At 37.1% G+C, this 144,179-nt stretch overlaps 3 protein-coding genes across 9 annotated transcripts; 2 read left to right on the plus strand and 1 right to left on the minus strand.

Moving 5' to 3' along the window:
* The first annotated feature begins 2,807 nt into the window (after positions 1 to 2,807).
* On the plus strand, positions 2,808 to 43,141 carry LOC129236976 (probable E3 ubiquitin-protein ligase IRF2BPL). 5 transcript variants are annotated; one of them, XM_054871312.1, is made up of 5 exons: positions 2,808 to 2,995; positions 4,148 to 5,889; positions 41,582 to 41,932; positions 42,430 to 42,935; positions 43,001 to 43,141. In XM_054871312.1, exons 2-5 carry the CDS (start codon positions 5,040 to 5,042, stop codon positions 43,139 to 43,141), a joined length of 1,848 nt encoding a protein of 615 aa, XP_054727287.1. In that variant the 5' UTR covers positions 2,808 to 2,995; positions 4,148 to 5,039. The 5 variants fall into 5 exon arrangements, with proteins under 5 accessions (XP_054727287.1, XP_054727290.1, XP_054727291.1 ...); XM_054871315.1 differs by having other exon boundaries at positions 41,831 to 41,932; XM_054871313.1 differs by having other exon boundaries at positions 2,836 to 2,896.
* A 4,819-nt stretch (positions 43,142 to 47,960) lies between these two features.
* LOC129237295 (LIM domain kinase 1) lies at positions 47,961 to 65,982 on the plus strand. 3 transcript variants are annotated; one of them, XM_054871954.1, is made up of 7 exons: positions 47,961 to 48,052; positions 48,709 to 49,510; positions 51,372 to 51,461; positions 56,177 to 57,629; positions 57,699 to 57,853; positions 57,917 to 59,865; positions 64,141 to 65,981. In XM_054871954.1, exons 1-7 carry the CDS (start codon positions 48,031 to 48,033, stop codon positions 64,458 to 64,460), a joined length of 4,791 nt encoding a protein of 1,596 aa, XP_054727929.1. In that variant the 5' UTR covers positions 47,961 to 48,030; the 3' UTR covers positions 64,461 to 65,981. The 3 variants fall into 3 exon arrangements, with proteins under 3 accessions (XP_054727929.1, XP_054727928.1, XP_054727931.1); XM_054871953.1 differs by lacking the exon at positions 47,961 to 48,052 and adding an exon at positions 48,061 to 48,256; XM_054871956.1 differs by lacking the exons at positions 47,961 to 48,052; positions 51,372 to 51,461 and adding an exon at positions 48,061 to 48,256 and having other exon boundaries at positions 64,141 to 65,982.
* Positions 65,983 to 103,096: 37,114 nt separating this feature from the next.
* Positions 103,097 to 143,374, minus strand: LOC129238404 (uncharacterized protein K02A2.6-like). The gene is made up of 3 exons (XM_054873428.1): positions 143,215 to 143,374; positions 140,121 to 142,718; positions 103,097 to 103,287 (listed from the first exon to the last, which is right to left on the minus strand). Exons 1-3 carry the CDS (start codon positions 143,372 to 143,374, stop codon positions 103,097 to 103,099), a joined length of 2,949 nt encoding a protein of 982 aa, XP_054729403.1.
* Between the last annotated feature and the right edge of the window lie 805 nt (positions 143,375 to 144,179).

Below are 144,179 nucleotides of genomic sequence, written 5' to 3' on the forward strand. Positions count from 1 at the left end.
CTACTGCTGCTGCTGCTGCGGAGGCTCAATCGATCGTTATAATAAAGGCGAGAAGCCAGCGCTAAAATAGAACAACAACAACATATAATCAGAATAACATACATAAAAGTATACCTACACAAGTATGTATGTATGTAAACGACATACTCTTGAAAATACCGAGAGAATGCAACGAGATAACACGAAATGCGATAAAGCGGCAACAGCAGTGTTGAGCATAGGAAGGCGAAAAAGGCCAAGAGTAAGCTGTTGGCATCTTATGTTTATTAATGTGCCTATGAGTGTGTGTGTGTAGTTGCTGAGCGACTGACAATGTTGTTGTTAGCATTGCTTTGCTCTTTCGTCGCTACGCCTCATATTGGGGCCGTTTTTGTTCTCACTCTGTTTCTTTCGTTTTGTTGTTTCTGGTTTCTGTATATTTATTTTATTTTAACAAGAACTCCAATGCTAACGTTCTAATTGTTTTTGCTTTTCTTTGGGGCTGTTTGCTGTATTTGCCTTCATTTAACAGTGTTGTTCTTGTTGCTGCTATTTAGTGTGTATACTTTGAATTTCGTTTAGTAGGCACTTATATGTACATATAAACGCATATATGTATGTAAGTATGTATACACTTGATATCTTGAAACATATGTACACACATACGTACATACAATGCACATCTTTTGCATTACGTCGAAACACGTCGTGCAACGTGAACAATGCCAACGAAATCGCTCACATGTGGATTTTAGCAGGGTATGACGGAGCAGAGAGCAGATAGCGATAGCACACAACAAAACGGACGCACTGTAGACGTGTGACGATGCACAGTGGGCAAACTTGGCTGATAAATTGGGCAGTAATAAATCAATCCAATCGGAATTTCACATTCAAAATAGTTAAAAGTACGTTCATGTATGCAGTGGCTGGCAAGAAATCCACAAAAATAAATCTACCCGTCCACATATGGCAGATTAGCTGCTAAATTGACAATCAGCTTGTCAAGTGCTGAGAAGAACACACATGGGCCTTTTCTACTGCTATGTTGCTGCAGCTTCTCCTACCACAAGTTTTACTGTTCTTTGTGCCATAGCAATAACTTTTTTTATAATATGAATGTATAATAAATAAACCATTTTATTAGAATTATGTTTACAAACCTCTTTTTTTACCGGCGTTCATTTTATTTAGTTTTTACTTACATTCGTAATAATAGTTATCGATAACACAAAAAACACAATTGCGTACGGATCGCTGTAATCTAAAACATAAAATAGTTTCTCAGGTTTCGGGAGAAAAATTTCAGCGTTTGGCAAGAAACCCCACAATACTGACGTGATCGCCGACGAGCTGCTGTTCAGAACGATACCGCCGTAGTCGAATGAGTTTATGCAGGGCCCGGCCTCAAACCCTGTGTGGGCATGAAAAACTAGATGATAGAAAAGCGATCGCCCCTAGGCAGGCAAAGGCTAAACTTTAAGTGTATTTCTGCATGGGAAGGCTACTTATAAAAAAACCAGCTGTAGTTCGGAAGCGTCATACAACTACACGCCCCTCTATTTGTTGCACAATATTAGGTAGGACAGTCGCGTCGCACATAAAGTCAGCGATGCCACTTAGACCACGAAATGGGTCCGTTGTGAGCAGCACAACATTAAGACAAAACAAAAACGCGGCGCAAAATTAAGCACTCTATCGGAAAATTTATAATTTTTGCAAATGGGATCGTACGTCAATTATATTTGACACTTGTGAATTAGACAGCTGCAGCATGCAAGCAGACAAGCAATGCGTAAAAGTCAAAATAAAGATTTCCATTCCACACAACACCTTTTTGTCTATTTAGTAAAAAAGTTATTTAAAAACAAAATTGAAGAATTAATTTTGGGCCACCTTGTAAATATATACATATATAATAATTTAATAATGAATGTAATGTTAGTCATTCTCATTGTGTAATCATAATACTAACAAAAGAACTTATACAGTCTTTAGAGATTTTTCGGTCGAGCTGTCAATTCAATTCGGGATTGCTACAGGGTTACTGTTATAAGAGCATAAAATATTCGCAAAGTGCTCTTGGGGAGTTTTGTTGAGGTAAAAGTCCTTGGCCGGGCATAAATCCGGGACGTTCCGGGCACACAGAGTCGTCTGTTGTGAGAACATCCAAAATTAAGTGGGTTTTTTTGAGAGGTGGCGGCTGTTTGAGACAAATTGTTTAATGAATCCAGGACGTACTGCGGACGACCCCTCCAGCTAGACATGTATGTATCAATGTATGTTATCAAAATTTTATTTCATTTCAATAAATCTATGCTTACAGAACCTTGCAGACTAGAAGTACAAAATTAAGATAATACTTATACAATAGATAAGACTTAAAATAATCATCATACATTTCATTTTCAATTCGATAGATTAAGTCTATTATTATTATGAATTATTTTTTAAATTATGATTAAAGATATAAATTAATAATGCTGTAAACAACTCGCTACCAGGGCTATCGGCTAAGATTAAGTCTAATCGTACTGCATATCATTACCAACATAGCTGTTGTTGTTGTTGCAGCAAAAACATTTCCCATACACATACAGGGAATGCTGCTAAAGTGACAGTTCTTGGCAGGATATAAATCCGGGTCGTTTCGGTTACGTAGAATCGACTGTGGTGGAAACGACCAACATAGCTCCACTGTGCCGCTTACCTACTCATTTCTCGTGGGTATACGAATCAGCCAGCCAGAGCGGGTCAGCCATGCAGCCAAATACTCACCAGCTTGCTAACCAGCCAACGGATACATTTTTCCGACATTCAATTGAAATAATTTGTTATTTCGCAGACGGCTTTCGAGGAAGACACATGCAAGCGAGCAAATAAGCGCCGGACGAACGCAGACGAGCAGAACCGTACAGTGAGCGCGTGTGAACGCTATTTAAATGAGTGTATACCATGAAGTGTATAGTTGGCGAAGGAGAAAAAGATGCTAAGATATTTAGATCGGAATGAAAAGGTGTGAAATCTAAAGATAATTTACTCACAATAAATGCCAAAGAAAAAAAATTCACAAAAAATTTTATAAAAAATATTTTATACGCCATTGAACAAAATAGTGTTGAAAGTAATGAGTGTGAGAAAAAAAATTTAATTAATATCGCGTGTGTATACGGCCAGGTATATGTATATATGTGTGTACATATGTATGTTTGTAAATAAGTAGTGGCTTGCAATTTGCTACGTGCGCGTATTTAAGCTATTTGAAAAGCTGTCGCACGTCCATGTATATGTAGCCTTACATATGTATGTATATATACAAAAATTTTCATGCCTACACGCTGCGCCATTTAGAAATACATACGTACGTACGTACATATACCGCCACCGTTGCTACTGCTTAAACGCGCCGAGCTAAAACGTTTCTACGCTGCTGGTCACGGCGGTCGCTCACTTCTCATTTTGTGTACTTATGTGCATACACATATAGATAGATGAACTACATATATGTATTTGTATGTAGATACGTACGCGTATATTTTTCGGCGTGTTTTTGATGTGATTTACCGCATACACACACACGCACATTTAGTCTAATTAGCCGAAAAGTGTGAGGTGATAAAACTACTAAAGTAGTGGTAGCTGTGGAAATGTTGGTAGACAGCGCGCGGTAAGCTGAGGTAGCAACGCGGCGACTTTAAATCAATAATTGTAAAAGCGGCGATCAGCCGCTTTAATTTTACAAGTTTGTGTGCATACAGCAGCGGTTCATTCGTGTGAAATAACAATTAACTATTATCGTCCACTACAACAAAAACAAGCGCAAGCAAAAACCTTGCCAATAGATGTAATTAATTGACAAGTGATAACTTTACGCAATATTTGCAAAATAGAAGGAGACTAGACCGCGTGTAGTGAATAGAAAGCAAAATAAATAGTGAATAGAAAGCAAAATAGCGCACAAATTGTTTTTGTAGGGTTCAAGCGGCTTAAAGTAGTGCTTAAAACTGGTTTTCCTCGTTCGCTGATAAATAAGCTATCAACACACACACGCACACTCATTTAACACTATTCATAATTGTTATTGTAAGCTGTGAGTGTAACCACTAGGCGGGTTCACTCAATTATGTGCTAAATATTTTATTTGTTCTTCTCTTTCCTTTTACTTTAGAAATATAATCAAAAAATTTTTACAACATTCAAAAATAGCGCTATTAAATAACAGCAATAATCGAAAAACTCGCGCAAGGCGGCAAAAGATAAACAAAACGACGTTAATATCGTGGTCTCAATGCATACATACTATATAAATAAATAAGTATAAATAAACAGAAAGCAAAAACGAAAATGGAAAAATCACAATTGCCGCTTGCGTTGCGGCTAGCGAAGTCGTCAAGCAACGAGCGCCAACATTTGAAGTGAATTTTAGTGGTGCGCGCCAAGTGTACGGAAACACGCCTACTTACCGCCTCGGTGGCACTTTAGTGAAAAGTGGTTTTGAAACTAAACTGTTTGTGTTTTTTAAGCACTTTGCACAACGTCACTAAAATAATTGACCTTTAACAGTGGGTGCGAAGAATGTTTTTAGCACCAATTCGTGTGTCAGTTAACGTTGAAAGTAATAAAGTTCACCCAATTGATTTTTTATACAAATACCAGTGCTCGCTCGACGGATCTATAGTGATTTTGCAGCAAGTCTCCAAAGTATAAACAAATTCGTATATACATACATACATACAAACATACTATAAGTGCTTACAGCTGCGACCAGTTCAGGTGAACGCGTGAAAGGAGCCCGTGTAGCACATTTTCAAACACACACACACACACCTACATACAAGTACTGAGTTTGGGGCATACAACAAAAAATAAAGTTAAAATAAAAAAATTGCAGCAAAAAAGTTGCAATTTTGTGCACCATAATTCGAAAGCGTGCTACAAGTGCGCGCGCAACAACAACGTATAGTGCAACAACCACCATTCAACGTTCAACAATAAACAACCAATACCACCACCACCACCATCATCATCACCGCACATTCACCATAACCCCCTTTTCCAACATGTCACTACAAACCAAACGGCAGCACTGTTACCTATGCGATCTTCCTCGCATGCCCTGGGCCATGATCAATGACTTTTCGGAAGCTGTGTGTCGCGGTTGTGTCAACTATGAGGGCGCCGATCGCATCGAACTTGTATTGGATGCAGCGCGTCAAATGAAACGCTTACATCAGGCAGCCAAACGTAGTCATGAGAATGGTGAAGTTGTCGTACAACAACAACAACAACAGCAGCAAGCCCAACAGCAACAACAGGCCGCTGTAGCGGCTGCACAAGCGCAACATCGTAGCGCTAGCGGTGCGCCCATAAGTGTGGGCGTGGGTGTGGGCGTTGTTGGTCCCCAACAACAGCAACAACATCATCATGGCTATGCGACACAACGCATCGGTCCACCCCCGCCACAAGCTACCAGTCTTATGGATTTCCCAGTGAAAATGGAGGCGCACGACGCCAGCGTACGTCCGGTGCGTATCTCACACATGGCACCGCATCACATGTCGATGACAAATCGTGCTGTTGCAGCAGCAGCAGCGGCTGCCGTCGCCTCAAATGTGGGCGTTGTGGGTCCAGTGCCACCAGCGTTATCGGTGAATTTGAAACGTCCACCCTCCGAAGATGATGATCATGCACATGTGGGCGATGGCGGCGGTGGCGGTGTCGCTGGTGGTGGACCGAGTGTCATGAAGCGTAGCGCCATCGATGATCCGAATATACCACGTCCACCACTAACACGCGGCGAATCATTACCGGCTGCTGTTTCCTTTGTACCCGATAGACAAGCAGGTTTGCGCGATAAACATCAACCAGTGCGTGCGCCATCCTTTGATGCATCCTCCTTCAAACCGGGTGGTAAGTTGAAAATAAATTTTGTTCGGTTTTAAGAACGTGTGTACCATAATCATTATGTCATGATACTCTTACATTAGCACCATAACATACAGTTGTTGTAGTTGGTTAGCTTCACAAAATCACACATAAAACTGACATGAAGTTACCAGTGCTCATAGGAGTTTGTAAATTTTCAAGGTCAAATGCCCATTGTGTTGAACGTTATTCACTCTTTTATGTATACTAGATTGTCCGTATGTGTTCTGTTGTTGTTGTGCATCTTATAAATCCTTAGCTGCAATACAAGATTCAAAGATGAGTTTTGTCTTATTGAAGGTTAAGGTAATTTATTTAGTTGAGATGGTTAATTTTTCATGGGAGTGGCGTACGTTAGAATCTTCAAAAGAAATATCCAATAGGCGCTGGGCTTTCAAGTAGCTCCAAAAGACATTAGAGATTTTCTCAGCAGAAAAAAAATGATTTCTAGGGAAGAAGGGCAACTTGATTCTGAAAAGAGCGAGTTTTTTAAGAAATCAATTGTTGACTATTTAGAAATAAATCCATTTTTTCTGTTACTTTTGAGTCTCAAAATAACTGAAGCCCTGGATCAATGCGCCCATTCAAGTTTCCTATTAAAAAATCATTCTTCAAAAGACTTTCCATTTCACAAAGGCACAAATAATTCCAATGAAATATTTATCACAGCAGAGTTGCAACAAATATTAATGACCATCTACATAGATGTATGTATGTATTTTATTATATTATATTTGCTTTTCTTATTTGAATTTCGTTATTTGAATAAGATAAAAAAGCGGTGGTGTATTCACTGATAAAAAAATAATTCTTGATAAGAGAAAGTGCTGATAAAATGAAGCGTGATAAGCGAGTTGGTGTAGATAAAGAATAGTGTTGATAAGAAAATTTAGTGCTGGAAAAATGCTGTGAAATAAACTAAAACCTCCTTTCCATAATAATAAAATTATTTTTTTTTTTATTTACTGCTTATGTTAATATAATACAGAATTAAAAGACAAATGTGCTCTTTTTCTAGTAATTTTTATTGTTTAGCTTTAACGCTTCTGCATGCGTTTGTAGATAACTTTCATCTGCTCGTTCAAATAGTTTCTGCTGATTAGAATTCTAACCGATAAGCGAACTGTGGACGATGGGAATTTAATTAAAAATTAATGAAATAAAAAGAAAAAATATATGGAATAATGGTGGTATTAGAGTAAGCAATTACTGCGAAGTGTAAATATGTGTTAAGCTTATAAAAAAGCGCGCCTTAAATTACGTGAAAAAATCGACGGAAGCAAAGTTGTACACTGATAATTATGGATACAGATATAAGTATACATACTCACATAAGTACAGGGTGGCCAAGTAAAGGCTAGTATTAACTTCATAACTGGGAATTTGTGCTATTTGGCTTGCCGTGAAATGTTGCTAGCAACAATGATTATCAAATGAGAAGAAAAGTTATAAATTAAACTAAGCATCGTCCTAGAAGCAAGGGTGAACTTTTGGTAAGAAAAGTGTTTTTAAACAAATTAATGCACGTATATATCGACACAAAAAAAATTTAAAGAAGGTTTACTTACATACACTCCTTGTGGAAACGTTTCGCTTAAAAATGCCATATCTTCGGAGTATTCGAACTCAGGCACTTCACTGGTAAACGAACTGTCAATTTTATTGCTGTCAATGTTATGCTCCGTTTTCACAGCATGAACTGAGTACTACACTGCCGGAAATACATACGAAATTTCACGCATACTTCACGGCAATGCAACGCGAACTTAGTACTATGCTTAAGACCTAGTAATGTTGTTGTTGGTGGTAGTGCATTTCTGTTGGTAGTGCATTTCCTACGGGTACACCTTAAGAACCAACTTTAAAAATTCTCCACAATGCGATTCTGGAAATGTTCAATCGGCCGGAACAACGATGAGTAGGTTCTACGTAACCGGAACGACCCGGATTTATATCCGGCCAAGGACTGTCACTTCAGCAGCATTCCTCGTATATGCACGAGGAATGTTTATGCTGCTACAGCAACAACAACAACAACAACGATGAGTTGAGGCAAATGAATCATTAGCAATACACAGAGTAGGAAAAGAAAAAACAATCAAATTATTAAATAAAAAAGAATTGTTCTTGAATGGCGCGATAACCGCTTACGCGATTTTGGCCAAGTTTAACAAAGCGCGCCAGTCGTTTCCTTCTGCTAACACCAGCTGGTACCGCATCAAATATTTTCAGAGCCGGATTGTTTGTATCCATTCGGACGACATGACCCAGCCACTGGATCATTATTCGTTTTCACCATTGGTTGGTTATTCTTATTTGGCCCACTCTTTAGGATGAAAACATATAGAGATAAAAGCTGCTGCTAAATGCAGTTAGAGAAAGAATCTTTTAGAGCTGTTAGGAGGAACATTCTGCCAAAGTTACGCGTATTCAGTAAACCTTATTTTTTTATTCCACTTGGAAAACAGGGCTTAAGCAAAACGTTTAAATCTTATTCTTTTAACCGCTTTCTCTTTACGACATCCCACGTTTAATTAGATGTTTCTAGTTCACGAAGGTTAGAACATCTCCAAGTATTTCGTAGACGACCGGGTCGTCTGTATCCTTTGGGTGCCATTCCAAAGCTGTTCTGCTAATGTTTTCCCTGTCCTTTTAGAGTGTACCCGATCCATCGCCATTTACGACCTTTTATCACCTTTTGAATTTGATCTTGCTGGGTGATCTGCCCCAAGACCGTATTTCGGATAGTGTTCGGCCAGAAAACTTTACATATTATCCGAAAGCATTTATTTGTGAAGCTTTGTAGTTTCTGCGTAATGCTTCTCGACCTTATTTACTGCTGTCAGAGTTCCTACTGTTTCGAAAAGCTCACGCTTGGTCTATATTTGTGTATTATACCCGAAAGACATTGCTGGATCTGTGCTTCTTACATTAGCTAGCTAAATATACTAATTATCTTATTAACTCTATTGCAAGTACTATCCATCTTAATACAGGGTGGGCCATATAAGACCTACTAATGTTAAGCACAAATAACTTTTTTATTTTTCTCTTGTTGGAAAATTATTATGGAATCCTACAGTACAACACAACGCGTTAAAATTATCGAGTTTTTCTATTCTTGTCAACGATCAATTGTTTTAAAGGCAGCAGTCTCATGCAACACTAATAATATAGAAGAACGCCTATAGCCAACACAAGCCCAAAGCGCTATTACTGTACCTATTTTAATATTTTCCATTGATTTCGTTGGAATCCACAAAGCTGACTATTCAAAATGCCCACAATTTCACAAACTCAACTAAAATTTCGCAGCTGGCTTTACAATAGCCCATTCCGTCAACCCAATTGTGTTGCACATTTTCGCGAGCTTTGGCGCATATCGCATAAATGGCAGCTTAGATTTTTTAATTATTTCTGTTTGATTTAACGGTGTAAAATCATAGCTTATATACGGCGTTATCAGATCACTGTTTCGACTGAATATTCTTTTTTGGTTTTTTTTTAATATCTCCCAACTTTCTTCCAAACGAAAAGCGAGTAATTTCGTAAATATTTAATCAGAAACCAAGGCGAATCTATAACTTTACTTTTTTTTGACAATCGAACGTACAAAATATTGTTGTTAGTTTAGTCTGCCACCACCTTTACTGAATGCGCCTTGTCAGAAACTAAATTTCTGTTCATCAGGCATGTTTTTTTTTACCTGTCAAAGTCAAAACATCAATAGTTCAAATTGGAAGCGTTAGATGGACCACCCTGTTGTAGTTGATCTAGCGTTCAAATTTAATGGAATCTCAAATTTTAATTTCTAATCGATTTTCGTGCGACCTCAAGTGTTCTGATTCGTCCCCCACTTCGCTGGAGGAAAACTAAAATATATAGTTGTGAAATTTACACATACATACATACGTTCATGAGTAGTACATATCAAAATAATATAGATACACATGTTTGTACATATTTAACTATTTACCCAGCTGTAATTCTATGTCAGCATACATTTTATTAATTCATCTCCTATTTAACAAAGGTACATTTGTATGTAGATATGTATGTACTTGCATACATACATATATTCAACCCTCAACCGACACCCACTGCTGGGCTGGGCGCTAGCTACTACGCAATCGGGCTGTCGCGTCAGTTTTGTGTATCTACAACGGAAAATTCTTATAGTTTTTTTGGTTTTGTTTTTGTACAATTTCATGCCAATTCTGACTTTTTACTTTCTTTATGTATACTATAAGTACGAGTACATACATACATACAAGATTTATACGTACACTTATGTGCCGCTGGCGTGTGTCTGTCTATACAAGTTGTATAGTGCAAGAATTCAGTTGTGTATAACAGTGTTTCTTATTGTTGTTCCTTTTGGTTGGTAGTCGTCGTGGGCCAATTGACTTGCCGCTACAGCTTTGAATTGGGTTGTTTTGTATATTTGGGTATGAGTTATAAGGGGGTGGTAGGAGCAGCAGCAGCGGCGGTGTCGATGGTGGTGGTGGTGTTGGTGTACTTTTCCTTTGTCACTACACAATTATAATGAGGTTACCCCAAGCGAACAACGGGTCAACGCAATGTGTATCTACACTAGTGAGCACGAAATTGGCACTGCGGCTGCGTTGTCAGCGGTGCATGCACACAAGAAGAAACGGTTGCCAAGCGAGTGAATAATTGGAAAAACGTGCATTTGGCAAACGTCCCAGGGCAGTTAGGTATACAGAAAAAATAAATGTATGCATACATATGTAGTATGTCAATTATATACCATTTACCGTATGTGTATGTATGTTTATATGTGTGTATTAGCGTATATATGTATATATAAGCCTGCATGCGATTGCATGCATGTAAGACCCTCAAACCACTCACTGTCCAGCATTTGAATGCATACGGTGCATTCCCTTTTGTTAGTCTTGTTTTGACGAAAGTGTCATGCGCAGCAACGTGTTACAAAACATGCAACATACAGCGGCGTGCACATTAAGCTGCACAAACGACAACAGCAACAACAAAAACTTAATCACATTATTCACTAACCCAAACAACATTATTACATACATACATACATACATACACATAAATATTCGACATTGCCTGCTGTGTGCCAGCTTCCTCATCAGCTTCGTCATTTCCTTTCCCATCATATGCTACAACGTCATCATCATTATTATTATTAGAGAGTGGTTCGCAACGTCAACATCGCCTCATACTTACATTCTTATAATACATACGTACATATATATATGTGTATGTATGTAAATATTTTACCCCCACATTTTTACGTTTTCTTTGCTTTTTACAATACATCTATACTAAATTCGTTTCGTTTCGTTGGCAAATCGCCAACGACTCGTGCAAAATTTTGTCGTCGTCGTCGTCCTCCTTATATGTATCCATGACTACCTACTAAAAGCACAAATGCACATATGTATGTATGTATGTAGCTAAATTTGTATATCCGTTTGTGTCCCTTGCATCCGCACGCCAATTCGCCTCTTCTGCTTTCCACTGAAAAGTTCAGTTAAACATTCATTTTTGTTTTCATTTGCTGCTTCTTTAATGCGTTTTTCTTGCACTATATTTACCACTTGCTTTGCTTTAGTTTTTTTTTTTTTTGTATACGTCTCTTTTTGCACGTCGTACCTATTACACATACATACATACATACATACACATAGCTATATGTAAAATATATACTAAGAACATTGTCGCTGTCGTCGTTTTCGTTCTCGTTGTTTGTGTCGTCGTCGTCATTAAACTTGTTTTCATTCGAGAACGGCAACGATAAACGCGACGAGAGTGGCTGCAACAAGCTTTGCAATAACAAACGTATACAAAAACATCGAAATAGGCGGCAACAACAATGGGACAACGACAAAAATGACAACAGAAAACGAGCACAATTGCGGCGACGATGCTGGCGTTGTCGACGACACACATACGTAACATGCCTACTTGCCCTATTATGATGTATACTATAAGTCTGAGCGTATAACTTACTATATGTGCATATGTATAGGTAGCGTAAATGCCTATGTTTCGCTGTCACATTTCTAAGGTCTCAGCCCCCTGAATTCGCCAAGTAACCGACACGCCACGCCATGTGTGAATCGTTTAGATCGACATCTATGCATCTGCAGTAGTTAAAAGGGCGAGTAGAAATCTTGAAATAAGCGAGAATACACACAAATATGTTAGTATGTGTTTTATGTGACGTGTAGAGTATAAGAACCTGCTGTTTGTGGAGCTGGCGGTTCATGATGGTGGTGGTAGTGGTGGGCTGAAGGCGCACAAACCGGCTGACTAACTAGTTGCTGATTACCTTGCCTTGCTGATTACAACTAGCTGGCTGGCACGCTGTCTAACTGGTCGCCTTGGCTGACTAAGTGCCAGTTAACTCATTCGCAGGTTTTATACTTACTCATACATACATACATACATATATATGTACAAATATTACCCAAGTAAGCTACCATACTTGTGCTTTGTACGGCTGACCTGTCTAACTGATTTTCTTGGGTTGCTCAATCGCTCCGAATAGAACATCTGCGGGCAAGTTTTTCAGCAAAACGAAGATGTTTGTTGCCGCCAAAGACGAGTTTGAAATGACTCAATAACTTTTGTAAGCATCAGCCACAGCAGCGCCATCAGCAGCGAATGCAAAAGTCTTACCAGTTTCAGCGAAATTTTTTTACCAGTAAGTGGCCCAAAAATGTGTCTTAGAGGAAGAAAAATATAAAAGCATAGTACGCAAAATGATGTAGGTCATTGGCAGACCAGAGTCATATCAGATGATCGTAATGGTGACCCCATATTTATACTGACGGCTCAAAGATGGGCAATGGCACTGGATCAAGAGTTTACTCGGCATAATTACCTTTAAATTGCTCATTTAGACTCCCAGACTGGTGCAGCGTCCAATTCCAAGCTGAGATCTACACTATATATTAGACCAAGTAGCAAAAACGATAAGAGCAGTTATCAACGATAACGCCCATCTATTCAAGATGTGTTAAAGAATGTAGGAGGTCGCTCTCGTTCATCCAACAACACAACACCACACTGTGTTGGATTACCGGCCACTCTGGAGTGGAGGGAAATAAAGAGCGGATGAGTGGCCAAGGATAGGCTGTGAGCTGGACCTTCAGCGTGTGGTAGAGGGCATAACCATTCCTTTAAACGAGTTATACTCTGCGACGGACCTGAGCGTAATCGCGGAAACTAATAGAAGTTAGTCTCTGACTACTAGCTACAGGGTCTCCAAAGCGCTCTGGCCAAAACTGAATCTTAAAAGAACAAAATGTCTGCTTGAATTCAACAGATCAATTACCAGCGTCCTCACAGGTGTTATAACGGGTCTCTGCACTATTGGCACCCTAGCCAGTAGAATGACACAACGACTTCTGCTCGAGCTGTGGAGATGAATGTGCTGCACTTTAAAGAAGCCGTGCAAAATATCTTGGGAATTATTTCTTCGAGGCCCTGAGAAATTTGCAAAATGTCGCACTGGAAGGACTAGTTACCTTCTTAAAAAAATCAGCTTGGTTAGGGGAAGGAAAAAAAATGCATGTATCACTATGGGCCTTAGGTTCACCGAGTGTCTTGTGTAAAACAAGAAACCTGACTAACCTAACCTCACCTAGAACTACTCTTCTTTATAAATCTTTCCCAAACACATTTGAAGCACTTCGTACAACAAATTTCGTGTAAAAAAACCCACCCACCCCTCCATTCCCTTGGTAGCATTCAAAATATTCATTCTGTAATATATTGTGTGCACAGTCTTCTTGTCGCCCTTCAAGCATCACAATCATTATCATGCCGCTCAAAACTCATTAAATAAATATCTTGGGAGGGTTCAATTATAGATTTCACAATTTCAACGTATACAGTCTTACACAATCGCGACCACTTAGTTATCAGCAAGTTTCAGCGTCACATACGAGTACACTTCTGTGAATTTTTGTTTCTCATTTTACTAAAATAATCGTCTATTATCATTATTTTTCTAAGTATACAATTAACATCGTTTGATTGTCAGAACCACAATAAAATTCCATTGAACTGTGTCTTGTTCAATAACAATCGATATTTATTATAGATAACTTAATAAATAATTCGTTCTACGAATTATTAATAAAATTTAATCGCTTTAAACGTGCAGCTACTTCAACGAACGCCTGTTATTCAATCAAAAAGTGTGCTCCAATATGATCGGCGTATGCGGGTAAACACACTCGAATCTCAGCGAAAGCCTTCAGGTCCAAGGGTGGTAGATTCACAAGGTTTGCTCTTTAACTATGGTGAAAAAGAAAATTGTGAGAGGAACACTTCTGCTGTCACGTCACTTGGGAAATTCGGCAGCAATTCTGTACGATCATTTCACATTTATTTACACACTCGTCCAATCAGTCGTTGTTCAGAAAGCAACCAATCATCGTAAGCGAGAACTGTGTTAATTTTGTTCGTATATCACTACTACAATCTTATCATCAGCCGATATTTGCACAATAGTTTCACCCATCTTCACACACTCGCCCGCTCAGTCGTTGTTCAAACGACAACGAAGTGCCATTGGATTTTTTCGTATATCACCAACACAAACTCAGTTCTTTTGTAAACACATCCCAAGTGACGTCAGCTCATCAGCTGATTCTGTCAAATTCGCGCAGAGCCGAATAACGATCTATTAAAGAGCGCACTTCTAAAAATCTTTTCACCATGCTCCACACCTAAAATTTCCTTTCAGAAGATACTGAGTCCTTAGTAGGTATAATTTCATATTGCAATGGGCTTTTGAACGGACGCTGTAGGCAAATATGATCGGCTTAGGCGGGTAAGCACAACACTCGTACATATATCAGCGAAAGTCTTCATGTCTAATATTTCCTTTCAGAAGATCAGTTCAGGCTCGGTAGGATTAAATTTAATATTGATATGAAGTGGTCTTCTCGCAGGAAATCTATATGGAGAAATGTGAAATTGGGTTTTCATTCAAGAATTGCCTTGAAATGAGCTCTTGTACCGATTCGTAATTGCTTTAAAAGCAGAAACGGTTATGTTTGGCGAAGAAAAAAGTAATTTTTTCTACCAAGACGACGCAGTGGTACACAAGATCGTATCCGCGATAGTCAAATAGAATTCATGTCGATGGTCAAGCGAATGGTTTCGCTACTTAAGAAGAAGATGAACAAGATTATTTTTTATGCCACGCTGGCCTAATACTATGGCTTTACACCAACTAATTTAAATGTTTAATAGTCATGGAAATATTTCTAAGATTAATTATTCAATAGTATTAAATTTTCGTTTACCCGACCTTCGAGACTCACAGCTCAGAGGCCTTGACACTAACAATAAATTTACATTTACGGCATAGAACGATTCTTTTTTGTTGTATATACAGTACTCTACATAGAAACAAGCCATAGAAATACATTTGCATATGTAAATTTTTTCAATGCGTATTTTTCGGCTGCGTTCGAGTCATTTTTGACAGTATAGGAATATTTTCCATCATTTGGGCTTGGATGTTCACACAAACGCCACAGTTCAATAGTAAAATAAACACTTTAAAATAGCAATCAGTTAATCTGCCTACATGCAAATTCTTAGATAAGTTGTGAATATAATTTTTCTTTTGGTTTGTTTTATTTCAACGCTTTGCCCACAATTGTCAACGTCAACACACAAATGTCAATCGTGCTGGCAAACATGACAGCACGCTATTTTTAGCTAACGCTTCAATGCGACTAATGCAGCTACAAAATACAGTGACGAATTAAAAACATTAAAAGTGCGCTCTTATCTGCTGGCGATTATGCTATCTGACATTTATATACCCGTATGAAGGATGCGAACGCGCCAGTTACAGACCACAGAGCAGGCGCGCAGCCAGGCTTTTTTTTGGGGGGACAGAGGGGTTTTCCAAAAGATTCTATTAAAAAAATATAAATATATAAAATAAGTAAATATTTATAGAGAAAAAACAAAAAGAGCTATGTGTTTTATTTTTAGTTTTGGTCTCTAAAATTTCGAAATCTTTAAAAAGAGCTTGATAGTTTAAATTACTTTAAACAAAATTCGATAAAACAAAAATACAATAGAAAAAAATCAAATCAGCTGCTCTACTAATACTGAACAACAGCTGGTACCTGCCTTGGAAAAATTATTGTATTTTTGTCGTTTTCCGACTTCGCCTTGTCATAAGAGTCCATCAATAAACAAACCAAAGACAGGGGAATTACTTTTTTGTGAAGAAGAAGAGTAGGGGAGTGCAATGGAAATAACCAAAAAAATAACGCAAAAAACTGGATTTGGTATAGAGCCTCCATGTGTTTTTGCAACTTAACACGCCGCACTTTATTTGCATTAGTTTGTTTATAATACAATATTATCAAGCCATTCACTGAATTTTCCCAAACATGTTATTTCTGCTACTTTTGTTTGTTTTGTATTGCGAAGGGAGCTGACGTCAAAGTAAAGTAACTGTTAATGGCGCCACCTTCATTATTCAATTCGCCTTGAGTGGTAACCTTTATTGGCATCCAAATTGTATGGAGTTTGAACCCCAAAACGCGCCCTCTTGCATGCGCGCATGGCTTAGAGTATATGTACATACATTCACACATACATACATACTTGAATGTGTAGTATACTGATAGTAGTTGTCAACAGCTGTATGTATTTTGACTTGGCGTAAACGTTACGGGGACTCGCCTTATCAGCAGCGAATGAAAGCAATCCAGTAGGAACAACTTCAAAGGGTGGCTAAAGTAGAGCGAGATTTCGAAAGAGAGAGAGAGAGGGGAAAGGAAAAATAATAGAATAGCGAAAACAGTTAGAATGGCTATGTATGTATTATAGCGAATGAGTCTATTATTTACTTTTGTATGATATTGATTGATACGTTTTTCAGCCGTGTGTGGAAGTGGGTACACAAGAGACTGTGTACATCGCCACGAGGCATAAAATAACGGTGGATTGCTTCATATATGCGGTATCCGGTCCTTTACGATTTTTTTCTCCGCTCTCTTTGTTGTCCGAAGTATCATCGAGATCCACAGTAGTAATTGATGTACCTACTCTATCTTTTTGCGAAAGAATTAGGCTAATAAAATTTACATCTTGTACTTAGGTCTTTGATTTGGGCACTATAGAGCTTAATAGATAGCCAGCACTTCCATTTGATCTAATTTACAGTGGAAAGCAAGCCAAAAGTAGCTTGCTGCCCAGAATTACTCAAAGATATTAAGCATTATTTTTATAGCTCGTGGTTGTACTATCTGGGAATATAAGAGCCTCCACTTTGTATCGTCTGGGAAAGAGAACCAGCTCAGTTTTAGTAGCCTATGGTGAAAAATTTTTAGAGGTGTGCTCTTTAAGAGGCCGTTATTCGGCTCTGAGCGAATTTGGCAGAATCAGCTGATGGACTGACGTCACTTGGAATGTGTATTACAAAAAAATTGAGATTATGTTGATGATATACGAAAAAAATCAATATGTACAACCTTCGCTCATGTTACATCGTTGCCGTCTGAACAACTACTGATTGATTGGACTAGTGTGTGAATACGTGTGAAATGAGCGAGCAGAATCAAGGCAAATCTATTACAGGTGGTATCGGTAAATCAGCTGATTAATTTTTTTCTTTCGCCGTGTCCATGTAGCTGTCGGCCCAGAATGAAACAAGGTGCATTCATTCTTTGCCAATACTTTGCTTTGACAATCAAACGCACAAAACATTGTTGTTGGTATATAGCCATCATCTTTAATGAATGGGCATGGGCGGAATTGTGCCGCCGAGTAGCCGGTAACGTCACAGCCGAAGTTACTCGCACAATTTCGTTTTTCACCATAGCTAAAGGGCAAACCTGGCCATATATCACCTTTGCCATAAAATATGAGAAATTTTACTCATTGCACCGTAAACGCTTATCACCATCCGCCTACATGCGCCATAATATGATAGCGGGTTAACTCTTACCGTTAGAACTCCATCGAGTTACCCCTATCGACCAGCCACACATAACTTTACCCATTGTGCCGTAGTATGTTCTTTCTCTCCCTCTGAAGGCAAGGCAATGAAAGAAATCCACTGAAAGAGCTAATCAGCGCTCTGGTTATCATTATTCGTTACGCTTCCATAAATAATTCATGTTTCATGCTCAAGCTAGGCGATCAACGATCAACAATCGAATTGTGAAATGCATTGCTGATCGGGCGCATTGTTTGTGCCGCGCTGATAAGAGAGAACGATCGAATTAAACGTAAACAGCTGCGATAAGCGCGAGCTGACAAATCACGACATTCGAAAACCTACCAAATCTGGCTTATTTTTAATGTCATAAAAGTTGTACGTTCGTTAATAGTGGAGACATTGCGCCTGGCGAATGCTATTACTGCTTTCAGCTGCTTCTTCCGCCGCTATTGAATGTTTTTAATGGCAAGGGTAATGTGTAGCTTGAAGCCATATATACATACATATGGATGTACTTACATATATATTTAATTAATATATTTAATTGAAACGAAAAAAAGTAATTGCCTTTCTTATCTTATCGATGATGGGGCTTTGCCTAGACAAAGGCGCTGCTAAAGCACTCGAATTTCGCCTGATAACCCAAGAACGCAACCAGTGAAAGGCATACTTCTCGCCACTATGCAATGGGGGAACTTACTCGAAATGTGTAATACACTATTTGTTTATTTTTGGATTTTCTTATGACACAACTTGGCGATAAGCTGAGGACGGGCAAAAGTATATACACGAGTAATATAAATACATGGGTATTTTTTTATATGAGTATGTGAGGCACGTCTATCTTATCACTAACGCTTTATAGCGTTCGGCTAACTTTTTCCATTAATTTAAACAAATATTATGTGTTTGCACGAAATAATTAACTTTTTTTAAGAAAATATTTTTCTTATCAGTACTTTCTATTTTTTTTTTTATCAGCATTCCATTGTTCAGTACGCAAAAAGATTTTATTTTTTTCTCACCTTTTTAAAAATTATGTGCTCTTTTTGTAATAATTTTGTATCAGTTGTTAGTTACTTCATTTAGATAACTGTTTTCATCTTTTATCTTATCAGCGCAATTTTCGCAGGAATTTCTTATCGAAGAAGCGCTTATCTACCTATATTTTGCGAAAATTATCACCAATATTCACAGAGTATAATTTCACATAAGAAAAAAATGTCATCAAATTTCGGAAAAGAAAATTCACGAAATTTTTTAAAACTTGCACATTTTTGGCTTTAAAGATTTTGCTTTGTAAAGTTAAGTTTCCACTCGCAGTATTCATTCGCAGCCTTGAAGTTTTTCGGTAAACTTAGGGCATTTTTGGCTTTAAAGATGGTGCTCTGTAAAATTACCAAACCACTCGTTGCTTTGAAGTAATTTAAGAAAAATTAGAAATTTTTTCGTTTTAAAAATTTTGATATATAAATTTAGAATCCACTCGTAACTATTAAAATTTTGTGCTTTAAAAATGTTGATATTTAAAATTAAGAATCCATTTCAAGGCGAATCTATTAAAGGTGGTATCGGTAAATCAGCTGATTTGTTTTTTTTTCGTTCGCCGTGTCCATGTTGCTGTCAGCCCAGTATGACATAAGGCGAATTCATTCTTTGTTTTCTATTTTGCTTGGACAATCAAACGTACAAAACATTGTTGTCGGTTTAGTGCCATCACCTTTAATAAATACGCCTTGATCCATTCGTAGCTTATGAAAATTTCCGTTTGAAAAATTTATTTATCTAAAGTAAAAAAATCCATTGGGTTTTTAGCATATGTTTTCCTTTTAGAAAACAAAAATAAGCAAAGTGTTTTATTGTATTTGCTAATAAGTTATTTCCGTGACCATTGTAATAAGTTACACAGATCGGTCATCCGTATGATTTAATCTTCGGTCAATGGTATTTACGTTTTTTTGTTTGCCAGCCATTTTATTTAATATGATATGAGGGTCGTTTTTATACTTCACTATTGGAATTATTTTTTATTTATTTTAATGTGACGCGTTGTCACCTGAGGCTGTACCGTATTTAAATCGATTTTTCAATTCGTTCGGCTTTTCATGGAAACTGCTTTGTGACTTCATCAGCCTATTATTCCAAATGTAAACTCACCTTTAATGTGTAGGTATCGTATATCGTTAATCGATTTTTGTGAAATAAGCGAGTGGAACAAGTGGAAATGGAGTATTTGAAAAATAAATTCTTTGCTTTAAAATCTTAATGCACGTGGACCAAATCTGTGCTTTCTCATGGGATCACACTGGAAAAGAGGTGAAAAGCGAGCTTAACAATATTCTAGGAGACTGAATTAGTCACTTCGAAGAGACTATTACAGAATTGAGGAAAAAAGAAACAAATTAAACACATTTTCTCAAGAGTGTTAGAGTTGTCAGCTCAGTCGATTGATTATTGCAAAATTGAGTAATAACATAGAAATATCAGTTAGTCAGTGACCCAAGCCATATCATACCTTATCATGCCTTGTTTGCGTACACAAAAAATTATCTAATCTCTTAGCATACACATACATAACTAGATGCACATCTTATCAAACTTATCACAGGAAATTTACATTATGATAAATTGTAAATGCAAAGCAAAACAGAACTGAAACGTACTTGTTGATTTTTACAACAAATAATCGCAGGTATACACATACATATGTACATATGTAATTACCGTATAGAACATGTGCAAGGTCAATTATCACCCAGCTGAAATAACTGAGTCTATTATTATTTTCTAGTTGAATTAGTTGATGTTTACCAACTTTTTCTAAAGAATTTAAATAATGCCTATTTTTATAAAGGAACAACTTGATAGAAACCACCTCATTACAATTTTTATATGCATGCAAACATTCACTTAGAATTTAAATTTTAGTTACCTGAGGGAGTTCGACTATGGTGCATATTTTTATCATTTTCTAGGTTTATTATCGCTGTTTGAACAATTGATTTTGCTCAATAAAATTATCAGCCGTGAAAATAACTGCTAGAGAGCACTCAAAAGTTATAAATGGATTATCAGTTAACGGAAAGACTCACTTTCGTTCGATTTTTCAGTTTCATGCTATTTTGGAGTTTCATGCACGTGGATTGGAACCTATGCACTCCCGAATGGTAATCACGCATCAATTCATTCAGCTACGGCGGCCGAGAGAGATATTAAAATGATGTAAATGGTTAAATTGTGCACAGAGTTGGTTTCCAGCCCACTTCTACTGGCTGAAGGTAACCTCTCGAGTTTTAACACATTTAGATTTGATTTTTAATAATTTAAAACAAATTATAAATTAAGTACCTCAGTCTGATGCTTAAGCTAAGATTTTAACCTCCATTCCAACAATGATAAAAACAAGTGCTTGCAAAGACACGATCCTCCCTTAATAATAAATGATTGACGAAACTGGAAATACCTAGCTCAGACAAATCTTTCTCAAATTAGTGCTTCAAACATGAAGAAAAATTTCCCATTTGATTCCATTCGCCGCTGGCCATGCATTACATAGCAAGCAAAATATTTCGCCCCATTTAATTTATTTGTGTTGTTATTCCCACTATTGTTAGAAATAAAAATATTAATAATATATCTATAGAACCTCGGTGTTCTATATTTCGTTTATTCAATTTTATTAAGTTTAATATTGATTTGTTTAAGATTTATAAAAGGACGAATATTGGGCTGCGTGCACGCGTGTAGTTTTTCTCGTCGAATGAAAATTCAGTTGCGATTTTAAATTCACAGCAAACTTAGCTACGGTTCGTAAATAATGTCGCCACCTGCTGTTACGCTTGTAGTTAGGGTGCTCACTACATCACCCCCTTTCCAGAACATTTGAGCAAACACCCCACTGCTTAACCGCTACTCGTTTCTTCTCCCCTCGGAAAATATGCCGGCTTAAGTCTGTCGATTGATACTGTGACTGGTTTTGACCCCATCAGTATGGTGTATGTCTTAGGGTATCTGCTGATCACCAGGTATGGCCCGTCGTACGGCGCTTTCAGTGGCTTCTTAATAGTGTCATCCCGTAGAAAAACGTGACTGCAAAATCGTAGATCCTTAGGAATGAATACAGCAGGTTTCCCATGTTGCGAAGTCTGTACCGGCCTCACTGTTTCGAAATGTTGACGCAATTCTCGTACAAAGTCCTGTTGATTCATGGAGCTATCTTCCTCCGGCTCTATTATATCGCCCGGGAGTCTGATAGTTTGCCCATATAACATTTCTGCCACCGAGACGCCTAAATCTTCTTTCACTGCCGTTCTTAATCCTAACAGAACCATAGGCAGCACATCTACCCAGTTCGCATCTGCAGAGTGACACCTTAGCGCAGCCTTTAAAACCCGGTGCCATCTTTCCACCATACCATTAGCTTGTGGGTGGTAGCTGGTGGTATGTATATGTTTGACTCCCAAAAGCTTTACCAACTCCTTGAACAAACTGCTCTCAAATTGACGTCCTTGGTCAGTAGTAATGAATTTCGGAACGCCAAACCGACTGATCCACCCACTAAGGAATTCCCTGGCTACAGTCTCGGCTGTCATATCCTCCAAGGGAATTACCTCTATCCATCGTGAGAAACGATCCACACATGTTAAACAATATGTAAAACCTCGTGCGGGTGTAAACGGTCCAACTATGTCTACATTGACGTGCTCGAATCGATGACTTGGAACTGCAAACTGACCCAGCTCAGTTTTCGTATGTCGCGCGATTTTACATCGTTGGCAGGCAGGACAGCTTCGAACCCATCCTCGTATGTCACTATTTATTTTCTTCCACACATAACTTCTTGTAATTAACTTAGTAGTTGCTCTCGCTCCCGGGTGCGCCAAACCGTGACAAGCATTAAAAATTACACGACGTAAAATTTTCGGAACATATGGGCGCAGACGCCCTGTTGAGTCATCACAAACTATATAAATACCTGTGCCTGGATGCCGGTGCTTCACTAACTGCAACGAGGTCGACGAGCCTTTAAGTAGATCGTTAAGCTCGTCGCAACTAACTTGCTCATCATGTAACTGCTGTAAGTCCACTGGTGACGGTAGCGTAAAGGTTTCAATCCTTGAAAGCATGTCAGCTACAATGTTGTCAGCCCCACTGATGTGTTGTAAATCTGAAGAAAACTGACTGATGAAGTTCAGTTGTCGAGTTTGTCGTGGGGAAAGCTTCTCCCATTTTTGCTCAAATGCGTGTGTTAACGGCTTGTGATCGGTGAAAATTGTAAAGACAGATCCCTCTAAATGGTACCGGAAATGTCGAATGGCCTTATAAATCGCTAACAACTCACGATCATAAGCACTGTAGCGTTGTTCCGCTGGATTAAACTTTTGTGAAAAAAACCCTAATGGCATCCATTTACCGTCGACCAACTGCTGTATAACTGCTCCCACCGCGATATCCGAAGCATCAGTCATCAACCCAATTGTAGCATCCTGCATTGGAAAAGCCAAAAGGGTCGCTTCAACTAACTGCTTTTTCAGTTTTTCGAATGCTTCCGTCGCTTCTTTCGTCCAGTTGATCTCTGTCTTGTCACGCTTCTTACATGGACCCATTAACTTCTGCAACGGTGCCTCGGTAGCAGCAGCATGGGGCAAAAATCGCCTATAGAAATTAATGGCCCCCAAAAATCTTCTCAGCTCGTGTACTTGCTTCGGTTTTTTGTACTGTAAAATACTCTCCACCTTGCGCGGCAGCGGCCTGATACCCTCGGCTGAAACGAGATGACCCAGGAACTCCACCTTTTCCTGACCCAGTTGACATTTTTCAGCATTGATAACCAATCCCCTCTCACGATATCGTGCGAACACCTTGACCAGATGCTCTGCATGTTCCTCTGGTGACGTCGAAGCAACGAGCACATCATCGAGATATGGAAAAACAAAGGGTAGCCCTCGGACAGCCTCATCAATGTAGCGCTGAAACGTTTGGGCGGCGTTTCTAAGCCCGAAGGTCATATATTTGAACTCAAAAAGTCCAAAAGGCGTCACGATAGCTGTCTTTGGTACGTCTGCAGGGTGCACTGGTATCTGATGATATGCCTTTTTGCAATCAATCACCGAAAAAATCGTCTTCCCGAACAAATCGCTTCCAAAATCTTGAATATGTCGTATGGGGTAGTTGTCAGGAATTGTTTTGGCATTTAGCCTTCTATAATCCCCACAGGGTCGCCACGTTCCGTCGGACTTCTGCACCATGTGCAACGGACTTGCCCACTGACTACTAGAACGCTGACATATACCTCGTTCGATGAGATAATCAAACTCTCTTCTTGCAGCTTCCAGTTTTTTAGGTGAGAGACGGCGCATCTTCTGCACTACTGGTGCTCCTCGCGTTTCTATATGGTGTTGTACTGCTGTCATAAGCCTTTTATTTTTTGGTACGTCATTAGTCAGATCGGGATAGCGCGCTAAAATTGTATGAAAGGAGTCGGCTCCCCTCAAAGAAAGTACCCTACGAGGCGGCATCATGACCTGGCATAACGCTTGAGTACTCGTTACTCTATCGATAATAGTTTTGTTCTTTAAATCTACCAAAACGTCGTAGTGCTTTAAAAAATCCGCACCTATTATAGGCTGTGCTACATCAGCAATGATGAAATGCCAATTAAATTTTCGCTTAAGGCCCAAATCTATCGTGATATGTCGCCTGCCGAAAGTATCAATTGCAGTGTTGTTTGCGGCAACCAGTCTCAAGACGGAAGGTTGCTTACTCTCACCGTTACGCTTGGGGACCACCGACACTTCGGCCCCCGTATCGATAAGAAACTTCATTGAGGACATTCTATCTGTAATATAAAGGCGGCTGGAATTGATTTCCTCCTCCGGTTCAGCCGCTTTAAACGGAGGACTGACTAGTTTTCCGAGCGCCTTCGATGGAAACCGCACGGTTGTCGACATCGTGTTGCCTTCTCGCCGAAAGTGCGATGGTACCAGCACAAATCGTTACACCCATCTCGTGTTGCTCCGCTGCGACTGTTTACTGCTCTTGCCCGTTGCGGAGGTGCTCCACTCCGTCGACCTACATCGCGACTCTCTAAACGATTTAACCTATTCACCAATTCGGAAATGGTTGCTGTCGTTTCGGCACTCGAAGTACTGACAGAATCAACCCCGGTACTCGTTGCTGGAATCGCCAAAATATCATCAGCCTTCTTAGCCAGGTCATCTATATCACCCTCGATAGTCGCTAAAATTTGTTGTGCATGCACGGGTAAACACCGTAACCACAAAGACTTCAACATGTCTTTACCCAGCTGTTGATTTGCCAAGTCCTTCATCTCCCGCAATAACGATGTAGGTTTCTTTTGCCCTAACTCGCAACTTTCCACTAAACGCCTGAGCCGCTTCTCATTAGACTCGCCGAACTCTCCAATCAGCCTCTGCTTTAATGCATCGTATTTTCCCACACTAGGTGGAGCCGAAATAATGTCGCTAGCGTGCGCCAGTACCGCCGAATCGATTTCCGCAACCACTGTGAAAAATTTCGTCTCGTCGGTGGAAATTCCAGCTCGCGCGAATTGAGCTTCCACCTGCGCAAACCATAGCCGCGGATCTGGCTTCCAGAACGGTGGTGGTTTAACTGCTACTCGCGTCACATGAAACGGAGCTACAGCGTCTTGAAAATTATCCTCATTCTCGACAGGCATGATGTTGCATATGTAGGTGTAATTTACATATAATATATGATGTTCCACTGCCGTCGGGGTCACCAATTATAGAACCTCGGTGTTCTATATTTCGTTTATTCAATTTTATTAAGTTTAATTTTGATTTGTTTAAGATTTATAAAAGGACGAATATTGGGCTGCGTGCACGCGTGTAGTTTTTCTCGTCGAATGAAAATTCAGTTGCGATTTTAAATTCACAGCAAACTTAGCTACGGTTCGTAAATAATGTCGCCACCTGCTGTTACGCTTGTAGTTAGGGTGCTCACTACATATCTATTTCAAAAAACATTTCAAGTGGAAATATAATTCTGCTTAGCAACTTTATTTATAGATAAATAATAAATTGTGAAAACCTTTCCATTAACTTATGTAAAAAAAAAAGAATACAATATATAATATGATTTTTTTATCTTGTAAAACGCTTTAGACTAAATCTATTTAACTTTACCCATCAGCATGCCCCAACATATACGGCATTGTACATATTAATGGCCGTGACCTGATTAGATTTTGCGCCACTTTTTCACACTACCTACGCGTATTTCGTTCATAATCTGTGACGAAAATCACTATTTTAGATAATTCACTAAAAATTTTGTTTTTCTTTTTGCATGTTTTATGTGCAGCTAGACATTTCCTTGCTGATAAGTATACGCACAAGGTCGATAATAAAACTGCTAACAGCTGGAAATAGTGAAGGGAAATATAAATTAGTTGCTAATTGTGATAAGAAAGCAAATAAAATGAAAACGCATGCATAGTTTTTAATTAATTTATAAAAAATATGGCTCCAATGTGCACTAATACCCCTTGAGTTAATAGGTATTAAATGGAATAAGGTAATTTTTAACTGCAACTATAACTTTAAATATTTTAGGACCTCTATCGCTATATCTTATAAAATAAAGTCCCAAAATATATATGCAAGCTAATACCTATGTATATGTATGTCCAGAAAGCTCTGATTTGCAAATTGGTGTTTTTGACGTGATAACGTGAGCGTTATCTTGCTCATGCGGCGTTACCTTGCTTGAACTGCAAGCGAGAGCGCGGAACGAAACAAAGAGGCACAATCGGCCCCCGCGCTCGGCAATGTTCGACATCTGACTCTCGCCTACTTGAGTGAGCATATATATGTATGTATATGCGCATATGTATATAAATTCACATATTTGTATTTGCATATGCCTTCTTCCTGTGTGCATGGTAATGAACCATTTCTCTGTTGAGAATAGGACGATGATAGGAAAAGTAGGAAATGAAAGGGAGTGTTTCGAGTGTAATGTGTCTTGAAAAAGTCAAATCGATGATGGTGCCTCTTAGTGTTGTTGACTTATTAACGTCTGATGCACAATCGAAATTGAACATATCTTTCATGAATTTGATAAATGTTTCGTAATTTTTCAGGTTTGTGTAGATGTAACTTGATCAATTCCATTGCGATTCCATTTACCTCCTTCTCTATATCCATACAAAATATCTATCAAATAAATAAAATTAAAATTTTCTTTTGAATAATGCAACCATTCCATCAGTATTTTCTTATGACTGACTATCGTCAGTAAACCGACTTTACAGACAACCTCTTTTTTTTTGTATTTTAAGACAAACTCTCGGTGAAGGACTTTTTCGATTGGAGTAATTTTTTTCTTGCTATACTGAAAACTGTGATCAGGCGAATTTAGCAGATAATAGTATACAATCATTTGTAGGCAGTGTTCTGGCGAAGATGCCAATATACCTATACATCCTGGGCTACGATAAGATAAATTTCACAACCACCAACTTACCCAGTTGAGTTGTGTGCTTTAAGTTGTGATTTCCTCATGAAGAAGTTAGGAAATTCGGTGAAAAGTCAAAATATTCTTGCATTGACTTTCAGTGAACGTTCTTGGTCATTGTCATGGATGGAAATGCTCGATGGGGTCCCAAAGTAAAATTCATTAGTAGCTTGATATATGTTAAACCTTGGCGGAGAGAGCAATTCGCTTTAGGTAAAGAATATTGGGTCCCAAATTTCTTGGATTTCAGGTTTCTATATACTACGGACATATAACCCAAAATGCAGACTAATGTTCTCCCTTTATGTGAATAGACCTTAAATGATATGTAAATGGGCCTTAAGTAAAGTGTAACTGAACCTTAAGTAATATGTAAGTACACCTTAGGGATTTATTCAGTTATCTCGATAGTGCTGAAAGATACTTTATATAAATATATAATTGACGCTTACACACTTTTTGGGTGTTTGGCCGAGCTCCTCGTCCTATTTATGGCGTGCGCACAAATGGAGGGACCTACAGTTTTAAGTCGACTCCGAACGAAAGATTGTTTTTTATGAGGAGCTTTTTCATGGTACAAATACACTCGGAGGTGTGGTGTGCCGAGGGGTGACCGTTAGTAGAAAAAAACTTTCTGTCAATTGGTGCTTCTTGCCCAGAGAATTTGTGCACTTCCAAATCCATTCGGCTACTGCGGCGGAAAGTTACAATAGTGGAAGTTTGGTGACTACTAAACTTGACGTTTCGTTTCATTTGTGTGTGTGGAAGGTCGCCTGTAACTTATTATGGAAATATCTACTATAGTCCATTTCTTAAAGCTCAGTTAGAATTATTTTAACTGAACTGAACTCAGTTGGTTTTGGTTTTTGTATCTGAATGATCTACAGCCCGCGGAAAAAAACGATAGCACCTCAACATTTTGACCAGTTTTGGCTATTCTCTTTTTTTTAATTTTCTTTTATATCAGAAAATTTTCATAAGCTTTTCAAGACAATTTCAGGGTTTTTATTTAGACTAGAAAATTCTTTTGGTATGCATTTTTATAGTTTATTAAATTTTAGGGTAAAAAAGTGCAAGTTTGAAATTGCCAAAAATTCCTGTTAATTTTTTTTGTTAAGCTGACCACTTCCGTAAAAACAAAATAAGTTAACAAAATCTCCCATAATAATCCACTAATTTGAATTTCAAGTACATTATCAAGAAACAACCACACAATTCGTGCCTTTTAAAATCCCATTTAAAGGGGGAAAATCGTTATCAAATTCAGGGTTGCAATTTCATGTTGCCGCAACACATGCACGCCTCATACGTGTGCTTATACTAAGCTACTAAGTTGCGATATTTTTGCGTGCTAAATCGTTTTCAAAGTCTAACTTGCGTTTGCTCCTGCCATTGTTGCAATTTTAATCTGCGATATATATTTTTGCAACGATCTAATTTTTTTTGTTGGCCGCTCTCATGCATTAATAATGAAGTTTCATTGATTTTGTGTATGCCAGTCGCGTCGTAGTCGTCGTGTTTGTCGTTGGCATGCTGCGTCGTCAGCGTGTCAGGTGGTATGGTTTGCGTGCAAGTAATTGTGTGACTCGAATTTCTGCTATGCGCTCACGCGCAGTATTTTTAATTTATTTTTTACTTTTTTTTTGTATCAGCAAACTAGTCCCTATCACGCTAAGCTCTAACAAATGGGCCTACGCACACATCCATATGTATGTAAATAATTCCATATTTAGCTTAGAAAAATGATATTTTGTATAAAAACGTGCATAAGCTGATAGCTTCTGTTTGTATGTATGTGGGTATTTTATGTTTGTAAATTTGTACGTGAGTTCGTTGGTCAATTAAAAACAGAAAAGCATGCACACATACACACTTGCAATTAGTATTGTGAGTAAACAAATAACTTCTATAAATATCACGAACGAGAGTCGTTGCTAGACTTTAAATTGAACAGCAACACGCCAACATTCACTCACTCGCTCACATAACGCACCACATGGATTCGCTCACTCACGACTTACCCACACACTGCACGATATCACAGTCAGTCGTAGCAATTGCCAATTGCTAATCTAAACATTTACATTTTGGTTAAAAAAAATTATTAATTTTTACTTTTTTCACAACTTATTCGAAATTCATTAATATGCAATGTGCGCCTGAAATGCCTATCCAAAACTTTGAAAATTCTCTGCACATCCATGTGTTATAAATGTATTTGTATATGTACTATATGAGTGTATACCCGGCAGTAAAAATTGATAAAACGGCATTAAAGTACTGGTTCCATACTAAACATTTCAGTGTTGTGTAGAAATTGGTGAGGAATGGTTGCGCATTGCGACATCTGGCACGCAGAAAAGTTTAGGCAAACAAGGGAAAGACGCGCAAGCATACAAATTACATTGAAATTTCCTTTTTTTTTCAAGATAGATTAGGTTAGGTTAGCCTGGTTGGCAATAAGCCACGCATAGACCTTTTGGTCTCTAGCGATACCAGATGGAGACCGACCTCTATGAATACCTAAAGTAGACATCATGTAGGATGTCAGCGCTTTTGGCGAATCGTAGTAGGGCTGGGAGCTCCGCTTTTGAGACATCTTCCAGACCCTCAAACAGTGGGGCTCCCAGGCATCTTAGTTGCGTTTTTAATAATGCCGGACAAACGCACAGAAGGTGTTCTAAAGTCTCCTCAACATCCTCTCTGCATTTTCTGCATTTGTCCGTGTTAGCAATCTCTATCTTGTACGCATGTGCAGCCAATAGATTGTGACCTGTTAGCATACCTATGATAGTTCTGTATTCCTTTCGCGAGAGCGTAAGTACGAATTGAGTGAGTTTTTTGTCGTTAGTTCTACACATGACTTTTGCTGTTTTGCATGTGGTCAGATTAGTCCACCTAGCTTCCACTTGCCTTTTCATGTGGTCGTCCATTTCGTTGTATATTGTGTTTAGCGGTTTTGGTATGTCGTTCTCTTGTTCAAATGGTAGTCTCACAGCACTTTTTGCTATCTCATCTACTATTTCGTTCCCCATAATGCCTTTGTGACCAGGTACCCAGTAGATATGCAGCCTATTGTTTCCGGCTAGCCTTTCTATGTCCTTGTCAAGATAACTGCAACTGAAAGTATTCCACGAAAATCCCTTTCACGTAGTAAAATTTCACAAAATTAGTTAAAAAAGCGCCCTGCCTTCTATATCCGAAAAGAAAAACTAGTTTGTTTTTTATTAGCTTAGACCAGCCTTGCCTTATCATCCGGCAAGTAGATTTTGCAGGTCCGCTGCCGTTTTCTGCTTGTTCCAAAGTGGCTCTCTATTGCCGAATTCGCCGGGAAGATAGCATATCTTTCGGAATACTTGGACCTTCGAAGCGCTAGTGAGTTCCTAGCATAGATAATGTCATCTGCTACGTAAATTCCTTTATCTAGGCTATTGCTTAGATGTTGTTGTTGTTGTAGCAGCATAAACATTCCCCATACATATACGGGGAATGCTGCTGAAGTGACAGTCCTTGACCTGATATAAATCCGGGTCGTTCCGATTACGTAGAACCGACTTCGTGGGAACGCTATTGCTTAGATAATTAGTATCAGCTTCTCCTGAATAACTAGTACAGTGTCCAATTAACGCGTGAGACGCTGTTCTCCTTGACACGCAGATGTTGTCTTCTGTCACGATTCAAAACACTTGTATTGGTCAGCGTCCGATTATTTTAACGTGAGTACGTCCCACCGACGGTCCGACACCTAGGTCCTCAAAAGCACAATGGATCAGCGCCCCAAAATCACAAAATCATTTGACGGTACCAATTGGCCGTGCGGATGGACACACTAACCACCTTGGTGGGGTTCGAGGCCTATCTACAGGTCTGGCACCCGGTTGCAATGCAACTCCACATCGAGCCAAAAAGCTCTACCCGTATTTGGGTGTTAAACCACAACCACCACGATACTCTCCGAAGGGTCTACCTCAAGAACAGGTCCAAAGCTCCAAATCCCACAACAGCACACACAAACTAAAAACTAGTGAACTGAACGCCTAAAAATTCCTTCGCCGTCTAAAAACTTCACGTGCATACTGACCTAACAATTCGACATTCCGACGGCTGCCGGCCAAACCACTCACATCATACCGTCCATCGGCCCAACTAATTCCCACACGCACAAGATCCCTAATGAATGAAGAGGATATGCACCCAAACCCTTCTGGGCGCCCACAAGCACATTTCTCACTTACAGATATTCCTCACTTGGACTGGAATACTAATGTTAGTCATGGAGCACTTGAAGATCTCATGAGATTTTCTTGTGGGAATATGTGCGCCAAGGCTAGACACACGCAGAGATAGTGAATAACCCTTACTTTACAGTCTTTGAATACGTAGCTGCGGCGCTAAATAAAATTTGACAGTTCCAATATATCCACATTTTCATCAAGGAGCCAATTTTGTATAATCGTGATTATTGTTCTGAAAATTATCCCTTCCTGACATTCCTAAGAGTTATTCTACTTTTGACTTATCTCAAATTCTTTGCTTAGTACTTCAGAGGATACCCCAACACTCGAGCCACAATTAACTGCTTCTTCTTCAGTTCCTCGTAGAAGAATTTCAATTGAAAATATTTTTGACGTTTTGTATCAGATGGACCGCTAAACGTGAAAAGCTTTCAAAACGTACGAGTGACGTGACCTGGAGTTTTAAGCCTCGATTCGGCAATAGCTCTTCCGAATTATTATCGCTTTCTAGCCAATACCTTGGAAAGTGTTGTGAAACTGTCTTCCTTAACGTAACTTGAAAAATTTTCTGTGTACCAAACGCGAACTGGTGTCATCTCGAAGTACACTAATGCTACCCTAGTCCCAAAAAGATCCAATTCACCGCAAGGTATGTTCATAAAAAAAAAAAAAAAATTATTTAATCATCACGTACGAGCGCTGAAATGCCTACTTTGTACGCAAGTCACACAGCTATCCACACCACCCCCATATCATTTCTCATACATTTCATTAAGCTTCGGCAATTTGGCCACATAACGGCCGGCATAACGCGATTGTCAATGTACGCTACACATTCGTGACTCTCGGTTTTATTACACTTACGTGATGAGGTAGCGCTGTTTTCGATATCTGTGCAAATGTGAAGGTGGTGAAGTAAAGTTTTTATAGCTCCAGTTGATTGGACGATTAGTGTTTTGTTATAATATTTTTTTATATATGCAGAAACCTTGTCTTGTGATGGCACTAAAGTTTTCAAATTTTTTCTATTGTCAATGAAGTGCTATGCAATTTCATCAAATTAGCAAAACAAGATTGCCTAGAATTGACTGCCGTTGCCCTGAACTGATTATTAAATTAAGAACAGTTCTCATTAAAGGTGGTAGCACTAGATCAACAACAATGTTCTGTACGTTTGATTGTCACAGCAAAGTATTGGGAAACTAGAGAACAAATAATGAATTCGCCTTGTTTAATTCTGAGCTGACAGCCACATGGATACGGCGAAAGAAAAAAAAAACAAATCAGCTGATTTACCAACACCACCTTTAATAGATTCGCCTTGTTAAAATAAGAACGGTTCTTGACTTTTTCAGATCTCTTAATTTTGAAATATAGCTCAGTTTGAGTTTTTCTTTTTACGCTGCAAAGTTTTGGCGCTTAATAAGACTCAAAATTAGTGGTAATTACACAACTTCCTCGATTTTTTTGGCGATTTACAATACAACAATAGCTATCCGCATTTTATAAGAAATATGTTATTTTTAATTAACAGAAGAAAAAATACTCCAAATAAAGTTATTCGGATGAACTTGACAGCACATATGTAAGCTCTATGGCAAACTGATCAAGGTTGTATTAGTTTAGCCTTAAGTGCCTGCTCGTGATTAGCATCAAGCACGTGATTTGTCCCATTGGGATACTACAAAGATCAAGTCGACGCTATTCCCGTGTTTCAACTCAACTGCATCACTCAACTCCTCGAAAAAAATAAACCCATGCATTTCGGGCAGCTCCTTTAGAGTTGTTGTTGTTGTTGAATCAGCATAAATATTCGCCAAACATATATGGGGAATGCTGCTGAAGTGACAGTTGTTGGCCGACTTTAAATCCGGGTCGTTCTGATATCTAATAATCGACTGTCGTGGGAACGGCCTCCTTTGTAGTCTCTGGTTCTTCTTCAGTAATCTCGCTCTGTTTCTTTTTTCTTTAATTCTTTACTGTTGAGCCCAAGTGTGCCATATTCAATTCCAACCACCCCAGCTCTTGAAGTGTGCCATATTCAATTCCAACCACCCCATATGCCATTTCTTTTCCTGGTATGACCTCGAGTAATTGATTTTCAAAAATTATTTTTTTAATTGAAATTAGTTCGAGCTCTTTTCGCTTGTTCGCATCTATGCTTACTATGCTTCCCTCATATGCAGATTGAAGGGCGTCCACCACTCATCTAGAGTTCACTCTCTTGCACTCCTCTTAACGACCCCACTCGATCCGCTATTCACTCTTACTTGCACCGAAAATTAAACTTGAATAATTTCCACTACCCTTTCTTGAGCCTCTAGGCAATGCATATATTTGAATCCAATTACAATTTCAAATCCCAAAGTGCGCCTTCTGCGTCACTTGAACGCATGCAGAAGAGGCGTTCAACCCTCAAGGTTTTCTTAAGGAAAAATTATGAATTCCACAAGCAACTTTTGTGAAGTACATTTACAAAATTACAAATTTACGAGCATATGCTATGCTATTGCTATTCTGACAATCCTTCCATCTTGTATGCTACACGCGTTGGTCGCCGTTGGTTGAGTCTTGTATTCGGGTATGCTGGTCATGAATGCACATCCATCAGCAATAAGCTCGAGAAATTTTTCTTTTTTATTTAACTTCACATTATATTAAGTACTTCCACAGCATTTCAATTCAGTTCCGGTGCTCAGTTGCGGTTGATATATTGTTGTAAAAAGCCATACATATAACTACTATATAACGCATATGTGTAAATATGTATTTTTATGCCTGTAGTGGTAGATAATGTTGCAAATGGTAATGCAACATGGCTTCGGCAGTAATGTAGCGCGCGGCTCAAATACGTTGTCAGCATATAAAACTGTCTACCGGTTTATTTGTATGCATGTCTGCGCATTTGGCGGTCAGTTGGTCCCAATGGGTATGTTTTGATGGGTATTGGTCATTGCCTAATACCAATATACAACTACCATCGCGTGAGTTTTTGCATGACTACCATTCCGTTGGTCTCGAGCTCAAAGCCCACTGTGAACAAGAAGCATTAAGTTATAGAAAAAGGCTTTTCTCACTGCGTTTGGGCCGGGGCGCAATGGCGCAAACGCATAAGCAGACAGAAAACAGAGAACGTCACTTTCGATTGTATTGGTAGTGACCAGATATCCACGTCTGAGAGTTTCAAAATTCTTGGCTCCATTGTAAGCGATGATTGCTTACTAGACCGCGAAGTGATGAACCACATACAAGCCGGCTGGCAAAGTTGGCGCGCAGTGCGAGGAGTCTTTTGTGACAAAAGGATGCCAATAAAGTTAAAAGGCACAATTTATAAAGCTGTGGTTAGACCTGCAATGGCGTATGCTTCAGAATGCATGCCAAAGAATGCAAAGAATCCATGTGGCGGAGATGAAAATGCTGCGTTGAACATCGCGCGCCACAAAACTGGATAAGATAAGCAATAAACACATCAGAAGTAGCCATCATGTGGCTCCAGTAACAGAGAAATCGCTTGCGCTGGTATGAGCGCGTTATGAGAAGACCAGAGGAACAGCATTCCCATGGCAGCCGGTTCTATGTTACCGTCTCTGGTACTCTGGTTTTTCCCGACCAAGGGCTGCCGCGCCAGTAAACTAGCTCTGTCTAGTGAACAATTTATCACCGGAGGAACAGCATGCAACAAAGAAATTGGTAACACAGCCGATACCATCAATGGGACGTGGTCGTCGACTCTTTAAATCCTGGGTAAACACCGTTAAAAACGATATGCAGCGAAGCGAAGTCAACGAAGGGACAGCACAGGACCGAGTAATCTAGAGATTGCGTACGAGGAGGGTCGACCCCAGCCGTCAATAATATCAATCAATAAAGAAGTCCCAAAAGTGTATTCCAAGGAGTTACCACAGGCATCTATTTGTAGTTTAGGCTCAGAAACGAAGTGTATTTTTATTCTGTTAATCTCCCAAACAACCACTGCTCTATGCTTCGTCGATTTCTTCAATATAAAGTATAGTTAATCGTCTGAACTGTGCTCCAACATAGCCACACTATTTTAGTACGTGCTGAATTAGGACTAAAATTAGCTACTATTGTACGCCTTCTTCTCTTGATCATTGAATTTATGAGAAATTTTATTAGTGCTGTACTTTGTATGTTTACTACATATTAAAGTGGACGGTTTTTGTTCCACGCTCACTCAAAGAACTTTTCTTCATTTTATGTCCTTCATTTAAGCTTCCCAATCAAATGTATTCCTGCGTTCTAATCTTCCCATCAATTGCTATGCCACCTTTCTCCTTCCTTCCTTTAGAATTTTCTCCCGTCACTTTTTGTATTTAATTTGATGTTTTCCGAGTTTCTTCGATTTTCCCACTGGGGCTACTTGGCGCAATTGGTTTGTACGTGTCGAAGCATTTTTATATGTGGCGCATGTACGACTCGTATAATACCACTTGACAATCATCGTTGTCTCTATTGCTTCTTGCTGCCTATTTTTCATTTGTTGTCATCCGTTGCTTCTTTGCCTCATTGTCTGCTTCTCCACAGGTTTTTTGTTTTTTTTTTGTCTTTTTACATTTTCGTGATACCTAAGCATAAAAAGTTGATTAACTTTTGCACGAAGTAAAACTGTTTGGTATGCAGTACAATACGCCGGCCGACTGAGTGTAGAGATACATGTTGTTGGCAGCAAAGCTTAGCCGGTTCCACGCCAAAACGTTTATTAAGTCAGTGCGCGTACAAATGCTTGTGACTCGTGTGAGTGCGCTGGGAGATGGCGTGTCAGAGAGTGGTGTGGGGTAGCAAGTGGCATGGGCGAGTTTCTATTACGTTTACGAGCATTTGCGGCGTGTCGAACCGGTTGTGGCGTACGCGTCCCTAATGTACAATAGTAAGTACGTGAGCGCCTTCAAGCCATAGCTGGGCAGTGGGGCAGAGCGGGCGTTTGCCGCACGTCTTGTCAGACCGGTTTCTTATTTTCATTTTATTTCACTTTACTTACTTATTTGTATAACACATTTTTTCTGCTTATATGTATAGCCTATACAATAGCGATGGCAACTGCTGCTGCTGCTGCTGCGAGCTGCCTTTGTAATGCTAGTTCTTCTTTTCTGTTTGCTCCAACTGGTTTTTGTTATTTTTCCTTTACTCAGATTCCAGAGTGGTCGAGTTTTTATGTATGTTTTTGTGTGTGTGTGTGTGCGTACAGGTTTATTGTCAATGCAATGTTTTCGGTGTCGCAGGTCGCATACAAACAGCAAACTAGAATTTGCATTACTGGTTTTCTTTCAATGGCGGCAGAGTTGCATTGACGTTGGCGCCATTATTTGTAGTTAACGGGTTTGCGGCTAAGCAGCTTTATAATGGACGGTCGTTTTTGAAGATCAGTTTGAGAATATGTGTCAAGAATGGGAGCAATGAGAAAAGATATTATTAAAAAACTAATATTAATATTTGTAGGTACATAAAAAAACAAAAAAAAAATTATAAACATTTTAAATATTTTTTTCAACTTTTGTTGAATATTTTCAATGAACACAACGAAATATTAAGCCTCTTTTCGTTCCACTAGCACACTCATTGTTCAGCCACTCACCCATTTTTGTGCTTTTCTGCGTTCCTGTAGAACTTCTGGTATTCCCTACATTTTCTCATCAAAAGTTGACTAAACTCATCTAGCAACATTGAGCATTCTACAAGTACACTGTCCCATGTCTTCACACAACAACTACACGACATTGTCAGCCCCATTCACCAGCCGTTGAACAGCAGGCAGTCTACAACATAGCAGTGAATTTTGGGGTCGCTGTTGCAGTGTTGCGTCGTCACAACGTCACGAAAATACGCGCGCGCATTTATACATACAAACATACATATGTACATACGTACATACAATACACTAGTACATTCATACAAGAGCATACAAAAAATGAATGCAAATACTACAAACCCGATAAAGCCTCTTTGAAAGGTAGGTAGTAGCCTGTTTAGGATGGGTATATTGGCTGGTTTGGGAGGCTTGCGGCGCGAATGGAATTCATTACCACTACTACAGTAACAGCAACAGCAGAAGTGACGTATGCGCGCATACGTTTTATGCTGGATTTTGTTGTTGATTTGTAGCTGAATGAGTACGATTTGCTTTTAGTATATTTACTAGGTACTTGTTTTCGGTATGTAGGCATAGAAACCCATGTACATATGTACATACATATTTTTTTAATATAATATATGTACATATACAAACATTATATTATATGTATATTAATATAGTTCGCTAATTTCAAATCAGCTTGATTTTTCTGGTCTACAACCAGCTTGGCCAGAAAGACTGCGGTTAATATTTATGCGTCAAGATTGCTGGAGGCGTCTTATGAAAATAAGAAGAAAATAATTAATGAAAATTTACATCCCTAGAAGTATGCGCAAACATTTGTTTACGCCTTCAATAGCATCTATGGAAGTATTTATAGAAAATCTACGTAGGCCTAGTAATTTTAACCATCGATACTAGCCATAAAGCGACAGTCAAGGATTTCATTGGTTCAAATACCTTTTGCAAAAAAATATACGCGCACACACATATACTTTCTAGTCACGGCAAAAATCTGCATTTGGAAGCTTTCAATTTATTTGTGCTTTAACAATTTAACACTCGGCACTTCGTTTGCATTATTTTATTTAGTTTTAATCTGATAAATCACCATATTACCAAGCCATTCATAGTAAAGTAACTGCTTTTTAATGGCACTACCTTCAGTACTCAATTCGTCTTGCTTCTATGCCGTGTTAGAGATGGCATAAAACTGTTTCTAGGCGTTCTTAGCCATCATTTTAGTAAAGACAGAGTGATTCATCTAGCATTTGGAATTTGCACTATTGATTTTATTGACTTCGATAGCGATAATAACAGCCGTGATGGGTTAGAAATTACGTTTATGTTTAGATGTTTACAAAGTGGATCTCTTTTGGCTTGAACAAAGTTAAGGAGATTATAAAAATCGTCCATCGGAAATCGAATAATCAGACGAACGGTGATGGAATATCGCATAGAAGCTGCAACTCAACCCTATTAAACTTTTTTTTGTTATGTTAGATCGATATGAAAGAGAACTGCACATAATGAGTCTCTACGAAACCCTTACTAATCCCAGACTTTGCTTTCACAAACTTTGCCAAGGTTTGTTTTCTCTATGCAATGCATAGATCTGTATTGTAACGGCGTCTGGGCCACTATATGTAAATTGACTTTGTCGCAATGACGAAGCGACCGTAATTCTTGGTCTCAACTAAATTAAATATGACTCAAGGCACTGTGCATTTTTAGACTATCGGATCACTGTTGTGTATTTTTCTTTTCGCATTGCTTGTTTAGCCGTATTGTATACGTAAACTTCTTTCAAATCTTTTCACTTTAAATTGTATACGTTTTATGTTTACATTTGTTCATTTTGTTTAGAAATCAGCAACGAATGCTCGTTTCGGAGTGAAACAATAAATTCTTGTTGAAATTAACATTAAAACGGATTGTTTTGTAAACTGAAGATCCCCACAGAGAAATTCACAGTTCCCGCCTATTCGTATTCGACTCTTTTTCGTCTTGCATTAATGCGTTTTTCTGCTATACATATATGTACATATGTACATAGTTAGCTATTTTTGTAACTCATTGAGCACGAAAATTAAATTGAAGTCAATTATTCTTCCCGCTGGTGCTGATGTTTATGCGTACCAAAATAACTACATATGTATGTACATAAGTTTGTATGTATGGACGGACGTTTCTACAGGATTTGTTTACAATAATCAACATAAAACTTGTGCTTTTACACATGCATACATACACATATCCATGCGTATTGTAAGTAATTTATTAAAAGGTGTCTACATATGTAATATCTTACACTGCTTTTGCTATCGGTGTGAAGTCATTCAACTCCCAACTATTAGGAATTTTAGCTTTGAGAAATTTCTGGTAGTAAATATAATGTAAGTATAGGGTTATTCAATAGGGCGAACGACGCAATATTTTTTATTTTTCGCTTGTCATTTGTAAACTTCATTAGTATACATTTTATCATGGAACGCTACACACTTGAGCAACGATTGCAAATCGTGCAAATTTTTTATGAAAATAATCGTTCTGTTGCTGCTACTTTAAGAGCATTACGGCCATTTTACGGTCCATTTAACAAGCCGCCCAGTTTTGGGGTTATGTGAAGTCATTGGTCTACAGTAACAAGTCGGCGACGATTTGTGAGCTCAGAGCCAATATTGAACGCGAAATTGCTGGATTTTCGGCCGATTTATGCAAAAGAGTGGTCGAAAATTGGGTTCAACGATTGGACTTCGTAAAACGTGCACGCGCTGGTCATGCAAAAGAAATCGAATTTCATACTTAAATGTATATGTTCGAACTCGATAATAAAAAAAAAATTAGTTAAAAAAGTCAAACCGTCTGTGTTTTATTCAAAAAAGTTCAAAAGTTGAAGCGCTCTTACTGAAAAACCCTGTATAAAGAAGAGGGAGGAGTCAGTGGTCTTATAATATTTTCTCTAATGAAATTTTAGTTCTTCAACTTGAAGTTTACACGGGAAATTGGTTTTTCAATTTCCAACACTTTGTATACAATTTTTATTCCAAGACGAGAAATAATTGTTTGCTCCATTTGCACAGTCGAGCACAGTTTGGACAAGCAAGGACATCTGGAAAGTGAAACCCCCCTATCAAATAGCTTGCAGCCCACATGACATACATATGTAAATATACGATTTTCGACAAATTGTATGTATGCGCAAATTGAAAGACAAAACTTGAACGTCGTTCCCACGGCAGTCGGTTCTACGTAACCGGGACGACCCGGATTTACATATATCCGGCCAAGGACTGTCAATTCAACAGTATTTCCCGTATAGGTATAGGGAATGTTTATGCTGCTACAACAACAAAACTTGATTCTCTAAACGCAACGATTTTGAAGGGCTCCTCTATTTTAAGTTGCTGTTTTTCGAATCTCTGCACTCATTAAAAAACCGAAATTATGTAAATTCTAAATCGAATTAAGCTATTGGTTGATGTTGTGAAGCATTTCAAAGCTTGTGACTACATGGCTGGCGCTTTTTGTGTGTTAACTATACATTTTGGTCACATCATGACGCACAGTATATTTTTTTAAGTAAATGTTAAAGTAACGAAATAAATTTGATTTGTTGTATTGCTGTCGCGTGACTCTGTTGTATGTTGTATACACGTATCATTTAGTAGCCGCACTGGTACAAGTTGAATGAAAAAAGGGAATTGGGTGAATAGTTAAATCAAGTAGGCCTAAGCTGCATTTTCAATCGTTTAAAAAAAATTCAGTGTCAAAGGCACCGCAGGTTTCTGGATTGTCGGAATAAAAGGAATTGTCTAAATCTTACACGGAATTGAGGTAAATAAGCATAAAATGCGGAAGCAACTGTATGTTTTTGGTTCCTAAACTGAATCGGAATGCAGAAAAAACCTGAAGAAAATTTTCGAATCGAAAAAAGGGTAAATTTCAAAATTGAATAGCCCATATCCAATGCATGCCCGCGTTCGAGTTGTACCAGACAAGCGCCAAAGTTTACCACTTACTCTATGTTGTCACATTCTTTGCTTAAATATTTTTTTTAATTTACTGATTTCATTAATTTTAACTTATAAATAATTTATTGTATTTAGTTGTTTTTTTAATTTTTATTTTTTATTTTTATTCTTTTCAATTTCGCCATACTTTTTGACTAACGCTGCACACAACACACGCCATAGGTTCACCTACATACGCATTTCTAGGAAAAGTATATTTTCATTATTTATGCGTGTGCATGTGTGTGTGCGTGTAAGCTGGTTAAGTGTGTGCGCGGAATTTGAAAATATCTAAGACTAAATACTAGCGCTACGTCAAGCATTTATGTCTGATTCGATTCGAATTTTATAGTTTATGTGCCGCCCATGCCACATCCGGTTGTGCCGTTAGGCAATTCGACGTCACCAGCTTTGTCGTCATCACAACAACAACAGCAACAACATTCACAACAAATAGCACTACAACAACAACAACTACCACCTCAATCTCTAGCACCACACCAGTCAATAGCACCACCACCTCTGCCACAATTACCAACAACCGCCTGTTCAGTCACTCAATTAGCACAAAGTCCGATGGCTAATCTCATGTCTATTACAGAGACATTACCACCGGGTAGTCCACGGAATGGACCCAGCCCACCGGGACCACCGCCGCCGCGCACAGCATCACGCGGCAGCCAACATTCACCGAATAGTTCGGGTGAGTAGTGTCCCAGTGCTAAGCGAAAGTAAAAAGAAATGAAAACAAAACACTATTGGACTTAGTAGATAACTATAACATTTTTTTTTTCATATATGTAATTAGCAAAATTTTAGCAGCATACTGATGTAAAATATCGACGCAGAAACCACTTGCTAAACCGATCGAGCGAAGTATCGACTGCCTTATGAATTGTCCATGTGCCAGCAATGTATTTGTACACAGTCGATCATTCGATCGATCAATTTTCCATTTTTTCAATTAGTATTCTGCAGTTTTTGTGCAACGTCTGCTTAGAACTGTTAGCTCTTAATTCATAACTACTCCATTCGTTATGGGCACTCATATTTACACGTTCGCACACACTCAGTTGCACACACATACATATACTAACACCTCTTCATTCTTATAAATTTTCATTCACTACTTACTACAATTTCCATTACTTGCACGTCCACTAAACGTAATTTTTTTCTTTTTATTTCTGTTTATTTCAGCCGGTTCATCGTCCGGACGACGCTCTTCAGGATCGCGTCACGTTTCGAGCACTACAGTTACCAGCTCCGAAGTGCAATCGAGTCCAGCGAATACACCACAAGTTGGTCCGGGTAGTGGCAACAATGTTGGAGGAGGCGGTGGCAACGGCAACAATGCAGGAGCAGTAAGTGTAAGTAGTGGTAGTGGCGGTAATTCTGGTGGAAATAATGGTCCACTACCACCTGGCGGAAATGTTGCCGATGGAAATGTTGGCGGCAGCAGTAACGGCGGCGGTCCTGGTGGAAATAACAGCAATGGTCAAGCCTCTGGCGGCATGAATTCAGCAAACGGAACATCAGTTGGTGGCACGCCAGCATCAAATGCGGCAGCAGCCGCCCAAAATGCCACACTTAAGTGCACGTTATGCCAGGAAAGGTTAGAGGATACACACTTCGTGCAGTGCCCGTCGGTTAATCATCATAAATTCTGCTTCCCCTGCAGTCGAGAGAGCATCAAGCGTCAAAATGTAGGCATACAATAATACTTAAAACATAAAATTAGCATATGAACTAATTGTTACCTAATTTACAGGGTCTCGGTAACGAGGTATACTGTCCAAGTGGCGATCGCTGTCCATTAGCAAATTCGACGATTCCATGGGCCTTTATGCAAGGTGAAATTACCACTATACTGGGTGAAGAGGTAAAGGTGAAGAAAGAGCGTGAATCTTAATGTCCATTTTATTGTAAAAAGCTGCGACGTGCTTTGGAGAATTTTTAAACCATAACACTTAACTGGAAAGCTAGGAAAAAAACGTTTTTTGAGTCATATTGTATTGAAATTGGGAGAGCAGTTGTAAACTCACAAAGTGTAGAAGTTTGAAGCAAAAGTACAGAAATAAGCATAAGTAGAAGTTTAATAGACGTGCAGACGTTTTTCGATGCTATTGAACGAAAGTCGAAACAGCAAAACCAGTTAAAGCAGCCATAACTGTGGTCAGTAGAGTTCTAAAAGCCAGTAAATTGAATGTAAAGTTAGTGAATGCTTGGCTAAGAATTTTTAGCAAGTGATACATTTTTGGTGAGGGATAAAAACAAAAATATTTCGAGTGAGTGTGAACTTAAGTTGTTTCCGGAATAAGAACGCGCTCCACACTGGCTTAGAATTGGAAACTTTTAACTGGCTGCTTAGCATTTTGGACACAACCACATTTTAGTGGTGACGAAAAAGTTTTATTGGACTGTTTATGCTATGCGGTGAGGCACACAGTTCGGACCACTTTGAGCACCCTGCTTTTGTGCTGGTCCCCCATGCAGCAGGAGAGCAGATTTTGAACTTTCTTGGCAGTTGCTGTGGTTAACAGAACGCAGCAACATTAGCAAATACATATAAACTACATATATAATACAATATTAAATAACAAAATTTTAATTGAAGATTTTCATGTATAACAAAGGCAGTTAATAAAACGAAAAATATGGCAAAACACTAAAGGGTATAAAAAAATAACATTTTTGTAGGCATAAAGTAGCCGAAACCAGTGCACCACAAAGCACTTTCAAAAAAACAAAAAAAAAAAAAATACAACAAAAAAACTGTAAAACACAGAAGTTAAATTACGTTTGAACGTTTATTAGAATTTTTTGTTTTCCTAGCAAAATTGAAATAATTTAAATATTCGAAATAAGTGCTTTTAATTTTTTATGCTCTCAAACCACTTCATTTGCGAGATGAAAACTGCTCGTTTTTTCAACAAATTATGTAGTTATGTGGGAATAAGTTTAAAATACTTCTTAAAAAAAATCTTTTAAAATAAAAGTTTACGCTAAATTATATAAATCAAAAAGTAAATTTAATAACATCGGTTTAATATTAAGTGTACATAATATCTAATTTGTAAGATATCAAAGAACTTTTCGTTGTATTTGTAGTAACTACAAAAAATAATGCAATTATATTTGATTTGCATGTCGTTTAGTTGTAGAGCTGTTTTATATAAAAAAATAAACTTATAATTTCTCTTTACACTAAATATAATTTAAAATTAGCTATAAACTAGTTGTAAGTTCAGTTATATTTTTATTTAAAACTACATACAGTTAAAAAAATAGTTTTTGCCAACTATTTTGGCATTTATGTTACGCGTTGTTGTATTTGTAAATTGTAGTGATTTATGTACATGTAGTTTGGCAAAAAAACAAAAGCAATTCAAAAAAATTCAAAAAAATTCAAAAAAAAAATCCAAAAAAAATTGAATTAAAAACATAAAACGTACTAACGTTTGACGAGAAGAGCAAAATACTAGCATTAATTGTTGAGCGTTCATAACGCCATACCAGTTTTGACGTGCATGCATATGAATGTATTGTAATGCATATACAACATAAATACATACAAACATATATTCAAATTTGAATTGCAACCATCCGTAATTTCTTTGCGTTTAAAAAATAGTCACTGAGATGTAAATTTTACTGAAAAATGGAAAAGAAAGTACAGTGGAAAAGTTAATGAGAAACAATGTTTAACGCGAATTCCAATTCTAAAACTTAAAACAAATTAATTTTTAAAAACTCGATTAGAAAAAAGATTAAATAAAAACATTAATTTGTAAATTTTCAACGCCAACCAAGTTGCGGCATGCAAAAATATCGTAGTTTGTAGTGGAAATAAGCAGTAGTTATTTAAATACAAATTGCAACAACAACTAAACAATCCTAACTAATATATAATACACACTAGACTTACAATGCGCATTATAATTAAATACATAAATGTATATCATAAATCCAACAATATTGAAAAAAAAAACACTTTGTAAACTTACCATGTAAGAATATAAAATATTTCAACGTGAATAATAAAATATTGGAAAACATTTGAAATAATTTAGTGGATATGTGAAAAAACACGACTTTGGCAAATTTGTATTCATTTGATAAATCAGTGGTGAAACAGGTGTGGATTAAGTAGGGCAAAGGCAGCGAATAAGCCCTGTTGGATGTGTAGCAACAATCTTAAATTATAGAAGATTGCATGGTTTGCAAAATAGTTAGAACTCTATGGTAATTTTAAAAAGCAATTTTTATATAGAAATGGATCATAGGAGATGAAATCACAAAGCAATTGCAAGTATGAACTGCTGGATTTGATTGATTTTTTTGGGAAATGATCACAACCCGTTATTGTGTGGTTGTTGCTGCCAGAGCATAAAACCCTACGGTCCCCACACGTTTTGGGGAATGCTACTGGGGGGAAAGCCATTACTTTGCCGGTTATAAATCCAATTCACTCCGACAACGTAGTTGTGGCAATCGTGTCTTTCTCCTTACAGGATTTACCATACAATCGAAGCTATGTACTGTAAATTGAAACTGCAAAATAAACAAGGGGTTAGCATTAGCAAGTGGTTTTCAGTAAAATTTTTGTCTTCCTTAAATTATTCTGCAGATTTCGTGTAGTAATAACAAAAGATCAACAGCTGGAGCGCGTTATTTTTGTTGCGTGGCAATTTACTGTAATACACGTTAATTAGTGCAAGAATAAATAAGCTAATTGAGGTTTTATACTTTCACTTTAACTTGGGGGGAAAAAGTCGCCTACAATTAGCTGTTCATTAACCGCCATTTTGCGGTAAGTTGCTCGTGTTAAAACCCCTGCATGATTCTTAGGTTAGTTATTGCGCTAAAGCAATTGTTGCTTCTACAGTTTTTCACAGTTATACCTTTTTACATTTCCGTATTTCAAATTATTATTTTTAAATAGCGGATATAATTGCTTTCAAAAATACTTAAGTCATTTCCTATTCAAGACTGATACTACTGGCAGGAGCAGTGATGCCAGAAATATTCATTGGTATAGTGAATACGTTATATTAAAGCCAACGTATAACGGACCACACACGATCCAAGCTTTATATATGAAGTAGTATTTCAGTTTGGAAATTTTGGGAAAATAAAAACTTTAATAAACTATGGTATATCTCACTTGCTTTAACATTTTTAGCCCAAGCCGCATATTTTCCACCGCAATAAATTCGATTGCTTGTAATTTGAATTTCTGCTCAAATTTGTGCAATGAAAATTGTGTTTCTTCACGATGGCGCAAGGTAAAGATTATGTAGCCACATTGATTTTGAAATTTCGCTTTAAAATTTTCAAGCAGTTTTAGATAAGAACTCATGCCAAGTATCCATTAAAAAAATTTAAACCCATCAAATTTAAGGAATACGAATATTAGGCTATAAAAAAATGTAATGGTAAAAAGAAATTGTGGGAAGTCCAAGTAAAATACAGAAAATCAAAGTTTTTATTTAAAAATATTTAAAAATGCAAATAAAACAGAGTTTTTATTAAAATAAATAATAAAAATATATAAACTACAAATTATGCGTATTGCCAACAAATAATCATATGTGTGTTTAATGTTCAAATGCAGAAAGTCATAAAATTTATGAGAAGGGAAAGTAATGACGTGAAAAATAAATACAAGTATTTAGAAAAATTCAGTGAAAATATGTTTTTATTAATATGGGTAAGTACATATGCTGTAGAAATGGAAAATCCATTTGGAAATTATTCATCCTTCCGAAAGAAGTTCATTTTTGCAGGGTGGTATAAGCAGAACAGCTGATTACCTATTTTCCTGGGAGTAGGTGATTCGGAAGTCAAAGCGAAATTTTTTTTTATTGTTTGTTTGTTTCATATACATTTTGTTTTTGTACCACTGTTAACACTTTGTGTGAATTCGCCTTTCCTCTAAAACCTCCGTATCTAAGGCGAAAACGGACAAGGTGACTTCGGCAGATTTGTTTCCTCTTGCGATTAGGTGGCTTCAATGTGAAAATATTCTGCTTATTTGTGGTTGCCTTGTTTGTTTGCTTACATTTCGACTAAAATGTTTACATTTAAAAGACAAAATTGCAAAAACATAACACATAAAGGTATTGTTATTGCCATACCGAAATCGCCTTGTCCGTATAGGTTTTCTTTAATAATGCTGCCGAACATACCTAAATGTCTTCGAAGTCTGAGAGAGTTCTGATTTTAACGTTTTAAATATTTCTCCAAAAAGTGCTGCCATGTTTTGCTTCGAAATAAATATTTAGCACCTTTCCCCATGCAAACGACTTTACTGTTTTTGATCGTAGACAATGACGTTATAAAACTTCTGTTTTGGTAGCACGGAAATGAGAACTTAGACTTAATCATTAAAATAATTGTATGTGGATTCATTCTATATAATTTTACAGTTTGGAAGTTGACAGTATTCAAGATGAAACAGTAATAGAAGATGTAGAACCGGTAAATAATAAACATTTTCTAGAAAACGTTGCATTTGGGTGCTAGCTTTTATCCGGATTCCGATCATTACCCATTTCTTGGAATACGGATAATATTCACAACAAGTTTTCATGACTTCTAAATTCATAAAATGAAAAATGATTCAAAATGTCGTGGATCAAACCCAATTAGTGTAAAGTGGCAGCACTGTTGGCAGTCGCTTAAGCTGTGATTGGGATGCGTTCGGAATGTTTTCACTGGAATTTTATTTCTTCATTCATTGCGACGGAAAGAGCTACAAAACAGAGGGACAAGAATAATGTAGCTTCGTAGCAGAAAATGGCAAACAATTTAAGTTTTGGTAAATAATATAAGTTGATTGAACAGATCCAATATCTGCAGAGGGTTATATATATAAAATAAAAGTATTTGTTCGGAGTAAAGTACGAATAGAACTATATAACTGGAGGCACCTCGGTTGCGTGGGCGCTCCACTATGTAATGGCTGCTTGGAATATATTTTCGGCAGTAAAGCATTTAAAAATTGTGCAATGCTATGCGAAAGGTGTAAAGTTTATTTGAAATGAATTGTTTATTGTGTAATATCAGTTTTGGGATTATTTGAGAGTAAAACACGGTAGCGTCTGCTGTACTTTAGATTGGCCGTGTTTGGTGTTATTTTTGTTACTGTGTATGTGTAATTGCTTAAAATTGGAGTATAGGTGAATCATCAGTGGTAAGGGAACGGGAGTGTTGTGATGCCATTGCTGCTGTTAGTTGCTGTGAGTTTGTTGTTGTCATTTGAGCCGAAGTTGGCGCATTGACTGGCGCCACTTAACCGTTTCAGGGTCAGGGTTATAGCATGTGCAATAAAAATAAACTGTCGGCCTGCTTTAGTGCATATGTACCGAGCGCACTAAACACGTTACATTTAGTTGTTTTTGGCAGGTGTCCCATTAATGATTTTCTAGCACAAACTCCACTTAACTTTCCTCCCTTTATTTGGCCCATTTCCAGATACCGCAAACATTCCTAGGGCAACCGGTTCGCCGCCTACAACATCAACCACCACCACCACCTCCAACCATCGAGTGAATGTACAACAACAAAGAGAAGCACCCGCAACCGGAACTCACACTCCCAGCTGTAGCACATCTTGTGCCGGTTGCCTAAATACATTGCATCTTAGTCACGAAGAATTCGTCATTGCATTGGGCCAAGAGTGGCACAGCGATTGTTTTCGTTGCTCGGTTTGTGATGCACATTTACACAACTGGTATTTTGAAAAGGACGGACTACTCTTCTGCCGTGACGATTATTATCAACGCTTTGGCGAATGCTGCCAACAATGTAGTGCCATCATAACTGGTCCGGTAATGGTAGCTGGCGATCATAAATTTCATCCGGAATGCTTTTGTTGTAGCTCATGTGCTGTGTTCATTGGTGAAGGTGAAGCATACGCGTTGGTCGAGCGTTCAAAGCTCTATTGTGGAAATTGTTATAAGCAACAAGAAACACGCGCGGTAACTGCAGCTGACCCCCTCTGTGCTGGCGTTGGTGTTGGTGGTGCGGGCAGCAACAGCACCAGTAATGCATTGGGCGGCAAGGCTAAACCCATACATTCCATACGCCTAGTGGAGATACCGAAGGATGCGACACCGGGTCTGCGCTTGTCAGTCGATAATGTGAGCGTACAACGACATTATTTGGGCAGTGGCAGTGGTAGTGGTAGTACTGGTGGATTTCGTACACACTCGCCCACACATGCCAAGCGCTTAGACGGTCCACTCGAAATTTGTCCGGCCGTGCGCATATCAGAGTGAGTACTGCTGGAAATTTTAGATTAGAATACTAACTAGATGCTGTTTACTATTTTCAGCAACGCTTAAATTTTTTTATGTGTCTAATTATTTGTGTGCGCGGTGACTGTAAACATTTAAAAATTTGCTCCGTTAAAAACATTTTTAGCACCGGAGAATACACAAAATACTTAAAAGTGGTGGATAATAATAATGAAAATTTTGTCAACTCGTTTGCTTGCTCTTTAAAGCATTGCCGCACGTTAACTCGAAATGGCCATAAACAATCATTGCAAGAAATTTTGCTATGGCTCTCACGTTGATTCACTTACCTGTTGACTCTTGAATTATTTGTAAAAATGTATTCAATACTCATCACTCGCGTCCAACAGTGTCAACACATTTAATACGAGCGACAATGATTCGCTTATTTATTTACTTATTTACATTGAAAATAATTCGCATACCTGCACGCTTATCAGCGTTTTGTTTTTTGCCATTGTCTCGCCGCCTTTACCTACGTCGCTCACCACAATTGGTTTTGTTACTGGCTGCTGGCTTGCAGCACTTCGTTTTAATATTGAATGCGAGTGCGTTCGCTTATGTAGTCGAGTTATCAGCTTACCACACTTTCGGTAAGGGGCGCCAATCAGTAACTTACGTTGGATTTAATTTTAGTTTGTATGCCGCAATTGCAAAAAATAATTTATTAGTCATACAATGCTGCAGTAGTGTGCGTTTCTGCTTTGATAAGCTTAATGGGGTAAACCTCCAAGCGGGCAGACAGGCATACAGGCATACAGGCAGCAAACAATTGTATGCATAACCGGTCATCGCGTTGCGTTAGTGGTCAGCTGTGCACAAATAATTAGTTCATTTTTTTAGTTCTTGCGAATAGTACGCAGCTGCGACCAACTTCAGGAAATAAGTAAGGCCTTGGTTGGAAACCTTTTTTTTGTTTTTTTTTGGAAGACACTGTTTATGTTAGAATGTGTTCATTGATAACAGTGCGCGTAGTGAGGGAGTGTGATTGAAGTTAATGAAAGGCGTCGCTTATCACTAACATTAATGCTTAGTTTCAAAAGGAAAATAAAGCAATTAGCGGATTTTTTGTTTTAAAGAGTACAAAATGTACAAAATAATTTGGTGCTATCGTCGCTTTGAATTAAAATACCTAAACATTTTTACAAAACAACACGGAAACAAAGACGAATTTGACCCAATCGCTTAAAGCAATTCATAATTTTCTTCGCACAAGTTGCAAAGGCTAGCCGAAGGCCTCCGACACCAGTGCTGCGAGTCATATTGTTTTTGTAGGATATTTAATTTTTGCACAAATTATTAAAAGAGAAAAATTAATATAACACACGAAAAAAAATGTAAAAAAGAAAAAAAATTAAAAAAAATTAAAAAAAATGGAAAAAAATATGAAAAAGTTAAGTGAAATAAAAAAATAAAATAAATAAAAAAAATTTAAAAACAGTATTTGAAAAAAGCGCTCTAAGAAAAATGTGATGTTTTTTTGCTGCGAAGTATACCTCAAAATATGCTCATACCCTTCACCGCCTTCAACACGCACTGTAATCAATTGCGCAAAATTTTCAAACTAATTTAATACTTATGAAAACTACAATAAAAGCCATTTACTAATTCATCAATTTACATATATTTCTCTCCCTCACACTCAATGCGCTCTCCCCACTACACACTGTCGCTTGTAATAACGTGCTTTGCCATGAACTTGTTGCTTTCCTTAACGCAAATAACTTCTGCTGCATCATCATCCCTTTACAAATTAACCGTCCAATTAAATGCCTACCAAATAACTGTAAACGCAAACATCCATTTATATAACAACCATCGATACGCCAACAAATGCAGATTCATTTGTAGAATATATGGTCGCGTTGGGAAATATGTTTTCTCCTTTATAACATCGGTTATTGACCAGTGTTGTGGTAGCGATTATAGGTAAATTAAAATGCCTTTTACTATTTCAAAGTTCATTGATTTTAAATACTAATATTAAATGCTATTTTTAGGTACCTATGCAGTGACATTTGGATTTCGTTGGGTGTTATAGCAATTTTGAATTATTTAAGGCATTTAATACTGCGCTTCAACTATGGCGTGAAAACTTTGCAGAAGTGGCTTCATATTCCTTTTAGTTTCTTTTGATGTTGTTGTTTTTTGTTTTAAGTGACTGATTTAGCGTTTAGAATACGTTCCGTAGATGATTGGCCTTAGAATACGTTCCGAGATTCTGTTATTTTTGTGAATTTCCAATTGAACTCAAAATGTGTTATCATGTCTCGTCGCTCTTCCTTGAAGTTGCGGTAGAGTTCTTCTTATCACTTCTATAAGTAATATAACAAGACTGAATGTTTTTTTTTAATTATTTGGACATACTTTTGTTCAATTTCCATGAAATTCAATTTCCCCTGTAGAACCGCTCTTTAGTTCGCTTTAAGGGGAAGAACCCAGTAAGTGAGACTACAGCAAAACTTAGCAGAATTCTTTAATCTCAGTTTATTTAAGTTACATATCACCTTCTTAAATTTATTTCAAGTCTATTATTTAATTCAATTTAGTCATTACTGCAACATAAACTAAAATTATCAGCACTTTTTAAGCGTGTTAAGATGTTTGGTATCCCCGCAAAACTTATACGGCTGTGTAAAATGACGTAGAGCGCTACGGTAAGCTCCGTCGGGATCAGAAAGGACCTCTTCGAGTCATTCAGCACCAAGCGAGGTTTCAGAAAAAACGATTCCTGCTACAACAGCAGCAACAAAACGATTCCCTTTTGTGTGATTTCTTTAATCTCATGCTGGAAAAATTATTCGTGCTGCTGCCTTGAACTGCTTTGGCGTTATCTACTACAAAAGTGTCGTGCTATTGGCGTTTGCTGACGATATTGATGTTGTCGGTTTCAACAATCGCGTCGGAAGCAGAACAAGTGGGTCTTGCGGTGAATGAGAGTAAAACAAACTACCGGCTGTCAACCTACAAAGAGTCCTCGCGTCTATGACAAGATGTCACTGTTGGCAACCGTGAATTTGAAGTGGTCCAGGATTTTGCTTATCTAGGTACCAGTGTTAACAGATAGAACGACGCACACTGGGGATTTTTGTACTGAGATGCGGAAAAAAGTATACATACCAAAAAATATTTACATTTTTACTACTAACGAAGTTGTATATATTTGTGTATGAAAAGAACATGTTTAAAAACATTATTTTTTAAAACTATTTAAAAAAAATTTTTTTTTTTAAATTTTAAAAAATAATGTTTTTTAAAATTCATAAATTTTATTTTTAAAAATATATGGAAAGAACATGATTTAAAACAATGTTTAAAAACTGTTCTAAAAAAAATGTTGAAAATCAATGTTTTTTCCATATAGAAATATATACTACTGCGTTATTTGTAAAAATATGAAAATTTTTATATGGGCTGCCGACAAGTGAATAAATAATGAACAAATATTTATTTTTAATGATGTCATACATACACAAATTATACACATTACATATTCATATAAAACATATTTTTTTTGCAAATTTTATTCTTGTAAAAGCGCAATTACTTCCTTGCTTAAATCACTGTGCTTTTTCTTATTGAAAGAAGGTGTCAAATGTGATATCAACGGGTCTGATGTCACCATCATTCGGTGCATGATGTCTTGATTCGTGGCAATTCTGCTGCATTTTCTGGAGTGTCTGAGTCTATACTTTTTGTAGTCTTTGTTTCGACATTCCTGAGCCTCTTCAGACAATATACCCACAGGGAAAATACAATTTTCCATTATATCCTTACCGTGTATGAGAATTTTATGGAGAGTAGTTGGCATATTGTACCATTCATACAAAGTAACAAACTTTTTTGCTGTCTCCATACAAAAATCTCCAAATTTTGTTGGGTTCACTGGCTCACGTATGGTTATGGCTTCAAGAATAACAGCAAATCTTTTAATTAAATCTTCGTCCAAACCTGTTATTTCAGAAACTAAGGTTGGATTGGCAAAGAATCTTCGTGACGTGTTTCCGGAATTTGTTGTGCCGGATCCTTGCTTGACAGTATCAACCTGTATCCCAATTTTATCTTTTAGCTCTCGTTTTATCAATTGTTTTCTGGCTTTTTTTATTGGGCGAGTATGTGAGTCGACTCGTCCTCGTTTAAATTCCATATTATAGGCTACATGCAGAAGACACTCCATCAGCTTGATACGAGCATGGAGAGGTGACATGCCGAATTTCAGTGCTTCTTCATTTACGGGCCTGGATTGAACTTCTTCAATTTTATTCATTTTTGAGGTTGTTGCTCCACAAATAAAACAAGAAGATGCTGCTAATGTTTCTGTCACAAACTGCGCTGTTTTACCGTCGATCATCGAAAAATATAATTGATGTTTTACTTTAAATTCACAATTATTTACTGTGATTTCGGTTTCTCTGAAAAAAAAATTATTGCCGCAGATTTTTTTTTTTGGCGCCTGGTGGCACCTGCAATTGATTAAAACTGAAAGAGACGCTATTAAGGAACACGTTGATACTAGTTTCTGACCGTAGGTAAATGTAGCTCAACTTGCAGATCCAAGAATATGAAGGAATATGATTTTTTTTTTTTGTTTTTGTAAAATTAATTATAAATAGATAATCAAATGCTTCACAGCCTTTGTTCTTCCGGCTAAAATATATAAAAATATCGTACCCTAAATGAAAAATAAAAAATTCGAAGTCGGCTCAAGCAAAAGGAAAAAAAAAACCACCTTGGGCTTTGAAGTTTTTTCTTAGTCAGTTCAATACTATAAAACAATTATACTTTTCACATATCTATAAAAAAAAAACTGTAAGTCGGAATTTAGTAATTCTTTTTGATTTTATTGTTGGTTCTATTCTGGAATTTAGAAATACCATTAAACATTGCGTAGGTGGTATGTTGGAAATTTGACTTTTTTCCGCAAAATCCCCAGTGTGCGACGTCAGCATAGAGATTAAACGAAGGTAACTCTTGCCAACAGCTGTTACTCCACGCTCAGTAAGCAATTGAGAAGTAGATCCCTCGAAAACGAAAACGGCGCAGAAGCTTGGACGATCACGACAACTGATGAGAGAGCACTGGGAGCGTTCGAGAAAAAAATTTCACCCAAAAATCTTTGGTACTCTTCGCGTAGGCGTCAATAAGTTCCGTATCCGATGGAACAACGAGCTGTATGAGCTAAACCGAGACGTGGACATAGTGAAGTGTATTAAAATACGGCGGCTGCGCTGGTTTGGCCATGTGTCGAGGATGAATGAAATTGCTCCGGCAGGGCAGTCCTCCGAGAGGGAACCGACTGGCGGACGACAAGGAAGAGGAAGACGTAATCAACTTTGGGCCGACCAAGTGAGGCATACTTTGGCAGCACTTGGTGTCACCAACTTGCGCCAGCAAGCAGCCAACCGAGCTAGATGGCGCAATGTTTTAGATGCGTCCAAAACCGACATATGTTGCAGTGCCTTTTAAGTAAATAAGTAAAGATGTTAAATGTCCTAACGGTAAATAACATAATCGAGCTCCTCTACATCCCAAACAATAGAAGACTTTCATAGGTCCATATAAGCACAAGGCTACAACAATTAAGTGCAAAGGCTTGCGAGTCGTATTCTTGTTACAATGCGCTCAGAAGGCCACAAGCAATTACAGCAGTAAAAACGGGAAATTAATCACAAAAATTTTAGTTCTCTAGATCAGTATGTTGTTGTTGTTGTAGCAGCATAAACATTCTCCATACATATACGGGGAATGCTGTTGAAGTGACAGTCCTTGGCCGGATATAAATCCGGGTCGTTCTGGTTACGAAGGACCGACTGTCGTGGGAACGTCTAGATCAGAATCTTATCTGCCGGTATTGTTGTTATTGCCATAAATGTTAAGGTATGCTATTGAAGTGATAGCCCTGGCCCAGGTATTAATTCTAGTCGTTATATATATATATATATATATAATTGGCGCGTACACCCTTTTTTTGGGTGTTTGGCCGATCTGCTCCTCCTATTTGTGGTGTGCGTCTTAATGGTGTTCCACAAATGAAGGGACCTACAGTTTCAAGCCGACTCCGAACGGCAGATATTTTTATGAGGAACTTTTTCATGGCAGAAATACACTCGGAGGTTTGCCATGGCCTGCCGAGGGGCAACCGCTAATAGAAAAATGTTTTTATTAATTTTGGTTTCACCGAGATTCGAACCAACGTTCTCTCTGTGAATTCCGAATGGTAATCACGTACCAACCCATTCGGCTACGGCGGCCGCCGTCGTTATGGTAGTGGAAAATCGACTGTCGCGAGAACGCGCGCTCCGGCAGAAATGCTTGCCAATCCAAATTTGAGTACAACTGCCAAAAACGATAGTGTAAGAGGGTTACCATTGATCACGCCACACAAAGTGCTGAGTGGTATAGGTATCCATGCAAACTACCACAAGACGGGCGCCTCTAAATTGGCTTATTAATTTATTTTTAGGTAACACACAATTTGAATGTTTTCAATAATAAAAAATAAAAAGTTTTTAATGCTTTCTCTGCTTTTCGAAATCCATTTTTCACGTTAGGTATTAATAATAAAAAAGAAATAATTAAAATTATAAAAAATAAAAATTTGTTCTTTTTACCTCTTTTTCTTCTCAACTCTTATGCTTCGCCAGAATTGACGTAAACTTAGCCAACCTACACATTGGCGATCGTATATTGGAAGTAAACGGCACACCAGTCAACGACTCCTCTATCGAACACATCGACAAATTGATACGCAGTACAGAGAAAATTCTCCAGCTAACGGTCGAGCACGATCCTGTGCAGGTGTGTCGCAGCTGCAGCCAAGCCGACATACTCCATCGGCCTACATCGTACGGTGATTTACCTCCATTGGCCACATCCGCATCAAGCATTGAAGTTTACGGTCGTCGCAGCGTAACAGAGTCGCTCACTGGCAGCACAAGCACCAGCACAATCGCGCCGCAGAGCAACAGCAGCGATTGCGGCAGTGGCGGCAGCTCACCCACACGCCTCACCAAGCAGGATAAAGAGCGTATATATAAGCGGAAGGATGAGGGCTATATAAGCGGCACAAAGACACGCCAGTTGCGGAAATGCAAGAATATGAATATGATTGGTAGTGATCAATCACCATTGACGCATACTGGTTCCACACATTCCATAGGCCCCACCGCCACTAGCGTAGTTAGTACTGGAGGCTGCGTTACTGCGATTGGTAGCGGTGCCGCAATTTCGACTGACTCTACACAACTGGGTATGCGTTTGCGTGAAAAGGAACGCTGTTCGAGCATGTCCAAACTTTTAGATGAACAACATGCGCCCGCTGAACAAATCTATGATTTGTCACGCACCAAATCTTTTCGCGTAGAACCCAAACCTCAACGTATCTTTCGCGCATCCGACCTTGTCTTGGGCGAACTACTCGGAAAGGGATTCTTTGGTCAAGTGTACAAGGTGACACATCGCCTCACAAAAGAGGTGATGGTGCTCAAGGAACTGTACCGCGTCGACGAAGAAGCGCAGCGTAATTTCCTCAAAGAAGTTGCGGTGTTGCGTTCGTTGCATCACAAAAATGTGCTGCGCTTTATTGGCGTGCTCTATAAGGATAAAAAGTTGCATTTGGTCACTGAGTACATAGCAGGCGGTTCGCTCAAGGAGCTCATACACGACTCGGGGTTGCCGTTGACGTGGCCGCAACGCGTCTCATTCGCCAAGGATATTGCCTGTGGCATGAGCTATTTGCACCGCATGAATATTATACATCGCGACCTGAATTCGTTAAATTGTCTTGTGCGCGAGGACAAGTCGGTGATAGTGGCTGACTTTGGGTTGGCGCGTATCATCACAGCGCCTTACTATAGCGCGGGTAGCGGCGCAGTTGTGGGGTCTGGTGGAACGCTGACTAGCAATAGCAGCAGTGAGCGCTGGTCGGGCGGCGCTTGCCTGAGTCCAAACGGCACACTGGGGCGCAGCAAGAGTCGACAGCGGAGGCAGCGCTACACGGTTGTGGGCAATCCATACTGGATGGCGCCGGAAATGATGAAAGGACTGAAGTACGACGAGAAGGTGGATGTGTTCTCGTTTGGCATTGTGCTGTGCGAGGTGAGCAAACGTGAATTCACAAAAAAAAAAATATATAAAAATCGTATTTCTATTTTGTAATGTTAACAGATAATTGGACGCGTTCAAGCCGATCCAGATTTCCTGCCGCGCACCTCCGATTTCGGCTTGAATCAGAAAGTGTTCCGCGAGAAATTTTGCCAACAGTGCCCAGATGCATTTTTTAAAATCGCCTTTCTTTGCTGTGATCTCAATCCCGATAAAAGGTGAGTGTCACTACTCAGTAAAAAAAAAAAAAAAACGATTAGAATTTTCCTTAATCGCTCTAGACCGTCCTTCGAAATACTCGAAATTTGGTTGGAAAGTCTGACGGCCTCCATTGCCGTTAATCAGCTGCTGCCCGCCGAGCTGCTGTACGATATCGAAAACTACCAGGGTACCATAAGCGTCAGCAGCACGCCAGATGCCATGCTCACACCCAAGTCAAATCGTAGCCGCGATGATCTGGACGATTTGGGAAAGCAACGTAAACAAACGCCACCTAAAGCTGAGACACCCGTTGTTGCTGTGACACAACCGACTATAAGCGACCAAAGCCTGAAGGAGGAAACCGATTTCAATGACTCCTCAAAAATGGAAGGCAAGGAGAATGCGGTTATATTACGCAGTGAGATGCCGAAATCGCCGCACTTGGGTAAAGATTTCTCTCCTACTGGTGAGCGCATAAGAGATAGCATGCGCGCGCGCCGCCGTCAGCGGCTCATGCATGCCGCACAGCAACGCGGTTTGACGCCGGAAAACAAGTGTACCGATCGCGTATTGGAAGCGGTAAAACAAACATTACAAAACGGCGCGCGTGGCGTAGCGCCACTAAACAGCTGCAATGGTGGTGCAAAGAAAAGTAGGCCATATGGGGAGAAAGGGTTTCTATTGGACATCAATCGCGATGGTGATTTGCGTCTGAATAATGTCAAAGACTTGAACTATTGCTCAGATTTTGACTCCAGCTGCGACACGAGCCTCAACTATCACGAGATAAATGCGCCTAATGATATGAAGACAATGGAGAGTGAAATGCCTGTTGCGCATTCAATAAATCGGCCAGCGGTTTTAAGCGAAGAAGATTCCGAGGAAGTACAAAGCGGCGGTGACGAGTTGGTCAAAGAAGTGCTAAAACAAGCAGCGCTTTTGACGTTAGACACTGAAATGCAGTTGAGTGACGAGCTACCGACTCGCGCGCAATTACCTGCTGCGGATGCACCCTCATCCAGTACCGCCAGCTCACCAGTCGCCAGTGAAGTGGTCGATGCCGCGACTCTGAGCACTATGCAGCAAATTCAGAAAAAGATCGCCGCGAAATCATACAAAACTGCGCTCGATGATATACGTACTAAATTGAATTTGTGTCGCAATAAATTCGAAACTCTTGATGCGGCAAATCGGCGCAATTTTAGTAATTCGCAAAACTCAATGAAAACCTTCTTTAAATCGCGTGCCTCACGCTCTAACGTTACGAGCCCCACAGACCCTACAAGCGTAAGCGAAAATGTATACAAAACGCCACCGGAGGCATTGAAAATGTTCCAGCGCCTGGAAGCGGCCAGTGCTGCTTCTACGCCGGTCGGCACACCGTCCAGCGAGCATGAGCGCCTGCCCGGGCAGAGTGTTGGCGTCCTCAGCAGCAGTGCCAGCACCTATCGCATCAATCAAACGCCGATTTTCGGCCGCAAGCAACCGTCTAAGCCAGTCGAACTGTATACGCCGCACTCTGAATCGTTGGAAAATCTACACAGTAGCCTGCCGCCCATGACAGCGTCAACACCAGTGACCGCGCGCAAAGATAAAATCAGTGCAGGCGGCAGCGGTAAGCGCGCGAAGTCCCCCAAACGTCCAGTTAGCACATTCCGTAGTTACCTCAATGAAGCGCAAACGGAGGAAGAGGCGAATGTGGCCGCGCGGCAAGCCACATCGATGGTGGTGCCAACTGCCACAACGGCGTCGGCGGTGGAAACAACGCCGAAAAAGAATCGCCGCCTCAATAGCGGCAAAGAGAGTACAAATGAACAACGTTGGGAGCTGGAGAAGCCCGAGAAGACGACGCCTACAACTAAAAGTCCTGCTGCTCGTATTTTTGGTTTGCGCAGCTCAGCGAAGTCGTCAACTGCGTCATCGGTGGCGACGACGGCGGCACGTGAAACGACGCAACGGCGCACACTTTCACCCACAAAGGCCAGCGATGCGCGTCGACTGGCGAGCAGACAAGAAGTGCAAAACACAGGTGAGTGAGACGCTATTGGAAAATCGTTGAACTTTCTAGTCGAATACTAGAATTATTGTATATTAATTTTCTCTGGCTGCGTTCGAAAACCTTTGAACTGAGCTCTTGGTCATCCCTACATACGTGTGTTATGTCAGTCATAGTGACGAAAATGTCTTTGAAAACTGCTAAGATTTCGCTGATGCGTTAAGCACAAATATGCCATATAAAGTTATAGTTCTGAAAAAATTCTTTGTGAAAAATGCTTATACAAGGTGGCGCAAAATTAATCACTCTATCGAAAGATTTACAATTTTCGCAAATGACGCCGTTCAGCTGCAGTATACAAACAGACAGGCTATAGAGCGCGTTAAGGTCAAAATAAAGATATCTGTCACTCAAAACCGGGGATTTTGGTGAATTTTTTAGTTAAAAAATTTTTTTTTTCTAGTTTAATTTTTTTTTATTTTACATTTTTTTAGTTATTTTATTTTTTTTATATTTTTTAGTTTCGTTTTTTAGTTTTGTTTTTAGTCAGGTCAAAGTAAAGATTTGCATCACTCGAAACGGTTTTTTTTTAGTACAAAAGTTATGTAAAAAAATTAATGATTCATTTTGCACTACCTTGTATATTGCGTTATTCAAATGAAATTTTATATTTTGAGTACCAAAGTGTTTTTCCAATTTTGTTAAGAAATTTTAGTGAATTTTTTATTATTTAAAATTTTTTTTTAAGTTTTTTTTAGTTTTTTTAGTTTTGTTTTTAGTCAGGTCAAAATAAAAATTTCCATCACTCAAAACTGTTTTTGTTTTTATTTAGTAAAAAAGTTATAAAAAAATTATTATTAATTTCGTGCCACCTTGTATATTGCGTTATTGAAATGAAATTCGATATTTTGTTTACCAAAGTAGTTTCCTAATTTTATTAAGAAATTATGGCGGTTTTAGTGAATTTTTTTGATTAAAATTTTTTATTTTTTGTCTAAACTAAAACAGATTTTTTTTAGTTTTTTTGGATCGTTTTTTTTTAGTCAGGCCAAAATGATGATTTCCAATCATTCAAAACAATTTTTTTTTTTTAATTTAGTTAAAGTTATAAAAAAAAGTTATGATTAATTTTGTGCCACCTGTATGTACATATAGGCCCCTATTATGAGCAACATTCGATCTTCGACTGTAGTCGAAAGTGCTGATCGAACGAATTTTCATTTGGTATTATGGTGCTCATTCGTTGAAGAATAGGACTATTGTGAATTTCGATCGCTCGACGCATTTACAATAGATAATTTTTTCTCAGCTGATACAGCAAATCAAAATAAAAGAAAACCCGATTGTGTTGAAATTCTTTGCTAACATTATTTTTAAAAGTTAAAAAAAGTAATTTATGTGAAAATGAGTACAACGGAGTTGTGATTCGACGATTCATCGGACGATGAAAGATTAGTGGAACTAGCTAGAAGTAGAAAACAGTTGAGGGACGCCTCCAACCCCCTATAAATGGCTTCCACTGAGTAAGTTCAGAATTTTCAAAATGTGTTGACGTACTTAATATTACAGAAATTTCCTTACAGATTTTTAAAGAAATTTAGATTATCTAAAGAGGCGTTTGTGAACCTACTGTCCACTACAGAAAACCAGTTGCAGCAGTGCACCCGAGCCAAATCGATTCCTAATATTTTAAAGCTAGCCACAGTTCTGCGATTTTGTGCTCAGGGATCGTACCAATTGAGTATTGGTAATGAAGGTATGATAGAACTTGCACAACCCACTGTGTCTGTTGTGCTATCAGAAATAATAGATGTCCTGGAAAATTATATTTGCCAAAGATGGGTAAAATTTAGTAGCACAGAGGCTGATCTGCAACAAAGAAAAGCACATTTTTATAGCAAATACCCAACGATGATGCTGAAGATATTGAAGTGGAGTCAAATAACGGAGAAGCAGAAAACATAAGAAATGAAATTCTTAGAATATTATAAAAAAATCTAAAAAGTATTAAATATTTTTGTTATAAATTTTCTTTATTCAGTTATTCGTTATTCGAAAAAAATATGTATTTCAGTTCTACGTATTTCACTTTCCTCATAGTTTTGGACCAGAAGCTCTGGGCTGGGATTTGACGCGGACAAAACTGTGAACTGGTCACTGGTAGTTGTATCCAGGGCAAATTCCACCCAGGCGGATTTATGCAGACATCAAATTGCAGCAAACCGATTATGCTTTCTTCAGTATTTGAAAGTCCCTGAAGTTTGTTAGGGCCCCCACCTGTTGCTCGGAGCTCAGCTTTGTTTTGCGACATTTTTTTTTTCGCTTTTGACTTCATGTCAGCCCATACCTGCCAAGGGAAAAATGTACTTATATAAACATCACATAAAAAAAACCATTATTAACCTTAATCCATTTTGCTGCCGTTCTAATTGGTGGTCCCAAGCAATTCAGCTCCGTTGTGAATTCTTCCCATTTTTTTGCTGCATGTACTTTGCTGCAAATCCCTTTTGCAAATTGTGGATTCTCTTCCATTAATGCAACTAGTTTTTCTAGTTGCTGTTTGATACTCACGACTTTCGACCTGCATAAAATTAACAAAATTAGTATATATGTATTATTTGGTTACTATAAAACCATAAATAATCGCAAACAACTTACATTTTAACAAGTTTACCCACAATACGCAACACAGTCGAAAGCAAAACTGCATTCGACTCTAAATTCGGTATTCAACGAAAATTTCGACAGGGCTGCACCGCTCATAATACCAAATTGACATTCGATTTTCGATCTTCGACAACCAACGAATATCGAAGATCGAATGCAACTCATAATAGGGGCCTATATTTTTTATTTGGTTACTATAAAACCATAAATAGTCGCAAACAACTTACATTTTAACAAGTTTTCCCACAATACGCTACACAATCGAAAGCAAAATTGCATTCGGTATTCAACGAAAATTTCGACAGCATTGCACCGCTCATAATACCAAATTGACATTCGATTTTCGATCTTCGACAACCAACGAATATCGAAGATCGAATGCAACTCATAATAGGGGCCATATTGTGGGAGCGTGTCATTATTCTGTATTACAAAATTCTGGGTGACAAAATTCTGTAAATTGCAAAAAAATTCTGCTTTCTAAAATTCTGCTTTTTGAAAATTCTGCATGTTTAATGCGAAAAATTCTGCTTTATTCAAGTTTTGTGATTTTCGTCATACAAGAAGTAACAAAATAAACATTTATTCCATAAATATACATATGTATATGTTTAAGCGTTAACAATATTTTAGTTTAGCCAATTACAATATTTTTTGGAATTCTCTTTAAATACGTAGTGTGACTTAATTCATTTCTTTTCTTAATAATTCTTCGCAGCTGTTCTCTTTTTTTTAGAAGAGTTCTACGCAAAAATACTGTGGATTGCGTAGCCGGAGTTGGACTGATAAGGGTTATTTTTTTGAAGCGCGGCCGAAGGCCGCCCACGCGAAAAGGAGTTCTACGCAAAAATATGGTGGATTGCGTAGCCGGAGTCGGACTGATGAGGGTTTTTTTTAAGCGCGGCCAAAGGCCGCCCACGCGAAAAGAAGTTCTACGCAAAAATACTGTGGATTCTATCGAAACTGAAGAAAAAATTATTATTATTATTATTTTTTATTTAATATCTAGTATAATAATAAAAAATAATAATAATAAATTAAATAATTACATTCCCTCTTTAACATTGTTAACATTATATTTTAATACAGAATTTTGTAATACAGAATTTTGAAAGCAGAATTTTAGAAAGCAGAATTTTAAAAAAGCAGAATTTTAAAAAAGCAGAATTTTAAAAAGCAGAATTTTGTTTTTAGAATTTTGTACATACAGAATTTCGACACCAACCCATATATTGTTTATTGAAATGAAATTTTATATTTGGATTAGCAAAGAGGTTTCCTAATTTAGCTAAGAAATTATTCATTCAATTTTTTTGGTTTTTTTATTTTTGTTTTTAGTTTTTTTTTTATTCTTTTATAGTTTTTTATATTATTTTTTGTAGCGTTTTTATATATTTTTATTTTTTTTATATTTTTTTATTTTTTTTATATTTTTTTATTCGTTTTCAAATTTTTTTTATATTTAAAAGAATTTTTTTAAGTTGTTTTTTAGTGTTTTTGTTTTGGATTTTTTTTTTATTTTTTTTAAGCCACTTTTTCTGCTTCTTAAACTAAAAGTGAATATGCATCTTTTCCATAAATATATCCTAATAAATCTTCCAATAAATATTCTATGATATTTATGTCTTCAAACTATTCCAGCACCAGCAACACAACAGCCACGCCTGCGTCAAAGCCATGCCAACAGTAGTAATCAGCACAGTAACTATGCAACAACCACTCCTGCCGCGCATGTCGCCGGCGCCAAAAGCACAACAAGGCTCACCATACTCAGCCCCGAGAAAGTGCATCGCCTCAATGCAAAGCTTACCGATCAAAAGGCGAAGAAAGTCAGCGATATGAAAGCTACAGTCGTGAACAGTACGGCGACGGCGGCGGCGGCAAACACAGCAAACAACAACGCTGAACAGGCGCTACAGCTGGAACGGCGTAAGCGCAAGCAATTATCCACGCGGTATTGAGCTAATATTTTGAAAAAAGAAAAAAAAAAACTACACAAATACACTAACCCTGACGCAAGTCGAGCGAAAGCAAGAAAGCAATGAATAAGATAATAAGAATAAAGCGAATTTTACTATAAGATAACGAAATGAAACGAAGAGCTTGTTGAAGGCACAATAGCCATGGAAGGGGGGAAAAGTGTAGAAAAAATTATTATTTACCTTCTTTGCTTTTTTTTTTTGAGATTATTGCTCACCGATAAACCAACTGAATAATCGAATAATGCCAGAGCGCAAATTGAATGCAATTATTAGAGACTAGTAAAGAAATAAAAATAGGTTAGGTTTAAGAGAAAGCATAAAAAGACGAAATCGCATTAAGATGAGCGCAAGAAAAATTTAAATATTGTATGTTTTTTCAAATGTGTGAGCGCAGGTCATTATTTCGACACGACCGCAATGCGAGCACCAAACGATGAATGTAAAAGTATAAAACTTTATTAAACAATTTAAATTTACTAAACAAAAAAGTAAAAACTGTAAAACTAAAAAATTATTAACAATTAATTGTTAATGGGAAAAGTGCCTAAATACAAAAAATACGTAGGAATATTACGCAAACTGCTTTTTAATTAACCAATGTACTAAGGAAAAATAAAACAAAAAAAAATGCGAGTAATGGCGAAATGAAAGACGACGTGCAGAAAGTACTAAATCAAGTAAACGTTTCTTAACTTTTCGCTTTACAAATTTATACGAAAATGCTAGGAAAACATACAAACAATTATAAAAAAAATATATTCACTACCTCACAAAATACTAAATACTAAATACTTGACGACATGTACTAAAAAAAAACTTTACTAAAAAACAGTTACACTAAAATTGCCACTAAATTTTCGTGCTTTTTATTTGCTTCCAACTGCAAAGCGACTTGCTGCTACGAAGTATGTAATGTATGAGATGTAGACATTTGATTTTCCTTAATGTACCGCCAACCACCTACACTAGAGTGCCATTCTGAGTAAACGAAAAATAGTTCTAAAAACAAAACTTAGCGCAAAAAGTTATTCTAAATACGATTTGGAAGCGCACATACTAAAGTCTATTATTAAAGATAATCAAATAAAGGCATAAAAAATGCCTAAAATTATTGTCATTAATACGAAAACGCATGAAAGTCTTATAAGCAATTACGCGGAGTTGTTAATTTGAGGTTATGTAGCTGAAGTAGCACTAAAAATTGTCAAAAGCCATTTCAACTTGAATTTTCGACTACTTACTCTCACTTTTATGCTGGATATTTATTAAATAACTTTCTAAAAACGCTTTGATTTTTTTTTTATATTTGATTAATATTTCATACCACAGTTTTTTATCACTTTGGTTTTGTCAGAATTTTTTTTATTTAAAACATATAAAGACTTAAAAAACTACTAAATTTTTTTTACATCTCGTATTAATTCTATTTTAGCATTAGCGTATTTTTTTAAGAATAAAGAAAATAAAAACTTAAATTCATATTTTAAGCGCATTAACAGTATTTAAAATAAAAAACTAAAACGTATTACAGACGAATATATATTTTTAACATTTTTTTAAATATTTTTTTTACATTAATTAAAAAAACAAAAATTTTTATTTTTTTTATTATTTTGTTTGTAATAATTTTTTTTAATAATTTTTGTTTAATATTTTTTCAAAATATTTTTTTTTTTAATATTCGTTTTATTAATATTTTTTCTTTCTTTATGCTAACACGTATTAAATTAAATAATTCGTTAATGTTTAATTTAAGCATAAAATAATTTTATTGCCTTCTATGGATGGTTGCATGCAAGCTTCGACCTACAACACCGAACATTCCTGATTTCCATGTAAAGGAACATTCGAAAAAACAAAAAAATAGCATTTCAAAATTTTTTAATTAAAAACCTATAAAAAGTATATATACAATACTTTGTTTGCCATTTAAAAAAAAAAATTATTAACAATAAAAATTATTGTAAACGAAATAAAAAAACTTACAATTTAAGTTTTTTAAAAATAGTACGTAGTGCTTTTAATGATTTTGTAATTATTTGAAACAAAATATATTATTGTTTATTTTTTGAAAAGAACTAAAATTGTTTTTATCATTTTCATATTTTTTTAGAAGTTTTAAATTGTGTGCTCTCATTTTTGTTTTTTATCAAAACGGCGCTTTAGTGCTACTTCCCAAGAAGTTTCAGTACTTCAACGATTTCACCTAATTTTTTTACATATAATTCTAGAAAAATGCAATATTTAAAATCAAATTTTACAAAAAAAAAAAAACAATTATGTGCGCATTTATGGTTGCCAACGCATCATTCCTAAGTATTTTTCAACGGCTTTGTGTTACAAAAATATTTGAATAGCTAAAAGAAAATTAAATATCTTTTCTTCTTTGCATAAAATTATTGTGGGTCTTATAAAAATGCTATTTTTTAAATAACAAAAAAAAAAAAATCCTAAAAATGCCATATAAAAATTTAGATTTTTTTTTTAATTTTTGAAAAATGTTACCATTTTCTAGCTCAAATGGATAAAATAAGTTTTTAGAAAAATTTATTGTAATTCTTGAACTAAAATTTTACGAAAAACATTTACAAAAAGTTTTTTAAGTGTTATGAAAATATTTGCCAATAGTTAAACAACTTTAAAATCATTCTTTTATGTAAAATTTTTGTATTAAACTAAAAGCAAAGCAAAAAGCAAAAAATTCGAAAATAGGCATATAAAAGTTTTGATTTTTTCTTTAAATTTTTGAAAAATTTTAGTTCTAGTTTTCATTTTTAAGTGGCTAAAGCAACAAATTTTTCAAGCCATAAATAAGTTTTTAGAAAAATTCAATTCTGAAACCAAAATTTTATGAAAAAAGTTTACATAAAGTTTTTTAAGTGTTATGAAAATATTTGCCAATATGTAGTTAAAAAAATTTTAAATCATTCCTTTATATAAAATTAATGTATCAAATAGAAAGCAAAAAATCTAAAAATTGCCATATACAAATTTCGATTTTTTCTTTAAATTTTTTAAAAACTTTAGCATTTTCTAGCTGAAATCGCTAAAACGACAAGTTTTCCAAGCCATAAATAAGTTTTTAGAAAAATTTATTGTAATTCTGAAACTAAAATTTTACGAAAAAAAATTTACATTGAGTTTTAGAGATGTTATGAAAATATTTGCCAATAGTTAAAGAAATTTGAAATCATTCCTTTGTAACATTTTTGTATAAATAAAAAGCAAAAATCCAAAAATTGCCATGTAAAAATTTCGATTTTTTCTTTCGATTTCTGACAAATTTTAGCATTATTTAGTTTTCAGTTTCAAATGGCTAAAACAACAAGTTTTCCAAGTCATAAATAAGTTTTTAGAAAAATTCGATTCTGAAACAAACATTTTATGGAAAAAAATTTACATAAAGTTTTTTAAGTATTATGAAAATATTTGCCAATAGTTAAACAAATTAAGTCCTTCCCTTATGTATTAAAAAACAAAGCAAAAAGCAAAAATTTCGAAAATTGGCATATAAAAGTTTCGATTTTTTCTTTTTTTCTTTTTTTATTTTCTAGTTTTTATTTTCAAATAGCTAAAACAACAAGTTTTTCAAGCCGCAAATAATTTTTTAAATTCTGAAAAATTATGTAAAATTTTTGTATCAAATAAAAAGCAAAGCAAAAAATCCAAAAACTTGCCATTTAAAAATTTAAAGAAAAAATTTAAAAATTTCAATTTTTTCTTTAAATTTTTAAAAAATTTTAGCATTTTCAAATCGCTAAAACAACAAGTTTGTATCAAATAAAAAAATTATTTTTTTGTTGTTTTTTATTCCTTGATAATATATCCTGTTACATGATACTATTAAGAAGAGCTAAAGTGCGGCTACCATATAAAAAACATGCCATAAATCTAAAAAAAAAGTTTTAGCATCATTCCTTTATATAAAATGACTGAAAAAAGACCGCACGGCCATCTGATTTTTTTTTTTAAATTACCCCTCTCCAGTTCGAATGAATCAAACAGCCCTAAAATTGTAAAAAAAAATTGAAATAAATATGCAAATATTTGTGTCTTTAAAAATGTGTAAATTTCTAAAAAATTAAATATCACTTCTTCTCTACAGAAAATTCTTGTGTAAATTATCTAATCTAACTAAAAAGTAGGACTTTTGGATTTTTTCTCACCTAACTCGAATTAATTGAAAAAATAGCTAACATAGTGGGCACTCCAAATATTTGATTTTTTGAATTTTCCTATTTTCCTTTTGTTATTGTTATAGTTAGTTGTTTATAATAAACCTGTGAAGTAACAAGTTGCGTTTGATTTTCGGCTCTGTTAGAATGAATTAAGTAGAGATTTTTTTTTGTAATATTTCATACTTACTTTTGCTCAAAAATTAAAAAAAAAAATCGAATTTTGAAACCAAATTTTACAAATATAAAAATTAAATAAATATGTGCGTATTAAAAAAAAAATAGTATTGAAAATTTAAATATTACTTCTTCTCAACATAAAAATTTGTGTGTCATAATAAAACTACACTATTTAAAAAAAATATGATTGCCATTTTTTATATTGAATTCATAAAAAAACATTTAATTAAAAATTTTAATTTTTTTTTAACTGTGTCTTTGATTAATTTATGATTTTCTAATTCGAATGAATTAAGTAGATTTTTTGTTTGTAATATTTCAATTTACCTTATCTCAAAAATTAAAAAAAAAAAAATCAATTTTTGAACCAAATTTTATACAAGAAAAAATTAAATAAATATGTGCGCATCAAAGACATTTTTCAGTAACTATAGAAATATTATTTTTTATGTTGTTAGAATTAACCATTCTTATAGAAATAGTATTGAAAATAACAGTATCATAGGAATATCTTTGTCTAACAAATTTAATAATTCCTAATATTAATCACTTGTGTTTTTTATCAAATCCAGTTTTTTGTAACCTATTTCTCACTTTCTTAAATGAACAAATGTTCCAATACTATTAAAAAATTGAAGTTATGTAAATTATGAATAAAATCTGTAGCAATACCAAAAACAAAATTTTGTAACGGCCAAAACAATACAAAAAATCGTGGAGAAAGCTTCGTTGACTGGCTATAAATTCAGCTCGTTCTATTAACGTTGCACCGACTGTCGTGACTATATTCATATTTGCTCAAATAAAAAAAAATTTTAATAAAGAGATATTTAAATTTGTATCATTATTACATTTATAAAAATTTAATTATAAAAAAAACTGAATAGGGAAAATAAAAAGTTATAATACTCGTAGCAAAGAAAAGACATAAAGGAAATGAAAGACATATTTAACAATAGAAATTTAGTGCAAAGTTGTAAAAATTTAAATTAATAAAAAAATAAAATGAAAAATTAATGAAAAAATAAATAAATAATAAAAAGAAAATAATAATAAAATAAAATAAAAAAAAAAAATTAATAAAAAGTTAATAAAAAAAAATTAAAAAAAGTAATATATAAAAAAATTAAAATAAAAAATTAAATATATATATAAAATAAAAAAAATTAAATAAAAACTTAAATTAATAAAAAAATTAAATTAATAAAAAAATTAAATTTATAAAAACTTAAATTAATAAAAAAATTAAACAAAAAACTAAAATAAAAAAATTAAAAAAATAAATTAAATTAAAAAAAATTAAGTAAAAAATTTAAATTAATAAAAAAATTAAAAAAGAAAATTAAAAAAAATAAAAAATTAATTAGAAATGAAAATAAAAATAAAAATAATAATAAATAATTAAAAAAAAAATAACAAATAAAAAATTAAATAAACAAAAAAAATAAAGAAATGAAATTAATAAAAAAATAAATAATGAATTTAATAAAAAAACAAATATATAAATAAAATAAAACTAAAATTAAATAAAAAATTGAATAAAGGAATTAAATTAATAAAAAAATAAAAAATATTAAAGCATAAAAAAGTACATAAAACTCAATTAACACAAACTAAACATTTTTAGAAAACAAAATTTGCGAAAAGCTTATTAAACATGAAAAATCTACACAAATAGAAATTGTATTTAATAAAACTTTTAAATTGCAAAACAAGCAGCTTTAAAAAGTTAAATTTGATTTTAAAAAATTTTTAACTTAAAAAAATGTTAAACCTAAAAAAATATTTAACCAAATAATCGACACCACAAAAGCACAGTACACTGAAACTTCGCTTGGGCGGACACTCACCGTCAATCGGCTTTTGTCCGTTCAAGAGAGGTGTCCACACAAAAAAGTGTAACTTCTTCCGATACATAAAATTTGGTATAGAAAAAATGTCCCCTCAAGGGAGTTGTCCGGCTAATTCAGGTGTCCGTTAAGAGAGGTTACACTGAATTTCAACAAGCAATGCTCAAGTAACACTGTACAACCCAATATACATTTTTTACTTCTTGAAATAAATTTCTGAGGTAGAGACAAGAAACATTCCTGTAGAGACAAAACCGAAATTTTACATTTTTTTTATTTTGAAATGTTTCTCTGGTACTTTTCCTGAAAAGGAAAAAAAAGAGTCATGTGTTAACCCTCCGTTGGACACCTTCTTTAAAACCTTCGGTTGGACACCCGAGTCTGGCCTTTTTTCGTTCTGCGCGCGGATCCTTTTTAAAAGATTATGTTCATGAATCAATAGGAAATTAAATTTTAGGAAGTTACTTGGAAGCTCAAGTCGTTAGCTATAATAGAAATATCGCACTTGTTACGTTAAAGCGTAACAACTCAAAAAGAAAAGGAAAAGAGTAACCACTCAAACATTTATTATTTTAGCGCAACTACTAAACAAATAAGAATGAAACAACCGTTATATTGTTTTTAATGATATTTTCGTGCAATTACATATTTTTTTCCTTGTAATACCTATATTATTAATATTTACGGAAACAGTTTTTCGTCTCTACTGAAAATGTTCAGATTTTGAGTTGTTACGCTTTAACGTAACAAGTGCGATATGTTAAATTCCCATCCAGGGTCGCAAAAGTCTGGTCAGACACGGGTGCCCAACCTGTAGGGTAGGTTAAGGATGTAGAGGGTTAACACATTGACTGCCAAGCGGATTTGATAGAAATCTTCACTAGAGGCTAAGCTGGTTTTTTGTGTGTCCCATGTTTTTGTACGACATCGTTTAGTGTGAGGGATCTGGAAAGTGAAAAATCTTCACAGGTTACGAAAATTGGGTGAAAAATATTTGAAAATTCCAGCCTACGCTTAAAACGTATAAAATAGGACTAAATAAATAAAAAATAAATAAATTATAAAAAAATAAAATTAATAAAAAATAATAAAAAATTATAAAATATATAATTAAAAAAAATATAATTATAAAAAAAAATAATAAATAATAAAACAAAATGCTAATAATAAAAAAATAATAATAAAAAAATCAGTCGCTAACTTTAAAAACGGCATATGACAGATATTACTTATTGTAGCTTTTTTTGTTTTGATTTATTTTTGGCTTTTGTTATTTTTAAATTATTTTAATTTTTTTTTAATGTTTTTATTTTTTTAATTAACATTTTTTTAATTTAAAATGTTTTTTGTTTGTTGAACATATTTTTTTCTTTGATTTAAGGCTCGTATATCGTTTTATTATAATAAAAAAATAAAAAATAAATAAATAAAAAATAATAAAAAATTCAAAGAAATAAAAAATAACAAAAGAATAAAAAAATCAGTCGCTAACTTTGTTTTATTTTTTTACTTTTTTTATTTTTAAATTTTTTTAAATTTATTTTTTTTTTTTAATTTTTTAAATTTTTTATTTTTAAAATTTTTTTACTTTTTTATTATGTTTTTATTTTAATTTTTCATGTTGTACAGTGTAATTCGTTAAAAGTGGGCAGGCATAAAATATATATTCCAGAGTAGAAAAAACTGATTTCTATAATAAAACAAAAAAATTCATTCAATTGCAATGCCTGTATTTTTTAAAATAAATTTTCCGCAAAGTAAATATTCATATAATAAAATTTGGTTTAATTATTTTTTGGTGAACTATTTTTTAAATAAATCTATGCGATTGATTGATCAGCTTGCCTGAAGAGTGATTAAGTCCACTTTACTGCTTTTACAGCTTTGGGGTTTCACATAATTTTTTTCTTCGACACAAAAAATTACGCGAAGTGGAAGAGAAAACGAACTCTAAAAAGTGCGCCATTCTATAAAATGTAACTTTTTGTACCCGCATCCAGTTTCTTTTGCCCACATCCACTATCTTTTTTTTATTGCAGCTAATTCAGATTCAAATGTTCCGGCAACAAATATTGCGCCACATTGTTGCTAGACCGAAAAGTTGGCAACGCAGAAATTGCCCGCTTTTAATGCTTGACAGCTAAACTGTGATTAATATTAAATAGTAAAAACAATAAAGGAAAATAAAATATATAAAAAAATATGCTAAATATGAAAACCATAACTGAAAAGTATTATTTAAAAAAAAATATTAAAAGTACTGAAGAAATGCAATGCAATAAAACAGAAAAAAATTAATATGCCACTTTTTACAAAATATTAAAAGAAAAATCAAATAAAAAAAAAAATAAACAATGCATTCTTACAATTTCTAAAAACGATTAAAAAGAATTATAAAAAAAATAAAACAATGTTTGCTTAGTTTACAAGCAAAAGCGACAAATTAACTAATTTATAAGCCTAAAATCTGTGTAAACAGCAGCATGCAATACAATAAAAACAAAAAAAAAAACTATATTATACACATAAATATATACCAACATTGTTGTAATGAACTAAGTTTGAAGACACAATATTTATGAAACGAAACTAGTTAAGAATTCAATTGCAGCGAATGGAATTAGAAAAGAGAGTAGTTTTTAAGAAGTTGTTGTATGTATGTAAATATGTAAGTGCTTATTGCTTTACATTTGCATCGTAATAGTTTTTTTTTGAAATCTTGTATTAAACTAACGGATATTAGGGTTATTCATTTAATTTAATTAAAGTTTTTTAATTTAAAAAAATTTTTTTTTGTGTCCATTGCTCAATGAGATACACACAATGATACACATACAAGTATAGAAAAAATCGTTTGCTCTTTACTTTCTAAATAACATCGCTAAATTATGACCTGTTTTCGTTTTTGCCGCAATTTATAATTTTACACTTTTCCCTCCATTTGTTGTCTATTTTAAATTATTTTAAAGCTGGAAAATACGATTCACGATTTTTATTATATAACGTGTTTTATAAAATTAATTTTTTTTATTATGTGTTATAAATTATATATTTTTATAATTTTTTTTGTTGTTGAATTATGCTTTTTTGCGAAATTGGTTGATATTCGAATTAAAATCCAATTTCCTTCTTCTTTTAAGTCTGCTGCTATGCATTTCTTTAGTTTTTCATTATATTTCTTGAATATCTTTTTTTACTTTATCTAAATTTTTGGATTAATTTTGATTAATTTTTTAGTTTTGTTTTTGTGTCTTAATTATTTATGTTTCATTTAATTTTTTTTAGTTAATTTAATTTGCTATTTTTATTATTTTATTTTGTTTTATTTTATTTAATTGTTTTTTAAATTTATTTTTTTTTTGTAATCTAATCTATTTTATTTAATTTTTTCATTGTAATGTATTATTTTATATAGATTTATATTAATTCATTTTGATAAATTTTAGTCGATTAAGTTTTATTTTTCTTAATTTTTGTAATTTTTCCTAATATTGTTTTATGTTTTTTTGCGTCTTTAATTTTTTTTTTATAATAGGTATATGGATAAGTTCGTGCGGTTTTACAACAGATGGCGTAACTTGATTATTATTCCATCGATCCACATTTCCAAACATTCATTGGAGAGCTACTGTCGTAAGGCACAAACGTCAGTATAAGTTTTTTATTTGAAGCGTAAACAACAATATTTTTACCACACTTGAAAATGTCGAATTTCGTGCCAAATAATGTGTTTTTGCGGGGAATTCTTTAATATGAAGAAAAAAGCAGCCGAAAGTCATCGTATCTTGGTGGAAGTTTATGGTGAGCATGCTCTAGCTGAGCGAACGTGCCAGAAGTGGTTTGCACGCTTTAAAACTGGTGATTTTGGCCGCGCCGCCAAAGTTCATGGATACCGAATTGGAGGAATTGCTCGATCAAGATCCGGCTCAAACGCAAGAAGAGGTTGCAAAAACTTTGGGAGTTGATCAATCAACCATTTCCAAACGTTTAAAAGCCATGGGAATGATCCGAAATTCAAATTTCGAAAAAAACCGCACGAACTTATTCATAGACCATTAATTTTATGTCATTTTTTCATTTACTTAAATTTTTTATTATTTACAATAAATATATATAATAACTAATTTTGATTAATTTTATTTTTTGTTTTCTAATTATTTATGTTTTATTTAACTTTTTTAGTTAACTTAATTTGAATTTAATTTTATTTGCTATTTTTATTATTTCAAAAATATTTTGTTTTACTTTATTAAATTAATTTCTTTTGTTTTCTTTTATTTAATTAATTTTTTTTAATTAAATCCTATTTGTTTTATTCTATTTTTTATTATAATATATACTTTTATATAAATTTGTATTAATTCATTTTGATAAATTTTATTTCTGTTTTTTAGTCGATTTAATTTTATTTACTAAATTTTTGCAATTTTTCCTTATAATTTTTTTTAATAATTTTATGTAGTTTCTTTATTAAATTTGTTCATTATTTTAATTAAATTAATATAATATTTTATATATAATTAATTTTATTTGCGTTTTATTTGTTTGCGTTTTCTAATTATTTATGTTTTATTTGATTTTTTTAGTTAATTTAAAGTGAATTTAATTTAATTTGTTATTTTTCTTATTTTATTTTGCTTATTTTTATTGAATTATTTTTTTTAAATTAAATTTCATTTGTTTTATTCCATTTTTTATTATAATATATTATTTTATATAAATTTATATTAATTCATTTTGATAGATTTCATTTAATTTGTCTTTTTGCTTTGTAATTATTTAATTTTATCTACAATAATTTGAATTTAATTTAGTATCATTATAAATTTTTATCATCCATTGTATTCAATGTATTCTTTCACATAAATTATATTAACTCATTTTGATATATTTAATTTTTGTTTTTAGTTTTTTGTAATTATTTAAGTTTTATTTAATTTTTATTTAATTTAATTTGCTACTTGTATTCTTTTAATTTGTTTTATTTAATTAAATTATTTTTTTTAAATAACAATTTTATTTATTTTGCTTAATGTTTTATATTATTAATTATTTTACTTAAACGAAAATTATTTTATTTTATTTTTTATTGTTTTATTTTACTTTATTATTATTTATTTTATATTGTTTTATTTTATATCGTAGTTCGTCGAAAATTTAAACTATTTTTTGAAACGTAATATTTTTGTAAATTTATTATAAGTTAGTAATTTAATCGCTGTATTGTGTTTACAAACAGACATCGGCTTGTTAAACGAATGTTTTATGAAAATTTACCCTTTCGAATCTTGTCGTGTAATATGCCATTCCAGTTTGTATTTATAAAAAAAGTTTTTGATTATAACAAAACAAAAAAAAATTTCTCCATAATAACAAAAAAATCTTACGAAAGTAGAAGAAGCCATTTCAAGCCAGGTCAAAACAGCGCCTCAATCTATGTAGCAAAATGGGTCGAGTTTCAGGCATCTAATTGAAGTACCCAGTGTCCCTAATGTACTTTAACAGGTCTTTTATTTCAATACGCGCCACCTGATTTATTCTGTTAAAAAAATAAAGGGTGTACGCTTACACCGATGTCAAAATTAAAAGAGAAAGTCACTTCACCAACCGCATCGAACTTGTAGCTTTTGCGACGCCTTCAAAAGGGCATATTCAGCTTTGATATTTTCTTGTTTTCTGATAATTCGTCTTTCCCCTTTATTTCTGCATTTATTCATTTATTATTCAAATTTCGTTTTGAAGAAAATTCCGATTTTTTTTCTTTTTAACTAGTTTTACTACGAAAAAGCTGTACAAAATTTAGAAACCACATCAGCTGTTTTGCCTCTCTCTATTGTCTAAACAAACAAACAAAAATCCAGCAAAAGTACCCAACTCACCATGAAAATAACCTGCAGCTTAACTGAGTTATATTCAATAACATCAGCACGAAAAACGAAAGCCAAAATGCAGAGTATTGAAGCAACTTAGATAAAGTAATCAAATAATGAAAAACTTTGACCACAACAAAATCTTAACAGCTGTTGCTTGGTAACCCAGTGAACCACACGATTTCAAATGATTTCTTCCATTAAAAATTGAAAAAAAAAAATTAAGGTTTGGTACTATTTAGCGAGATTGTGGAAAAAGTTTTAGTTTGAGCTCGTGATTTTTTTTGAACTAGCGATAAGAGTAGTGAAGTGTGAGGAGAAGGTAGTATTTGAAGTATTTTAAAGGCTGTTTAAGGATGTGTGGTAGAGCTTCGAAAGTATCGATGGTTTAATCGATCTGTCGAATTTTGTACTTTTTTGCATTGCTATCGATGGTTTTTCAATAGGTTGTTGGTTTTCAAAAGGTGGTGGTTTAATAGTGGATCTATAAATGCTAGAGAGCTTTGCTTTTATTAGATAAAGAAAAACAAAAAGAAAAATCCTGTGTAACCCGGCAACACCACGAAATCTGAATGAATGTTCAGCAAAGCTGGTTAATCAGCAGTAATAGAATATTGAATCTTATAATAACATAAAATCCTTGAATCCTTTTTTTTGGTTTTGAATTAATTTGAAACATTGAAATTGGACAAATCATCAAAATTCTTCCGTTGTGATATCATACAGTGGGGAGGAGGAAAAAGGAAGAATAGTCTTTGGATTAGAGGTTGACGACCAACACTGACTAATTGCGTTTACGTTCGTGTAACCGGTTTAAACGACTGATGAACTTCACCAGATGTGTGCTATTTAAACCCGAAATATCCGCAGGTGTAGTAAAAAATGAGAGCCGCGATGTCGAAATATTCGCCCGACGAGAACAGGGCAGCTGAGAAGAAGGTGCTAAGGTGATTCCACCTCATCCTCCGGATAGTTTCTGCAGAAAGAACTTGAAGCAATCCAAAGTCTCGCCGCATAGACACCTAACGGACAATACCCAGTAAGGATACCTATTAAATTCAAGAGCTACGGCTTTCTTAGCCTTAGAAGTTCCCTCGAGGGTCCCCGAACTACTTGTGGCCAGAAGCATATCGCGACTTTGCACGTTTACGCACTAACTCACGGGCTCTCAAGGGAATCCTCTCGTTTTGTGATTAAAGCATCCCCAGAGTCTCCTGGCTAGCCAGCGCATCAGCCCATCAGCCCAGCCGTTTCCCTCTGTGCCGCTGTGACCGGGAGAACAAATGAGCCGAATATCGAAGTATTTGGATGCAATCGAGAGAGAGGTCGGGCAAGTCAGTCTAAAATTTTTTAACAAATTTTTTCTCTCTAAGATTCAAAAATATCGATTGGAGCCACTATCGATATTTTGTGGTATGAAGTTTCATGGTAAGTAGAAAATCGTACCGACTGTTCATTCCACAGGTATAGCAAATATTTCAAAACTACCTTGAGAATTACGAACGAGTGCTGAAGGCGAAAAAATCAAAAGCAAATGGTGGGACTCATTCCATTACGTTGAAGATAACCTTGGTTATCTTTAGTTCGCAGGTATATCAAAGAGTTAGGCCAAGAGGATAGGTTTGATTCAGCTTCCTAAGTGAAATCAGGCTGGAGATGAGCAAAATAAAGGGAAAAATTTGTGAATTCTAAAAATATGTTAAGTATTTGCTGCGTGGATTTATGAAAAAGTTTGAATTCTATTAAGAGATTTTCGAGGAGTGGTTGTCTTACATTTACTTTTAGAAGAACAGACCAGATACAGGAGCGAAAAACACGGAGGGCTTATAAAAACGATTATATGGACTCTTAAAGGAATACTAAAGCGGCGCTGACGTTTTGGTTATATGACCACAAATTCGAAACATCGTAAAATATTTTCAATAAAAGCTGTACACAAGGGGAAGACCAAGCGTCCATTCAGCACTTCTTGTGTAAATGCCTAGCACTTCAAAGAGAGCGATTTTGATTTCTTTGGCAATAATTCTTCAAGATTTCGTACAGATCAGAAGCACTCTGCTAGAGAGGCTTATTGGATTCGCCAAAAGATCAAGACGGTGATATTTTCTTTAAGGGATAGGAATGTTGGACAGTTGGTGAATGAGCCTCTATGACCAACGAGTGAACACTTTTTTCTAAGAGCAGCTTGTTTGACTTAACCAAAGAAAAATTCAGCCATAGATAGGAAAGAAAAGCTATTTTTCATGACCTGGGTGACTCGAAATTTCTGAAAATAAAAAGCCCAAAATGTTAACGACCAAAGAAGCTCGCAAAACATACCTAACTAAAACTTCTTTTGTCCCCCCAACAATTCATGTGGCCACGATTGCGTACGCGTGTATGTAGTGCATATGTAAAATATAACAATTTGTGTTGTGTTGTAAATTTCGGAAATTCCAGCATTTTCAAAACAAATGCGCCTCTTTTTGCCAACATGTGGCTGCAAAGTCCTGCATAGTAACAAATTTGCATAGCACGGCAAAAAAAATTTGAAGCTCTCCAAGAAACAAAAACACAAACAAAATTTTGCAAACAATAACAACATGCCACTTGCCACAGAACTTAATAAACTCATTAGCAGCTGTTTTGGGCGAGTTGTGTTTTTGGGCTGCTGGCGGTTGGCGGTTTCTTGGCTCACTGAGCTTTTAAGTTAGTCCATCGGTGCGCGGCTGCGGTTGGTTGCATATTTTTGGCAGAGCTTATTTTGGAAAGTAGAATAATATATATTTTTTGTAGAAATTTGATGCTGTGGAAATGATCTTAGCAATTAAAAGTGTCGAAGTTTTTCCAGATTTGCCAGTAAAGCATTGCAAAATAGGCACGTCGAGTGTTTTGCTAAGTCTTGATGGCAAATTTTTTACATGTTTTAGTAACGAAAAATTATAAAACAAACGATTAAAATATTTATAAAATATAAGAAGCCATGAAAACATAAAAAGAAGAGAAAAACTTGGAGTTAAAATTGTTGTACTTATTAGAGCTTTTTGTGCATGATGGAAGAAAAATACGGAAAATTTAAATACTCAAAATTTTTATATATCAGAAACCACTACAGACAGCTAAAAGTAAAGCTTATTTTTGGTTTAAATTAGTTTTTTTCAAAGTTTAAGGCAATTTAAAAATATAAGAGCAAAAAAATTGGGTGTCGTAATTTTTGTGCTTATTAAACGTTTTTTGCGCTTGTTGGAAAAGAAATTTGGAAAACTTAATTTTTACAACTTTTTTAATTTCACAAACTGCCAAAGATAACTTGAAGTGAGAGCTATTTTTGTTTTAAACTGGATTTTTTAAATCGTAAGATAATTTAAAAATATATGAAACCAACAAATTTAGTGTCGAATCTTTTATGCTTATTAAAGGCTTTTTGCGCATGCTGGAAAATAAATTCGGAAAACTGCAATTTTTAAATTTTTTTTGAATTTCACCAACTGAGGAAGAGCTAAAAGTGTCTGCTATTTTTGGTTTTTAGTTTTCTATTATTTTGATTTTTTTTAATTGTGCAAAAACATGAAAAAATGTACACCGAAATTTTTGTGTTTATTAGCTGCTTTTGCGCATGTTGGACAAGAAATTCTGAAAACCTCAATTGTAAAAATTTTCAAATTTCACAAATAGCCGCATAGAGCTAAAGGTTAAGGTTATTTTTGATTTAAACTAGATTTTTTTAGATCGTAAGACAATTCAAAATATAGAAGTCAACAAATTTTGTGTCGCGTATTTTTTGCTTAACAAAAACTTTTTGCGCATGCAAAAAAAAAAATTCAGAAAATTGCAAATTAATTTTGTTTTATATTTCACACTCTGCTAAATATACCTAAAAATGAATGTTATTTTTGGTTTAAACTAGATTTTTTAAATCGTAAGGCAATATAAAAATGTAAGAAGTTAAAAAAGTCGACTCTACAGAGTATTTTATGCTTATTAAATGCTTTTTGCGCATGCGGGAAAAGAGGTGCGGAAAATTTCGGATTTAAAATTTTTTTAATTTCTAAAACTGCTAAAGAAAGCCAAAAGTTTATGTTATTTTTGGTTTAAAATGGTTTTTACAAATTGCTAGCAATTTTTATAAAATATGCATTGAATTATTGAGGTGTGAGTACATTTTTCTTAGCATATCCACAGGGGACGCAATAGGGAAACGGAACTATCTAACAAGTGAGTATTAATTTTGTATTTTAGCAGACACTTTAGCTTTATAGTAACGTTTCAACTTGTGCATTATTAGAATGAAAATATATTTCAAGATTTTTCAAAGCAACGTATTAAAGTAAAGTCGATCTGTAGCTGATTTGTGGGTTTCACACAAATCTCAACACTCGCCCACAAAATTTGTTGCATACCGCTTTGCTTGCTCACTCCTCTTATCTCAGTTAAATTCACCATAATCTCTATGCAATCAGGATTCGGTAAATATTGTAATGAATACCACCAGTGGACATATGTTTGATGTGATTTTTGAGTCGTCGCATGCACACACACACACACAAGAACTTTTCGGTGAAATTAGGTGTGTAAATATGTACTTGGGCAAAGATTAAGTTGCAAACTCATCAATGAAAGTTTCAGTAAAGCGATGAGCAAAAAAATATGTTCAATATGCATATCACGTACAAAAAGTAATCCACTTTATCGAACTAAATGCGGTGATTTAAAGCGAGAAGAAGGTGGAGGACGAGTAGGAAGGTGGCTGTGTATACGTGGGGGTGTTTTTGATGGGCTACAAGTTGTACTATTTTAAAGGGGGATGAGGCATAGCAAATGCTCGGAAGGTTGTTTGTAGAGTAGGCAGATATTGTCCGTAACAGCAATAGCAAAAACAAAAACAGCATCAACATCAACAATCAAGGCAACCTACGAAAAACATTCGTTGCAAATTAACGCAAACAATCAGAGTTTGCTGGTAAAACACAAAGCCATACATACAGTCTGCCCGGTCCATTCGTCCACCAAATCAAATCACTTCACTTCAAATGTGTGACGAATCGCCTAAAGCACGACTGGGCTCTTGGACATGCGGCCGCAAGTTTGTAGTCGGAAGCTCAGTTCTGGGGGCTGTTGCGTACGCTTGAATTAGTTTCATTTGTTTGATATGCAAGGCATGCGACGCACGTAGGTTGTTGTTGTTTGGTTTTTGGTTTTACACCACAGTTGGTAGGAAAAAATGTTCGTTGATAAGTAAATTAAATCAAAACTCGAAAAGCCGAAGAGTAAATATGGAAGTGCTTGAGACTTCAGGCAATGCGAAATTATCTGTCTATTGTTGGTAGATCGTAGATATCGATGGTTCTAAATTTACGAAAGAAAATTGGTTGCAAAGTTGTTTTCCTGACGTTCTTTGAGAAGCAATCTCGAAAAAACTATAAACAACGCAAATAATTTGATAACAAATAAAAGGAATATTGCAAAGCGTGAAGTACTTTTTCTAATAGGAAAGTTCGTCGCCGCGGTTCCATTAAGACGGTGGTACTTGCCATACAGCCCGTCAATCAGTAGATTTACTGCGTCGTCGTTTCGGTGAGCAATTTACCTTTCGTCCTGGACCAGTGGATTGGCCACCAAGATTGTGTGATATCACACCTTTGGACTTTTATTTAGGCTAACTGCTTTATGGATGAACCAGCTTCGATTGCGACATTGGAAATCAACATTACTAAAGTAGTTCACGAGCTACCGACCGAAGTCCTCCAGGGAGTGATTCAAAATTGGTGTCTACGGATGGCCCAATTACGGCGTAGTTATGGACAACATTTTAAGGGGACTATCTTAAAAAAATATATGTGATGAATGGTTTCACACAAAAATAATAAGGATTGCCCAACCAATCAGAATTTTCGCTATTTTATTTCTATTCAAAATCCGATACCTCTAAATTGATCAGCCTTTTTTTTGTGCACCAGTGAGCAAAGTCGGAAGTTGATAAAGTAAGCAACCTCTTTGTGCAATTCAAGATCTGTCCACGAGACCAACGAAGCTTAAGAACATCGCCATATTGTAGATGAGTTCGGTGGGCCATCTTTGGATGAAGTCTTCTCTCAAATCTCAGTTTCACCCGCAATACATTCAGAGGTTTGCTAATACCTGTAGAGCTGTGACCGCCCAGTGGTTTGCAGACTTGTGCATTTGTGCGTTGTCCCGATCAAAGATAACGTTTTTCCTTCATTAAATGCAATTTAAGTTCCTCAAATCGGCGTCACATCAATCAAATAGATCTCCATAATAGGATCATCCCAATCAAGCGTGAAGAGAATCGATAAAATTTTTCAAGACTTTGTTCGGTATGCGCGATGGATTTTTCGCACAGAAAACTTATTTTGATGAGCCTTCGATATTTTTTTCCATTTGTAATAAAATCCGGCGATTGTCTGTTTAAAATGGCTGTCACAATCCGAAGGCTGATGAACCCGTAAACTATGGTACTGTTTTAATTTTCACAGGCTTATTGACCCACCCTCGTAGGATACCAGAAAACAAAATTAATTCAGAATTCTACTTTCATACTTAAAATAATTAACATAGCCTTGCGTCCGCTTTAGCCAACAGTTTATGACCGAAGAACGTAGACTTGATAATTTTCTCCAAAATTAATCTACGGACAGTCACGGAAACACTGACAGGCCTTCAGCTTGTTGGCCGCCAAGTTGGGAACAGCACATAACGATTTTTTTGGAAGTTATAGAGTTGACGAAGAACTAGAGTCCATTTCGCACCTCCCACGCTAATGCCCCGTATTGCGAAGAATGCATTTCGAATTTCTGGGTTGCCACTTTTTCTCCATTGCAGAAGCTGTGGGGACCTTTCGGAGGAGGAGTCTGTTGAGCACTTTCTCTGTAAATATCCGGTTTTGGCCTCTAGACGATTACTGGGTCCTTTTTTCATCGACAGCCTGGGGCAAAGCATCAACCCAAACCTCATCAACCTTCTGCATCACATCAACAGCTCATTCATTTTACCCACTCACCTGCCTACTTTTTCGATGCCTGAATAATTTAGGCACAGTTTCGCCGGCGGATCTGCTTGAGTTCGTTCAAATATTGAAGTTATATAGCGACAAGTTGATGCTGGGCTGGGAAAATTTCCCTGAGCCTCAAAATTAGCTTCTATGGCTAGCGTATGAACTCTCTTAAAGCACAGTCTGTCCCAGCTAATCTAGCTTAATCTTTACAATTCAGATTTATCTACGTTTGTTTTTCTTTCAAACACATTCGATTTGGATTCCATTCCCATCGGCTAAAAAATGCGACATTAATCCGTGAACGTTTCAAGCCTTTTTTTCTCGCTAACAAAAGTATTTGTATATAGATCATTTAGACAACTCAATCCTGTTTGATCTGCACGCAGAACATGAAGACATTACAATGATGTCTAATCTATTTCATTCTCATCAACAAAAACAACTATGCTACAACATTTCTCTACGCAATTATGCTGCTACAGCAGCTAGACGAGAAAAAAAACTACTTACATTTCTAAATACAAAAGCACATTTTTTCTACTACTCTTTTTCACATACTACATACCTCGATCTTATTTTGCAATGTACTGCAGAGGCAGAAGCAGTGATCGAAATTCCCCAAAAAAACTCAAAAACAAACAGTGAAGGAGTCCAAGTCAGCGGTGGAATTATTGCCAATCTTGTTGTTGCGCTGGTGTTGTTATTATGACTCTTTTTCAGATTGTTGTTTTTGTAGTTGTTAGTTACTTGGCTGGCTGGTTGGTTGGTTGCTTGGCAGATCGCTTGCTCGCTTGTTGGCTCTTGTTAGCCAACTTAGGTTGTGTTTGTTTCGCTTGTTGCTAAATAGCTGGGCGGGAACTCGATGATGAGTTGATGGGGCAATTATCTGCGGGAGGTCTGCATATTGGACGCCTGTGGCCGCAGCAGCATGTTGTCAGCAAAGCACTGAACGTCTCACACCGAGCTGCGTCATACTTAAGATTCACTGTGAGCGCGAGCACAAGCTCTACCGCGTTGAAATGCCACCGCTGTTGTTAAAATTTAGAAGAAGAAGAAACAAAAAAAAAAAAACAGAAAAAACAAGTACAATGAGCGCAGTAGTAATTATTAAAAAAGCAAAAAAAAGTAACAAAACAACAACAACATCTAGATGCGCGCGCTTAGCGGCAAAGGGCCTATGCCCATAGAGTTGGTGTGGTCTGCAGAGTCATCATCATTTGGCGGTTAGTGGCTGCTGGCTGACTATTGTGGTGCCGCTCATGGTGCCGTTGATGGCGTTGACGATGGTGCTGCTGACGATGCCACTACGTTGACGAAGGTGCTGCTGTTGACGGCGCTAGCGCGTTACTTGTTATTGTGATGGCGCCGCGCATTGCAGCGGACGGCGGCTGGGAATGATGATGAGGTGGTGATGGCGGCGGTAATGCTGGTGTGGTGTTGGTGCTAGGGCCCGCGTCATCAACGGCGTCGCTGGTGGCGCGTAAGCTCTCACCCAAGCTCAAAACGACTGTAGCAGCTGTGCTGCTGCTGCTGATCCTGTTGTTGTTGTTGTTGCCTGTATTACTGCTTGTAACGCTCAAGGTGCAAAAGAATGGACAGGCAATGCGTAGACACCAACGGCGCTTAGTGTGCGGTGTGGTGTGGTGGTATGTTAGTGAGAGTGTGTGGTAGGGCCTATCAGCCCAAAGGCACACGAGTTGGACAAATAATTCGCATTGGTCAGCACAACGGCGCCTGGGCTGGTATGTGCTGCAGAGGCTGGCGCGGTGGCGATGTTTATGGTGATCGCGTTTGTGCGCATGTAATGACTTTTTTGCCTTCTTCATTTCTTTTACAATTATGTATTATGTATGCCACTTGTTGAGAACGTTGATGACTTTGGTCCACGTATGTGCGTCTCTTTTGGAGCACGTGGGCTCCACAGCCAACAGCGCCACTAGCTTCGTAGTCTGCCACTTTTTTAGTCATACATTTTTTCATTCAACAACTATTCGCTGTTGTCATGCTCGTATTTCTAACCGACTGCTGGCTCGTTTTCACGCCAAAAGCGTTGCTTTTAGAAGACTTGCGAGTAGCAAAAGTGTGTGTGGGCGACTCATTGCAATTTAAGTTGCAAGCATATTTTCGAAAAGTTATTAGGCGTACCCTGTGGAACGACTTTCTATATATACCTATTTTACATGCGTTAAGCCAGCCGCTGTGAAACTCTCACTTAGATAGCCCTAAAATTAGCATAGCTGTAGCCGTTGAAAGGCAAACAGCGCCTGATGCTATGCTTCATTTAATTGCGCAACAGCCATAAATCTTGCTTCAATACCAGCAGAGAAGCCATTCTAAATTAAGTTATCACCTTTTCCTTGTTTTATGTTTTTATTAGCGCAAATTTTATTATTGCTTTTTTTATTACTCTTTATTGCGCCCTTTTTACCGCTTGCGTGTTTTTACCCATTATTATTTTTTTCTTTGTTTTTGTTTGTTCGTAATTTGTAACGTTTCTACCACGAACAAGCATCTTAAATTAGTCATCTCGCCACACGTTCTCATTCACTCTACTCTATGAAAATTCAAAAAAAAAAAATATATACACAAATAAATTTTCAACTGAAACTTATTTGCATATGGAACATCCCTCGAAGTGTCCTGCATAGCAATCACCGGCGCTCACCCTCGCTCTACCTCGCCCTCACCGCCCGTTAGCGGTGCGCCACAAATTAACGCAAAGCGTATTTAAATTTGTCAACGACTTAAGATAACAACAACAACAACATTAGCTGCGAAAAAAGTCGAACTCAGTGGTGGCAGTGGCGCGCGGGTTAAGCAAATAAATAAAAGATTTGTTTCTAAATTCAATTTCATTGCGTATAAAAATAAACAAACAAGCATGCAACAACAAATGACACCAAAACAAAAAATCCATCATTGACTGACTGAAGCACCCGTTGTTGGCCTGCCGCTCATTTGCTGGTTTAACTTGTCAGCTACATGTGTGTGCAGGATTGTCTTTGCCACAAAATGTGGCAAACGTGGCATTAGAGCATTATGGTGTATGGGTGTTGCAGCTACGCTGGCGTTGCATATTCAAATGACATAAAATGCGGCAACCCTCTCGCAAACATAAATCACTGTGTACAACACTGTGTATGATAATAAGGGCGTCGACAACAACAACAACAATAAACTGTTACAAAAACAACTTCCATGCCACATAGGCTTTGTTGCATGTGCCACATTAGCGGTAGCGGCGCGCAATGGTTTGGGATTAAGTTGCTGTGCTGGTGCCTGCTGACAACCAGTAACTGTAGTAATAGTCGCATTTAAATATTCATGCGTTGCGCATCAAATTGAAAATTATGCCACTTGCCACAGAGTGAACCGCGGTGACTGCTATCAAATCGGTTAGGTTGGGCAGCATTAAATTTTATGTAGTAGCCCGTCATTGGCGTCATTGATGAAACGGAGTTACCACTGCGCATAGAACTTTTATTTGAAAATCTTGTTTTATTTGTACTTTTTGTTTTATTGTTTATTTTCTTTTCTTTAACACACATTTATTTTAATTTATTCAATTTTCTTTTATTTCACTATATTTTATTTTACTTTATTTTATTTACTTTATTTACTTTCTATTATCATATTTTCTTTTATTTCACTTTATTTCATTTTTCTTTTACCTTTTTATTTTACATTTTTACTTTATTTAAAAATTTAAATAAACTTTTTTATTTTAAATTTACTTTTACTTTATTTTTTATTATTCTATTTTCCTTTATTTTACTTTACGTCATTTTTCTTTTAACCTTTTTATTTTATATTTTTACTTTATTTAAAAATTTAAATTAACTTTTACTTTATTTTATTTTTTTTTATTATTATTTTTTCTTTTTTACTTTATTTTATTTTATTTTATTTTTTTTTCCCCCTTATTTTACTTTGCTTAATTTTTCTTTTTACTTTTTTATTATTTCTTATTTTGTTTTTAATTTTATTTTTCTTTTTACCTTTTTGGTTTATATTTTTACTATACTTAAAAATTTAAATTAACTTTCATTTTATTTTAAATTAACTTTTACTTTATTTAATTTTTTATTTTAATTTTCTTTACTTCATTTTTCCTTTTACCTTTTTATTATTTATTATGTATTTTTTTTACTCTGTTTGTATTAATTTTCTAATTTTATTACTTTTTTTTAACTTTTTTATTTTATTTTATTTTTACCTTTTTAATATTTTAATTTTCTTATTTTCTGTTTTTACTTTATTTAAATTTTTTGTTTTTAATCGAGTTCATATTCCATTTAATTTTATTTCATTTTATTCCTGTTTATATATTTTTTATTTACTTTCATTTTACTTTAAACTTTTTTTTATTTAATTTTTGCCTTTTCATTTCTTTTTCACTTTATTTAAATTTTTTTATTTTAAATTAGATTTTACTTTAATACATTTTATTCTTTTTTATATTTTTCTTTTTATTTCACTTATTTTTTTTAATTCTTATTTTACCTGATTTTCATTTATTTTTCCAATTCATGACTTTCCTTTTTTATCTTTTTTATTTTCTTTACTCTTACTTTATTTTATTTTATTTTATTTTATTTTATTTTAATTTTATTGTAATTTTTAAATTTATTTATTGTAAAAATTTTATTATTTTTATTATTATTTTTTTTTTTTAATTTAACTTAACTTAATTTTCCTTGGTTGTATTTTCCTTATTTTTAGTCCATTCCTTTTATATATTTTTGTTTTTATGTAAATTTTTTCATTTATATTACTTGATTTTATTAAACCTAACCTCTTTTTATTAAAATTAATTTAATTTTACTTTATTTTATTTTCTGTTGTTCACTTTATTTTTATTCTCTTATTGCCTTTTAGGTATATTATTTTATTTAATTCCCATTTTTTATTTTGGTACTTTATTTTTTTCTTTTTTTCTCTTTTATTTTATTTTTACTTTTTTTATTTCTTATTTTATTTGCATTTCTTTTTCATTTCATTGCATACTCTTTTATCTTTTTTTTTTATTGGAGGTTGAATTAGTTTTAAAGGTTTTTTTCGAAGATTTGGGGCTTTATTGTGAAAAAAACGGTACAAAATATTTTATTCGAAGTATTGGCCATCGCTAGCTACAACTTTCGCCCATCTTTCGGGCAATTTCCGGATGCCGTTTCTCCAAAATTCTGGCCGCTGCTTGGCTATCCATGACTCAACCCATATTTTGGTAGCCTCGTACGAGGAGAACCGCTGGTCCGCCAAATCGAGACTCATATGCCGGAACAAATGATAATCGGAGGGAGCTATGTCTGGACTATACGGCGGGTGGGGTAACACTTCCCAGCCAAGCGTTCCAAGGTATTTTTTGACAGGTTGAGCAACATGCGGCCGAGCGTTGTCATGTTGCAAAATAACCTTGTCGTGCCTTTTTACCGTTTCCGGCCGTCTTTCTTTCAATGCCCGGCTTAAACGCATCAATTGCAGTCGGTAACGATCCCCCGTGATTGTTTCGCCCGGTTGGAGCAGCTCAAAATATACGACGCCGACCTGATCCCACCAAATGCAGAGCATGATTTTCTTGCCGTGAATATTCTGCTTGTCCGTCGACGTTGATGCGTGGCCGGGCAAACCCCATGATTTTTTGCGTTTTGGGTTATCGTAGTGGATCCATTTTTCGTCGCCAGTCACCAACCGATGCAAAAAATCCTTCCGATTTTGTCGCTCGATCAGCAATTCGCACGTAAAAAATCGCCGTTCGACGTCGCGCAGCTTCAACTCGTACGGGACCCAATGTCCTTGCTTTTGGATCATTCCCATCGCTTTTAGACGCTTGCAAACGGTTGATTTATCAACGCCCAATGATTCAGCAAGCTCTTCTTGGGTTTGGCACGAGTCCTCGTTTACCAATTCCCCCAATTCCGCGTCCTCGAACTTTTTGGGCTGGCCAAGACGCTCCTTGTCTTCGGTGTGAAAATCACCACTTTTGAATCGTCGAAACCAGTACTCACATGTTGAAATCGACGGAGTATGGTCTGGGTAGGCCTCCTGCAGCAATTCACGGGCTTGGGCTGTATTTTTTTCCAAATTGAAGCAGAAAAGCAAAGCTTCCCGCAAATTGCGTTTCGACGGCACGAAAGTTGACATACTCGGAGCATGAAAACACTGCGTTGTTTATACTTCAGCGAAATGACAGATACTGATAAACAAAGCCTAGGGATGAGGCTTTGTCATGAATATATATTCAGTATTGCCAACGCGATAAAGTGATAAATAGCGCCATCTGTGTGTCACCTTTAAAACTAATTCAACCTCCTAATAGTTTTAATTTGAAATTTATTTTTTAATTTTACGGCTTTTATTAATTTTTTTTTAATAATTTAACTTAATTTTCCTTTGTTTTATTTTATGTTGTTTCCTTTATCTTTTTATTTTTCTCTCCTTTTATTAATTATTTTTTATTTTCATTCATGCTTCATTTAATTGCTTTTTTTCAATTTTTATTATAAATAGACTTTTCAAATTTAGTTTGTTTCTTTAATTTAATTTATTTTTATTTTACTTTGTTTAATTTTATTTTGTTTTATTTCATTTTATTTAAATTTTAAATATAAAATAAGTTTTTCATTATAGATTTTTGTTAATTTAATTTATTTTCATATTACTTTTTTTTATTTTACTTGATTTTTATAATCTTTTATTTTGGGTACTTTATTGATTGTTGATTTTATTTTTTCTTATTTTTTGTACCTTTTTCAATTTAATTTAATTTTACTTTATTTAATTTATTTTTTACCTTTACTTTATTATTAATTATTATATTTAATTTTTTCTTTCTGTTTATCCCCCATTATTTACACCCATCTGGCAGGACCTTGCCGCACATCTCCTCACAATTTGCCCAACATGATTTGCAAACTTCTATCGCTTCTATGTAACACCCCAATTCAAATGCCACTTCATTGCTCCACTCCTCCCCTAACCATCACTATCGGTATTGGCTTCCGTTGCAAGCGCGGAATATTTACTGTTGTTCCTCTTTTATTTATTGCCACTTCACACAAAGCCGTTCTCGATTTTATGCGCTCATAAATGTTTAGCCATCGCCGCAATGATGCTTTTGTCGGCAAAAATCGCGCGCTTTGATGTCATGTGAAGCGGGTGAAGTTTGGCGCGCCAGGATGGGCTGAAGGCGGTATATGAGCTTGTTGGTTGGTGCAGAAAGCTTTTTTAATCCTGAACATTGCCACCAATGCAGCAATCGAATGACTATTGGAACTTCAATCATTTTATGGTGGCTCTGGCGCGACTGTTGCCACTGTTGCCAATCCAGCTATTTCGAGCAATATTGTTGCTTTGTTTTGTTACATAGTTCTTGTTGTTGCTGCTTGAATTGCATGCAGTTCATTAAAATTCATGTCAATTGTGTGGTAGATAATTTTCGTTATCGTCGAGCAGGCAAATTAACTCAAGAAGTAAAGAAGCATTTTTATAGGGCAACCCACGGCGTGGGTAACTAGTGGGTGTGGTCGAGTGATATGCAAATAAAAATGCATTGATTTGTGGCAATGTTAGTGGGGAGGAAGGATAACATAGATGAAGCGGTGATCAATGTGACTTTTGTTCGGTGGCATCTGCATACTGCGATATTAAGCTTTTATGGCTACCAGGTCTCATATACCATATTTCGCAGAAAATTATATCACTGCGAAACTGGTGAACGAAGAACCCATAAGGTGACTCTTGTCGTTTCTGTGACCAATACCAGGAGTCTCCAATGCATTTTCTCCTTGAATGCTACAGCGATGGAAGTTGAGACATTTCGGCCATTTGCAGCCAGAAGAAAGGCATATATGGTACGGTCAGTCCAACCTAGCTCAATCTTGAGTTTAATGATGGAACTGGGTCTGGATGAAGTACTGTGACAAGTAGAGGGATCGTAGTGTAAACCTCCAATGAATATAAATCCAAATCTAAGGTGGGTTTTCCTTACCAAGAATGTTGGTAATTCCCTTGGCTACCTGTAAGTTGTTCTTAAATTGGTGGTTCTCTGCATACAAGGTTGTAAGCCACTGCTGATTACTTGTGGACCGAAGGCGATCGAGGAACCGTCTCTGGATTATGTTGGACACTGTCTGATGAGTATACGTACGGTGAAACTTAACTTAACTACGAATACATTTTCCGGCAGATATTCGAAATCTGATGAGGTATAAACATCTCAGCATCCGCTCTTGTTGTTGTTGTTGTAGCAGCATAAACATTCCCTATGCATATACGAGGAATGCTGCTGAAGTGACGGTCCTTAGCCGGATATAAATCTGGGTCGTTCCGGTTATGTAGAACCGACTGTCGTGTGAGCATCCGTTCCTCAGCTACTCCGTTTTCGCTAGGTTAAGATTCAAATATCTTTGTTCTCACATTTTAACAACAACTGAAGCACTGTGAAACTGTCTTTCTTATTAGCACTCACTATCCGCTACTCAGCCGTTAAATATCTCCTATACCTATCTCATCCCGCGCAGGGCTAGGGATAAACGCCGGAAAAACGGACATGGTACTTTTTACCAGGAAGTACAAAGTTCCGGCGTGGAACCTACCGAAGCTGGGCAATAACGAACTACTTCTCAAAGACTATGCGAGGTACCTCGGAGTAATACTGGACAGCAAATTGCTGTGGAAGCACAACGTCGAGGAGAGGGTGAAGAAGGCCAGTAATGCTTTGTACGCATGTAAAAGAATGCTGGGTGTTACTTGGGGTCTATCACCCTCTCTGATGCATTGGTGCTACACAGCAGTAGTCAGACCGATATTGCTGTATGGAACCTTAGTATGGTGGACTGCGACAAAAAAACTGACATACTTAATGCCGCTAGAAAGGATTCAACGCCTCGCTGCTCTGTGCATAACAGGAGCGATGAAAACCACTCCAACGGCGGCACTGGAGAAGATACTCAGCATGCCACCTATTGACCTCATGGCGGAAAACCTGGCAGCGAAATCCGCGAGGAGGCTAATGGCTGCGGGGGTATTCACCTGCAGAACCTTCGGTCACAGCTCAATAGGAAAGTGGAGCTCAGGTGGCACGGACTACATGACTCCGTACTTTAATTGGGAGAGAAGGTTTCGCACTACAATTGAAGAGGAGGGATGGCACAAAGGCATGAAGCCTGGCCATAGAACTTTTCACATCTATACAGACGGCTCGAAAACTCCAGACGGAGTGGGAGCAGGTATTTACTGCTCAAAACTAGGAATAAGGCAGCCTATCAAGCTACCAGACCACAGCAGTATTTTCCAAGCGGAAGTTTTTGCTGTGGGGAAGGCCGCGGAGCTAGCCTACTCTAGAACAAGAAAGAACTCAACAATTAATATATACGTGGATAGTCAAGCAGCAATAAGAGCAATAAGCTCATATTGTATTAAGTCCAAAAATGTTCGACGGAGCAGGGAGGCCATAGAAAGGCTAGCCGGAAACAATAGGCTGCATATCTACTGGGTACCTGGTCACAAAGGCATTATGGGGAACGAAATAGTAGATGAGATAGCAAAAAGTGCTGTGAGGCTACCATTTGATCAAGAGAACGACATACCAAAACCGCTAAACACAATATACAACGAAATGGACGACCACATGAAAAGGCAAGTGGAAGCTAGGTGGACTAACTTGACCACATGCAAAACAGCAAAAGTCATGTGTAGGACTAACGACAAAAAACTGACTCCATTCGTACTTACGCTCTCGCGAAAGGAATGCAGAACTATCATAGGTATGCTAACAGGCCACAATCTACTGGCTGCATATGCGTACAAGATAGGGATTGCTAACACGGACAAATGCAGGAAATGCAGAGAGGATGTTGAGGAGACTTTAGAACACCTTCTGTGCGCTTGTCCGGCATTACTAAAAACGCGACTAAAATGCCTGGGAGCACCACTGTTTGAGGGTCTGGAAGACGTCTCTAAAGCGGAGCTCCCAGCCCTACTTAGATTCGCTAAAAGCGCTGACATCCTACATGATGTCTACTTCAGGTATTCATAGAGGTCGGTCTCCATCTGGTATCGCTAGGGACCAAAAGGTCTATGCGCGGCTTATTGCCAACCAGGCTAACCTAACCTAACCTATCTCATCCCTCTTTCCTGTCAATTTTTTCGTTTAGTCAATGGTAGTGCAATGGGCGAAATCTTAATCACCGTCAAAGTGAATCCTCTTTCTTTGAGGGCAATAATCCAAACTAATCTTAGTTAGTGTAACCTCGACTAGTTTCAAAGGAAGGTAAATTTATTCGATCGATTGACTCGAAGCGGTGCTCGTAACCGACAGGAGCACATTGGCTTAAGCGGGTCACGCTATTTGCCTATTATTTCCTTTTTCAAGCACAAATCTCTGCAGTTCTCAACGAGCTAATGATATAATTTATTAAATTAACCTGAAACACTGCACTTGCCAAACTTAAGTTTAGCCGAAGATAATTGAAGTGAACCTTAGCATCTACGCTGTGACTGCGTTTGGCAATGTAAGAACATCACTAAACGTAGTATCTATCAGAGCTGAGGCCCGATATTCGGAATCTCCCTCCACTTTCGGCGGAGCTTATTCAGCCGAATGCGTCAAACCCCAGTTTCTATTCTATTTCTCAGTCATCATTTATATGACATTTTCGTTAACTTTTAACTCAAGTCTAGGCAAATTAGAAGCGCGGCTTATTATCCCAGGAAATTTTAAAAATAAATATAGCTTTAATATAGCAAAAATCGGTTTGACTAAACTAAACTTCTGCCTCAATTTATAGAAGTAATTGAAAAACGAAAAGTAATAACTGAAGCAACAACAATTCAAAAATGGCCGTATAATCACAAAAACTGAGCTCCTGCTTCATCATCGCCAATCTTGGCCAATTGCTAGCCGGCTGGAGCGATTTCGAGACGCAATGCATGAATGGGCGTTGCACCAATCGCAACTACGTCTGACCAATTTTCGCATATCAGATGGCGTATATGCAGTTTAGTAGTTGTTATTGTTGTTCACAGTTTTTTCCCGGTCAGCACGGTCTGTATGGGCGACACCATAGTTTTCTTTACTTTGTTTGGCTTCATGCTGCCAGCCAAGCCGCACCGTGTTGGGCTGGGCCGTCGTCATCGTGTTGCATGCAACACATGCCACACACGCACACACGATTTATTGTTTATTATTAGTTGCATTTTTCGGATTTACGTGACTTCTGACGCTGTACAGCTCAAGACTCTGGTGTGCACCGGGGATGCCCTTGCTACCCGCAAGAACGCCACTTGGTGGCATGCTTCCACCTTCTCCATTTGTTTATGGTTTCGTCTCTGGGTTTTCCTTCGTCCTACGCCATTAATGTCGTGCCAGGTGATGGTAGTTGTGGTGGTGGTGGTGGGGACGGCGGTGGCTTCGACTGTGACTGACCAATTGGCGTTCTGGCTGGTCCCTTCAAATGGTTGCCTCTGTTATGCTTTGTTTTTTATTATTGCAAAAATGCAGTTATGATTGTGTGTGTTTGTTGTCCAACGCTTGGCTTATTGGTGTCGTATGGTAATGCACAAATTTGTGGCATGTCTGAAAATAGGCAACATGCAAAAACAATAAGAAAGCATATCTTTGTATGCACGAAGTTTTGTTAATCGAGGAAATGGCTGCCTATGGAGAAAATTGAGAGAGAGAGAATAATAGGCAAGCTTATGTAGATAAGGGCAATCGGTCATTCGAGCTGGCATGAAATATAAATTGCTAAAATTTTAAAATTAGAATAACTAAGTTTCTAGTTTTCTTATATTTTTTCCAAGTAAGTCAACTTTAAGGCTTGTAGTTGGATCTTTAAGAAATTTGACTGCCAGAAATAAGACGAATAGGAGTTCTCAATTGTAGCGGGGCTTGAAATGAATGAAGACTAATTGAGCCTCAATCTTCCTAAATTTTCATAATTCGAAATTACAACATAAACTTAATTAAATAGTTAGAGAGGTCTCATGGAAGATATAAACAGTTCCGGTTAAGTTGGGTCAAACGCTATGGAAGAAATGCAAAAATTTGAACAAAGAAGATATTCGAACGATGACGATTATGAGCTGTGAATAGAGAAACGATGTGCGCTAATAAGTAAACTCCGCAGACGGCTAATGCCCAAGTCTGCCAGCTCCTCTGGTGAAACGGAGAGCGAAGTTGTCTGAATCTTAATCTTACGAAAGCTAAATAGCTAAGCAGTAGATGTCGACCTTAATAAGCGCCGCTGTTAGTTCTGCCTTTGCCAAACAGGACAAGGAAGCAAAGCGAATGGGTCTGATGGTGAACAAGAACAAGACGAAGCACTTTCTGTCACCAAACAAACAGTCGGCGTACTCGCATATCGGAAATCTGAAATCCAACGGAGAATCTCTCTTGCCAAAAAGAGCTACTTTGGACTAAGTAGGCAATTGAGTAGTAAAGCTCTCACTCGATTAAAAAAAATAACACTAAACTGAGAGCCTTATAAACTCTCATCATGCCCGTCCTAACGTATGGTGCAGAAGCTTAGACGATGACAATATCCGATGAGGTGTCCCTTGGAGTGTTTGAGAGAAAGATTCTGTGGAATAGTTTTGGACCTTTACACGTTGGTGACGGCGATTATCGCAGGCGATGAAACAATGAGCTGTATGAGCTTTACGACGACAGTAGACATAGCTATTGTAACTATAACAATAATAACAAGCAAATACTAAGGCATAGATGATAAAAAAATGTGCGCTTTCTCTTCGCGTATCGTTAGCCATTACGGTTCTTCATCAAAACAGAGAGTTTTGAATAGTATGAAGAAGTAGCGAAAATTAATATAATATTCCATTTCTATTGTATTTATTTAACTACCACCCTGTTGGTTCCGGGTTCGATGTTCACAATTGATATTAAATACAAATTGATGGAAAAGATTTTACCTAATAGCGGCCGCCATTTAGTAAGCGATAATTAGCCGCCGAGTGCATTTCGGCCATTCAAAAGATTCTTTTGAAAACCATTCTAGTTCTGGTTGTGAAAGTGCGGGCCTCAAAATTATTTCTTTATCCTTCTTCCTTTTTAATTATGAGTTTATTAGCACATTTTAAGGTTGTGGACATCCGTGGCTGAATTAACTTTTTACATTTTTTGGTCTGCGTTTTATGACGGTGTCTTACACTGTTTCTTGTTACTTCAGAATTACTTAATCAACAATGTGGAAAAAAATCGTCGATGAGTTCACTTAGCTGATCTAGTTTTTTTTGTATTATACGCTTTTAGATTCCCATGAACTTCATGAATTTTTATAAATATGTACATATGTGCATATACATACATACTTTGCTGCACATTGTAAGTATGTCATTACATATCGAACTACTTACATATTCACGATTCCACTGAAGTTGCGCTTATGCGCTTGTATGAGCTGGCTCCAGCACCAACACCACAATGGGCCCATCCTCAGTGGAATGGAATTGATAATACGAAAATTTAAAGAATCCAAGGAACGTTGGAAATGCAGGCCAATTCACACCCATAGAAAAAAGTGTTGAATATACATAAACACTGCTGCATACGAGGCTGGCTCATGGCGAAGGAGTAGATAAGTTTTGCAATGTAGCCCGTTTAGTGCCTACAAAGAGAATCGATTGTGGACACGAGCATAGCTGGGCGGTTTCATATAGAGGTTTGTAAAGAGAGCTTAAAATTAAGATGAATTTAATATTTTCTGCAAAAAATATTTAAAGAAATTTTGATTATTGGTCAAAATTAAAATTTTTTTTTAATTAACTTTTAATTAAAAATATTTTTAACAGATGAAATTTCGATGAATTAATATTTACTGCAAAAAATATTTAAAGAAATTTTGATTATTGGACTTCAAAAGTAAAAATATTTTTTTTTTAATTTTTAAAAGTTTTTTAAATATTTTTGTTTTATTTAAATTAAGTTTTAATTAAAAATATGTTTTAAATACATTTTTTTAAAACATTAAAATTTTTTTCAACATTTTTTTATTTGAACTAATTTTTAATTTAAAATAAATATAATAAATATTGCAAATAAGTATTTTTTAGTTAAAATACATCTTTTTTTTACAAAAAATAATTAAAATATAACTAAAATGTTTTTCAAACTAAATACAACCTCTTTTTTTTAACTAAATTTTTCTTTTATTTAACGGAAAATATTTTTTTAAGCTTAAGCGTTTTTATAAATAACAAGTTTTTTATTTTTTTTATTTAATGTTTTTTTTAGTTAAAATTGTAACTAAAATGGTTTCTGATCTAAACTCAATTCATTTTTTTTAACTAACTTTTTTTATCTATTTAATTTTCTTAGTTAAAATGTAACTAAAATGGTTTCTGAACTAAATAAATAACAATTAACAAAAACAACTGAAACAAATTTTTTTATATATATATTGGTTTTTTAGTCAAAATGTATATTATAACTAAAATATTGTTTTAGCAAAACATTTTTTTTGCGTACATTTCTTTAGCAAAAAAATTTGTTTTACGTAAAAGTTGTTTTAATTACAAATATTTATTGCTTACATGTTTTTTTGCAAAAAATATTTTTTTATTTTTTTACTCAAATTTTTTTGTACTTAACATTATGTTTTGTTCATTCTATATTATATATTAGTTCTTAAATTTTTATATTTCTTATTAAGTTTTAATAATATATTTTTCTTTGCTTTTATTATGATTTTCATACCCACACGTCTACATTACTGTGCCACCCTCGTACTTTAAATTGAAATATCCTATTTTAGTAACTTATTAGTCCTCTAGAAAAAGGAATAAAAGCAAAAGGCAATTCATGAACAGGCGCCTGGAATATTTATATATTCATATAGAAACAATGGCAACCCATAAGCGGACCTGGCAGGAGATGTAGGTAACGAATTTTAAACAGAAATCATTGCAGTGCAACTAATTAAGAATTCAGTAAGAAATGCTTAAAAAGGGCAAAACATATTCAAATTAAAACAGAGCACAGTCGCGAGTTCTGTTAACAAATTAACACAAAGGCATGTATACCATATGTGTGTGTAAGTTGTAAAAATGGGTAAAATAAGTGAAAATTATTTCAAGAATCTGTTCGCGAAACACTTAATTCAAATTAATTTGTAAGAAGGTTAATGAAAACGGTTGGTGAAAATTATTATCATAAATCAGGTATTTGTTTTTTTTATACGCTAACCGACTACTTATGCATGGGCCTTAAAAAAAAAAAGACGCGTTGTTGTTGTAGCAGCATAAACAGTCTCCATACATTTACGGGGAATGCTGCTGGGGTGACAGTCATTGGCCGGATATAGATTTGAGTCGTTTCCGTAACGAAGAACCGACTGTCCTGGGGAAATGTGACGCCATGCATTGTAAGGGGTGCTCAGATTGCAGGTACTTTTTCCAATAGGGGGTTTTTTGACAGATCACGCGTGAATACTGTCAAACTAAGTACATAATTTTTTCAGTATTTATTGACATTTCATCATGTAAAGACTTACGCCTCAACAACGCTATAAATCGTACAATTCTATTACGAAAATCGACGCTCTGTGAAAAGTGTTCATCGCACGCTCAGGCCAACCTCTCTCTAGTCACCTTTTCTAACGTGCGCCATGAGATGAAGCATTTTGCATCTACATAGGACAGTCGACACAGGTGTTTTTTCAAATGTCCACAAATATATTTCAAAGCATACCAAAGGTACCCTTGTACAAAATAAGTGCAAAATATTTGCATTGTTACAAATATCTTCTTGAGCCGTAACGAATTTTGTGTCAAATTTGCCAGCCCACTTCGCAAACCAACACCCGACAAATATACACAATTTGATAGCACCAACCGACACGACGCGTGCATCTCAAATCCGTTTAGTTACGGTTGGTGGAGAAATTAAATATTTACATTCCACCCACAAAGTGAGAGCAAACACTAGACAACCGCATACGGCCATCAAACACCATGCAGCTGCAAGGAACACTTGCTACTAATACCGCTGATTACTTAGGTACTACACATCTTCTGCGGCATCTATGCACCACATCCTGCGCCCGCCGGATCAACGCGCGCTAGCCTTGTGACAATTGCCCTCGTTACGCTTCAAACCAAAGCGAAACGAAATGGGAGAAAAATTTGTTATTGTACAATTTTATTACAATTTGATTTGATTTGTTTTTCATGTTGAGTTACGCTGAATTTTATAAAAATGTTTGCCCGCTTTCATGTCGCTATTCTACTGGCCGGTCCACGGCCATTGTTGCATGTGTGTGTCGCTCATAAATTGGGATCACTGTGTGGCACTTCTATTTATTTGTTTGTGTGCGCACCAGCTTGCGATTATCTTTGGACACGGTTTATGGTTGACATGCATTTTTATGAGTCCAACTCTTCCAGACAGCCACCCTCTGCCTCAGCGCGTTGCTATTGGCTTCGTCTTACACATACACTTACATCAAATTACTTTTAGTGAGTCTCCTTTTGGTTTATTGTCTGCTGTGAAATTTATTATTGTCCTGATTTTATTATCATAATTTTTCTTTTGGTGTTATTATTGTTGGTGTTGGTGCCAGTGTTATAGATATAAGCATCATAAACTTGGATTTGATCTCTTCCTCCGCGCGTGTCTGAAGTCACACCACTGGTAGAAATCCCATTACGTGGGTTGCCTTGTATATTTTGCGCACAATAATGAAAACAATAAAATATTCATGAAAATTACTTTATTATTTTTCGAAAGATTCTCCTTAGAAGTAACTAAATTTCTGCATTCGCTTGATCTAATTTTCAAAGCACTTTTGCCACTTAGGAGCGGATACCTCCAAAACGAGCTGCTTAAAGGCTTCAATAGCACCTGCAGGCGTTGGAAAATGTTGACTTCGCATTTTATTTTTGTTGTTCGGGAATAAAAAGAAATCATTAGACGCCAAATCAGGGCTGAAAGGCGGATGACACATTAATTCGATCTTTTGAGTGCTCAAAGACTCTTTTGTGTGAGAGGAAACGTCAGAGCGCCCAAAGGTAGTCGGTTATGCGTTACCGGAACGACCCGGATTTATATCCGTCCAAGGTGTGTCATTTCAGCAGCATTTCCCGTTTATGTGTGTGGAATGTTGAAGCACCTACAACAATAATTACAGCAACTCCCCATGATTGACCTTCAGTGGCTGGTTTTCCTTAATTCTTAGAAAATTTTTGCCAAACAAAAGCTTGTGTACCATTTAGAATTGACTGTTTTAAGTTTCTCTAGTGGTACAGTTGCGAAATGACCAGATACCAGATTTTCTAAAATACCAGGTGACCATTTGCTTCGAGGTGCTTTTTCCGCAAACAACTTTTGTTGGAGTAAACTCGTCTTGGAAAACCCTTCTTATTTCCGGCTCTTGAGCATAGATCTAAGAGTCGTCACCTGTTACGATATTATAGATATGCTTAGAACTAACGCGGATGCATTTCTTCAGCCATTCATTTCAACATTTCTTTAAATCAATTGACACGAATCGTTTTTTGAAGAACAAATCTTCTTCACGACCAAATGCTTATGCAATATCGAATGTATGCTGATCCCACCTATGGCCAAAAATCTTTTATCTCGCGATATGTTACATGGCGATGCTGAGTGATCATTTGGCACACATCATCGATTGTTTCTGGCACAAAAACCATTTGTGGACGGCCCTCACAAAATCCATCCCACAAAGATTTACGGTCACTCGTTGACGGAACTCGTTGTATCAGCATTTCACAATGACTAAGTGGGAAGTAAGTTGATTAATGCACTCCTGTCTCAATAATCACCGTCGAAAATCGTAATAAATAATCGCCTGAAAATTTTCACGAGTTAGTCCCATCTTTCACTTTTCAATTCACGTTCTTTAAACTTATGGCCATAAAATGTGGCCTTTTCATTGTCCTCTTGACCTTTTTCGTGTTCGATTCTAAAATAAATGAAGTCTGGCGAGAAAATTCTATAATTGATTCTATTTATTTATTTATTTATTAATAATGAAATAAATATAATTATAAATAACTATATTACAAAAAAGAGGCACTAGCTACTAAGACTATCGGCCTGATATTTGATTCTAAAAATACCACAAGGAGGCAAATTTTGGAGAGTTGGCTGCTATGAAAATCGGCTGACTGCCTAAAACGTTAATATTAAAAAATGTGGGACAATGAATGAGTAAATGAATGGAAATGCGGTTGCACTTCGACTTCATGGCCTCTACTCATTGCAGTACCTCAACCAAACCCAGTTCCCTTAATAAAGTTAAGACAGAGCTGAGTTGGGCTGAGCGTATGTAAGGACTTCAGCTGGCGTAGCTCAATAATTTGGGACCAGTTCACGTCTCTTAGCATTAGTTCTTCACTTCCGAGCTTCTTTTTGATGGTGTGTTGTGTGCCCATAGCATGTAAGGGCTTCTGTCCTATTAATAACAAGGCCGAGTTATACCCCAGACATACCCCTGTGTCCTGGAACCCATATGAGCCGTGTACGATTGTGCATTCTTAGCAAATTTAATTTTACGAGGCATTCAAGGACCAATAATGACTTAGCCTCAAAAGATGAGAACGGCTTAAGTGCCGCCTGACTGTCGCTCAGAATTGGAATTCGCTCTCTCCGGAGGCTTTTGTTTAAGTTGATCACTGCATAGTGACATATAGCATACACTTCCGCCTGAAAGATGCTGGAAAAACCACCCATCGGCACAGACCGATTTGTTTTAAGGCCATATATTTCAGCGCCTATGCCTTCTGGGACAAATATATGTATACTCTCAGTATTTTTAGCTCTTTTTTGGGTAGGCGAAACCCGTGGATTTACAGGGTTGAGAGTAGCATTCAACAATTTGTGCACCCCGCAAGGACAAAATTTTTTTGTAGAAACGGAACACACCATTAGAGTGTACAAGAAAGGAGTTTTTTTTTACAAAATTCAGTCCCCATTACGAAGCTCTCCTAACAAACAATTTCTTAACGCCGTAAAGTGGACATGCATATCATCCATCATCTCAGATATGCGCCGACCTAATAAAAAAGTCTCTTAACGGACTCCTACTTTATTAAAACCAAATCAAACGTATCTCGTCAAAAAAAGTAGACAAATAATCTTCCATTTTTACGCTCTGAGAGCACTTAACGATAAGAAAATGAAGGTGATCACATTTGCCTTCGCAGAGGTGAGGGTACGAGTAAAACTTGTGTAATTTTCGTATTGTTTCGAACTCTGATTCGATTCGCTTTCGGAATTCCCAAGACGTTATATTCCAATTGAAGTGTTTGACTTGCCAGTTTGTCACATAAAGAAGTGCTTAAGGAGGAAGTTCAATTCTATTCGCTGCAAATATTTATGTTGACGCAACAAATGAATACTTTTGTGGCTGTTGCACGAAAAGAAAAGTTTAGAAGAAATACAAACAGAAAAAAAGAAAAAAAAATAACACATATTAATCCGAAAATCCAACGTATATGGGTGCAGGATTATTTTTTTATACGCCAAGAAAAGAGACAATTTTTTGCACTACATTTCTTGCTTTAATTCTTACATACATTGTTGTTGTGCTAATTGCTTTAGTTGTTGAGATTGTTGTTGTTGCTTTAGTTGAGTTTGTTGTTGACTAGTTTTGTAGTTGTTATTGCCACTGCTATTGTCTGCTGCATCTTTGTCAACACTGTTGCACCATGAAAGGAAACGGAAGAGCGCAACGAGCGAAGGAAATAGCTTGGAATGGCCTGCATTTTGCAATTCAGTTTGTCATTTAATCATTCATGCATTCTCAGTCGCAAGAATTTAGTTGTTCGTTAGTTTTGAACTCTAACCAATGCACAAATACGTATGAATATATGTACTAACAGACATTTATGTGTATGCACCCAACAGGAAATGGGTTTCTTTGAGCAGATATTAATGCTAAGCAAAAAACGAATAAAGGCAGGGAGCTGTAATCCCGATCGGTTTCTCTTACAAAACTTTCCACCAAAAAAGAACAAAAGATGGAATTTAGTAGAACGCAGCTGACGGAGCTGAAAACCTGCCAAAATACCTCATCCAGGACAGGTGCGGGGTATCGTCTAATGAACGCTAAGAGGCTTATCAATACGAACGCTAAACACTAGAAAATAAACGACGAACGCAGGGTTCAAATTGTCTCATGAGATCCACATAATACTGACAGAACTACTTTCTAAATATTGCAGAAGATTAAATTTCCAGTTATCGAGACAGAACTCGATATACGAAAGGTATGACCAATATGTGAAGAAGACTCGCATGCTATTAACCACACTTTTATATGCTCACTGAAACCAACTTACTAAACGAACCTCTCATTATCGTCCGATTCCATCAAATCAACCACCTTCCAAAGCTTACGGTTACATGAACTGAATGAAACTAGCCCAGGCAGCGCTTAGAACAACCAGCAATCAAAAAAATGGGTGGCCGGTGAGTAGACTAACTTGATCGCATTAGAGATTGTGAGACCCTCGAGCATTCACTATGGGTCAATTTAACTCACTGCAGTTACCGACATGCTTCATTTTCTCTTCTGCCTCATCAGGCCAGAAAACTTTTCGCATCAGTAATATGTGGGTAGATCGCAAATGTGATGCCCGTTTGCATTTTGTCTATGTTTAGTTTGAGAATGTGTTTTCTCACCTGTGACTTTGAAAGTCTGCCCACATGAACTGAAGTACCTTTTCGTTTCAAGACAAATGAGTAATGAGCTGTAGTGGCAATCTGGCTGAACTTTATTGCTCTGTGAACTTAGTTGAAGGCGTGCACTAAAGGCTAGAGTACACAGCAGAGCTCTGAGGGTCTAAAGATCACTATAAACTGCGGAGTCATTAAGCTGTCTTAGCTAAAATCAGAGTTGGTTTTCTATTAAGATATTTTTTCAATTCTCTTACGGAACTGTCTGGCGTGGCGTGTCCGACCAATTCTGCGCTTCATAAGAGCCTCAAAATGGTTTCACGAAGGTTCCCAAAGTGGTATCCTAACGGGTCGACTACTACCACTCCGCATAGTTTTAAGCTAACGGGTTTTCCAATAAAAGGTGTTATTCCCGTAAAAGATCAATGGTTGCGTTATTTGTGTGGCACGTAGCGCCGTCTTGTTGAAAATAAACGTTGTCTCGTTCAATACCATCCAATTCCGGCCATAAAAAATCGTTAATCATCTCTCGATAGCGCAATCCATTCACCGTAACTGTTTCTCCAGCTTTACTTTTGGAAAAGTAAGGTCCAATGACTCCGCCGGTCCATAAACCGCACCAAACAGTCACAGGTTGAGGACAGAGAGGCTTTTCAACAATAACTCTTGGATTTTCTGAGCCTCAGATCCGACAATTGTGCTTGTTGACGAAGCCACCGAGCTGGAAATGGGCCTCATCAGTCAAGATGATTTTTCGATGGAATTCCGGACCATTTTCATGCATTTCAACGACCCAATCAGCAAAGACACGACATTGTTGATGATCCGCCGGCTTGAGTTCTTGTTAACTGGACTTTATAAGCCTTAAGACCCAAATTTTTTTGCAAAAAACGGTGTAATGACATTTGTGGAATGCCTAATGGACAAACCTGGGTTTTCTTCAGCACTTACGGCTACAACAGCAATATTTTTGGGTGTTATTGAGCGAAGTGCACGGGTTTTATTCTTCACATAACTAACTTGTCCCAACAACTCGAATTTTTTAACCAATTTCTGTATTGCGGTCCGACAAGGTGCTTCACGATGACCCAAAAATGTTCGAGTTTTACGAACCGTCTCTGCCAAATTTTTACCATTTTTATAGTGCATTTTAATAATTTCAATGCGTTGTTTAAACGTGTATCGTTTCTCTTTTATTAATGACGTAGTTTCTACTTGTAAAATATAAAATATCAAAAACTGACAGCTACAAAAGTGACGTCTACCGAAATAGCGGGCTATTCACAATAACACCTGTTATTGGAAAACCTTTTAATTTGTAGTTGAAACTCTAGCACTACAGATCTCTTCTTCAACGCTGTGCTCTTCGCAGTGTTTACTCATGTTGGGTGAAGTCCTAAAGATCACCAGAAGTCTACTTTGTTCGGCTTTACAAAGTCAGCCAAAAAGAAGTGACTTAACTCGCAGCCAATCCTCGTTTGTACCGGCTCAAGAGAATTCTCAAATATCCCTTTACTTTACTCAATTTTTTTTTTCTCTCCAATATTTCCTATTCATCAGCTAAGAGGTATGGGGCTCTCGCGCTCTTGTAGCTCTATTAGTTTGGGGCTATTTGCACACATAAGCCCCGCAGCTCCTTGCAGGCACTTTTCATTTATATGCAGCTTTAATTGTGTGCAAATATGTAGTCTCTTAAGTGTCCTTTGGGTAGGGAAAGTAGCAAAAGTCTACTCAGTGGATGCCTGCGCTTGCCACCCATACAAGCAGTTCATGCATTATTTTTTTTTTTTAGCTCAGCTCCTCTGTGCACACTTCTTCTAAGCACTTTTGTAACAAATCAACCAGCTACATCCTTCTACTTGTGTGCCAGGCCCTTGCATCGTCTCACTTTCATGCTTTCCTCTGATCTCGAAGCTCGTTTGTCCCGTTCTTTTGTTTGCTTTCGTGTTTTTCCTTTTTTTTCTTGTTTGTCTTGCCTCTGTCGTTACACTTTTTACTTTTGGTTACCCACTCATACGAATACATTTGGCTGTGTCACAAATTTCCCATAGTTTTGTGTACAACTATTTTGTTTACCAAAAACCAGCATTTTTTCTTTGCATTTATTTTTATTTTCTATTTTTATTATTTACAATTATTCTTTTCTTTCGCTGTATATTCTTCTTGTTTACATTGTTTTTGCTCATCCTCGAATTGGTTTCGTTGTTTTGGTGCTCCATACCGGTTGACCTGCATGCTATTTGTATAGTGCCCGCTCTTGGCTTGGCCTAATGATGATATCCTTAATTTGTATCCTTTGGCTGTGGCGGAATTGTTCAAGCGTTTTATCCGTTTGCCTTCCATCGCTTGTTTCACATATGATTGTTGCAAAATATTTTTCGTATACACTTTTCCATTCATTTGCTTTGTTTCAATTCACTTTTTTCTCTCATGCTACTTTTTTTGCTCAATTTCATTTGGCTGCTTTGCGTTGTCCGAATTCTAAGCGATTTTTACACAGGTGAATTAGTGGATTGAACCAAATTTTCTTGCACATATACTCATTCCAATTGTCTGGAGTTGTATTAATTCTAGCAAGCACTGAGCGGCCTGATTTGTGAAAAAGTAAACGTACGTGTTCGTCTCCAGTTGCAGCAGACTATTTTCTTAATTTCAATTAACTTTTGATGAATTTTCGTTCACTTGAAAAAAAAAAAGAAATAACAAATGTAATGAATTTACTCCTCTAAGCGAGTCCAAATATCTTTCCAATTTAGTAAGTGTGTGCGGTACCTTTTCTCTTCCGCCGTTAATAGAATTTGGTATATCCACGGATCGCCTTTTGACGTCGAGCGATGATCAATATGCTCCGCGCCAAAAAACATAATACAGGTATGACGTTCCGCAGCAATTTCTATAGGAAAATCATCGCAGACACCCGCTGGTAGCCGAGAAGGGATGCGTGCTATAGCTTGCTATTGCAGCAGTCACTACAAGAGCTTGATTTGTCGCGTGTTATCCGCACAACACTGACACAATTAGGTTTCAAATTATAGAAGGTTAAGTCTCTACCTATACAGCGTAGACCACCTCTTCATACGCTTCCTCAAACCAACTCACCGAATATGCCTCTCTTTCTACTCCAATCTGCTCGAAATGATTACAATGGTTTCACATTTTGGTAGCTAAACCCCTGTCAAGCCTGAGTTTGCGTATCACACCACTTCGACATGAATATCTATAGTGCCGTTTTCTCATCACAACACTTCATTCAGTCTCAATGCACTACTTAGCTATAAGAGGACATTGGACTGTAGTAAGCTTTTGTACCGTTCCTTGGGCCATTCTACATAAGCCCGCGTTTCTTTTCTTCTCGAGATGGTGTCGCGCGCTGGGAGTGGGCGCATTGTTATGTCTGCGGAGTAGTCGTAAAATTTACTTGCGTCAGCATATTCCGGGGATGTGCAGCTGACTTCGCTGTCTATAGCCATCAGTGAGAATGTCTATAAGCAGTTTACGTGCCTTCTTTATGAAGTTAATTCGGTGTTTAAGCCATTTTTGGTTATAACTTGAACTTTCCCATTAAGGGCTTTGTCTAAACTCCGAGTGACGACTCTTTGTCTTAATTCCATGTGTGTTGCCAGTATAGGAGTAGATGATATTTTCAATTACTTAATTTTTGCCTATAAAATTTGTTCATGGTTTCTTGTGCGCTCTTTTACAAATCGCGATTTTCCAGCACTTCTCGTTCTGTAATCTCTAGAAGCACGAAAGTGGAACAGTACATAGGCTCAGAAAGAGGCATGCATTGTACATAGAAATGGGTAGTTTACCCTTTACAAGTGGCTGCTTATGAAGGGATTTGTACGTTTTCAGTAGTTACAGACAGTTTTCGGTGAAAAATGGACTACTTAAAGTTAAAATAAACGTTTAAAGGCAGCATTTCTGGGAACTACTTTCCAGAGTCGTTCAGCGTCGATGATATGACCGATCTCATAAAAAAGTATTAAAGTTGTGACTGTATTCATTTTCTTTCTACCCAGCTGATTTCAGGCTAGCAGTTATGAACTTCCTTCAGAGATTTCTTTTTCACTTTTAGTAATTGTCAATTTGGCAGTTGAGCTGAGGCGGCTCTGACATTCCACTATGAATGGAGTTACACCAGAATATCAAAGCTTACAGTTTGTGTGAGTTTATTTTGCGAATCGTGGCTCGTGATGCCGTTGCGGATTAGACTTATCATTTTTTCAGTAGTTACACAAATGAGCAAGATTTGGTGTGAAGAAAATCCAGGAGCCAGTATTGAGACTCTTCACCCTATTGGTGTGGTATTGGGACTCTTCACACTATTGGTGAGCTTTATGGGCTAGTGGAATAATTTGTTCACTTTTTTTTAAAGAATGGGAAAGCCTTCCATCGCTCAATTGGTCGTTTTTGATAACGCGCTTGAGGAAAATTAGACTCAACAGATGCAAAGTATGAAAATATTCTTTTCCCAGATGAGATGTTCACTGTTGAAGAAGTTTTTAATAATGAAAACGACAAAATCTATGTTAAAACTTCTAAAGACGCAAAAACTGTTGTTTCAAGGGTTCAGCGTGGCCACCATTCAGCCTCCGTAATGGTTTGGTGGGGAGTGTCTTGTCAAGGCGTTACATCTTTTCATTTCTGCGAGGAAGTGATTAAGACCGGGGCAAAAGTGTACCAGGAGGATGGCTTAGAAGGTGTGGTGTATGGAGAGTGTTAAAGCTTTCAGCAAGATTCCGCTCCTGGCCAAAGCCAAAAACCACGCAGCAGTGGCTAAAACACAATATTCCTGAGTTCATAGCCGCAGAAGATTGACCGTCTGAAAGTCCAGATCTGCATCCATGGGACTACTGTTTGTGGTCAGAATTGGAGAACATAGCCTGTTGAAGACCTGACATAAATTTGGAGACTCTCCATTTATTGCGCAAAACATTCGTTGGCCGCTTGATTTCCTTTGAATGGTCTGTCTTCACGGTCGTGTGATATCACCTAAGCGGAGTAGTTTCTGTAATCATAGTAAAGCTAATAGTCCACATTGTTAAACTAATGACGTTATTCCATTAAGAAGATCTTCCGTTATTGCCGCTATACGTCCTGCTACTGGAAAAACTGATCCACAATCGGATGCCAAGTTGCACTTTATCCGAGCCGCTGCGGCACTCATGTGACCAAAATCAGTTTTAAGTACTAATGACATAAAAAAAAACTTTCCAAAAAACACAATACCATGGCCGTTAGTATGATAAATCTCTAAAACAAACACCCTTTATAAGTGAGAAATTAACACTAAACGGAAACCAACTGAGAAATCAACGAGGGCGTTTCAAGTGTAGCCTCAATTTCAATGGGCAACAAATTGAATTTGCAAAATCCTCTACCCTAATACTACAGATGCCAATTGGCGGTAGTGGCGGCATTTTCAGACCATTTATTTACGCTTTGTGCCGTCGGATAATTCAAGTACCAAAAAGGCAAGTAAATGAAATAATTCAGTGCTTGAAATTGAGAGCGGATTTCGTTTTTTTCGCTATTCTTTATTTAGTTTTAATTTCAAATGTTTATATGGCTATATTACTTGGATAAGTATTATCCTTTTAGTTTTTTTTCTTTTCCTTATATTGCTGCATACCTGTACATAGTAGATGTGCTTTGTTGTTGCCACTGTATGGCATATCCTCTTTCGACATAGGCGCGCATTGTTCTTTCGACTCAGGTAAGGCAGGTAAGTAGGAGCAGATAGCGCAGTGTGTGTGTGCGTGTGTTTGTGTGCATTCAAATCAAGGCATGTATCTGCAAACATCAACAACAACAAAATTGAAAAGAAAGGATAATTACTTTTGCCACAATTATAGGATTAGTTTATAGACCAATAATTTTGAAAGCGCTACCGGGGTTTCGAGCGGCTGTATACATTTCTAGCTGCTCCTAAGTATTTATGAATATAATAGTTTTTTTTGTGTGCCTTATTCTAACTTTCATCCTGTTTGCCTGTATTTTTGCGTGGTTATTTTTTCTTTCGTTTCTGTTCTTTTGCTCTATTCTTTTGCTACACTAAACAACTTAATTGGTTTGGTTACAAAAGCCAAAATGCGAATAGACAAATGCATAGAACAAAATAGTTATTTAGGCTGGGCCAGCGAGTGACAAAGTGTGACGGTGAAAGGATAAAGTCGAATTGCTGGCGCGGAAGTACTTAAGCGTACCACGCATATGCGTTTACAGCAGAGTGAGTGTACAGTTGCTTGCAGTTGTATATGATACTTTTGTATGTGGCTGTTGCTTGATGTAAGTGTATTTGTGTGTGTATGCGCATAGATATTCGTTAAAGTATTAGTGGAATTACATATTACTAGTGTCGCCTAGTTATTTAACCCATTCTAAAGGCTGATCAGATTGGAGGTAAGTTTTACAGTAGGGATTTTTTGAGAGATCTCGCGTCTCTACTATCAAACTAAATACATACTTTTTTCAGTATTCATTGAAATTTCATCATAGAAAGACTTACGCCTCAGCAACGCTTATAAATCGTACAACTCTACAATATTACGAAAAATGACGCCTTGTGCTCTCAGACCAACTTATGATGTTCAACGTGAGACCCATTTTTGGCTAAATGCTTACATCAATAAGCAAAATTACCAATTCATCTCTCGTCTCGCACTAGTGGATTGACCATAAAGATCGTGTGATAACACACCTTTGGACTTTTATTTGTGCGGGTATGTAAAGTCTAAATGCCTTGCAGGTAAACCTGCTTCGATTGAGGCATTGGAAGCCAACATTACTAAAGTTATTCAAGAGATACCAACTGAAGTTTTCCAGCGAGTCAATGAAAATTGGTGTTTACGGATGGTCGAATTACGGCGCAGTTATGGCCAATATTTGAGAGGGACTATCTTTAAAAAATAAATGTCATGAATGGTTCTACACAAAGATAGTAAAGATTGCCTAATCAATTTTTGTTATTTCATTTCAATTTAAAATCCGATACTTCTAAATTCAGCATCAGTGCGCAAAGTCCGAAGTTCATTCAAAGCAAGCAACCTTCTGTAGCTTTTGAAGCTCAATTTCAAATCTGATTTATGGATACAGGCGTATATATGTGATATTAATAGTTAAATGTACTGATTCAAATCAAATTGAAAAACCATAATCCAAACCAATATTTTACCTTGAATACCCTCTCAACTCTACCTAACCTCTAATATTCCATGGCCATATGTGGGTGCATTTTTCTTTCATTTTCTTAAAGTTCCAGAATGCAAAATTTCACCATAATCCGAGGAGGAGATAAGATTAGAAGAAGGTTTCACATTTACGGCATCTCTCCCTTTCCTTTCTATCCAAACTGATATTTACATTTATATTTCTGTTACACTGTGCGCCAAATTAAAACTTTTTTCACACATGAAAAAATTGATTTGTATCCGATACTGGAGCTCAGTTGTAGCAGGTCTGCATTTCTAATTTTTCACCACGCGCATCATAATTTTTTTAAAATAACTTCAAAAAAAGCCCACCGTAGGCGAATGGGTTGGTGGGAGACTACCCAGGTTCAAATATCCGCGCATGAAACATCAAATGGTTTTTTCTAATACCGGCAGGCAATGGTAAACCTCCGAGAGTATTTTTGTCATGAAAAAGTTCCTCCAGCTCGGCCAAACACCCAAAAAGGGTGTAAGCGCCAATTATATGCTTATAGATGTATTAGGTTGCTAAATAAGTTTTGCGGTTCGATAAGAAAAACGCAACTTTATGGTTTGAAACACACTTTATTATTCACTATGCATAATCTTCCTGAACATCAATACATTTGTTAAAACGAAATTCTAATTTATGAATTCTATCCTTGAAGTGAGAATCTGGAAAGACTGCAAAACACAATTCCACAGCTGTTATGACCTCATCATTTAATGAAAAATGCTTTCCACGCATGCATTTTTTTATGTGTGGAAGCAGGTGGAAGTCGCTAGGGTCAAAATCTTGTGAATACGGTGGATGCTTCAACAATTTCAACTTTAATTCATGGACTTTAGCCATTGTCAAAATGCTCCTGTGGCTCGGTGTATTGTCCTGATGAAAAATTATTTTTTTTCTTTTGTAAACTGGGTATTTTCCATGAGTTTCCTTCAGCTTTATTGTTTTACCAGTTTGCAAGTAATCCACAAGCAAAATTCCTTTCGTATCCCAAAATACTGATGCTAACACCATCTTCACCGTTTTCTGGACACGAACTCGTTTCAGACCCGAAGAACCAGGTTCACACCACTCTTAGACTCCTGTTTTGATTTAGGATTATGGTGATAGACCCAAGTCTCATCTATAGGGATGAATTGATCCGCTTTATGCTTTCGAAAAGGCTCTGAATGTTGCTGAGAAAGCCGCATTCAAATATGTTTTTTTTTCATTGTTAGCGAATGTCGCACAGCTTCTTTTTTGTCGGGACAACTAGCAAGTGCAGCACTCAGACATTAATTAAGTCCATTGTGCTACACTTGGATTGCTTTTTAATTTTCTTTAAATTTACCCGATCTCTGAAGAAATCTGAGTAGATTTTGTGGTGCCAAGGAGCCAAGGTGGCTTCTTAATACATCAGTGCCAAAGACCTCAAACCTGATTCGAGCGCAGGCGGGGCAGACGCACAGGAAGTGGTCCGCCGTCTCATCCTCCTCTTCACAAGCTGGGCAGAGTACACTCTCTGAGATGCCTACGTTTTCCATGTGCTTCGTCTACAGAAAGTGTCCCGTCATCAGTCCAACCAGCTGCCTGCACTCCTTCTGCTTAAGGACAGGAGGGTTTGCGACAGTCGATCGGACGTGACAGGTAACGTTAGTTTAGTCCATCTGCAGCCTCTCTCAGCCTGCCAAGCTTGCTTGTGGGTTGTAGTAACCCATTTGTTAACCGTGGCTTTGATGGCTGCAAAATGGAGTGACCGCACAGCTTTCTGAAACCCAATACTTCAGTCGAAATATTGCTTACGCTGCCCAATGAAATGCTTAGGGCTTCTACTAAATTTCTCTCAGTCACTCGATGATTTACTAATACGATATCTTGCACTTTTTCTGCGATTTCTGGTGTTTTTGGGCGTCCTTGACGTGGATCGTCTTCAAGGCGAGTAAGACTACGTTTAAATTAAGCAACCCATCTTTCTACTATTCTAAGTGATGCCGAAAAGTCCTTATACACTCTCAATATTTGTTAATAAATTTCCTTTGCTTTAAAACCTTCAAAAAATAAAAATTTACTCACCCCACGATACTTGAATTTTTCCATTGTAGAAAATACTGGGACACGTCGATACTAAATAGCTTGAAACTTGAAAGAAACAAGTACTGGTTGTCCTTTCATTTTGATTGACCTCGATCGTCCTTTAATTTTACATGCTGGACAAATTTTAGAAAATATTTTGCAGCAGGATTTCAGCCTTAATCATCGCCTCACAGCTTTGAATATTTAAGGCGACAGTTCAACAGCTTTGGTAATTTTAAAAGTCGTAAGGTTCGAAATCTTCATCTGTTACATTATGAAAATGTGCGGACAATATTTATGCTAAGAATGATATATCATTTTTCCACCTATTGAAGTATCTCACGGATTCACTTCTGATACGATGAAAAGAAAAGGTACTTTGCATTTAAATTATCAAATCCGTTTCTATTTTAAATTCTTTTTTTATTATTTATTAGACTTATAATAAGCTTCACAATGGTCCCTTTCTGCCTAGTATCCTAACATAACCTAGTAGAGTGTTCAGGAATATCAGCGACGACTATCCGAACATTTTCAAACGTGACACAAAAGACAAGCTTTTATAACTAAAACCCTCCATTACTTTTCCAAAGAACGTCCCTTTCTCTGTTTATTGGATATGATCCAGATCGGATCGGATCTCTTCTTCAAACTGTCATAAATACTTTTAGCTGTAACTTAAGACCCAAAAAGTAATGCCTTAAAATGCAGGCTTAAGCTTACTTCTGATTTTATATTTCATTACATTACGGTGACTTAGGTTTCCCACCTACTCCTGCCACACAATCCGAACGCATCTCATAGCAGAAAAAAAGCAAAAACCAAAAAAAAACACGATTGAAAAATTCGGCACCGCCACAGCGCCATTGTGAAATATTTTCATGCCACCGTCGTTTTGGCAGTCGTTGCACATGAAATCGCGCCATGGCGCCATTGGTGAATGCCGGCAGCACAGCAACAACGCCAGTCGGAAGAATGTGTATGGCGCAAGAGCGCTATAAACAATGCGGCAAAAGTGCCACCGGCGCGCCAAGTTGCTCCACTTCCATCTTGTTAACACAATTTCGTCGTTCTTCGTTTGCCTCGTAGTCCAGCAACACCCGCCCGCCCGTCCACTAGCCAGCCCGTACAACAGCCAACCCGATCGTCCGTCTGGCCTGTGGCTCGACGATTGCATTGCACCACAACGAAGATGAGTCTGAGACGCGTCGTCGTAATCGATTTGTGCATTGAGCCTGCGCGCAATTCACCAGCTTGCAGTGATGGAGGATGCGGTAGCTGTAGGGGACAGTACAGAATGTGGCGCTAGCATTCATTCCTCAGTGTCGGTGGCGCCTGTTTGCGCGGCTTTGTTGGCGCGCATGCGCACAGGCGCCGCTTGGCGCAGGGCGGCGTCGTTTGATGACCCACCGAAAAGCGCACACAATGAATGAGCGTGAAAAGGGGCTCAGAAACAAAACTAAAAAAAAAATAAATAAATAAAAAAAGAAAAGACACAAAGAATTGTCGAGTTGAACGAGGTGTGGAGTGAGTGGTAGGCGGAAAATAACTGGCGCTTAAGCATCAGAAATCCTGACAAAGCATCCGGCGCCACAGCTCCTTTTTTGCTCGGAGTGTGTGTAGCGGCGTGTGTGGACAGCTTTTGGCGATTTTTTGAACTACTCAAAGGCGATTGTAAAGATGTCAGCGTGAAGTAGAAGTTTGGCATTGTTTTTGCGGTGAGTCTTGTCAGTGTTGAATTTAACCAACGACTTCGTTGCTTCGTTGACAATGACGAGAATAAATGTGAGGAAGAGAGTTTGGAGTGCTGCTAGCGGCTACCCGCAACATCCTTTGGTTGCGAAGTCTATTTGGCATTTGACGGAATATATCCTTGATTACTATGCGAGTTTGTTCCCCATTGTTTTTGTGCTAATCTGTGCAGGTTTTTGATTGATATGTACGTGTATTGCGGTTAGAGTGCTGAGGATTGCAGGAGGCAATCTGGAGGACACAGATTGCCCAAAAAAGATTGAAACTAAGTGCAATTTCCTTAAAAAAATTTTTTTTTTTCGTTGTGGGTATTTATGGCAGACTAAACTGTAGTAAGACCTTCGGACAATCGAGTGTTTAAGCGATCGGCCTGGAAACGAATAGCCACAGAGCTTACCTATTCGGCTGTGATAGCCACCAATGGAGAATGGCACTGGACTGGGACCCGCAAGGGAGCAGACGTCGCGGTCGGCCAAAGATTACTTGGAGAAGGCCGGTGTTGCGCGAGCTAGCAAATGCTGATATGGGCCGGCGCAAAAACAACAGCCCAGAACCGTGTACGGTGGAAGAGTCTTGTCGAGGCTCTATGCTCCCGAGCGGGGTGAATAAGGTTATAAAAAAAGTTTCAAACATTTTCCTGAACTTCTGCCATATTTGTTGCTCACACCGCTTAGATCCGGGGAAGTGAGTCTACATACAGTTATTGAGAAGTGTGGGAGGTTAGTATGAGCTCCGAGCTGAGATTGTTTATTGATTTATTTACTTTAGCTGAATGGCTCGGTTAAAGGTGGCAGTGGTTGGTATCTTGCTGTTGTTGAGAAGAATTTGGCTCCAGCACATTTTGTGTATTATTTCATAAGCTTGTTGAGAACTGCAGACTATTGACCTAGACAAATGAAATGATAAGCTACGCTAACCGCCTACGCCAGCGATTAAGCGTAAGAGTACGTGGCTTCTAAATAGTTTCAAAAATATTTTTCATTCATTAGCAGAACAGCCTATGAACTCTTCAACTCTGATAGGGAGGAGGACCAATCTGCTGGCGCCAGTAATACAAATGCAAAACAGAAAACCAAAAACAAATCGCTGATCATCTTTTTTGAGTCGCTCATCCTTTCCAACTCTTCTTTCAACTTATTTACCCCCCGTTCATGATTTCCTCTACGTATTGCTTATGTTGAAAAGTTTTTGATCGATGGCGCGGGAATTGGCGCATCGTGACGGCTGGTTGGCGCGCATGCGCACCACACAATCAACAGTGGCAGTCGCAATGGATCATTCGTTGTGGCAAAAAGCAAATCGAAGCAAAGTAAAGTTAACCCCACCGCACTAAACGTCACAACACACACAGACACACACACACAAACAAACAAACTGCCAGCAAGAAACACCACTCAGCTGTGGCAGCACTTCCTTCAAGCGCCGTCTTGTTGCAGTGCTTGTTGGTCTTGTTGTTGGCGGCGGCGCCTTTAATTGGCATTTTGTGGCTCAGCACAGACAAAACACGACAAGACAGGCGGCTGACTGAATTTTTCGGACATTGTGGCTGATATTTTTGGCTGTGCGATTGGTTTGTTGGCTGAGTGGCTGACTGGCTCACTGGCTGCTTGGCCAACCTCAAAGTTTGTTTGTATGTTTGCTTGCTAACTGAACCCTTTTTCCACCACGTCCTTTTGCTTATTGTTTTATGCGACTCTGTGGTTCTTTTCTGTTTTTTGTTTTATAACATTCTGCTGCCGCTTCGAACGTTCGTTTGATCGGTCGCAAATCGCAAATCGTCGACGACGCAATGTTGCATGCTCAGCGTTGAGCGTTGACAGCCGCGGCTGACAAACATTGCGTTCGCGGCGTCTCAGGCGCTTTTGATCACTTGAGAAGCATCGGATCATGCGCTTGGTTGCATGGTTATTTTTGTTAGCGCTATTTTGTTGTTCGTTGATGCTCGCCGTTTATCAGTCTTGTCGATCGCATCGTTGGGCGCGCTTATCTGATGTTAATTTCTCGGATAATCGCATCATTATTGCGCACAGGCGCGCGCACAGGAGGCATTTGCCTCCGTGGTTGCCGGCTGCTATGTGTTGCCAGCCCTCCACACTCAAGTCGCCGAATCGTCGCTACGCCATGCTTCCCTCTATCCCCAAATGTCCGTCCGTCCGTCTGACCGTTCGACTATGCATTTGTCGTTCTTGCTTTCGGCCCGCAAGGGTTCTTTTAGGTCATGCTGTGTGACATTTGTTCAATGCGCCACATTTATTTATAGTCGGCATTTATTTGCTTCAACGATTTGTTTATTGGCGTGTTCGGCATTTCGGCGCTGGTTTCGGCAAATACTTAGCTACGCCACAGCAACATCTGTCCTCGCCACACCGGTAGGCAGCTTAACTGCTTCACTGCCTGACTGCCTGACTAACTGGCTATTTGCTTTATTAGTTGGCTTTTGGCTGTTGGCTGGTTGGCCTGCTTAACTGGTTGATTACGTATCTGGCATTCACAATCGCTGTTAATTAATTCCTCTGCTGTTTGCGGGCAAGTGGCATGGATACAATGAGCCGTAGCTTGCCACTTCGTATGCGCCACCTCTGCTGGGCCAAAGGTGCAACATGAATTCCAAACGACAAGTGTAGTTGTAAAAAAGTGAGTGTTCTTAGTCCGCGCGATATGTCTAATGAGATAATTTTAAATTTGTTGATGTAAAAATCAAACAGAGGGTCTCTGTATTCGATCATATAACCGGCACCAGGTAGACAAAGTTGTATTGCAAAGAGAGACTCAAGGAAAGCTTTATACATATATGGTATATATATAATTGGTGCGTAACCCTTTTTGGGTCTTTGGCCGAGCTCCTCCTCCTATTTGTGGTATGCGTCTTGATGTTGTTCCACAAATAGAGGGACCTACAGTTTCAAGCCGGCTCCGAACGGCAGATATTTTTTGACCGCTACTAGAAACAACGTTTTCTTTATTTTGGTGTTTCATCGAGATTTGAACCTACGTTCTCTCTGAATACCGAATGGTAGTCACGCAGCAACCCATTCGGCTACGGCAGCCGCAAGGAAAGCTTTAGATTTAGATTTATTTGAAGTTTGCACTTCGACCTCATGGCCTTTCTGTGAGTTGGGAACCACCAATTCAAGAGCAATTTACAGGTAGCCAAGGGAACTTCCATCATTCTTAGTAAGGGACAATCACCTCAGATTTAGATTTGTATTCATTGGAGGTTTGCACTATGACGACATGATCTTTTATGCCCTCTACTCATCACAGTACTTCATCCAGACCCAGTTGCCTTATTAAACTTAAGATGCAGCTGGGTTGGACTGAGCGTATGTGCCTTTCTTCAGGCTGCAAATGGCTGAGATGTCTCAATCTTCTTCGCGGTACAGTGCTGCAATCAAGGCAAAGTTGTATGGAAGACTTCTGGGATTGCTCGCAGAAACGACAAGAATCAGTGGACCATATTCCGTCCATGTGCATAACTGCGCAGCCTGCAATGGCCTGTGAGAATGCCGGTGAGCATTCTCAGTTTATCCTTGGTGCGAGTTATACGTTTTTTAACCTCTTTTGGTTGTACACCAAAGGATTTCGCCTGGCGTAGTCCTGTAGTTTGGTGCCAGCTAGCCTTCCTTAGCCTCAGCTCTACACTCCTAAGCTTCTCCTCGAAGGTGTGTTGTCCCATAGTAAGGTAAGGAAAGCATTCATGCTTTCACTGATTCGCACTTCATTAAAACATCACCTTTTGATGAAAGAGGATTGCATGCGAACGAAAAATGTGTACTCCCTGAGCAGAGTTGCCGCCAATGGAGTTCCTGTAGAACACAACCTAATAGGGAAACATGCAGAAAGACTTGGCGTTCCTCTTCACAGAAATTCCAGACGCATGCGGAGGGAGAGACAATATCTCATCTTCTCTGTTACGGTATATGACTGTACCTTTCTTAAAGGTATCCTTTCCCAAGGATAGAAAAACTTTTTCTGAGAGCAATCACACCTCGGTAGCAATGCAAACCTCTCAGTGTATTCCTGCCTCCTCATAAAAGTCCATCTGCCTACGAAGGCGGCACAGAACTGTAGGTTCTTCCATTTGTGGAACAACAGCAAAACGCGCACCACAAACTGGAGTTAGAGCTCGGTCAAACACTTATTGCGTTTCTTATACCCCTTCACATAATACCTCTTTCACTTTTTCCAAGCAGAACTAAAAATTTCTGAGGAAATACGTTAAATGTATGCGTTCTTGTGACAACCGACACCCAGCGTCTACCACAAAGTAGACCATAAATAGGCAGACTGCAATTATGGTACATAAACACATCCATACACACTTTCAATCCAACAGAGCATTCGTGAGTGGCTGGAAGTACACAAGAACGGGTGCTAATTGTCAACAAAACCAAAAAAAAATCTCCATCTAAGCGCGCTTCCTTAGCACTCCGGAAATTGAGACGCGCGTACGGAAACTGACGACTGTCACTCGTCGCTGTCCATCACTATACTCTTTCTAACTCTCTGCATTGTCCTAGGCGTACGCGCGCCGTCGTTAACGGAAATACAACTTGCGAATTTGTGACTTCCGCTGGCGGCGGGCTAACTCATAGACCAGGCAAGCGAAAATGTGGGAAAATGGAAAATTAAGTGTGAATGACAGCTGGGATGACACACAATGAACGGAGGTACTTTACGAGAGATGCGATTTTAAAGTGCTTGATGGCAGTAGAAGAGAAAAAATGAACGTTTATCCAGTGAACCTTCCCTGTACGCATTACTTGTCTGTTGTATGCTTGCAAGCTTTGCTACTCTAGTCTGTCATGTCTATCTTCCACTCAAGTTTGCACCCACGTCTGCTCCTGTCAGGTCCTAAACAGGGCGCACCTTATGAGTTTCATGTGTCTGTTAACGACTCACTAATAATTTAATGACGATTTGTTGCTCAGTACTTCGCCTAAGAAATTTATAACTCGTCCAAACGATAATAGCCGTCCCAGCTGTTCTTTCAATTCAGGCTGCCGAGCTCGATTTGTTCGCGCGGCAATCATTCAAGTAGGTTGCTAGGGAGCCTGCCGTACTTCTAACTAGCGCATGAGTCAGTTGTTGGTATTTTCTATCCATTTTACGTTATAAATATTCCCCTCCCCGTTTTCGTACTCCTCACTCCACTTGCCGCTGTTGTAGAGACAAGAGTTTCTTGTCGCTTTTTGTAAAAGTCCTATTATTTGTAGGCCATAAATTTTATTGCTTACAATTAAAGCGAGACGCTGCGACGCCACGCATCAAAGTGTGCACAAACAATGCACACAAAAAGCGTTGAATTGCACACCAATAACAACAAAAAATGCGAATTTATGGCAAACTAAAGGAAGAATAACCAACCAACATTTGTTGCTGCACTCGGAGATTCAGATAATATATATGGACATGTGAAATATTTGTTGTTGCCTGCCTGTTCTGCCCGGGGGTGCGCTGCAATTCTAAGCGTTTAGCTTAAGGGTTACACTGTCATTCGGCTGGCGCACACGTTCGTATCGCATGCGTTCGTTTGTGGCCATAAATCACTACCGAAATTAGACAATCACCGAAAATTGTCGAAAATTGCTGCTTGCTTCGAGTGCCGTGGCTGACTGGGTCGTAGAGAGCAGGCGGTAGCGGTGAAGAATGCTTTTGTAGATGCTCAATAAATAAACTGTTCAACCAGCTGGTTAAGTGGGGGTGGCAGTTGTTGACAGTGGAGGGGTAGAAAAAGGTGAAATTAAATTTCACATTAAGTGCTTCAAATTGAATGAAAATATTTTGACAAGTTTTTAAAATATTAACGGTCATCCAAATAAATGTTTCCAAGATTAGTGAATAACGCCGGAAAAGAGGAGAATTGAGTGGAGGGAGGCGGAGAAAGAAGAAAAGAAGGAATGAGGACCGTAATTACAAAAATAGTGCTGAGTACCTTGGAATGAAGTTCCGTGAAGTCTTAAGCGATTTCACAGCCGCTTCAACCCATATGAGGCTTGTTAAAAAGAAAGCACCTTTTGTATTTTTTCTCGAAAAGGCATCACTTGTTGCCACAAACTAATAGAGGTGTGTTACAATACATCAATTCTGCTCGGGCTAGGTCTCTTCTCTGAGATAACTCTAATACAAGCCAATCAAAAGTCAATGTACTCATATAGAAATCCAAGAATATTAGGCGGATAGCAACCAAATCAAAATCTGCTTAGGAATGCCAAGGTTTCATTTAACATCTTTGTTATTTTGCCTGAATTCCGGTGTTTCGGACTCAAAGGCGAGAGGAGAGTCTGAGAAAGTATTTGGAAAAATTTCATCCAGTGATAGAAGCCACACTGGGCTTCCTGATTTCGCAAGTTGAAAACCAGGTAAGAGCAGCTACTTAGAGCTTGCCGATCATTTTGAATATTTCGCGTTTATTTCGGCAAAAAATAATGTACGAAGAACAAAACACACTGATTGAAATATAACTTTGAAAAAGGTGAACCAAGAAGCACTGAGAGAATTGTAACTCCTCAAACACTCAGGCAAAAAAGCCTATTGTATTCAAAGCTCTGGAAAGTAAAAGGGTTGATAGTCAAGGAGGAAAGGACAGAAGTGACAGAGAGAAAGAGGCAGGATAGCATCGGTAGTTAGTCCTGTGCGAGTTTTCCAGATTCTTTGGCAAATCTGAAAGTAGTATCCAGTTTGAGTGAATGAATTTTATTCATCTTCATGACATCGGAACCTAAAATGCGTAGCCTTGTTCTAGCAAAGGCAGGGCACTCACAGAGAAAATGTTTGGTGCTATTCGGCTGCTCTAAGGAAAACAGGAAAATCGGATATGCAATGATTCCAATGGTGGTCATTTGCTAACCCCATGACTTGTGCCTTGTAATAATACCGACCACCGACCGAACGTCTTTTCTACCAAGTTTTAGAAGAAAGTTCGACAGTTTTCTGTGCGGGTTTGTTTACGAAACACTTTGCAGTTCTGCAGCGTTCTAGACTGGACCATAGCTCTTTATGTAAATTGCATATCGCCGATATTCATTATTCCTGTAGAACTGATTCGGATTATTGGCGCCGGTGCCTGTGTTACCCCACTACCGCTGTTCCGTAGAGCTGCCAATTCATCGGGAATTTTCAAAACACTCTCTGATACTCTCAAAAATCTCTAAAACAGATTCCAGACGGCAATACTAGCAATGCACTGGAGTACTGATCAATTGGCTGCCAGGAGAGAAAAGCCGCATAGCCATAATATGCTATATATACTATACGAGGTAGAGATGAAGTGCGTTAAGAGATGAGTTGAATGAGTACTTCTTTTGCAAGTAATCCGCACTTCAAAAAATGAGGTTCAGGTTTCTGGTGAACCACTATTTTGCGGCCCTGGACAGTTTCGACACAGTTTTGCTTGAAGGGGAGATTAATCACGCCTTAAAGTCCGGAAAAATTTATGAACGGACTGGGCAATTCTTTCCTAGCTGCCTCAGTTAGTCTCAGTGGATCCCTAGTATACTCATCTCACTTAATCTATTCACAATTCTCCATTCGCAATTCTTAGCGTTTGAAGAAAATTTGAGCAGTCTCATGACGACGAGGACCAAAACGAATGGGGGAAGGGCTACGAACATTTGCTCGAGTGGACATGGACATCATGAAATCATATTTTCTTTGCACTTTTTCTTATATATACAAACAGTTGACACAGGATCGCTGCACCTGAGTTTGGAGGCACAGGAAAGAAAGCAGGACTAATCCTCAAAGCAGCCCAGTTTTCCTTTCTGCTCCCTTAAAATCGTAAATCCTCATTGAACAAGGATTGAAAAATCGAATAAAAACATTCGAAAAAAAAACATGTACGTATGCCTGCATATATTCCACAACTGAATGCATCACAATTGCGGGAATTGCATTCATTCAATGATATTCAATCACGTCATTAAGATGTCAATTGTCAATGGGCGGCGCAGATGTACCCTTGAAACCAAAAATAATAAAAACAAAAGCATTACAAACAATCTGGTAGCAATTGCACCCACACAAGGAAAAAATGGATATTACATACAGCCGCACACAGTAATCGATCCAAACAAATCCAGATTAACGACGGACAATACCTTGGCTGCATTTGGGTGTGTGTAAGTTCGTACTCGTTGTAAATGGGATGAACGGAAAACTGGCACAAACTGGCAGCAGCACAAATCACCAGCGATCACCGGCGCTTGAAACAGCAATAACGCGCAGAGGTAAAATTACTTTGACATGCATACAACAATTATTGCTGCAGCCAGCACAATAACAAACATAAATATCGATTTCATGCAATTAATGGGCTGAGGCGCATTTCAATTGACGATTTAGTGAAAATTTCTTTTATGCGATTTTTTTTTTCATTTTCATTTTGCTTGGTGCGTGTTTTGAAGTGGGCAAAATGATCGAATTTAGTGTAGTTGAGAGGATGGTGAAAGGGCGTGTGTGATATGGATAGGTACTGTAAAGGAAAGATTCAAAGATTCTAGAAGGGCTGGTAGTTTGTTGTTTTCGGTTGTTGTTTTTTTCTGGTAACAGTGCAGCAGCTGCAACAAAAACAAATAGCGATTTTCAAGCGGAAAATGGATTTTAAAATTTCTTAGACTTTCCTTGGTTTTTCTTTCTATTCATGTGATATTAATATGAATTGAGTAGATGTTTTTGGTAGTTGATAGTTTTTGATGAAAAATTTCCTAAAATTGTAATCGATATTTTAAAATTTTTAGCAACACGTGTGAGAAATGGTAGGTGTTTATAGCTGAATTAAGTGAAGTGTTAGATTACAAACGGCGAAATTAATGGATTTAAATTTCTTTTAATGATTAACAACATTTGTAGCCATCAAATATTTGAAGGGTTAGACAAAAATAGTAATTTTGTGGGTAAATTACAATATAACGAACGGCGAGTTAAGGGGTTAGGGGTAGTCAGAATTTTCAAAAAATTTAATTTTTTAGTTTTGCATTTTCTTAAAGTATAATATCTTAAAAATATTGTGTGAAAATTTGAAGTGGCTCCGACAAAGGGGATACAAATCGATAGCAGAACTTTAAATGCGTTTTTCTCAAAACAATGTTTTTTGAACTGGTGATCACTGTAACTTAAAAACCGCTTGGCAGATTTCAATAAAATTTATACTGCTTTTGAAGGATTTTTTTTTTAAATTTCGGTTTTTTTTAACAATGAATTGTCGTTTTTTATCGAAAAATCTGAAATATATTTCCCGAGGCCGCCACATTGTTAATTTTGAAAAAAAACTTCGATCAGGTAAAAAAATTATCTATTAATAAAACTAATTTTTCTTTTCCGATTGATTTTAGATGAATTTCTAAGGACTTGTGATGATCACCGCAAGGGACTTCTAGAGATACGGACTCGACACAAACAGCGATAACTTTTACAATTATTAATTTTTTTTTAATTTTGCTAAAATCAAGTCGAAACATCGTGCATTAATGCTATGTTTTTATTTTTGTAAAATAAAGCAATTGATTAGCAAAAAAAAAAAGAATATTGAAAATCATCATTTTTTTGGGCCTCTGATTACTCCTAACCCCTTAATTATATAGAATATAGGCGGCCGCCGTAGCCGATTGGGTTGGTGCGTGACTACCATTCGCAATGCACAGAGAGAACGTCGGTTCGCATCTCGGTGAAATACCAAAATTAAGAAAGACATTTTTCTAATAGCGGTCGCCCCTCGGCAGGCAATGGCAAACCTCCGAGTGTATTTCTGCCATGAAAAAGCTCCTCATAAAAATATTTGCCGTTCGGATTCGGCTTGAAACTGTAGGTCGCTCCATTTGTGGAACAACATCAAGACGCACACCACAAATAGGAGGAGGAGCTCGGCCAAACTCCCAAAAAGGGTGTACGTGCCAATTACATATGTATATATATATATATATATATAGGCTAATAATTACAAGTATTAAAATTAAAAAAAAAAAAATAATAATAATAAAAAAAATATATGGACAATTAAAAAAGTAAAACCAAAACAGTTTATTTTTTGCCAACAGTGTTTAAAAATTTCACACCAGCTTTATTGCATTGCTTTAAACTCCTCAGCTTGAAATGTCGAAATTAAAATACATCGTATTTTGTAGTTATTTCATGATTGAAGTCACATCCTATTTTTTACTCAAAAGATGGTTGGACATAACCTGCATATTATACACCAAATATTAAAAAGTTATACGAAACAAAAATATTTTTATTGCTTTGCAATTAAGTACAATTTTTAAAATTTAATTTTAAAATAAATAAAAAATTTTACCTAAAATTTTTGTTGAGCAGAAAGCGCTGGCTGCTGGTGGTAGCCTTTTTTTACATTAAAAAATTTCATTTTAATTACAAAAAAATTAAAAAAAAATTATCGGCTTATATAGGGTGTTTTTATGAGCTCGAGTTTTTAAAATAATAATACAAAATAGATATATTGTTGGAACGACTTTTTTTTACATGTGTATGCCCGCCTCGGCCACGAGTTAAATGGTCCATTCGATTCAACTTTTGACTATTTTTCCAATAAATCCGGCCATATGACGTCAATGGTGGCCTGAATATTGCAAAAAATCACTTGTTAGATGAGCTGTGTGACAAGTGGCGCTGTCTTATTGGAACCAAATGACATCGATGTTTAGCTGATTAATTTTGGAAACAAACATTCAGTCAGCATGGCTTGATAGCGCTCGTCATTCACGATAACGACAGCTGCTTTCTCATTTCGAAAGAAATAAGGACCGATGAGGCCGCCGGTACTCTATGAACTTCGCAAACAGATTAATTTTTTTTTTTTCAAAGTAAATCTCCACAGTTGGGAAGCACTGTTTTGACGTTAAAAGATTCATGATGAGTTGCCAAACCTTACTGAAATGTCAACACTGTTTTCACTTGTCAGCTGTCAAACTACAGTTATCGATATCGATAGTTCTCATGTAGCTAAAAAACACCCGATATTAAAAAAAAGTTTATATATTTCAAAAGTATTTTTAATTTGTTACAAATTGTCGTTAAAAAATAAAACAAAAATTACAGTGGAACTACGAATTTACGAATTAATATTAAAAACAAAGAAAAAAAATTTGGCGAGCAAAAGCCAATTGGCATTAACTTTTTTTAAATGCATTTTTGATTTACTTGTAAGCTGAATTTTAAACTGTTTGCTAAATTCGAACCTCATCGGCCCCTTCTTATTCTTCTACATCCCATCTCCTGGTCTTAAGCACAATGACCAATATTATCCGAACATTTGAAAAAAACTCCATTTAAAATATGTAAAGAACATCATTCGTTTGTTTAGAGTTCTTTTCGAAATTTTTATTTTTTTACTGTTTAGAGTTTTTCTAAATTTAATTTTTTTTGTATTATATTTTAAAAAATATTCTCCTCAAATTTTGTTATTAATTACTAAGACTCTACTCTACAATCTCTTTAACTTTTACTATGGGATTTCGTTAACTTTTCGCGATATGTACCACGTGGAAAATTTATAATTTTTGCAAATGGCGTCGAACGTGAATCATGGGAAGACTGGGGAACTAGACAGTTGTAGTAGACAAACAGACAAGCGATGGAGTGCGCAAAACTCAAAATAACGATTTCCACCACTTAACATAATTTATTTATTAGTAAAACCGAATTCAAACGTATACAAAAAATTGGAAAGTTGTAAAAACACAATTGAAAGATTAATTCTACGCCATCTTGTACAAATATGTTTTGTGCAATTTTGAGCGAAATGAAAAGCTGCTGAAAATCGTTTTCAAAGAGACTTCCATTAAAATTTTCTAATGCTGAAAATAATTAAATTTTTTAATTAAATAATTATATAATTAATTAAAAATTAATAATAATTTATTTTAAATTATAAAAAATTAATAATGATTTGTTTTAAAATATAAAAAATAATTGATTATTAATTTAAATTTTATTATTTATTAAAATAATAATTTATTTTAAAATATAAAAAGTAAATTATTATTAATTTTTAATTAATTAATTTTTAATTAATTATTATTTTGCAACAAATTTTTAACTGTCCAAAATTCCAATATGAAATTTTTAAGCTCTTGCTTGTTTTCCAAAGTAAAAAAATTAATTAACTTAAGGATACAATCTTCGCTCTTGTATTACATTTTCAAATTACACTTTGTTCTAGAAATGTTTAAAATCTCATATAATTTGTTTTAAAACTCTGAAAATTGGCTTAGGCAACCTTTCTGTAATTTTTTTTCTTTTTAAATTTTTTTATTCTAAATTTATAAATTTTTTTATTCTAAATATATAAATTTATTCTATCTTATTTTTCAATTTATTTGTTTTTTTTCAATTTTTTTATTGTGATTTTTTTATTTTGAATTTTTTACTTCTTCAATTTTTTTTTAATTTCGTTAAGTAAATATTATTTCCAAATCAAGAAAACCAGTAACGCTACTAAAATCTTCTTGCCTCTGCTCCTAAGCTCCTAATTACGTATTATCCTCATTTATTGCGCTTCAATAGCCTCAGCCCCTTGCATACATACATACATACACATGTACACAATATCGAATTACACCGCCAGCGCGGCCTGCACCCCTGCTCCACCGTCCCACGCGGTCACTTGCCTTTCAATTGGCAACGAGCGGCGTATCGCTACTTCAATATCTCAGTGCTTCTATGCACATTGCCGTCTAAGCTCTTCATTTACTTTAATAAAATTATTTGAGTATTTAGCAAATTCGTTTTTCTTTTTGCGCAACCGTATTCATTCAAGCGATCGGTGCGATCAAAGCGCTATGCCGCCTTTGACGGACGACAACAAGAGCGCGGAAGGAGAACGTTGGTAGGCATATCCTGCGCGCTGTTAGTTGGTTGGCGGCAATTCGTACCTGTGCAACGCAGGCGGACATTTAAGGAAGTTTAATGAAATGTGTTTCGTCTCATGGTGATATATGTATGTATTTTTGTTGTGGTAACTTTTTGTTTATTTTTGAGCGATTTTTGCTGCTTTTCTCTCTGCAAACTTGCCGCCATTGCTGCGTTTTTTATTTTTTGTGACGATTCTTCTTCTAAACGCTCGGCTTCTTGAAAGTCTTGCACTGCTATTTAACCGGCTCTTGGCTGTTTAGCATTACTTTATCCTGCGCACTCAAGCTGAAGCACTCGTGTCATTTGCGACAAGTCGGCATCCTCATCAGTTCACATTTGAATTGTAGTGAAATGAAATCTATAATTTACGTCTACTCGTTTTGGCATGTATGCACAAATACATATACAGTATTTGTGTCTAAGCGCGTTTTTGTCCTCTGCTAAGCTTCGTTTTCAAGCCACTTAATTAGGCGGTTTTTGTGTCACGGCTGCTGTCTTTGTCAGTTTAGTGTTAGACCTTTCAATTACTTTTTATGTGCTATTCCTTTTATAGATCTAATTATGTAAATGCGTAATTTGACAGCTAAATGTCAGGCTAATTCATTATTGTATTGCAAGTAGCAGTCGAAATAAAGTGATTTATTTTCAAGGAAGTAAATGTCTCGAAAAAGGACTTGTATGGGTTTGAGTTAGGTAAAGAGACACTTGAGAGTTGTAGTGATTTAGTTCCGCTGGTACCAAAAACAAAAAAAAAAAATACTCTAAAGACATGCAAACTCATTCCAATTAAACTCGTATACTCCACATATGTATGTGCGTGGCTACAAGTAGACAACAGGGGGATGATAGAGTAGTTAGCAGCTTCAGTTGGAAACATTACTGAAATAAGAAGTAGAACAACTGCCATTTTAAGAAATTTCAAAAATTCGATATTTTCTGAAAAGATGACCTCATACCTTAAAAATTATATACTCAAAGAATGAAGGTGGTAAGAGTATCTAAATACTTTTGCTTTGACTACTTCGGTATGCCACAGACCTTAAACGCGTTTTTCTCGAAACTACGTGTTTCCAGTCGGCCGGACTCAAAACTCGAACAAATTTTGATCGCCGCTGTAACCGAATGGGTTGGCGCGTGACTGCTATTCGGGAGTGCGTACGTTCGAATCTCCGTGCATGAAACAGCAAAACGATAGACAACGTTTTTTCTATTAGCGTTCGCCTCTCGACCGGCAATGGCAAACCTCCTTCTGCCATAAAAAAGCTCCTCATAAAACCCAATTGCCGTTCCGAGTCGGGTTAAAACTGTAGGTCCCTCCATCCCTCCAGGACGCACGCCACAAATAGGAGCAGGAGCAGGAGCTTGGCCCAACACCTAACAGAAATATATGCGCCAATTGTTTATATTTAGTTTATTTTGCTTGAAATATTAACTGTATATTGATAATTACTTTAGTGCTTTTGTATACAAAATTTTTCCACTCCGTTTTTACAAAAATCTGTTATGTATTCGTATATCCACAGCAATAGGTAAAAAAGTGCTTAAAATTGCAAATTTTGGACTAATTGCAATGTCTAGGTAGGTGAAATGGTTGAAGTACCACTCTGGCACTCCACAAGTAGCACTAAAGCGCCGTTTCGATACCATTTTGAGACCTCAAAGAGGCAGATATCTTTAGCCAGGCAGAGCTGTTGGTGTGATAGAGAAAATTGATGGAATTTAGGTTGACGCATTGTTCTAGGAATTGCAATGGATATCTTGAAAAGATTTTAGATTTGCGTACATGAAAGATCTCATAACTCTTCGGAAATACATAGACAGCTGAATTACACTGCTCCACAATTCTGTTTTGAAAATAAGATGCGAATGGTATAAAGTTAAGGACCTTGACCCAGGAGGAGGACGTACAACAAAAAAAAGATAGACCTCGACACAATGCAAGAAAGCGAAGCCTCACAGACAGAGACACAAGAAGACGAGCCTTTAGCATGAAAGCTGGCTACAAATTCGGTGGACTCAGACGTCGGTAAATAAAATTGGTCCTTTATGGATGGCGTTCTGGGCTCTCCTGAACTAAAGCACAAAGTGGTCCCGGGAAGGGTATCTGTCCAGGAGAGGGTGGATTGCTTTACAGGTCACAGCACTCAGCACAGTTGACGACGGCGCATCCACTTAGAATCGTTGCAGCTGAACTTAAATCTTTGGCTAACTAACTACCACAGCGTCTTTCAAGCTGAGTTAAAAGATATTAGGAAGGTGACGTTGTAGGTCAGAAACACTTCTATTGTCGCACAACCAATCACCATCTAAGTTGACAGTCAAGCTGCCAATAAATCTCTACAGCGCAGTAATTCTTCTTCCAAAGTAGCAATTGGAGGGAAGCAATTAAGAATTAGAGCTATTCTTAATGAGCTGGCAAAACGATGAGCCGCGAGCGTTGTCTGGTTTCTGGGCACAGATACATTTCTGGAAATTTCATCGCGGATGAGCTGGCTGGGAAAAGAACTGTCCTTATATCGGTCAATTTTGCCTTATATGTGGGCATCTCTTTATCCTGAAGCTCTGGATTAGGTGGGTCTACATCGAGCTAGCCAGCAGTAGAACATGAATCTAGGCCGGCCTTCCACTAGTACGGTGGTCGGTATCATCAACGGTCACTGTCTAATCGGAAAACAAGGGCAACGTCGCCCCTCTGTGGCAGCTACTGAAATGACGAGCAAGTGGAGAGCGTTGAACACTTCCTTTACCCCTGTCACGCTCTTACCAGAACGCGATATCCCTGTCAATACTTTTACTTCGTTGGATGTTTAGCAGAGAGCAGCAGATGTCGGAAGACATCCAGAATATTTTATCGTTAATCAGTGAGGCAAAGTGGTTTCACCACATTGGGAATTAGAGGGGGAACTTGAGTCCAAACGAGCGGTATCACAATTACATTTTGACTGGAAGTACGTAGAATTTATTCAATTTTTTGTTCTAATTTCATACAATATTTTTTTTTAATTTTGTTCTTTTTTTTATTGAGACCGTTTTGTTTTTTTCAAAATCTGTTATGTACGAGCGAGGTTTCACATCCACTAACATGTGACCTCTTCAATTTCCTCATGGAAAGGGTAATGCGGAGGGAGCCGGTAGAACTATTTTTACAAAAAGTGTCCAGCTCCTTGCAGATGCTGATGACATTGGCATCATAGGGCACTGCAAGCGAGATGTTACCGCAGCATTTTCCGTTATCGAAAAAGAGTCAACTAGAGTGGGTCTGGCGGTTAAAGAGGGTAAGACAAAGTACATTGCTCTCCTTTAGGAAAAATACATGGCATTTTGGACTCAGCATGTCAGTGCAAATGTGTTGTAGAGACCTCTCACGCCCGACAGAACTAACACTCTTCAAGACGCTCATCTTACCCGTGCTAATATATAGCGCTGAAGAATGGGTTGTGTCGCAGACTGATGCAATCGTTCTTAGGGTATTCGAGAGAAAGAACGTCGGAAAATCTCCGGTCCTCTTTGTAATGGCGATAACTACTACCACAGAATGAACCACGAGCTATATGAGCTCTACGACCATGGGGACATATGGTAGTTAAGCGCATCAATGTTCAGCGCTTGGGTTGGCTGGGCCACGTCGAGCGTTTGTATGCAGAAACTCCAGCAAAGAACGTGTTCGGATTTAAAGTTAGATGACAATGACATAGGCGCAGATCATGTCTCCAATGGAAAGACCAAGTCGAGGGAATCCTATCAAAAATTTTTCGAACTATTTTAAAAATTTTTTTTTGGAAAAAGCTGTTTTTTACAAAAATCATGTGGGAAAACTTTCTAAATATTTCGAAAAAATAAAAAATATAAAATTAATTGTGTCAAGCACAATAAAACAACTTTCTAAAATTTTGATTAATTTTCCTGCTCCGCTGAGAAAAAGTCCAAAAATATGTTTTTTCCACCGCTGCAGTTGCCTAACCCCTAAATGATTAGACGTTGCTACCTAATATCTGAGGTATAACTTTATAGAGTTATTGTGAACTTAATACCAAAATTGTCACATTCCTTTCAAAAGGTGCCATCCCTTCTCTTTAGAAAAATATTTTATTGCTTATGCTACCAAAACTTTGATTGCACGCTGCGTAGACATAAGCAAATATGTTTTGTGACTGCCAGGCTCCGCAAGCTCAAATTGGACTCATTGTTTCAGCACGCCTTCCCTGCCTCTCCAGTCATTAATATTTGTTTAAGCAGCTGACTTGAAGCTTCTATGCTTTCGACAAATCATTCCAACTCAGTTTCATTCATTCAGTTTCACATTTATTCTGAGCTTAACGAGATACCATTTATGAAGGCTGTGGACCACCGGCGGCAACAGTAGCTGCAACCAAAAAACACACATCAGCTAAATCATCATCAATAGCAGTTACAATAAGCACCACTTGCGTATATATGTAAGTAAATATGTATGCGTGTATGTATGTATTGTATGGCGAGCTGATCATTGGCTATATGCTCCACAAAAAGAAAACAAAAACAAAGAAGGGAAGACCAAATAATTTTGGATCATTTATTTGGCTACAACAAAGCGCACAGCAAGAACGCCTGCAATATTGGTGCTGTATACATATGTACATACATACACATGCATACATACATACATACCTAACTGCAATAAAAATACAAGAAGATGAAAAGGCTGCAAAGCGTTAACGAGACCAGCAGCAAACAAACAGGCAAACGAATAAATAACTAAACTGCCTCAGCTGAAATTGTGTTGTTAATTTTGTGAATTTCTTCAATGTGCATTGTTGTTGGTTTTGTTAATTGCCTTGTTTGCTCTTGCTGCATGTTGTTAACAATATTGTTTTTTATCTTCACTTTTAACATCCACAAATATTTATTAGTGCTGCTGCTGTTGTTATTATTGTTGTTGGTGTTGTTGCCGTGGCAAGTGTGGCGCCAAGGCCCCACACGTTATTATTAATTTGTAAATTGCCTGTTGCGGCTGAAATTGCTCAACTGCTCCCCCTCGAGCTCCCCACATTCTCTCTCCTTCTCCATAAGCGCCAGTTTGTGCGGCAAATGCGTAGTGGGAGATGCAGATGAAGATGAAGATGGAGGTAGAGATATGGACAAAAACCAATTTGCTGATTATTTCAATGCACCTGACCGAGCTGAAGATCAAGCGATGGTTGATAAGGAAAAATAAACTTCATCGAATTAGGTAGACGAAAGGCAATTTATGTATATATTTATTTACTGATAATTGAATTAAATTTGTTTTAATGAGCATCGTAATTTTTAATTGTAAGATGAACCATTATTAGGTGTATTTCAAATTTTTTAGCTGTTCTTTTCTTTAACCATTGAAAGCACATTACTTCTTTTTTTTGTCAATAATAACACAGTGCCACAACTATTTTGAGTCCATAACATTGCGAACTCAGCCTAATAAAACTAGACTCATTGCGTAGGAAAAGCTCTAAAGGCCAGCATCTTTTGCATGGCCTCTTTACATTACGCATGAATTCCAAAGTTCCAGGGAGAAACAAAGCGCAACTGCGGTTGCAATAATCGGGAGATCTACTAAAGGGTGGTTAAATTTCAAGGGCCGATGTTGAATGTGAACCACACCTAAACGTCAACGACACCGTTGGACTTCTTTCTTTGGGGTTATTTGAAAGAAAAGGTGTACGTCGATAAGTCAGCAACAATTCAAGAGCTAAAGGATGAGATAATTCGACACAATAACAGCATAGAACCTCAATTATGTCTCTGCGTCATTGAAAATTTCGACCATCGCCGAGGCCGCGGCGGCCATTTGGCCGATATTTTGTCCTATACGTAATTGAGCCATACCAATATTATTATAATAAAGAGAAATGACAATAACTTCTTAAAAAAATTGTATTTTATTCAAAATCAACGCCGGCCCTTGAAACTTAACCAGCCTTTATAAGATGGAAAAGTGATTAGCCTACCGCATCCGATTCCTGTTCTGCGATGGGATACGATTATAAGGTATATGCTCGGTGGTAGGAGCTTCGTTCGTTTTAAAAAAAAGGTAGCACTTGAAGGTCAGGTTGGTATTTGGGAGAGATGGGCTATATATTCGCATCTCCATTCCTAATTATCCTCTTTAAAATAAATAAATAATTGGCGCGTACATTTCTGCTAGGTGATTGGCCGAGTTCCTGCTCCTATTTGTGGCGTGCGTCTTGATGTTGTAGCACAAATGGAGGGACCTACAGTTGTAAGCCGACTCCGAACGGCAATTCAGTTTTATGAGGACCTTGTTTTTCATGGCAGAAATACCCCCGGAGGTTTGCCATTGCCTGCGAAAGAGCGACCGCTATTAGAAAACACTTTTTCTATCATTTTTGCTGTTTCATGTACGGAGACTCGAACCTACGCACTTCCGAATGGTTACGCACGAACACATTCGGATACGGCAGCCGCCGTGCATTTTAGGTGGTAATAAAATGAACACTCCACACAATAATTTTAAATTACTTACCTGCATGTCTTCCGAAAATATGAAAAAAGCAGGTGAAATGCGTATCTGAGCGAGATACCCAGTATGCATATAAAGAAATATGTAAATTTCACAAGGAATATTCCCGTAGAACATTTTAACCCAATAGCTTCCTTAAGAGAAGCTCATTTTAAACTTTCAAATTCACAAGTTTGAAAACATGAGTTTGAGAGATCGCTAGTGGGTTAAAATGCTCCTGAAATATTTGACTATAGCACTGAGCTATTGGCAACTCTCTAGTTCGAGCTCAATTAACTGAACCAAGAAGAAATCCTTGAGAAATTCCTTTAGATGATGTAACATTCGCATCATCATCATCATGCATAGCCCTACAGCTCGGTGTGAGCCTTAGCTCCCTCCATAATTTTTTCTATGCATCTCGGTCTATTTCCATACTACGGTAGTTGGTCGCTTCTATGCTTCTTAGATCGTCCTCAATGTTATCTAACCATCTTTTTTGCGGTCAACCTCTTTGCTTTTCGCCATACATGCGTGCTTCCAAACCTCTGCGAGGTATTCTTTCATTTGGCATTCAGCGGCATTTTCACCTTGTAGGACCCTACTGGACCCAGTATTCTTCTTTCCAATATGCTTCATTTTGTAATTGTTTCTGCTTTCAGTGTCCATATTTCACATCCATATGTTGCCACTGGTCGAATTAGTCGAATTGGTCGTTTTATATTTTGATTTTCTTCCTTCCACTCAAGAGCTTGCTTTATAATAAAAAAAAAAAAAAAAAAAAAAAAAAAAAAAAGTTAAGTGAGTTAAGTCTTGCGAGGTATTTCGTTTTGATTTCATTGATCTTTAATCGAAAGAATTTTGCTTTTATTTGGAGTGCTTGGAGTACGTCTTTTAGAACATTCATATTTCTCGCGAGGATAACCAGGTCATCAGCAAAGTCACATATTTGAGAAGTTTTGGTGAATATAGTCTCTGATGGACCAATATCTTTAATTATATGGTTTGGGATCTCATTATGCTTTAATAATAAATCTCGAAAAGTCTAGACCCACTGCCATTCTCCCGTATACAGAGCCCGATTAAGGTTAGGTTAGGTGGACCTAGCTGTCTGAAAGCCATCACATAGACCAATTGATCCTTAGTGTTACGTTTCTTTGTAGTAGACATCTTGTAATACGTCTGCGTCTTTTGCAAATCTAAGTAAACTCTGAAGCTCTATCCTCGAGAGGCATTCTAACTTCGCATATTGTAAAGCTCCTAAGCATTTTAATTTGGTTCTAGCTAACTCAGGGCAAGAACATAGAAGGTATTCTAACGTTTCCCTCTTTTCCAGTTCATTAAAAAATCTGCAGCTATCGTTGTTTGTAGTTCCTAACTTGTATGCGTGCGCCACTAGCAAATTGTGGCCTGTCAGCATACCTACGCTAGTTCTGCTTTCTTTTCTAGACAGAGCTAGTACGAGAGCCCAATGCAGCTTGCTATAGAAAAAGGGCAGTTGCCTGTTTATTTTTTTCTATTTCAGCTTCTTTTCTGCCTCTGGAATCACTCGTCGCAGCTCCTTTATGTCACCTGTCAAGCCGTGTGTCGAGAGTTGAGATTTTGTCGAGAACTATACTGACTCATTTCACTCGCTTTCTTAAGCTGTTACGTCAGCAAATCGGTTTATTTCTTCAAAATTGCTGAGCGCCGGTAAACAATCACTTGTTGGCCATACTTTTTGATTTCTATCCACCGTGAAAACGGTACAATAAAATAAAATGAGTACAAATTTTACGTTAGAAAATCAGCTGATTCTTGCAAACTCATAGCGGTTCGCGGATGTACTCTTTCCCCTGTGAGTTGGATCTACGTTAGTGAAACGACTGGGAGCTACATGTATTCGACCAAGGACTATGCCTTCTATTGCACTTTTTAAATGTTTATGGAAAATTGTTTGTGCTCTTGCAACAACAACATCAACTTCAGAACTGGAAAACTTGTTGATTAGTTGGTCCGAGCTCTATCGCTACTGATTACAACCTGAAAATGGCATCTGAATGCATTTCGATTGCACCTTTGGCAGATAGTGGAAATAGAGAAAATCTCTTCATCATGAAACGGACTCATTCCAAAACTGCATCGAAAGAGGAATAAAAACTTGAAATTTCTAGTTTGGAAAATAATGCGGAAGGAAATCAAAAATCTGGCAATAAAGTCTTAATTTACTTAATAACTAAATTGGGAGAAAAAAAGAAATCACTGGGCTCATTTATTTAGTGGCATAGCGTTGATTGACCCCACCCCTGCAAACACGAACGGCTTAATTGATAGACACGCGTGTGGTCGCTACTTGGACTGCTGCTGGGCTAACGATGCTAACAAGCTGAAAATAATCGGAAGAAAATGAGGAACGAATAAGAAAGCCAAATAATTAAATAGCATAAAAAGGAAGAAAAAACGAGTAGCAAAACTAAAATCTGAAAAGGGAAAGAAAGCAATAAAAAATTATTCTAAACAAATCTCTGTATTAAAATAGGCTGTGGCTCAAGTCAAGGCGATTGCAAAGCAAGTGGCTCTGGCGGTGGCGTTGCGATGGTCAAACCACGAGACCACACCAAATTTAATTGCTGCGCATGCGCCGCAGCCGTAAACGGAGTGGCGCTGCTGCGCTACTTGTTAATTTTGTGATTACATTTCTGTGCGTGTGGTAGGTGTTTTTGTTGTTGTTGTGTTTTCGTTGCTCGTGCTGCTCTTTCCACGTAGTCGTGCACTTTAACGAGCTGGCGAATTGCCCGGCCACACACCAAAAACTTAATAACTTCTTCAACTTGGGCGAGAAAGTCCAAAAAATTGCAGTGAAAATAAAAACAAACATACGCGCATGCGCAGGAAAACCTGCTGCTGACGCTGCTCGCCAAGGCACGCAAACCAATCAATCGCCTTTGCCAACTTTGGGCAGCAATAATTTTAATTTCGTGTTGGCGCTGTTGAGGCTGCTGGTGAATCGGTGGTTGCGAAGCAATGTTGAGCAACACGACCGCGGTTTCGTAAGCAGCAAAGCTTCGAGCGAAGCCAGTTGCCGTTCTTCCACACAATTCTTCGCCTTGACGCTGCACAAAGCGCGCGCAGCAGAGATTAAATAATGAAAATAAATACGAAGAAAATTTATTACAAATTATATTAATAATGTGTTCATTATGAACGAATGGCATCCGCCTTTTTACTGAAAGAAAAAATAAAAATTTGATTTATAAAATACGCGAGACCGGCCACACACATCCAAAACTCTGTGAATGATGAGGGCGCTTTTGGCGAGAGACGCTCCGGTTGGCTGGCTTTTATTTCCGGAAGCGCAATGGAAAACGGCAAACCGAGGAAGTAGATCAACAAATTAACAGATAAATGTAATTAATTTAAAAAGAAAGCTGATTTCACTGCTGAATGGCTTAGCAGATTGCCGGTAAGAAGAAGTCTTCGAAAGACTGTAATAAGTTTTTGAAGAAAAAAATAGAATAGCAAAATTTATTTAGTGCTGCTGCTCGCTTGTTGAGAAGCTCACCATTATTAGAAAAAACTGAAGTTTGTACTAAGAGAAAGCTGTCCAAAAGCTATCAAGAGTGCGTGTGGCACATATGGCCGGTAAATCCGAAAAGCATTCGGTGCGATCAGGAGTAGTGGTCTTGGATCTTAAACGGCTTAAAGAGGCATATTTTTAGTGCATTCTTTTCTGATTGAGAGTGATAGAATGCGGCGGTAGGTAATAGTGCAACGATGAGTCAAAAAACAAGACAGAAGAGTTGAGATATTAAACAGGGCTAGGAGCACAATAAAGTGATCAGCCAGCAATTTCTGCTTGGGTGCTACCGAAGGTATGCCCTATGCAAACACTTACAGACTCTGAGCCTCTGCATGTCAGGAGGCATCTATTCAACTCTACAGATGAGACCCAGGACAGAACATAATTACAACTACTGGACCGGACCGTATATAGACAGACTCTAAACGACATTCATCGATAGACAATTACCACCTTCCGAAACTCCTGACCTCTGAATGCCGTCATCGGAGTCCGACCCCAATTATTGTAGGCGAAGAGCTTCAGATAGCTCGAGAGACCCGCGTAACTTTGGCGCAATGGCGTTCTGGATATTGTATCAGACTAAACTCCCACCTATCCAGTATCGATCCCGACATACATAACATAGATGCATACCCAAGCATGAGAAGGCACACCGCACGACACTAACCACCTTTTCACATGCTCCATCAAACCTACTCTCCTAACACCCCTCCTAACACCCCCTATGGACCCAACCTTTCGAAACAGCGCGTTCCTTGGGTCTACCGGTCGTCTCTACAATAGACTTTTTGAGTCCTCTACTCTACTGTACTGGCGACACAGGATATTCGAAATGGCACATGAAAAAATGGAGCTCCATCTTTTCTGCGCTTTTCTGAGAAATAAGTTGTGCAATTCCCCTTTAAGAACTGTCAGGGGTGGGGGAGTCTACTGTGAAGTTCAATAATAAGATTTTGCACTCAACTTAATTTGCTCCGGTTTTCAAAAGTGCCTGATTACTGTGGCATGGAAGGCTAGAAATTTTGACTGACCATACATTTTCAACATACAAAAACTCTACTCGCCCTCATTGCGGCTCTTTACGAGCATTGTCTGAGAGGCTTGCATGCAACTAGACTGGACGCGCTTTGGGACGAATCCTGCAGAAGTTTACTCTGCCACTGTTCACCATTCTCTGGGTGAAGGGCTTAAGAAATTGCTAGGCACTCCTTTAAATGGTTTGCAGATCTGTGCTCCATATTAGGAGGATTTTGGGGCAATTAATACTGAGTTCAAATATCTGTAAGTGACAAATGTACCATAGTTATAAATTCTCTCGTGGCATCACAAACGTCCAAGTGTCGAAGTGTATTGCACTAGGATCGACCTCTAACAAGAAGGACCGAGAAACCAAAAAGCGCTCACAAGGGACGATTGCCCAGCCTATCTAACTTAACGGTACAGCACATTTACATAACTATTTCTATTAACTAACGAATATAGTTGCTGTACGTAGCCAGCGTAGTGATTTGTAGCGATAATGCCAAGCGCCAAGTGATCACTTACAACAACAGCTCAAAAACCAACAACAATTGGAATACTGGCAAGACTGCAATAACTTCCGTTTTCTCCAGTTTTATTCCTCTTATTTTCGTAACCGACAATGAAGACATCTCCGCAGTGCATTGCAACAACAATAATAAGAAAAAACAGCTTCAAACGCCTGCCTGCTTAGCCAAGACGCAGGCGTGTTGGTAGCTGTTGGATTTCCAGATTTTGATGAAATGAAACTTCGTTTTCGCTTTCTTCACTATTTTATTTAATTAAAAGATCAAAAAATGGTTGTCAGATTTCACCCTAGCACGTTCTATTTCTCAGCTGCGCTGCCAACAACGGCCATAACCTAAACAGTGTTGTCAACACCACTATAGTCAAAACTGCGTTGCCAACACCTCCTTTTTTTTAGTATATTTATCGGATAAGTTTTTCTCAAGTTGGTTTAAAACGGTCTACTGGCTTACGAATACGCTGCGGTCGTACATAAGGTTGCACTGATGTGGTTTGGTTTCCAGTCCCCATGCTTTGCATATCATTATCGCGTGACTGCCCATTGTTAGTTGTTCCAATCTCAGATTGTGATGGTAATGGTACCTGTTCCAACTGTTCCAACGCCTCGTTTGGATTATTAGCTGGTGTAGGATTATAGTTTAAAACATGCTGTGGTGCGATTTCATATAATTGAAACGCTTCCGCCAGTCTTTTGTCATTGCATACAGCTTCGTTTTCCATTACTGATGAGCTTCCTTCAAAACATTTTCGCATGTGATTCGCGTGACATCGAATAATCTTACCATTCTGCAATCGTATGTTGTACAAAACTTTCCCCATGCGTCCAGCTACCGTTCCTTTCATCCATTTGAAACTGTCTTTGCTTTTGTGAACGCTTATAAAAACAACGTCTTGGATCTCGTAATGCTTTTGCTTAGCACCGTGCTTTCTATTAAACTGATTTTTCATTTTAAGTTGTTTATCGCTATAAATTGCAGGTTCAGTAGAAAAAGTTGGCTTAAGCAAATCGAGTTTTAGTCGTATCTGTCTTCCGAGTAACACTTCGGCCGGTGATTTGTTTTCTTCGTTCTGCTTATTTGGTGTGGATCTGTAAACTTGTAAAAATACTATAAGATTTTGTGCAGATACCCCCTCCCCGTTCAACTTTTTTAGTGCCCGTTTGAAAGTATCCACAAACCTCTCAGCTTGACCGTTGGACATGGGATGGTAAGGACTGCTGCGAATGTGTTGAATGCCGTGCTCTGCTACAAATTGCTGGAATTGGTGACTGGTAAATTGAGTGCCATTATCAGATACTATTGTTTTCGGCAATCCAAATCTAGCAAAAATTTCATTCAAACTAAAAATCGTTAGCGCTGTTGTAATGGATTTTGTTCGAATTACTTCTGGCCATTTTGAATACGCGTCGATAACTACAAGATAATAATACGAATCAATTGGACCAGCATAATCAATATGAAGTCGCTCCCATGGTCCGGAAGGCTTTGGCCAGGGATGTAAAGTCGTCTTCGTTGGCATTTTGGCCGCTGCGGTGCAGTTCGGACAGGTTTTGACCATATTTTCAATGTCAGCGTCGATGTTCGACCAATACACGTAGTTGCGCGCAATGGCTTTAGTATACTGTATTCCTGGATGACCACGATGAATTTCTTTAAGTATACGCCTTTGGAAAATTGTTGGTATTATAATTCGTCGACCGAACATTAAACAACCTTCGACTATATTTATGCTGTCTTTCCGGTTAAAGTACGGCTTGTAGTCAATATTGTCACATTTGATTGGCCACCCTTCAGTTATATATCTAACAATATTTGAAAGTATAAGGTCCTTCGCTGTTTCGTATCTGACCATTTTACTTGTAATCGGCAGCTTGTTAATCGATTCATCTAAAATTTGCTTTATTTCAGATTCAAATTCAATTGCTGCAATAACATAATCTTCTGACGGGTTGAGTGTATTGCTTATCAAGCGTGACAAAACGTCAGCGTAACCAAAACTATTTGTTGATACAAATTTTAATTCGAAATCGTATGCAAGCAATTTAACTGCCCATCGCTGAAGTCTATTTGCTTGGTGTGCACTGATTCCCGCCTTATTACCGAATATGGCAAGTAGAGGCTTGTGATCAGTTTGTAGTTTAAATTTTCGACCAAAAATCATTCTGTGAAATTTTGTAACTGCAAAAATAATTGCCAGTGCTTCTTTCTCTATTTGGCTGTAATGTTTTTCTGCTGGCGTAAGCGATCTTGATGCATGACAAATCGCTTTCAATGAGCCGTCTTCAAATTCATGGAAAATACAAGCTCCGAGACCATAGTTAGATGCATCGGCTGCCACTATTATACCTTTTGTTGGGTCATAGTGTGTTAGTAGAAGCTTTGATGATAAAATATCTTTTAGGCTATCAAAACATGTTTGCTGAACGTTTGTCCAATGCCACGTTTTATTCTTTTGTAGCAGCTCGTCTAAGGGACCTCGAAAATCTCGCATGTGGTTAATAAATTTCCCATAAAAATTTATCGCACCCAAAAATGATCTTAGTTCTGATTGATTAGTCGGTTCTGGCATATATTTGATTGCATCAATGTGCTTTGGATCTGGACTAATGCCGTCTTTATTGAGAACGTACCCTAAGTAGGCCATTTCGTGATAAGAAAATTTACATTTGTCTACTTTTAATTTGAAACCGTATTGCTGTATACGAAGTAAGACTTCGCGCAAATTTGCGTCGTGGTCTGCTTGGTTCTTACCCGAAACAAAAATATCGTCGATGTATGCCGCCGTGTTGTTTAAACCTGCAAGCATTTGGTCCATTATCTGTTGGAAAATTGCTGGAAATGTCTTAACGCCGAATACCATGCGATTATATCTGAATAGACCCATATGGGTGTTTATTGTGAGAAGCTCTTTGGAAGAATCGTCAACTTCTACTTGGAGAAATGCGTCAGATAAATCGATGTGACTGAAAACTGTGGCATTGTTAAGTTTAGCGAAAATGTCTTCAGGTAGAGGCAGAGGATATTGATAAGTTTCCAAAGCATCGTTTAGACCTGTCGAAAAGTCAGCGCATAGGCGTATGCTGCCATTTGGCTTTTTTTATTACCACAATTGGCGCAGCCCAATTTGAGTAATTAACTGGAGAAATTACGTTTAGATCTTGCAGTCTTTGTAATTCTGCTTCAACCAGGTGTTGAATTGCGTAAGCTACGACTCGCTTCGGACGGAAAACAGGTTGACAGTTAGCCTTTACAACTAAATGCGCTTTAGTTTTATTACAGAGGCCTAGTTGTTTGTCGAAAAGTGCTGGATAAAAATCTTTAAGTAGTGATTTATCGAAAGTTTTTTGTATTGGAACGATACTTGCCTGTTTTTTTGACGAAATATGATTACAAATAGTACTGAGAGGCATATCCTCGAGTTGAAATGCAGATATCCAATCCAAACCAAACACATTAAGATTGATTGTAGTGACAAAACACGTCAGGAGTTTTGTTATTCCGTTCAGCTCCACTTTGGTCACAAATTGTGTGTACAGGGGTAACTCACCAGTTGCACTTCTCGCAGAATGCGTAACTTCCTTGGTGTTTGCCAAACCTAATTTCTTGAAATTAGCTTTCGAAATTATTGTGATGTCGGACGCTGTATCAAACTGGAGTTTGACTTCCACGTTGTTGATTTTCACATTCACATATTTACGTTGCGACATTGTTGTGATACTGTTTGCTTGGTATATACTGTTCGTTCGAAAATGTTGTGTGTTTGTTCTCCCTTTGTTGTAACCTTTATTTTGACCCTTGTTGCAGGTGCTTTGTTTTGCTGTCGATCTTGATTTTATTTTGCAATATCCTTCTTTGTGTCCCATTTTGTGACATTTCTCACAGCTATGATTTTTGTAAGTGCAATCACGTACGTAGTGCATGGCTCCACAAAACCAACAAGGTGTTTTCGGCTTCTTTAATTTTTGCTCATTCGCAATCAATTTGTTTACCTGCGATTCGTAATTTTTCTTTTCTACTAGTGCTGTGTCCAATTTTAAATTTATTATTCGTTGACATTCTCTTGATAGTGCGTCAAGATTAATTTTGTCGGCTTCTGTGTCCAATTTAGTTAACATTCGGGTTCTTATATCGAAGTCTGATTCGTCTTTAAGTCCCATTACGAATATTAAGCATTTGAATTGATCCAACGTTATGTTACTTAGTTTGAAACTTTCACACTGTTTATTTACCTCCGCTGCGTATGTGCTAAAATCCATGTGTGATGATTTTTTCATTTGAAGGCAGTTGTATCTCATACTGAACTGAGATTTTTGATTTCCAAATAATTGCTTTAATTTGTCTACAGTACAGGCGAAGTCAAATTCTCTTGAGTGTTTAGGTAAGATATAGTCAACGTATTTGCTGTGGACACTAGTGCTTAGTTTTCTTAATAGGAGTCTGACCTTTGCTGCTTCATCGAGCTTATTGGCATCTACCAAGAACAAATCTTCGTAGCGAGCGTACCACGTTTCA

This window comes from Anastrepha obliqua, chromosome 2, assembly GCF_027943255.1.
Source record: "Anastrepha obliqua isolate idAnaObli1 chromosome 2, idAnaObli1_1.0, whole genome shotgun sequence".
Taxonomy (NCBI): Eukaryota; Metazoa; Arthropoda; class Insecta; order Diptera; family Tephritidae; genus Anastrepha; species Anastrepha obliqua.

Bases quoted from the DNA above. Each gene is read 5' to 3' on its own strand.
- LOC129238404 (XM_054873428.1), bottom strand. From the start codon at position 143,374: ATGTCGCAACGTAAATATGTGAATGTGAAAATCAACAACGTGGAAGTC. The intron at 142,719-143,214 runs GTGAGTTACCCC...ACTTTTCGACAG, and splicing joins TTCTGCGAGAAGTGCAACTG to GTCTAAACGATGCTTTGGAA. The intron at 103,288-140,120 runs GTAAGCCAGTAG...TGCAAAATGCAG, and splicing joins TGTACGACCGCAGCGTATTC to GCCATTCCAAGCTATTTCCT.
- LOC129236976 (XM_054871312.1), top strand. From the start codon at position 5,040: ATGTCACTACAAACCAAACGGCAGCACTGTTACCTATGCGATCTTCCT. The intron at 5,890-41,581 runs GTAAGTTGAAAA...CGAATTTTATAG, and splicing joins ATCCTCCTTCAAACCGGGTG to TTTATGTGCCGCCCATGCCA. The intron at 41,933-42,429 runs GTGAGTAGTGTC...TGTTTATTTCAG, and splicing joins ACATTCACCGAATAGTTCGG to CCGGTTCATCGTCCGGACGA.
- LOC129237295 (XM_054871953.1), top strand. From the start codon at position 48,193: ATGGCTGCTTGGAATATATTTTCGGCAGTAAAGCATTTAAAAATTGTG. The intron at 51,462-56,176 runs GTAAATTAAAAT...ATGCTTCGCCAG, and splicing joins TGTTGTGGTAGCGATTATAG to AATTGACGTAAACTTAGCCA. The intron at 57,630-57,698 runs GTGAGCAAACGT...TAATGTTAACAG, and splicing joins TTGGCATTGTGCTGTGCGAG to ATAATTGGACGCGTTCAAGC.